General features: G+C 41.5%; 1 protein-coding gene across 1 annotated transcript; it reads right to left on the minus strand.

Annotated features, from left to right (window-relative positions):
• Positions 1 to 4175: 4175 nt before the first annotated feature.
• On the minus strand, positions 4176 to 84503 carry EGFLAM (EGF like, fibronectin type III and laminin G domains). Its single transcript, XM_062599653.1, has 23 exons — positions 84362 to 84503; positions 60983 to 61092; positions 58688 to 58771; positions 56982 to 57008; positions 52475 to 52592; positions 51850 to 51985; positions 45374 to 45540; positions 37453 to 37568; positions 36870 to 37212; positions 34100 to 34200; positions 32717 to 32817; positions 31435 to 31579; positions 28539 to 28728; positions 24372 to 24497; positions 23410 to 23653; positions 18510 to 18621; positions 16790 to 16906; positions 15246 to 15426; positions 10648 to 10726; positions 9605 to 9748; positions 6925 to 7008; positions 5684 to 5787; positions 4176 to 5249 (listed from the first exon to the last, which is right to left on the minus strand). The coding sequence occupies exons 1-23, from the start codon at positions 84459 to 84461 to the stop codon at positions 5095 to 5097; spliced, it is 3084 nt and encodes a 1027-aa protein (XP_062455637.1). The 5' UTR covers positions 84462 to 84503; the 3' UTR covers positions 4176 to 5094.
• Positions 84504 to 144179: the final 59676 nt, after the last annotated feature.

Genomic DNA, 144179 nt, shown 5'->3' on the forward strand with positions numbered 1-144179 from the left:
AAATGGAGGTGAGCATTTAATTCTTTCTGCATGCAAATCGGTGTTAGGTGGCCGTGCTGCGGGCAGCCCTCACCCCTGCCAGGCAGCTCCTGGCTGCTCACCGCCGCCGCAGCAAGCTGGGGAGGCTGAGGTCTGTCCCCAGCCCACGAGTAGGAAGCAGCGGCAGCAGCTCCCGCTGGCCGCTGCCTTTCCGAGGGCGGCCGCTGGTGCTGAGTGCCACGGAAAAGCCTGGCCTCTGCGGAGCTGCACCGGCCAGGGGTGGGGGGCAGCACGGGGCGGTTTGTCAGTCACTCCGGATGGTGCAGGCGGCTCGGTATTTAGAAATATGATGACTCAAACCGTAGGAAAAACAGCGAGCGGGAGGGCTGTGCCCTGTGCAGCAGGCAATGCCCTGACTCATAAAATCAAGGCAAGATCTCACTTTCGGGGGGAGGGGGGCACTGAGCCCTCCCCTTCCCCGCTCCAAGAAATGAAGTGCTGATGGAAAGAAGCTTCTGCCTGACCATACGTGGCTGCCGCTCTCCCTGAAAAAATGTGGCTGTGTTTTATTTGCAGCCCTGTGACGTGAGGTTTGCCCCCTGAAGGACCATCTCTCAGGCTGTCTCCTAGCTCCAGCCAGCCAGTGGGTACCGCCGCGGAGCGGGCAGCACGCTGGGGCAGCGCTATTGCCATCCGGCTTCTTTAACAAGAGCATGAGAATGTTTTCTGCAGAGCGAACCCCGGCTGATCACATACCCCCTCTAACAGGCATCTGTGGCTGCCCGGTGCCGAGATGGGTGGCCCCATCCCCCCTGTCCTCCCCCCTGCCTGCCCCACAGCCTTCCCGGGGCCGAGCCGGGGGCCAGGGGTGGGAAAGGGCTGCTGGCATCCAGGCACTGCACTGCAGCAACAGTCTGCCCACCATAAGGAGCATCTTCAGGCTTTTGCTTTGCCTTGTCAACTTTTTGCTCTGCCTTATTTTGCTTTAGGATGACCTGACTAGAAGCTGATAGCGGAGTGCCAAAGGGCTCATCCCCAGGGAGTAACTCAGTGATAGCTCCCACTGATGTACAATGTGGCTTCGGCAGGGCAAGAGGAGGTTGTAGATGTTCCCAAAGAAACGAGCTCTGCACAGCTCCCAGCACTCACTAGCTTTTGCTCTCTCTCAAGCCCTTTTCACCTCCTCCGGGCCAAAATCCCGCAGGTGAGGCTGCTCTACTGCAGCCCGTGCTGCTTCCCAGCTGGAGCCAAGGGGAAGGTGTTCAACCTCAGACGCTCTTTTAGAGCAAAGGTGGAAAAGCAGGCAAACGATAAGACCTGAGATTTGTTTTGCGGCAAAGAGGTAGGAGGACCTAGGACTTTTGGGTTCATTTTCACGGCCATTTTCTAGCCGTTTGTGTTTTTCTCACTGCCTTCCTACCTGCTCAGAAACACACTGGAAAAAAACTCATCTCCTCACTTTTACCAGTTTTGGTAGGAAATTGCTAGTAACATCAGAGAACAAACATTTGCAAATTTGCAGTTGCTGCCTTTCTTTTTCCCTCCCCTGCCCCCCCAAGCCCTCACTGGGGGAAGCAGCTGGATGCCTCAGCAGCCCGTCGCCAGACCCCTTCCCAACACCGCTGCAGAAAGCAACCAGACCCCGGGTTTCTGGGCTACCAATGCCAACTTTAGGTTAACTGCATTTTTTTTTCCTTCTTCTCTTCCCAACCTGCCAGCTCGTGTGGGACTATAGTAGCGTGTCTGGACTCATAAGAGCAGGCCCTGGCCCTGCTGTCCCACATATACCAACCTGTGGAGCACAGACTCTGACCTCAAAGTAGGAGCCAATATTCACAAGTCCAGTAACAGGGCTGCAAACCAGAACCGGGGTCCTCAGGAACTACTGTACTCTCAGGAAAGCTCAGGAAATCACACAACAGATGCCCCAAATTCAGAAGTCTGGCTTTTCTTTTTCCTTTATTTCAAACTCCAGTGCTGCCAAGGGACACAGCAAAATGATGCTGTGTATTTTCCAGAGCTGGTGAAGCCTGTTGCTGTAACCACAAGGGCTGCTCTTTTTACCTTCAAGCAAGAAAAGACTGCTCGTCCCGAGCACCGGCCCTGGTGAATCATTAGTTACTGGCTGTGGCCTAGGGGAAAGCGGGTCGCACTGCACAGCCTGCTCGTGCTAAAGAAACCAGCCTTCCTCCCCCGATGCCTTCCTCCAGCGAGAGCAGGGGGCCTGGCCGCAGGGCGCGAGCTCCTCTCTCGCCCGTCTCGCAGCAGTGCCGGGGTTGTGCCAACAAGCACCGTGACAGCAGCTTCAGCTTTTCAGCTCAGGTCATCGGAAGTGCTTGAGACCATCTTTGAAAGGATTCTTCTCTGCTTAAGGACTCAAAACCCACAGCGTCGCTGCAACCCTCCCTCCCTCCACCGCCTCGCCTTCCAGCTGTGTTATTTGTGCTTGATTTGGGAAGCTGCAGGGGCGGCGAGGCCAGCGCAGAATTCCCTCGTGGTGATACAATTGGAAACAGGCATTTTTGGAGCTGCGGCTTGTTTCCTTTCCTTTTCCACAGTAACAACAGAGGTATTTCCTACCCGACCTCCCCCTATTTCCAAGAGCAACTTTCGTTCTAAAGAAGCATCGCCTTGTACCAAAGTGTCTGTTATTATGCAGTAAATACTCTTAAAATAGAGACCTCTCCTGCCAGATGTTTGCGTTGGAACTGACCTCCAAATTCAGTGAAAGAAATGAAAGGGTACTTTAAACAACCAGACGGAAAAAGAAAAGGCATTTGTGACAAATAATGAGTTATGCTGCTTCTGGAACAACGTTGTCACTCTTTATCAGTAGTGTGGCAGGTCTGAAGGACCAGTTACAGTGGGCCAGCAGATCTTGCTATGCTGTGTCAGGTCCACACTGGTGGCTACTGTTTAGGAAAAATCCCAGAGCATATAAAACGTGGCTCTTTCCTCTCCAACAGCCAACAGCTGAGAGACAACCTGCGCAGAGGCTGCATCTCCACTGCCTCTGGCAGGTCTACGGCAGTTGGCAGCCAGCAATAGCTTCAGCCTCCACAAATCCTGTTCTTAGCCCTTTCTAACCATTTGCACTTTTCCCCTGTACATCCTAGACCATCAAATCCCATTTACATTCTTCATTTCAGCACTGCTGCCTGAGCACTCACTTTGCTGATGCCTAGCTCATGCAGGGTCAGGGTTTTCCCTACAGTCCACAGGGTTCTTCATGGGTCTCCCCTCCCGCCCCAGCTAAACACAACTTAGCTTCTCCTTGAATAAAGCCCTACCTCCTTGTCTCCAGGTCCTCTGTCTCTCGCCTATTTCTTCTAAAGATGTTTTTCTGAGGTGTGATTTGGACAGGGGATGGCGTACAGCCACATATGCTGCTATATGCTGGCATCATGATACATTTTTAGTTTTCTTTTTCTCTCGTCCTCTAGTAAGTCCCAATATTTGTTTTTGTCCATGGTGACACGGCTACAATGAGTTCACGATCTTCCACCTGAGTAACTAGAGTTTCTCTTTCAACATGCAAAAAACAGGCTGGGTTCTTCTTGAGAATTATTTTGCCTGTGCTAGTATCAAGTAGCACCTATTATTTTTCCCCTTGATCCTGCAGCTGCTCACAATTGCACTTAACAACAGTTAAGTGTTTTGATTCCAAGGGAACAGGGAGCATTCCCGGCCCAGTATCAAGGCAGCAGCAATCTCCGTACGCACACAGCCTTTGCCATGCCAGTTCGTTTTAACTTTTTGCAGAATGTAGATGAAGCTTGTCTGACACCAGCAGGTAACACCACCACGTCAGGGCTGCAGTGAGGCCCCACTTCTCTCCGAGCCGGTGCGAGTGGCTGCAGCAGAGCCCTGTTTGTTAGCCACAGAGAGGTCTGTGGGTCACACAGCCGGCGCCGTCTGTGTCATCCCCCCCCCCCCCCCGTACAACTTCAACTAAAGAGTTAACAGAAATAAGATCTCCAAATGCTGAAATTCTGGACCATTTCCTTACTGTCTCGACAGCACTCTGTTTGACTGCTTAAATTACAGTTTGACAACCAAGAGTGCATAAGTGTTGGTTCGATGTCTAGAAAATATATTATTTTAGGAGAATTGTGACCTACCAAGGTCTCTTGCACATCCCTTTTCTGATTTTTGAGCATAAAAAACAGTGATTTGAAATAGCACACTAGCAAGGGTTTGCTCTTTTCTTCCTAATCTTTAATCTGTTTAAGCCAGGAAAGCTTCATAATGTACAATTTTAAACTGTCAAAATTTACAAAACAAAAAGTCAAATTTAAAACTGGTTATAATTCACAAATATCTCCACCAAAACTGTATAATACAGACATTAAGCCTCCCATATAACAAATTTAAACCACAGTTTGCTTTGCTATTTTTAGGAAAGTGTGCAAAGAGCTAATTGTACAGTACACCTAAATGTTAAAAGTTATACCATGTAAGCAGGTCCGCTGCTGCTATAAAAAATATACAAGTATAAAATTACTTCTACAAAATTGGTTCATTGATCTTGTTGCTTGTAATAAAAAAGTAGACTTTAAGAACTTTTCTCCTCAACAAACAACAGTATTCTGAAACCAGTCACTGCAGGTATTATTTACACAGGGTGAAACATAATTTAGCTAATTTAGAGAGTGGTAGAAGAACCACTCATTCCAGTACATGTATTGGACTGCATAGATACAGTGCCTGATAACATATTTGTAGAACAATACCGTCATTGTATCATTCTAGATTGGAATGGATGCAGGTGCTTCAAGACCATTCTCTCTGGTATCAAAAGAAATAATCTATGGACCACAGCACAGTCATTAAACTACTCGTTACATCACACAGTTCTTTGCCATTTGCACCGATGTACAATCTTTAGTGTTCACTAGACATTTAATGGGTAAAAGGGACGGTTCCTACACAAAATATTCAGTTTTGTTTGCTTTGGTCAGCAGAGGAAAGCAGAGGGAAAACATTCTTTCTGAGGGTTTCCCTTCAGCTCCGACGACGAGCGCAGACTGGCCGTGGAGGACTGCGGTGGCCAGCGTGGGTTCAGCCACACACGCAAGCGCACAACGGGCTCTCCGCGTCGCGGTTCCTCTCTTGTCACTTGGTCCCACACATGTTGATGTTCTTCCCATCAGCAGCGTCCTCCACCAGGGAAATGTGATAATCGGTGGAGAGCGTGAAGTGCGAGATGCACCCCACCAGGCCCCGCATGTACTGTCGGTTTGTGTGCAGCGCTATTTCCTTCATCCCACCTGAGAGAAACGCGGCCATGAGAAACTCTTCGCCAACGCACGTGTTTATTCCCACCTGGCAGACCGCACACCCAACAGCAGTGCGATCCTTCCTCGCTCACCTCGGAGGGGACTTGTGATTTACAGGTTCTTCTGTGCTTTTAAACACAGTTTTTAGACACCTAAAGTATCGGCGGGACGGCAGAGGAGAATACACGAGGATGCCTACTCTTCGTTGCCCCACCTGCGCGATCCGTGAGAGCTCGGCAAGCCTGTGCCTCGGCTCCCACAGCGGCCGCGGACGCGCCGGGTGCGCGCTCGGCGCTGACGGTGCCTGCGCTCGCCTGCCGGGGGGACGACCGCACGCGGGGCCCGGCCCTCCCCGTGAGACCGGGCCGGGGCTCAGGCAGCTCCCGCCGGCCACCCGGCCCCGTAGACGAACGGCGAATACTCACCCACATAGAGCACCCCGTTGATGTTTAACTGCCGCATCTTTCCAGGGGATTTGCCAGTTCTGGCACCATAATCATCCACGGTTACCTTGCCAGACTGCCCGTCTCTGAAACGAGAAACAAACTGCTTTCACGCGTCCAGTCGACGTGGATGGACATGGATGGGAGGAGCAGCAGCAACAGCACCTTCCCCACGCCAAGAGACCTGGGTGCCTCCCCCGCGAAGGGCTGGGGCTGACGCTGGGAGCAGCCACAGACAGTGTCATGCTGTGGCAGTCCAGACCCGTCCGGGTGTCCTTTCCAGGGAGGAAAGTGTCAGAGAGGCTGCAAACAGGGGAGGTATCTCCAGAGGAGGAAAAAAAACTGGAAAAGAAATAAGTCAAAGCATTCGCAACAGGGGATGGGAATTAACACCTAGGGGTGAGGGCACGATGGACAGGTCCTAACACATTTTTAAAAGCCAAAAGTGAGACAGAAAGTAAACAGCAGAAGCTTAAATAGGAAGGTGGGAAAAAGAACCAAGCTAATACTTACGCAAGCTAATGCAAGCTATAATACTTATAAAAAGCTGAAAAGGTCCCTTTCTTACTACATTTTTTTGGCCACTTCCATTTCACAAAGTCAGTAGATGCACTGACAGAAGAGCCAGTTGATGGGCTCCTATTCTCATTGAATTTAGTGACAAATTGTGCTAATGTCAGCCTGCGATTTCCAGGGAACCAGCATCTCCAAAGAGAGGGATGCAGCTTTCCCTGCTGGGCACACTTGCCTCCTATGAGGTAATGAGTTATAAATGAGAGTTATATATACACTGGATGATGTCTACACCTCCTTCAAATAATTTAGAAAAAGCAGGCAAACACTGCCAGTGCTCCAATGCTTGTGTCAGCTCACAAAATGTTCACTGGGGAATTTCAAAATGCAGACATTAAAGAAAAATACTCTTAACCCAAATAGTATGGGTTTAAGAGGATGTCTGTCACAGCCTCAAAATAGCTCTGCATGACTCTGGCAGCCCGCCCTGAGCTGTGCTGAGTTGCAAAGTTGGCACTGTCACCTCTACTACAATGATCTTTATATACTGAAACAGTCAAGTTGCCAACAAGGCAACTCTTAGGTGATGTGAGCATGTGAAGCTGCAATGATTCACGTTCAACCATCGTCTAGCTTAGGCAGCACCTTATGGCTGGGCATTGCCAAAATGCCTCTGAGATAAAGTGTCACCAGTTAGAGAACAGACTTACCGAACAGCCTTGACTCTGTGCCACCGGCCATCGCTGAAAGAGCCATTCACCACTATGGATGCAATGCCACTGCCCAAATTATAACTACAATTAAAAAAAACAAAATGTTATCATCTCTCTTTCAAAGACCTGCTCCCTATCTAATTGCTCAAACATCCTCACTCTGTCCCCTCTTCACCTGTTCTACCCCCCTAAGCTGCACCTTACAGCTAGGATTTTAGGGGAACAGGAACCTTTGGAAGTCTGTCTGGGAGGCACTTATTTTGCAAAAATAAGCTTACAGAGGAATATGCAAAACTTCCTCCTGCAGAGGTCAACATGTGCTACCATAACCTATCCCCAGGGAGCAAGGGGCTTTTGCAGGGCTGTTTTTCCCGGAAACAGAAGGTTGCAAAGGTCAGTGACCTACAACTCTTTTTGGCCTAATAGGAAAGAGCAGTAGGAGTTTGCAAACACAACTAATAAAGGATGTAACCTGAAATAGATCTACAAATCATCTAAATAATAGGGAAGATAAGACCTGTGATGTTAGAATGGATGAAGTCTATTGATGTAAATGCAAAGATAGTCATGAAGAGTCCTGACAGTCTGCTTCAGTTGTCGCTCTGATTAATTCTTTGTCTTTGCCACTACGAAAATTATTCAGCAGACATAATGTCCCCATTATATTTACTCTTTTGGCACTTAGGTCTACCTTCACGGTAGATGCTACAATACAGTAAGCTATGAGGTGTTCAGCTGCCTAAATAAACAAGATGAATTAGCCTGAGCTGCTGCTGCTGGCCTTCTGCTTGCACCTAGCTAACATCAGGAAAGACTGAAACTGGAATTAAATTCATGGATAGAGTTAGGGACCTGAGAACAGCATGTTCAGCTGTGCACTGCTCAGAGCAAAACACATGTTTTAAATTTGATTCCTCTAGAGGCTTAAGAGAGCAAAGAAGTATCTCTACTCAGGTTGCAGATATTGGTCTAGGTTGAGATCTATAGAAGAATTCGGGTATTATGAAGCTGAAGATCGTACCTAACTTTTGGCTACAAAAATTAGATTCATAGCCCAGGTGAATGAGGATTACCTAAAATAAGGATATAACTGTGTATAGATACATAAAACAACAGAAAGTATTTACAACAGCAGTTACACTGAGTAACACTACTCTCTGTTAGGCAACAGGAAATGGAAAAGAAAAGTTGTGTTTTGAATTCCAAACTGGCCGGGAACACAGGTATCTACATTTTGGGCTGCAGGAAAATACCTGCGACCAATTTTACAACTTTGATTATTCTCTTGAACTCATATATCAGAAGTTGTTCCTTTCAAGAATAGCAGGAGGATCATGCTTTATGAAAGAACGTAATATATTTAATTTGCATTTGTCCTTTCAGCACCTTCTTCAGTGCTCCCTTTAAGTATGTAGTGACTGTTTATGTGAGTTTTAATTTGGGATCTTAGTTTTACATTTTCCTAAATGTGTGCAGAAGGTACAGCCATAGGAATTAAATTTATCTGTTTTAACCTAAAACCTCTGTGTATCTTTGTCTTTTGGGGACCTGAACGACCCTAATAAAAATGCACTGTGCTTAGAAAAAAGACAGAATAGACTGACCACTTACTAACCAGCATGTTGGAAACACAGACTCTCCTAAGACTTTTACAAAATGTACCATTTCTGCAGATTCAGCTCCTAGTTTGTAAAACAACAAGGAAGCTAAGAGTTTTTGCAAAGTTAACCACAGGAAACCACAAGGAAATAGCTTTAAAGAAATTATTTTAAATAGGAATACGCAACTTGGTCTAGGCATCTAAGGTAGCAAACCGCAACCAGATTAAGTCAAATAAAGTAGTTTGAAATTCACCTAAATGAGTAAAAAAATCTTTTTCATCTAATCAACACTCTTTCAGAACAATCCATAGTAATAAAGACATTTTTTAATTTTCTATTTCAGTATTTGTCTTACATAAGCTGAAATGAGGGATCATGAGGAAAGAGTTGACTTTCAAAAGGCAGGAGTCCCAAAAAGCACCATGCCAAAAGTTGCAGGGAATCTTTGCCTAAGCGTCTTTAAGGGAGAAAGCAACTCTGGAGAGCACACGTGTTCAGTCTTTTCCCAAAACTCCGTAATTTCAGCTTATTGACAGCAATATTATTTGTTTCTTAAATAAGTGGTCTGTGGATGATGGAAGTAAAAAATGCCTGGTGTCAGCTGGCTTTTAACAGGACAGGAGATTCTCAGGTTTAAGAAGACAGGAGCCTTCTCCCATGTGTGTTTCTGGTGTCCGATGAAGAGTGAGCCTACAGCGAGCACGCGTGTTACTGGGGTCTCCCTCCTTGACTCATTTTTTTGCAAACACCTACTCTATTTGAGACCGCAAGTGCTTCAAAAGGCATTGGGGGAAGTTACTGACAGCACTCTTACCCTCATATGGTGACTTTTAGAAAACCAGGCTAAAAATCTGATGTTTAAGATTGTGAAGGAGGAAGGAGCAGGAATGACATATAGCTGGCAACATGTTACTTGTTAAACTCACAGCCTCTCCCAGACAAAACCAGACCTATCAACCTTGAAGTTATAATTGTCCTGCAATATACTGAAAGACAAAAATATTAGACGTGTTGTTGAGATTCACTTGACCTTTAAGTGTATTGCATGCAATAAAAATAAGGAAGTCATAGTTTACCTGAATATTAATGCTCCTTCTTGAAGGCCTAGAGAAATGAAATCACTATTAGGTCGCATGCGACTGTCTCCCCTCCACATCAAAAGACCTTCCTTCATTGTGGTTTTAAACCTCATAAACACATTTGTTCTTGATCCTGATACCCTGTTTAATGTAAAGAAAGCAAATCATAATAAAACATTGAACTAGGATAGTCCTTCTTCAAGCAAAACTAAAAGTTGATGGAAGTATTTCTTCTCCCCTGGTCTTGCAGGTTACTGTCTAGCAACTTGCCTATTTGCTGCCTTATGAGCAACTCTGGTTCACATTACTATTTCCAGCATTTCAGGGTGGGGAAATTGAACTTGGGCCTCCAAAATACTAAATGCAATAGCTGCTAGGTTTCTCAACACAGTAAGAGAGCATATGTTTTCTGTCTAGGCCTGGTGTGAAATCCACTTGCTAATTTGAGAAGGCCTAGTAGGCTTGCTCCCAGAATGGCTAACTAGAGAGAGCGGGTGGGTGAGAGGTGCTGAGCAGCAGGTCAGCACAGTGAAGACAGTTTATTTTGGAAATTGTTTCCCTAGCCAGAGACTGAAATATAGGCAGTCAGGAATTTTTTTGAACAACCCAAAATTTAGAGTCTGGGCATCTTCTAGAGTAGACAACAGCCAAGCAGAAGTTTGAGGACCTAAATTTTAGGCTCAGGAGGCTAAAGTAGGAGTTAAAATCCTTAGTCTCTTTAAGGATATGGCTCTGTACATCTCTGTTCTTTGTCTTCAGGAACAGAATACCAGGCCAACCCTATATCAGAACTACATTGTGAATACCAGTTCTTCAAAGGTTGCAGGATGCTCAGATATTTCAATAAATTGAGCCATGAGCATAAGCCTAGAAAATGTTTTTTGGTTTTTTTTTTTTTTTTTTTTTTTAATTTAGAAACATGGCAAATATAGCTTAAATTTAATAGAGCTTAAATATATAATATCCTCTGGCCTGAGACTTCCAGTGCCTTAACGGTAAACAAAAAGCACAATCATTTAGGTTCACAGAAGATTAATTACCTCTTCAGGATGTCTGGATTATCATACGTGAGGTAACTACGACCAATGAACTGTGGGATTTCAATTGCTTCTGTAATACCTAAAAAGTAAAATAAAATAGAGTAAAATAATAACAAAGCGTGTCATTTAGCTGACAGGCAAATACAGGCAAAAAAAGGCTTTTATTGATTTATTCTCCCACTGAAAGGTACCTGCTAGTGGCACAAAATCAAGCTGAATTTACTTATACTGGCTTGTATAATGGCAGTCAGTTTGTACCTAAATGTAAAAACAGTAAGTGAGAGTTTAAATCATGCCTTCCCCCAGTGATACCTCTACTTAAGGTCATCATACCATAGGCCTAATGTATTCTTCCACCATGAATGTTATAGCAGAAAAACATGAAGTATTGGGAGCATTTTTATCTCTGCTTTCACATTCCCTGATTCTCCATGTGGTTCCCAGTGATCCCATGGAGTCCAGCTGCCCTTCTGCTGACATTTATGCCTTAACCACCTTTAAAACACTCCTCCAATGCTCCTAGTGGAGCACCCTGCATAGAGCACATGCTGGCATCTCTTATACCCGAAAAATGATGCTGAGAGGCAGCTCAGGCAAATTCCGAGCTCCCCATTTTTCTCCTTCCAGTTGTTTCCTGCAAGACTCCCACCCTCTGGCTGGGACTTTGCACTGCGTGGCTGCTGCTGGCCACGGCGTTCCCCATGAGGCCGCAAGGAAGGGTGCTGGTGGCACCTGCCGACAGCAGCGCCGCAAGCAGCCAGCTCCAGGAGAAATGTCCCAGCTTCCACCAATCAGTTTAGAACTTCTGAAACCAACTGAGAATACCCTCCTTGTTCGCATTAAGGGCTTAGGCCATGAAGGGCTGTATTACAGAAGCTGAAGGTGCAAAGCCTCTCGGAGCATGTGTTCAACACAGTGCAGTGCTGCCCTGGAGGATGAGCACGTTTGGCTCAGACCTCACTGGTGTCCCAGACGCAGCCCCTCCTGGTTTTCTAGGTGACAGCCCCTCCTACAACTATGGGTTGTGATTCCAGCTTCCTACTAGAAAGACAGCACGCATTGCCACGTGGCCAACCAGACCTGGAGCTAGTGCGCTGCTTCACACAGAGCAAAATTTAGCAAAATAACTCAGATGTACGTATAAATCACTGAGCATCCTGATATAACCCCTACGGTAGGATAGGATCACTGGCCTGGACAGATCTTCTTTCGATTGAGTACCCTACAGTTTGCTATTGATCTCTCATAGCTGACTGCTGCATTAATATAAGGCAGTTTTATAAACTCCTTAAAATAGTTCACTTCTTCATCCTATTTTCTTCTTGAGAACTAATCCCTTCAACCTGCAGCTAATCTCATCTACAAAAACTTCAAGCTTTTCAGGGCATGGATGCTTGCTTTCTTTGTGCAGTCCAGAAGCTGGCTGGCCTTTAAGGGCTCCCTGTAATACAGATATGTAACAACTTGCGTAGTCTTGGAGCCAAGAGCAGAACTATGAAATTTAGGTGTACGTGCCAAGACAGAATTTCAGACAGTGACAAATGGACGTTTTCATCCATAATGAAATCAGAAAAACTGCCTAACATGTCTAAAGAAAACACCATATACTGTCCACAGTCTGTAGTCTGCCAGCGTTATTAGAAGATTTCAAAAGATGTGTTACCCTAGGCCAGTGGAGCTGACACTTTCTGGATCTGTCTGTTTCTGACCATGGTGGATGGAGGCAGAGAGAGAAAGGAGTCTTTCTGCCCCGCTCCACGTCCTCCACTGACACCAGAGTCCTACTGTTCTTGCCTTTGGAAGGGGCAGGTGCTCATGCTGGGCAAAATCCCTGCCCTTGCTCCAGCATCCTGATTTCTTCTACAGAGCAATGCTCCACGGGCACTTAACTCTGCTTCCTCTTCCGTACGCTCTTCACCTGGTATACACAATTTGACCACAGAAAACGACCAGCTGTTTTATGAATACAGGACCCCAGCTCTAGAGCTAACACTGTGCACTTTGCAGGTGTTCTAGATGCAGTCTAAAATATCGACAGGACAAGGTTTAAGGAGTATCCCCTCCCCCCAAAAAATGTTTTGGCTTGTCCACAGAAACTTGCCAGTCTTCATGTAAATCCAGCATTCAACTTGATAGAGCAGACACAGATGCACAATGACAGAGCAGTTTTCACATCATTTGCAGTACTTACTGTTAAGGCAGTAATTTCCACACTCTGCAGGGAGTCAGCACAAAACAAAACAAGAACATTCTGATTTTATTTTTCTATAGCATGAAAGTCTCCCCTCCAAGGACTGTCTAGTTTCCTCCCCACCTTTTGTAAATGAGTAATCCCCACTTCCCTTTGATACTCCAATGGACAAGTGTAATCACCTAGAAAGGTGTTCTTTTATCACTGTTTTACACAACTATTCATCTTTGCTTAAAACGCACAAATAGGGCATTCAGCTAGTACCAGCTCCAAACCTTTCTGATAGACCTACTTTTATAAAGTCCCAGGCACTCACTGTGGTTCATATACAGATCAGTTCTAACCAGGAGAGAACTGTTAGCTGTTCTGCTCTGTCTTACAAGTAAATATGAATGCCTTTAACACTCACCGCAGATTGAATAAAGATACAAAATACAGGAATGCCAGCAGAAATTCCATTGAATCTTCAGCCAAGGATCCATTAAGGCATCGATGAATATTTCGTATGTCTCATTTTAGTATCATTTGGGTTTTCATAAGTGGCCTGTACAATTTTGGAGAAGGAAGCCCAGTCCCTCACAAGTACTTCGGTTTTTCAGTGTCTTGGGTTGCAATAGCCCAAGCCCAAGCCAAAAGTTGGATAGAGACTGTATTTTCAGTCTTCCACATACTAGCTGAGCACGCTAGCCAAAAAGCTGTTCTGAAGTAGAAGCATACACACATACACATTCTCCTTTAGCCATGTGTCTGCTGCAGCAAAGAGATATATGTAACAATTTTTCTTTTTTTGAGAAATCTGCTCTCCATTCACCAGGGCTGTTCTAGGCTGAGGGTCAGGAGGACTGACCTCTGTGCTCTGTGCACAACCAGAAACTTGGATTTTGGTGGAAGCCAAAGGTGAAAAGGAGCAGACAAGAACAAAGGTACCTGAAGAGCAGCCAGGGGCACCAGGAACAGAAGGTGGATGACTCATGCCTTCTGACAGCCTTAAAATTGAATTAAGATTAGATCCACAGGGAGGCGTTAGAACAAACAACGCTTTGGATCCAGTCCAAGCCACAGGAGTAAAGCACTTCAGGTGAGACCATTTCTGAAAGCCTAGCTGCACATCGAGGTGCAGCACAGAGTGCTGAGTTGTGGGGTGCCAGCTGACCAGTGGCGATGGGCAGCATGCAAGGGCCAGTGCCTGCGCGGGGGCTGCCCCACACACTACTCAGCGCACTGCACCCGGCATTTAGCACAGGTTGGAAGTAGATGAGCAGCGAGGAACTGCAGCTCCACTGACACGCAGTCACTCATTCAACTGGCAGTCAGTCACCTGCCGAAGTTGCAAAGCATTCACTTGCCTTGGCTGTCACTGGAGACCTTGATGCTACTGCAGATACCACCTCCAGGTCATGAGTTTAACACCCTGCAAATACCTAGAGAGCCAAAATCACAAGTGTTCCTCCTCCTCACAAGGAAGGCAAGATAAATGACGTAGCTCCCACTATTAGTTAGACCAAATAATGTAAGCAAAGGGGCATTTTCTGTTTTTAATAAAATGTTTTTGTTATGAGACATTTTGTCTTTTTTGAAAGAAAATGTCTATCTATTCATCATGATTTAATCAAAACCACTATTTTATTTACTTTCAAGTTTGTGCTTGTGAGAAATAAAAAAGTGGGTGAAGAGTATAATGTTACTCAGCTCTTTTAACTTAGTCGGCTGTTAAGGCACAAAATTTTCCCATCAGAATTTTTCAAGATTAAACCGGACAGAAGGGAAACGGCTCCATCTAGTGGAGTACTCTAAAATGCATTATTTTTAATATATGCAATCTGAGCCCTTTCCTGAATGTAAGGTTTCAAATATTGCAGTGGCTTTTAGAAGAATAACATGTGTCTGGGCAGGTTTCTGCCTTGGCGGTCTGCACTGTTGTACTGAAATGGGATTCGTGCATATGGTGAAATTACAGAGTATTAGAATCTAAAAAAGGATTAGAGCGTTCGGTGTATGAGAACAGTTTGTTATTAGCATTAGGTAGGATAAAATTACAAGGGTTATCAATCTTCACACTTCAGCATGTAAAATAATCACTGGCTGAAGGAGGCTGGCAGGAATTCCCCCTTCGTATAGCACTGCATAATTAGGGAGTTGCATGACACCTGCTGTATTGGCTATCACGAGCAACCAGACACCAGGCTACTATCTCTGGATCACTGCTCTGTGCTGCGATAACAATTACGATGTTCCAAATAACAAAACGAATGCTTCCCGGGTATGCGGCATCTGCACGGATGCAAAGAGCTCTGGTGTCCAGGGCTTCTATTTCAAGGGATGGGCACAACAGCAGTTGTAGGTGCTAAATCTCTCTTATTTTTGTGAACATCTCTGGATCTGTGGACTGAAATGCAGCCATCATTACCTTTTTGGCAATGTTGCCCATCGAAGCCCAGAGGACAATCACATTCGTAGCTGTCCTTTTTGGGAACGCAGCTGCCTCCATTTGCACATGGTGAGCTCAGGCACGGATGGGCAGCATTTTCTAAGTTGACTCCAGAAGTAAAATCCTGTTTCACATCTATTGTCTGGTCATTCAAGACAATCTATGTATGTAAAGCAAAACAAAAACAGAGCCAAAAAAAAAGAAAAAAAGAAAGAAAGAAAGAAAGAAAGAAAGAAAGAAAGAAAGAAAGAAAGAAAGAAAAAAAGGGAGGGAAAAAAATGAGTTAAAAACTTCCAAGACTGGATGGATGCCTTTTGGTATTTCACTGCTAGTCAGAAGACTTCTCTAAATGACTTCAGAGAAAGGTAAATCTGGCAACTTGGCCTACAGTCTGTTTCTTATCAGGGTGTTTTCTAGGCACAGAGTTCCAACATTTTCTGTTGCTCACCCTGATGCAGTGGAGATAAATTTCCTTTGTGCTTTGGGGTACAGATCTAGACAACCCACATATGTATAGAAGCTGGATGGGATTTACCAGCCTCATATTTGAACACTAGTGCATTGCTTTGTAGCTGAGTTGTGAGCGAGTGCTATAAAAATTAGATGAGTGTTGCTGAGGAAAAGTGTTTCTGAGATCAGGAAACCCCCAGGGAAACTAGTGTTGAGAACAGAAATATTAAGCAGAACAGCTTTTTCACATTTCTACTGCCCTCTACTATCTCATCTTGCCTGAAAGAAGCTAGAGTTACTAATTGGTGAAAAACATAATTAATTACTTCACAAAACTGTTTGTGCATAAACTGCAGAGAACTGTTAAATGTTGGGATTTTTCCCATGTGTCAGCAACACAAGTGTTCTTCAAGAAAAACATTTGCAGAATCTCAGCTGACAACTCAGCAGTGAGATTATGCCTATCGGTACAACTTCTATCTCAGCTACATCAAAATAAGTTAATTTTCACAAGCAAATAAATAAATTTTAAGGCCATAAAGAAGTGTAAGTTGTTATAACCCAGACAATGTACTTCTGCATTTTGAGGGAAAAAGGTTACATCAAGGCCACAAATGCTGTTTGAATTAAAAAGCATCAAGCTTTTGTCTTAAAGCTGGGCCAAAAAAGAATCCACTGTCTTTGTAGCTTCTTCCTGACTTCCAGGTAAGTTGTTCCAGTGGTTAACTACACTGTTAAAAATGTATGTCTTATTTCTGGACTGAACTTATCTTCAGCTTCCAGCCATTGCTTCTCATCAAGACATTTTCTGCCTCATTAAAATATATTTGCTTTGGGAAATCTCACTCTCATTTTAAAATCAGTGGACCACAATCAAGGCACTTACTAACCTTACCTGCGTAAACTAAATAGCTAATGATCTTAGGTCTTTCTACACAAGGCATACTTTAAAATACTTATTGACTGAATACTGCTAGTGCTGTAAGGTCTGGTTTTTACCCTAAGTGCCCACTGGAAAGGATATATGATGCGATGGAAAGAAATGTTTCCAGTATATTACTGTGGTCACATACCTTCTGGATGCTCCCACTGAAGGGCCTCAGGATCCCCGAGTTCTTCTTCACAGTATCATAATTAGGGACTCCGCCAATAAATATATCAGAACTGCACTTAATCTGTGTGAAAGCCCCCTGCAAGAAACATAACATTTGATTAGAGCAGCTAGAACCATGCTTGCATCTCCAGATCAGTTTACGTTAGATCTTATACTTACTTTAATCCCTTGTTATGTCTGTTAAATACAACTCTCTCATGAAAGCCACTGCGGGACCCTCTCTACTTGCTGTCTGAGCTTTATTTCAATTAAAGCCAACTGAAAACTGTCAAAATTTAAATCAGGAAAAAAAAGAAGAGAGGAAAAAAGAGATCTGAAACAATAAGAAGTTTTTTCTCTCCTTATTTACCAGTCAGTTCTCATTCTGATTTCTGATTTCACATCTGAACTGAGAGGAAGTAACTCTATTTGCAATGACTTCAGTTATATTGATGTGAAATTGATATTAGAGGGACTAGAATGAGATCTGTGAAGTTAAAATCAGAGCAAGGTCCAAGGAATAGAGACTTGTCCAAAGCTTCCAACATGTGAAAAGTAAATCCATAGCAAGATGCACGGGAAAAAGGAAGATACATTGGATTTGCTTTAGTTACTAGAAGCACTCACTTGGGATTCCTGACAGGTCTAGTCAGCTTCTTGGTGTGAACTGGAAGGTTTTAAACAGCTGAGGATGGACACCTATGTAATTCCAGTCTTGCAGAAGTCCCTATGATTTCTTTGTTGCCAACTCCCACCCAAACTCCTTCCCCAACTGTACTACAGCACTTTGAGAAAAAACTGCGAGTCTTCATCTTGGACCATATATCTAAAGGGGATACATATATCTATACATATCTAAAGAAACTGATTTGTTTGAACATTCCCCACTCGATCTGTTTCTTGACAAATTTCAATTGATTTACATTTTTCAAGAAAAGTCTTTGCTTTAAATGGAGTTTGCTAGTTTGCCAAAAGACACCAAAGATTCTTCTGCTGATAGATTTGGGAATCTGGTTTTCTAAAGAAAAGATAAAGATTTTCATTAAGAAAGAATAAAAGACTACAAAATGTTTTTTAACAGTTCTAGTCTCATATTCTTGGGATTAAAAAAAACCAAATGTGTATCTGTTTGGATTCCTGGATGAAAAAGTTAATCTTATTACAAACTTGACTCACTATGACCTATTAGTGAGGGAAACCTGAAATGCAAGTAATTGACTGTTTGAGTATTCCAGCACTTATTCTGTCCGGAAAAGTAATCTCACAAGAAGACGAAGAAGGAATTTTCATTGGGTCCACCCTCAGAGAGAGGTAGAAATAGGACTTTTTTTACACACTACTTTCTATTTCATCCTTCACCAGATGACATATTTCATGGTGTGTATGCTGTGGAACAGATTCAGCTACAACCAATAAACAGCCAGAAAAGAATCTCAAGACCACGCGTAACCCAGCTCAAAGGGGGTCCAACCGCACGGCAAGAGCGGGGAAGGCCACGACATCAGCTGCCGTTACAGGATTCCTGTCTCGGAGTTCTTGCTGCCCTCACATGCAAATTTCCAGAAAAGGATGCCCTGACATGTACCATTTTTGGAGCTCTTAAGGATTTTGAGAGTAGCCTGCGTGGTTTACGGCATTATCATTTTATATATAAAAAAAGCTGCATTCATATGCAGCAATATATGTCACACACTTCTCACCTCTGCCATCCCTTCCACTGGCTTTTGTTTATCCACTTGCAGGATACCATTCTTCGCTGTGCGAGACACTCGTAATTCATGCCATTGACCCAAACTGACAGGTTCTTCACTCCTGTTTGAAGAGGAAGAAAACAAGTATTTTGTACTGTCACCTTTCTGATACTTCCAAATATCATTGGCAAGATAAAGAGTCAAAAACTCTGAGGATGACTTTAAAAACTAAAAAATCATTGAGTTTCTTTCCTCACAGGGCAGTAATATATTTGAGTACCATCAGAAAGGAACATAAAATCATGTTCCTACAGCAAATGACAAGCCCTCTACTTCTATTTACAAAAACATATTTCAATGATCAACATGAATTTCATCTACCGCAGAGCTAATTTTCTGCTAAGTCATTTATAATATACAAAGGCAATTTTTAATCTTAGCTATAAACCCTCTTTTCCCAAAGACGTAAGCTTGGAGATAAAGCTTCCCACTAAATGGTCAGTTTAGTCCCACATTCTTTGTCTTCTTCTAGAACAGAAGCGCTTTGTGTTGCCTTATCAGTTCCATCTATGCAGACTGTTAAGTGAAATCCTCAGAGACACACATACGCACAGGCTGCTGTACATTAAGGGGAAGTAACTAAATATGATCCTAATGATGTGATCCTGACTGGGAGCAAAAGTCCCCAGTTGTTGTGTAAAACATTCACCAGTCTCAAAGGGAGCATTTAAAAACTGGTCCTACGATCCTTATTAGTTCAACACTAATATGAATAGCATCCTGTATAATGAGTAAAAATACACTCCTCATCCGTGGAGTTCTGTAGAACTTTGCATTTTATTTTAACTGGTGCATTAAAATGGCATTTGAAAACATTTCATGTCCAAATAATATCTTGCAGCCTTTTCTTCAAAATTCACTGCTCAAGCTTGAAAAATCAGAAGCAACGGTGTTTAGGACACCTTAAGACTTTCTAGTTTTGTATTTTCAGGCTGTTTATATTTACAGATGAACAAAGATACATTTCAAAATGAAGTATTTAATTGAAAAAAAATGTGATCTGGAAGTGATTCAATAGCAACTGAAATTCTGATTTAAAAATGCATTTAATTTTGAAAATGTGAAAGTAGCAACTTGGTTTTTTTCCTGAATAATCAACATAAATTCAGACTACTTTGTTCCTCCAAATTTTCCTTAAGTCCATTTTTATCTATTCAGAAGACATTGGCAATATTACTTTTTACTACTACTAACATTTTTTTCAGAAAACTTAAAATACTTAAAAAACTAAATAAAAAGATATCACCAAGCAATGTCATTCACTTTTTGTCCTTTTTCTTGTTTGGTAGCATTTAGGGTTTAATTACCTTGGGTAAATCAATATGTAATGGAATTTAATCACCTTGAATAAGTCAATATTTATAACAAAATCAGACAGGTTTGGCTACTTAATAAGTGGCAATATATACCTTTTATCTCCTCTGCTGATCAGGTCAACATCATGTTAACCCTCCTGCTCTGTCAGATTTAATTACAATTAGGGATGAGTAAATCTTGCAAAGTTTGCACTTGAGATCTGCAAGTTGTTTCTTGCATTCACAGCCCTTTTTAAACCGGCATGAGTTTTTTTAATGCTTTTTGCAGGCATTTGAACACTTCTCATTCTTTGCTGGCTGTGTGGACTGAGAACTATTTTTCCCAGAAAACTGAACTGTAAGGAATAACCCAAATCATGAACTTCTTGATCCTGCAAACATCTGGCCATGTGAAATCCCAGGGGATACTAGATTTTCCCCTGAGACATCCTGGTAAATAGCTTAGATTCTGCATCTCACATTCCCTTCAGCATTGCTGCTCCTCTCCATGTCTAGTGCTTCTCCACCTCAGTACAAACTCACAGTGCCATCAGGGTTGCAGAGACCTCTGGAGACCACCTGCTCCAAGCCAGGACCCAGCTAGAGCAGGTTGCCCAGGACTGCTGAAGCAAAACCCAAGCGTTATGAAGTTCAGTTTCTTTTCTCCTATTGTTGACATACTAAAATGAGCTTGCTCCATCGCTAATTATAAATATATTCTAATGACATTCTAATGATATTCTAATACTTAACAGCCTATTATCTCAGCCTGGCCCTAAGAACAGAGGCAGTCAGGACTACGTTGCACACATTATCTAGAAAAAGGAGCTGAACTGAACATACGGCTAACTATTCGCGGGACGTGGTGGACTGACTGCTGTGGTCCATGAGGTGGTGACTGAGGATAGGAGCCGAGCTTGGGTTAACTGCCGTAGGATACCTGCAGTCTTGATGTACATCAGCCACGGGAAGGATTTTGCAGACTGAGGAAAGTTCAATCTGACATTCAAAATTACATGGTTCTTGCATGAGTTGAGTATGCAACCACACTGTCTGAAGCTTGAATGTGCGCTTGTGCATGGATGTAGTCATTAGCCAAATAACGTGGTACAGAAGGGTGGTAATAGATGGTAATCAGCTGGAGAAAGTGTGACACAATGTAATGCCAGTAATTAAGTGTTTATAAGAGGAATAGGGATTCATTCATTTTGGATTAGATTTATGGGCTCAGAAGGCTCCACTGGGTACCAGCATTATGCCTCATACAACATTAGCTTGCTAGAAAAGACTGAATTAGTGAAACCACTGTAAAAAGTAATGTTGAGCAGACAATCAGAAGTTTGGCATTTCCTCATCAGGTGCCTGATCATGCAATCGATCTAATATTCATTGAACACAAGCATCTGTAAAGTACTGTTTAACAACTTCTGTGTGTTTTGGGCAATTCTGATGACTTTTAACTAAGCCTGACAGCTTCAGGACATTATTCAGCTATCACATCAAAATGCATTTTCCTTAATATGCATAAACATGACCCAAATGTTAGCTGGCCTTCTGTTCTCGCTTTTTTAAGGAGAAAGGGATATTTTCCACTCTCAGATATATATGCTTGTGGCTCTTGCCACATTTTACAAGCCAAACATATCTCAGTTAAACTCTTGTACCTGATGTTTTACAGCACTACAGTATTTTTGGGGAAAAAAATGATTGTCTACTTTAACGTCTGATGATTGCCCGTAATAAGAATTAGACATCTATAATCAGAAAGAGGTTGAAAGCTGTTGTAAGAAGGGCCATTCTGGGTTGGAGCAAAGGTCTCTGACATTAGCTATTTCTGCTGTGTTGGGCAAGAGAAAATAACAGGGCAAGTATGGATAGTTCCCTTGATATATCCTCCCAGCTTCTGGCAACTTGTCATTTAGCAGTTTCCTGAATCAGAGGCTGCATCCGTACAATTGTGTTTGATCTCTCTCAATGGATCTTTCTTCAAATTTGTCCCATGTTTTTTTGAACCTATTTATAGTTCTGGCATCTGTAACATGCTGTGACAATTAGTTTCCACAACTTACTTGCGTGCTGCTTGAAAAAAAAGTCTAATTTTCATTGTTTTATACCACTTGTTCTGTGGTTTCACTGGATTCCTTCATATGCTTTATTTATCTCAAGGTCACTCACAATTTAAAAATCTTTATCATACTTCCACCAAGCTGTCTATTTTCCAGGCTGAAGAGTCTTACTGTATTTGTGGAAGCTTTTTCCTTCCCTCTCCTGGATATCACCATTGCTCTTCTTCAGAATTTTACTAATTTCTTTTGAAATGGAGAGATCAGAACTGCGGGAAGTTTTCAAGACATGAGTGTACGTATCAGGAATTTTTACAAAGGCGTTGTTCTTTAATCATTCTCTGCATTGCACTTGCCTTTTTCTATTCATCTCTAAGCAATTAGCTGTTGCTTTGACAAAGCGATGCCCAGTGACTCCACGATCTCTATCTGGTAACAGTAACGGTATTGCCACAATTGCGTGTTGTTAGGATTGTGCATTATTTTGCATTTGCTGACTTGAAATTTTATTTCTCACTTACTAATATGAATGAGTTCGTTTACTTGGGTCCTCATTCAGGGGAAAATCGGTATATTCCTCCTAATCTTGGCATAGCCAAAATTCCCATTGTTTCCAGGAAACATACGGTACACAAAATTTTCAGGCAATGTACATATTTTGCATAAGCTTTGTATAGATTATTTCTATTTATTAGGTCAGCCTGGTCCAACTGGCAGCCTCTTGGGTCAGATCCAAGGCACTGAATGCTTCTACTTGGCCCTTTGCCCTTTCCTCGGAGCACAAGGAACAGCTGTTCAGGGACTATGCACTCAGTTTACACAGAGATTAGCCCTTTTTGAGGCATCTCCTCGTTTCCATTCTAAACACCTGTTTTAGGATGGGATGAATCATTCTCAGAAGGTCTGTCTTTATCTGGGAGCCAGACATCTAACTTTTAGGCTTACGAATTTAGGTTATTTGGATCCTATTCTTAGATCACCAAAATTCTAGCACTGTAAGAAGGAAAGAAGGGACCTGGAGGTATACGTTCTCCTTCCAATGCTCCAGCCCAGTGCTTACTGTCAAAACTCTAGACTGTGGGAAGATGCTCAGTAAAGTGCCAATATTTTACCATCCTGGGCTGTAAAGTAGGAATGTATGCATGAAATATTCATGGATCCCCTTCCTTATTAACCTCTAATTAGCTGTGACATAACATCATGATGGCAACAAGGAAATTTCTGCAATATCATACAGAAATAAAGGTAACAGCTACAATAAGATGGTGGCATAAAATTGTAACACTCATAACTATGCTTTGAGATGGAAATTAATGTAGGAAGAGAAGGAGAAAATCTTATGCACTTATATAATGTAGGTGTTTCCTTAGAAGTAGTAGAAAGTGATGGGCTCAAATACCCTATTATAGGTTATTATTCTTCCCAGCCCACTCCTCACTTGTATCTGCACTGTGGCACTACTGGAAAGAAAGTGCAAGAAACCCAGCTTACCTGATAACAGCCGTTCCTGAGCCACAGTCAAATCTGAACTCCACGTAGCCAGCCACCATGTTAATGGAGAGGAAGTCCTTGCTGGCTGTGTCGTAGCTGTACAAAAGGACACCGCTCTCTACATCTGGACGAAATGTCATCTCAAACTCCATGAAGGAAAGGTAATTCTGTGGTTCCAAGGGCCAGGGTGTGCTAGCAAACGACCTTAAGGATTCGTTGAACTGAGGTATAGCCAAGGAGATCACTGGAAATCCAGAATGCACAAGCAGGTCACTTGAGGCCCAAAGGTGAGGAACTGACTAACCCACTAACTAATGCCTGTTCCCTTGTTATGTACTTAAAGCTAATATTAAGAAAAAAAAAAAACTCTAGCTTTATCATTCAATTTAAAAACATTTTTATCCTAACCAACAACATTGCTTTCCTCCTTAATCCCTTCTTTCTTCAAAGATACATTTGTATAACAAAATGCTTTGCCCCTTTTCTGTATTATGGCCATGCTTCCCAAAGTAGTAGACACACATGCAATGAGTGGTTTCATGAAAACCTATCTTCTGCAGCACAGAAAATAATGTGGTATGTATTTGACTAGTTGTTTATATCTCCATGGTTTTAACAGAAAAATCATATTTGGTATTTTACATGTTAGCATGTACAACTGACACTGTTTTTGGGGAGAAATGCATTTGTTTTTTTAAGAGTTAATGTAGAGCTGTGGCATGGTACATTATTTTAGCTTCTGAAAGGTGAGTTTGAGAAGCCGATTACACAGGAGCTGGATAGAGCTCCAAAGTGAATGGTGGGGGGTGATTTCGTTATGTGATTCTAAACAGAAGAAACAGCAAGGACTGTCTTCTGCCAACGTAATATTGTAAGGCAGCCTTGGATATTAACATGGAGAAAATGCATTGAACACGAGATAACACATACAAAGAAATATAAGCAACCTAACATCTTCTCACCTTCTTCACAATGATGACCTTTAAATCCAAGAGGGCAAAGGCAAATGTACGAATCAGCTTTGTTTGCAGCACAGGTACCACTGTTGATACAGGAAGCTTCATCACAAATTCCACTGCTACATTCACCTAAACACAGGGCCAGAACATATCGTTTGTTTGTCAAAGAAGATTTATGTGGCTCTTGGTCATTACTAGTAACAAATACGATTTGCTCTCCTATCTAGCTTCTTTCCCTATTTGTTAGGCTGTGCACCTTTGAGGCAAAGGAGCTCCACTGTCAGCACCGACGTTATACCAGACTAGAAAGAGATTTTTAAAATAGCAGAAATTATCACTAACCAACAAAATCACAACAGTCATGCATTTCATTCATTCCCCAGATATCTAATTTTCTGTCTCTGTTCCCATCTTTATTTTCTTGTATTAATCTCAGAATCTCCAAAAGTCACTGGATTCTTTACAAGCACTGCAACTTGTCTAATTTCAATTACCTTAAGTGCTTCCTTCTTCATGGTAAATTTGTGCCATGGTAAGCTGGAAAGGTGTTCATCATCATCAGCTAATCTTATTAACTAAAATGAGGTTAACTCTTCTGCCTGCCCTAAAAGGGATCTATATCAGCAGGATATGGGCTTTCTAAGCAGCATTTCTACTCTGCTGGCACATCACTTAATAAACTTTTTTTTATTTTATTTTTTTGCTACAATTAACCTGAAACTGCCATAGAATAAACAGTTTACTTATTTGCCTCTTAGAGCTGTGATAACTACAAAATCAGAGCATTTAATGCTGAAGTACTGGATTTTATGATGTACTACTTAATTCTATTTTTCTTCTTTATTTTAAATAGTTTCTGCTTAGATAGATTCCCCTTATTCACAGTACTAAGCTGAAGTTGTTAAGAAAGCTCAAACAACAACGTTTGTGGTGTATGAGCGTAAACATATCATTTGGAAGGGCAAAATTGCCGACAAACTAAGAATCACATTTACTTTGGGGTACTCTGAAATATCACCTCTGTGATGAGAGAGGTGCACTGAGGCAATTCTGACTCTCCAATTGAATATTATCAGAAATAAACCCTGGAGAACAGTTATCTGAGGTGACCAAGAAAATTTTGGCAAATCTCCTGCAAGAAGAGGATATGCTGTGTATTTTTGTGTTGTTGTGTTTAAATACAGCACTCTGACACAATCACTCTGATTGCAAAGACAGTTTCCACAGCAGCACTCTACCAAACTTAGGTGAGGTACTGACATTAGTACACTGCCAGCTTTATAATTTGGTTTCCCAACATATATTCAGAAAAGAAAGTACAGTGAAATCTCTCGTGCAGATGGCTGACGCGCTGCTTCATCCTGTTACAAAAATGAGAAGATCACTCAGTTGTCCAAGCTGGAAAATAACCTTTGCTTACCGAGTCGCAGAAGACAGACGCGGTTATACCTCTTAGGTCATCTGGAATAACTCCCTGTCCGAACAGACTTGTCTCGTATTGTACATTTATAAACGTCCGGTCAGGCCCATTTTTTTTATTGTGGAGAGGGACAGCCTGAGCATGATGTTCGCAACGCAAGGCTCCAGGGCTAGCCCACGGATCATAAGTAAAATATAAGAGGCCTCTGCAACAGAGCAAATTCTTCTGCTGCAGAGAAGGAGACAACTAACCCTTTCAAAAAGCTGCCCCATATCCGGCTGCGGGAGCTCCTGTGCTCACAGCGCTCATTTAGCCATCTTCTCCTCTTCTGAGCAGCTAATGGCCACAGTAAAATAAAGCAGGACTGTACTGGGGGGTTTGTTACGGTGTTTTCCATGTAACTTTACTCCGTTTCAGTGGAATTTAAACCAGTTTCATTGGGGTTCAAACAACACTTTCCATATATAAATCCTATGTTAAAGTTTACTACAAAATAGAGAACATTTTAAAACAACAACCTGTACCTTTCCTCAAGGTCCTTTTCAGTTTTACTGCCTAGGATCACTATGATTATAAATAGGTACCTAGTCTCTGAGTTCTCTCATGTTCTCACGTTCCCATCACTTATCATGATGTAACAGGAATGAGTAGCACCAGTTCCATTTTACAGACAGGGAAACTGAGCCGAGACATGTGGGTAAACACCGATGTTGATATACTGAAATGCAAACAGAAAACTTGGACAACACTCATCTTTACTACATCTGCCTGATTAATAGACTGGTCTTTTCAAACAGACCAAAATCTTTCGAAACCAGAAAAGGACAAGGAAGAAAACCCTAATGGGACAAGGCGCAGGCTCACTGGTTTTGGGGGCAGTTTGAACCAGAATGGTCTTGGAATTTAAGGACTGTGCTGCTCTCACAGTGTCTCAGTGACATGGGGTATTTCAGCACGCAGTTCAGCACAGGTGACTAAACTGAAAGGACAAATCACGTCTGATGCCACCCTCGCTGCAGATGAGGACGAGGGAAGCATCTGTGAGAATATGAGGCACTGACATGCCAGTGCAGTGTCTCCTTCGCCACCACCTTCGCTCACTGCCCGCTCTGCAAGGATTTCTAATGCAGCCGGCAGAGACAACTTAACGGAGGAGGGATCCTTCTCCTCCCCACCCTCAATTCTACAGCCCGAGTACCACAGCACGCTGAGTTATACACGGTGCCAACAGGAAAGGAAGAAAAGGTTGACTAGCAAAAAAGCATTCTTAAACTCTGTCAATTTGACTTCTAATTCATTTATTTTAGGCTTAAATTATATTCCATATTGTTTGCCAGTCTCTCATGGTACAGTTTCATATAACTGTGTGCAGCCACGTAAGCACAGTAAGGCTCTAGCATTCAGCACTGAGTCACACATGGCAAAACCCAGCACTCACTTTCATTGACGGTGATTGCTAAGGCGGTAGTATGCGGAGCGTTCATGGATGGGGAAAGAGCCAGCTGCAAGTCAACAGGCAATAGAGATTAGGGCTCAGGGAACTTTAGCAAGGCTTTCATCTCTATATATGAATTCCACAGATTCTCACTCTATCGTGAAATTACTCTGTTTCCAAAGTCTTATTCTTTTCACCATCTGTTTCTTGGGCCACTGTGTTCCCTTCCTGTATCACAGAGAAGGTTGGTCATTTTATCTACAGAATACAGGGCAATTGTTAGGAAGTTTCTCATTAATCACTTCCTTCTTGGGATTCCAAATGCAAAGCTATAAAAGAGAAGAAAGATGACTTTGTGGCTGAAGCATGGCACTGAGAGTTGGAAGATATAGGATCTGTTTCCTGCCTTTACCACTTGTTTTCTGACCTGTGGTTTACTCTGTCTTAAACTGTTTAGACTTGGAGGTCGTTAAAGCAAGGATTTTGTTGCCTTATCTTTTTTTCAAATGCTCATAACATGGATGAAACTGAGATGAATAAGTACGTATAGATGGCAGGACTAGTTCATTAAATTCCCTACTTCTCCATCTTTTCATCCGTGAAGGGGAGATAATGTTACAATACCACTTCATAAAGCTATTGAGAGAATTTATTCCAGGGCATTTTTTAAACATACTGTGATCCTGGAAATGAAAACAATGGCTGGTCATCGGGAAAGCCTATTTGCCTCCGCTATAATGGAGTTTCATGGGAAAGAGCGCTTTGTAACGGCAAGAGTACTGCTGTGGGTCTGAAAGACCCCTGTAGTCCTTCAGACAAATGCAATGATGCCTTCAGGCAAAACACATTTTGTTGTGTCCACAGCATTTTAAATACAAACACAGCATGCATACCATTGATTTCTGATTATATGAGTGTGTCAGAAACACGAAGAATCATCCTGCATGATGCTGGCAGAAATACTAGTGCAGGCATGATTATATCAGCAACACTCCACTTCTCTCTCTCTCTCTCTCTCTCTCTCTCTTTTTTTTTTTTTAATAGCGTTTTTTCAGAGAGCCTTACTGTTGTGTTGGATAGCTGTGTCCACATGGAAGGATTTTCAGTATACCACATTGACACTTGCCCAGTATGATAAAGCCCCTCTACTGCAGACGATTAAAGTAACACTCCAAGGTACGGAGAAATACCATGCGAGGACCAGAGACCACAACTTTCCCTCTCTCAAACCTTGACCACTGCTCCATTTTTTCAACAGGCCTCTGCCTTAACGCTGGTTTAACACCGATTAAGGACCCCATACCATCACACTTACCTACATCCGCTCCGCTTAGCGCTCTCCCGAGCGGCCAGGGTCTCATATCAACGACCTTTCCATTGATGCTGAGGGTCTGAACACAGCCCTGGAATCCGCGGTTTGTGCCTGCTGCTCTGACCAGCCAATACACACTGGGGGCACCGCCAACGTAGAAGGGAGTCCGGAACGTGATTTTACTATATTGGCCCTAAAGGGAAAACACAGTGCGACATGATATGGAACAGATATAACACATGATAACTAATTAAGCCACACTGCATATAATCAATTATTTTCTCCAAGAAGAATTGCCACAGGGGAGATGCAGGCTGCTCATTGGTAATTCCTTTCCATTAGGCATTGCCCCTTTTGGTCTATCATTTTAAATGTCACTGCAACAGCTTGGACTATTGAATGCAAAATAAAAAGCTTAAAAATCACTATATTCTGAGGAGGGATTGAGGATATCTGTCTTTTCATGTGATTTCTTCCTTTATTTTTGCCAAAATTGTTTTTCTTTGGAATTCTATGCCCTGGGGGATACAGACCAAAGTGATACTGCCTTTTGGACAGAACCTAGTAAATACCTACTATAGAATATGAACAAAATGTCAAAAAGCAAAGTAAAAACAAAGTAAAACATAAACTGATACATCTACAACAATTCACTGGGATTCTGCTGACTTTGCTAGCATTAAGTTTAGTCCTTCTTGGCTTTTTGGCCTTAATCGTCTATGGAACCCCACTCATGCAAAGTGTACTAGCACTGCCGTAGCACACAGTAAGGAACAAAAAACTGAACAAACCTTTCCAATCACTGAATCAAGCTCCATGCTATTGTTAGCAAGCAAGTCTATTTCTTTTCATAATTTGATCAAAATATCTGTCTTCTGCCTCCTAGTCAAAGGCTGTTCCAAAACTTCACTCCTCTTCAGCAAGAAACCTTCCAAATTCCCACATATGTTTATTTATGGATAGTCTAAACAAATGTGTTCATGTGACTGTGTTGGCCTTTAGCCTAAACAGCTTCTGGAGTTTTCACCCCTTCCCTGCCTTATGCCTCCATGGTATCTATAAGGATAAATAATACCCCCCAAAGCCTATATTTGCCAGGCTAAATGAGCCAAGATTACTGAGTCTGTGGGTGTTATCACACAGCAAACTGTAGAAACACCTCAAATGGATCTATATGAGTAGGGTAAACTAATGCAGGTGAAGTCTATGGCTCTAGATAGTTCAGATGTCTACAGAGTTACACAGTGGGCATGCCAGCTGCTCCAGCCTGCCCAAACTGCTTGCCACCACCCCTCACCTTCAATGCCCCTGCCCCGACTGTCATCCACTTCTCTGACCTGTTCAAGCCAAACCAGATGAGAAAAGACCACTGTTTCGCTGACACTAATGCACGTCATTTGGACTACAGTGGGCTGGGGAAGACTCATAGGAACAGCAATACTAAGGGAATAGATGCCCCAGCAGACAGAAACACCTGGAGCAATAGTGTCTTACTCTGGACCAGCTGCAGCTAGAAAAATACATGTGTCCACTGCCGAATTCTTCTTGTAATAATCTCTGCAGACCACAACCATCCTGCTGGCCCTTCTTTGCACCTTTTCTTCTTTGACTTCATTTACTTCGGATATGGGTGATCACAGCTGTACACAGCCAGATGCAGTTCCATCAAAGCCTTTTGCAATGAGACGTTAGTCCCTACTGGAAATATCTCTCCTGATTGACCCTAGAATCACATTTGCCCTTTGCATGGCCTCATAGCATTAGTAACACACAGAAGCATCTGACAGACACTAAAATCCTCTGTCATTCCCAGTTGATGAGCTCTCCATGTGCAGTAGAAGTTAGACCCCAAGCACACAGTATTTATGCTGTCAGGCTTCATCCCATTCCTATTACTCAAGTGCTCAAGACTTATTTCCTTTCAGAGCCTGAACATGAATGTATAAAGTGATAAGATGTCTGAAGTCACCTTTTTCAGGGCTAGGGCATGCTAATAGTGCTTATCAAGGAGAAGATATCTGAACCAATTTGCAAAGGTCTCTTTCTTCAGTTTTTTTAAAAGGTTCCTTTTTTTTTTTTTTTTTCAAATTCGCTTCCTTTTTTCTGGTCTGGTAACAGAAGAGCAAGTCAAGACATCTTCCTCTATTATATTTTATCCCGGCTTCCTCGTACGAAAATGTTGGTGTTCATATAATTCAGAGCTGAATCTGGCCCTCTATCTCTAACTGCATGGCAGTCTTTAATATTAGCTTTGTTTTCTTTTTATTTGTTTTGCTTTTCAATTTGTTCCTTAGCAAGGAAGCTTCTGCAGAGCATTTGTGTTCTTGAAGATTTCAACCAATCAGAGTTCCTTTTAAATATCTTTCATCAAAATATTAGTGTGCTTAAACCTATGTCCGCTGTATATACATCGTTACATTTACATATATACTCGTTATGCAGCTATATATATACATATATATATATATACACACACACAGGCGCGCACACACACACACACGTTTGCAATTTTTTCTGAAGGGGAAGCAGAGATGAGCAGGATTGAATTCTCCGAGGCTTGAAAAAGAAAGCAATCAGGTACAGCAGCTGTAAAGCCTAGCAAACTTCTAACAGCAGCCTGTATCTGAGATTGGGGAAGTATAGCAGAAGGGTGGCTGAGCAAGTAAGGTGCACACTAGGAGACTCTGATGCCATTCACTGCTGGGATATTTATCTATGTGATCTCTAGACTACATATCTGGAAGAGTAGTCTGTCCATTGAACCTAGCTCACTAAGTTCCCCAACAATGATGAATAAAAATGTACTTTTTCAAACTGATTGGACTTCTGCTAGCAAGAAGAAATGTCATCACAGCCTTGAGAGAGCTCAAGGTAGACCTGCAGGTGCAGGAGCACTTACCTGAGATTTTCCTGTGACTGGAGTGTCGTTGTCCATCTTGAGCCAGCCATTCGGCCCATCTCTGAACAAAGTGACACTGTGCCAGTTCCCCAGTTTGATTTTGTTTTCACTCGTTATGACTGCAACTCCAGTGCCACAGTTGAACCTGGGAGCATGAGACAGAGAGTGCAGTGTGATAACCTTTCATTTACTTAAATAACCAACAGTTATTTTTATTCTCTGAATATTCCCTTCCCTTCCGGGAACCTCTGTGTTTCACATTCCATGTTAAAAGGCCACAGGAAAATTAGACAGCAGGTCTGAATCCGATCTAAGTTTCAAACTTTCTTTAATATCCTTATTGCTCTCATGGAGAAGATTCTGCATCCTCTGGCAATACCAAGTGCATGTAAAGTTTGCCAACAGCAGGAACTGTTTCGAGATGCAGGTTATTACAATCTGAGTTTCTGCTATCACAGTAATTTCTCTTGGGAATTTTTCTAGGTCCCTGGTGAAAGGCAGTGCTAGATTAATAACTATGGGATTCTAAATCTTTCTGAAGTTCTAAAACTTAAATCTTTCAGTACTGACTGACAAGGATACCTCCAGGAGAAACTCTGTGGAGCTGAATGTGCACAAAACATGCCATTTTCTGTGACTACCCTTCAGTACAGGAGGTGAGTAGAAACAGGACTAAGACATATCATCCACTTGGTCTTTTTCCGCTATCAGAGGAATCACCTTCCCAAATAAGGAGAACCTTGAGATTTTCTCTCATATGCTTATCTATGGCAGTGCAAGAAACTTCCTCCATCTTCATTTAAAAGACCTGCCACTCCTATCTAAATGACGGCTATGGGATGAAGTTCCAGGCTCCTCTGTTGCACCAAATCTCTTTATTTTAGTACATCTCTTCAGGTCCTTTTGCTGTGAAGCAAAGAAACTCTATACAGCAAATGGATGAGCATGTACAGCGGCTCACAGCCATTTCTGATAACAACAATAAGCCCCATAATAATGCCCTAAAAAAACTCACTTTGCCTAAGAAAAAATCATTTTGCCTTTGCAGCAAGGTCTGCATAAAGTGAGTTCCACAAGGTGGTTTATGCACCAAACAAGGATGAGAGCACAAAATGTTGAAGCTCACGGAAGTTATACTATCCATTTTGTGCGCTACCTGGGACATAAGTCAAAGACATGACAGATACTCATCCCCTAAAGGAGTCCCACGAGGAAGCACGGACCCCTTTTCTTTACATCAGATTCAGGGTGGAGGTGAGTCTATTATAAATCCATGCTTTACCTGAACTGGAGGTTCCGTCGTATGATTGCTAGTGACATAAAATCACCACGACCATGTTCATTTTCTCCACAGTACAGCAGCAAACCATCTTCTGATTCAGCCTGCAATCACCACATCAACATGAAAAATCAAAGTCTAAGCCTCAAAGTGACAGATAAATGTGAGAGCAGAGGGGTTCTTTTCTCCAGAAAACATACAACATTTACCAGACAGAGTTTTTAAGTTGCAAAACCAGAAATAGGTTGCTTAATTTCAAATCCTGCACCTGAAGAACCGAAAAAAAAAAAAACCCATAGCCTTAGTGTTTAAATGGTTTAGGAACATCTATTTACAGTATGATCTATCAGCAGTATCAGATGTACAGACAAGCTCGAATCATTAAAACTTGTCAGACATGTCCCTTTTGAGACCTCTGAGCACAAAGTCTAGCAAGAAAGTCCTAGCAAGCCTGGTAAGCCTGGGCACCTCAGACGGACTGCCCATGAATACACAGATGCCGTTTCACAGGCTCAGCGAGCCTGACGCTTCCCAAACCGAACAACCTGTGCAGGTACGATCTACCCACGTGTGTGTAGCAGCTGACACGACAGCTCTTCCCAGCCATCCTGCAATTTAGGCTGACAAATTGCCAGAAAAGGATTAGATCACCATGTGAGGCAACAGATTACGACTGCTCTGGTGACCGTCTCATAACTCGAGCGTGAGGCCGGCAAGTGTGCTGCACGTGGGAGCAGGACGGCACCTGACAGCTCACCTACGACACGCGCCTGGCCTCCTTCCTGCAGCAGGCACTGCCAGCTCTGTCCGTAACGCACAGATAGCATTAACACGCGGCAACGTGAGATTTACTCTGCCACATCAGACCTGCAGTTTAACTAGTTCGGTATCTTGCAGTTACTAGTGGCTGGTGTCCCATACTTCAGAGGGGAAAATAGTGCCTACGTATTTCTCGCAGGGTCAGAGAGCATCTCTGGCAGTCTTTTGCTCAGGAGAACAAGATCACCATTTCTTATATGTAAACATGATGTGCAGCACTTCCAAACCATCATTTACAGAAAATCACAGGCGTATTTCATTTGTATGACTATAGTCCTGCCAAGGTACATTGCTGCAAGTCTGCAATGCCCAGTACTGCTAATGCTAGGGACTCGCTCATGCACTGACTCTCAATGATATACACAAACATTTTAGCTCAGATCACCAAATTCATTCACATTCATTGGATGTGAAGTCAGCTCTGTAGAGATGAAGATTATGTATATGTTCACCACAATCACATTAGAAGCTGTAACGAATCTAAGTTATTGTTTCAGTGGCCACAGCATCAGAATAAGGAAATAAAATTTAAAATTCCTATGTGAACTTGGGATTGCTTAAACTTACCCTGAATTCAAGGGTAATTTGAAACGTCTGATAAGAGTTTTTCAGTGGTTCAAAGGTGATATATGAGTAGCCAGAGAACTGAGGATACTGGATAATAATATCTGAAAAGCAAAGACAGAAGCATGCTTTTTAGAAGTTTTCTCCCACAAAAATAATCAATACACACATTTAGCACTGGATAACATCAGGTGAAAATGCAAGGCAGAGTTCCTCCAGACACAACTATTAGTCAGCAGCAGTCAACAATCAGTTAACCTACTGCTTTGTCCTCCCACCACCACACTAATTCCTTTATCCCCAAGGTTCTGGGGAACTTGGAAGGAAACAGGATACCGAGGGCCAAATACTGTTCAACAGTTTAATCTCTGGCTTCAGCGGAACTTACTCCAGATTCTCGTCTCTGTTACAGAAGACAGAATTTGGCTATTTTTTAGTTTATCTTCTTCTAGGCACTTGTTTAACAGAGAGACACCAAAGTAATTTTCTGGTTTGATGGATTATAAAAACATATGTGGGAAAAGCACACTGGGCCAGATTCCACGATGTGTTAGTCACTGCTGCTCCGTAGCTGCTGTGTTTAGCATCCCAGGCATCCTGAGTGGGCTCATGATAGCCCACCATCTCCTAACACGTCTCCCAGGAACCTCAGGGTATAAGGCGAAGGGGGTGATGGGGAGAAGAGGGTCCCTGCTGACACCTCTCCATCCTAGGAACCCCTAGCTGCAACATTGGCTGTTTGTATTGCTGTTGTCAGCTGGCATATAAACCCTCGCCCTTCACTGTCGTATATCAGAGCATCAGCTCCAACACTGGAAAAAGCAAAAAAGTGCCTTACTGCTACCTTTGCAGCTCCTTTTCCTGAGAAGCACTGAGGAAAGACTCACTTTCAGTCTCGATTTCTTATTTTTGTAATGGATATAAGAAAAACGAAGGATGAGGTGCCCTACTCTTCTTTGCTATTTGAGTTTTGAGTGGATTTTACTTGCATATTTGGATCTAGGTGCAGTTAGCTCAGCTTTTTAGTTAGCAAATAAACAAATAAAAAACACATCAGACTGAGGCAAAGAGAACCAGTGATATAAACCTGAATGCAGCTATAGTAAACAGAAGCTAACTCAGGAACCAACCACAAATAGAGCTGCCTGGACCACAGTGCTACACAGTCGTTCATTAAAAAGAAAAGTCTGTTTTCGTTCAGATTAATACACTATTTAACAATATTGGCTGCTGTGGAGAAGTTCAGTACAAGGAAATACTGGTACACAATGCTACTGCTTACCCATGAACAAAACACTCCCTTGTGGGAGTGCTTGGACTCACAGTAACAAACCAGTTCTACAAGCTGTATACGGTTAAAATAAATCCTTGACTTTTCATACTTGATCGGGGCCAAAAATCACTTCTACAGCTGTTCCATGTGGCTGAGTCACAACAGATTGTTTTCAGAAGGGATTCTCTTTACTCCAGCATCAACTGGAGAAGATCTAATAGCCTCAGCGTCTGCAGCTCTGATGCACAATCCTGTGCATCAAGGATTTCTGAAACAAGTCTGTGTAAGAAACGGGCATCTCTGATACACTGCAGTGCAGAAGGGCCTTGGCATTTCAGACCAGTGTGAAAAGGCAACAGTTAGCTTTTTCTTCACTGATGGGACAGCATTACACCAAGTAAGAGGGCAGATCCCTGTCACAGCTTGCATTCATCACTGATGACAGTCTGGGGGCTCGTAAGTTGGACCACTGTCCTGATAGAAAGAATATTATCTGTACATCATTTTTGTCATTTATTCCTTTGTTTGTGATCATCATTTTAATTGTGATAACTTGAGACTTTACGCATCTGTTATCATCAGTTTGACACTTAATGGGGAAGCGATGTCTGGGAAGTCGTCGCAGAGGAGAAAACACTGCTTCTTTGAGTGCTGCTGCAAGACAAATCAATTCAGCCATCTCATGTAGTTGCTCCCTTTTGGGCTGAACAGATCTAGCAGTCACTACATTCCCAAAGGCAGGCAAGTGCCTTTTTCTTCCTTCCCCCTTGGCTTACCAGCAGTCCTTCCTCCCTGCTGCACAGCCTTACCTTTCTTTGCACAAGCTCTGCCATTCATCCAGCCCTTTGATCACCAAGCCAGCAGAAAAATAACTCAGAATAGAAAAGTGAATTGCTTCTGGACAGAAAAGCGAGCTGAACTGGTTCACCAGCTCAACATCAGAACCAGCAAAAGGGAGAGGTTCGGACCAGGGAGGGTGGAGGACAGGAAGGGAAGAAGGGAATGAGAGGCAAGACTGCCTCCTTCAGTGTTTCTAGCAACATTCCCAACTCCTATCATCCTCCCTCTCCTAGATGGAAAAAGGAGGATTAACCTCCCCTAGCATATTACTCTGTCCCTGCTTTATTAAAAATATCACTTCTGAAAACCTGGCTACAGAAAGGAAAAAGAAGCAAAATGACTTATGTCTGAATTGGGAAATAGAAGCTGCTGTTATCCTTAGGGATCCATAAAGCCCAATCTGCTATTCAAAATACACGTTTTTGACGGTTTACTACAAAGCTGCTTCTTGCAGAATCCAAAAGCAGAACAGAAATCCACCTCTAACCAGTCTGCAGCATCTTAGATCATCTGTCAGGCACTCCAGAACGATGCTGTCACGATGCAAAGACCACAGATGTTGTCTGCTTACTTTTGGAGGAACCCTTCATCTAGAAGCCAGAGGGGGAAAAAAAAATCCCGTAGACTCATGGAAAAGGAGCTTAGCACACAGTAACCTACCTTCTGTGCAAGTGTCTCCTCCTTTTCCCAAGTTACAGTGACAACGTGAGCCGCCTCGGTCATAGTCGTTGACACAAAAACTATCTGTAGAACAGATGGTCTCATCACAGGACAGATCAAAGAGGCGCACTGCTGAAGACATGCTGTTCCTTCTCATCGTCCTAGCTGTAGTAGGCCTTGGTGTGGTAGAAGGGACAACTCGTGTAGTTGTAAGAGTGGAAGTCGTGGGTTCTGAGGTTGTTGCAAGGAGCCTCGAAAGGAGCCTTGAACTAGACCCTGGAGTGACCTTAGTTTCAACGAGAAATTTTCTGTTGCCTCCTTTAATAGCAGGAAGTGGTCTGAGCTAACATGAAATAAAGAAACATAAATCTAGTATAACCTAAAATGCTGGATGGAAATGAAAAAATGCCTTCTAAGATACAGATCTGAACTAATAAATTCATCCTCACTTGAAAAAATTAAACATTCACACTATTTTATTTGTGCATATAAGTTCAGATGTTAAATTTCACAAGATTATACACTTTAAAATATTGAGACTGTAAAGAAAACAGAAATGCCAAAGTGAAACCTTGAAATTTACCTCTTCTATGTAAATGTCGTAGTCTGAATCATCAATATCAATTCCTTCATCATCACCAATTACCGTTTCTGTGATATATCGATGCCCGTAGCTTCCACTTCCTAATTCTTCAGAGCCTGTAAAGACACAACTGGCATATTCAGTTCATAGATTTTTTTCTCTTTACACACAGTTCAAAGCTTACCTCCTCGTAACGTAGGATACTAAAATCAGAAATGGTGTCAGTATTCATTTTTGTACAGCAGATGCATCAGGTTTTATATGGGAAACAGGCTGTATAATTAACACCCAAACAGTTTAAAACAAACTAAGTAAAGATTTTCATTTAGTCATTTAAAGTGGTTCCTTAATAAATTCAGGAAAAGCTCAATTTTGCATCCTGACTTTTATCTATCATTCTTTCAGGAAAATGGCTCTGGACTTTTTCCAGACACTTTTTAAGAACTCTGTTGTTTTTAGTACACATTTCTTCCTTGTATAAGAACACAGTCCCCTATCTGCCCTAGTGGTGACTGAATAGTTTGCCTGAACTATTAAGAGCGTGAGTGTATGCGGAATGGCAAAAGAAATGATCTAGGTAGGGATTCTCTGGCACATCCTGCTTAGGACTTCACCTGCTTCCACTGACTCCAGCACTTTTGAAAATAATATTTCCAGTGCATTTCTAGATTTTTTTTAATGTAATTTAGCAGCTAGAAAAAAGGAATAAGGACAAATCTGACCTGATAAGCTACCTATCCATGCAAAACCGAAAAGCGCTGCAACGCACTCTGGGCTGAGAACTGCCATGAGACACTAAGTTGATCAGTGCAAGAAAATGTCTATGTTTTTCTGTACTTTACACAGCAAATTTCTGCTTCAAGTATGGGTTATGCTTTTTAGCTAATAAAATTTATCAGAAACAATCACTTATGAGGAAACGCAATCGGAGTAACTGCATCACAACTGCTTCTTGTCATTTTGGTAAGGTTTAGAATATAGTGGATTTGGTAACCAGTGAAATGAAGCACTTGATTGATTTGCCTTTTCATAAAATATTCTGTGGCCATTTAAAAATAGCACAGGTAGCCTTGGCTTTACAGAGTCTCTCTGCAGGCCAGTTGTGTGTTTGCTTATTTTAGCAACTATAAGCTACCCATATTTTATTGCTAGCTGGCAAATCTTTCATATCGCACCAAGGAGAGATGCGAAGTCGAGGCAGGTGAAGGATGACGGCTGAGCACTGCAGAAGGGAGACCTGTCAGCCCCGAAAGCGTCACCTCACCACTCGATGGTCATGAGACCTTCACCGCCGCCGCTGAGCAAACTGACGGAGCCAGTGAAAGTCAACGGAGCTTGGCAGACTCTCGGATGGAGCAGCGTGGGCACAACGTTATTGTGCTGTTTGAACCAGTCTAATTCGGGTTAGCCATCTCCCACCTCAGTGCAGAAAAAGGGAAAAGTATCCTATTGGCCTGAAGTCAGACAGAAAAGCACTGGTCTAAATCTGTTTGTACTCTCACTCTCCCGCTACCTTGACTGCAACCCAGAAACCCTGAGAGACAATTATAAAATCAAACATATGTGCACCAGATACGAATGTGTGCCCTGGCTGGCTAATCGGCCGCACACATTACACTCCGTGGGAGTTGCATATCAATCGATTTTACATGTTACACCAGCACACAGAAAAATCAGAGGCCTATTAGTAGCTATAATGAGGCATACACATGCCCAAACAAAACAGCATGTTAGTCGAAGAGGGAAGATGTATAAGCCTTTCCATTGTAATTCAGATGCTTAACCATCTGTAATTAATACACTTTAGCTGTGGATTAAACAGAAGTAACCAGTACAAAAATAGAGTTTGACTAACTGAGCTGAACATAGAACCTACAGTTTTACGATTGGTAAAGAGACGAGGCCGATGGGACACAATGTATCCAGATCATTTTTGGTAGGGGTTGGTCCCACAACACAATTTTCTTGTGCGAATTCCTGTATACATGGCATCAGGTACAGGGCTTAAGTGACAAGAATTATTCTGAATTTATACCACTGTTAAGTGACTGTGAGTGCACAGACAAAGTGTTGGAGAGGTAGACAGAAGTATCAACTAGTTCCAATCCTGCTTTCATTGTGGGAAAAAATAATTATTATCAATGTGTGGGCAAAACCTGCTACTCCTGTTAGTCACTTGAATAGTCAACTAAGATTAACCACCATCACAAGGTAATTCTACTCTAGGTGGGAAGGATGGTTGCTTTTGTTCTATCCATCACTGCACCATGATCTTTCTTTCTTTGGCAAAAGTGGTTTTATAAGACGTTTTTCTAACAAAAGAATTTCTGATCTGTTCACACGATAAAAGTGAACTGTAGTTTGGAAAGTATTTGAATGAAACAGAGCCCAGAACTAGCTCAGCTTCCAGCAGATGTAGCAAGTTTCAGCTCACTGGAATACCCTTACTTTTAATCAGGTCTGTAATATTACTACTTGCCCTTATAATTCAAGTGCTTATATTGTATGCCTGTAACTATCTCAAATCAAACTCAATTCTTTTAATGGATATACCTATAATTTACCTAAGAGTAACAGAGGTTATGACCTCTGTTATTAAGAGTTGGGTAAAAGAAAGGAAAAACCATGGATCATTAAATCTCACATTACTAATCAATCATGTGTCAAGGAAAACAATCCAATTTGCATTCAGAAAAGCTGTGATACATAAATTCTGCTTTCTAACTCAGAGGTCACAAGCCACAAATGAAACATTTGTTACAGTGCAAATTCTACCACATTTTGTCTTTTCTCAAGACATCTTTCTATTGGCTTAATGGGGTTTTAGTTGGTAAGGAGGAAAGGAATGAAACAATACAGAGAATGAAGTATCTTTATTTTCACACATCACTGGAAACTGTTAAGTCTTAGTTTTGCTCTCAGATATGCACACTTTCTTTCAACATATGCATGATTTTAATGCCATGCCAGTTTTACACAACTACAACTCTCCTGATTTGAGTGGAGTTATCACTAAACTAAATCAATACACACCAGCGTACAATCAGACCTGATAACTTAGAAATTGGCAGCTCTCAAAGTAAAAAGTGTCCCTCTTTCATCTTGCAGACCAAAATGTTCCATGCTTTTCCAACAGAAGACCTTGGGAGACAAAACGTACCCACCACTATTTTAAACCATACAATGGTTCTTTTTACATTATTGAACTGGTACAACATTTGCAGCCTGGAGAGAGCAAAGAAGGTACGTCTTATTGTGGTTGGTAGAAAAGACTGCTTTGAGGCCCTTCTTCAAAGACCTTCACGATACAAGTTTGGCATCACCAGGAAAAGTGCAACTTCAGAAGGAGTCCTACTATCCACAGGTCGCTGATACGGTCTGATATTCCTCCTTTTCAATCTCCCTGACACCAGCGGACAGTTTCAGCCAGCACATGCGACATTACTCTACCGGCTGATTTGAGAGCAGTTTAGGTAAAACATAATGCACCTGGGAGCACAGCAATGAAGGCATGGAGATGCACCCTCATCTATATGGGTGGGCACACACACACAAGAGACTGTCCAACAGCCCACTGGCTTTTCAGTCAGCTTGTTCTCTGCCCAACATTTCTTGCTGGTTTATTGGACACAATATGATTCCCACATGTGATGTGATTCAACAAAACTACAAAATAAACAGAAGCTAATAGGACTACCCATAGAGAAACCACATACCAGCCATGTCTTAAGAGTACTGCATGGTTTCAGTGGAGAGTTCACCTCAGACTAGGTGGAACATCAGAGATAATTAAGCAAAGTGGTACTTTGCAAATATCAAAACAATGACTACAGAGATTATAGGCATGCTGTATTTCATTAAATCAGCCTATTGAGGAGATAAAGCCTATTTAAGACCTTCTACCAGGCCTTATAATCCTGTTCCATAATTAACTGAAAAACCTGTGGGGGATCACAACCGTAGGACAGCTTCTTTCCAAATAGTCAAGGATTATGTCAAAAAAAATCTTTCTCAAAACAAACGGAAAGCCACATAAACTTTTGTTTTGCCTATCAGGTACCACTGCCATATTGATCAGAACTCACAGAAATATGTAGTAGGTAGAGCACAGAGTACTGCAAAGTGGACAGATCAAACAGAAGTGTTAACAAGCTGATCACCTTCCTGCAGAAGACAGCAGAGGTCTAAATTCAAATACACCAGGGGCGTTTCTATCCGATTCCGTTCCTGACAGTAACTCACAGTGTGGCATTACTTGCTGCTTGGCCTGTCTCTTGTTTTTTATCCCTGTTTATATAACGGACACAGTAAACAGAAACCCTGCCTTTGTAAAGCACATGGAGATCTCTGAGAAACAGTTCTGTAGAAAGCATTCTCCATTTACTATATTCAAGATGCATCATCATCATCTACATCAAGGTTTGAGCCTGGGGGGGCTGATGTTTTCCTGTGCCTGAGACTAAGCTGACACATTCAAGCGCCGTGCAGAATACTTAAGCAGCTGTGCCGATTTCTTTTCCAATATGAGCCAGAGCGTATAGATGCCTCCATTTGTGAGATGTCAGGGTTTGATGGCTAGGCCCTGAGGAAGTGATGTAAACAGATTAAGCAGCCATTTCTGCCACGTTTGCTGTGGAGACAAGCAGCAGGGTATTTTTAACAGAGTGCACTTCCTCTGTTGGACGAGCAAAGCCTGAGACTACTGACCTTCAGGGCATAGTGCAAACCCCATCTGCTTCCCCAGGAGATAAAGGGCTTTTACATGATGCAGGTGAGGACACTTTGTTCGTTTGCTTCTGCAGGATAATTTACTACTTCTATTGTGGCTAAACTTGGTATGTGAAATACCAAGTCTAAGGTTTTTAAGTCCATGACACTTTGAAAAATTTGACAGAGCAAAAAAACCTTACAAACATATAAGTAAAATACCTGTCACTAGCATCTTTAATTAAGTGGAGCACAAAAATTGATTTAAGCACAGTATTGCGTCATTTCCTTCTATAACAAAATGAAATCGAGTCATAAATAACCAAGACTCCTTGGGGAACCTTGCCCTCTCCTTCCTCCCTCAAAATGGATCAATGTAACATAAACCAAGTACGCATTCTTTTATTATGTAAGGGGGTAACTTTGCTGGTAATCAAGGCCATATGTTCTACTTGCCAGGCTCTTGGGAGGTCTCCCACATTAGGTGATACAGTTAGCAGCCCTGCACGGGAAAACTTTAGCAAACAAAGCCAACAGTTTTCTACGATGACCTGAAGCAATGCACGGTCAGGAGTACTGCAAATCAAGCCACATTTGAAACAAAAGTAAGAGAATTATACCTTAGAAATGATACAAGCCCTAGGTCCCATGTTTACAGAGGTCAGTGTAGGACAAATCCCCATGTAACATGGACTCATCACAGACTCAGTTTGCCTATAAGAGCTGCAAGAGACTTCACATTTCAGCAGGGACACTGGAGGTCCATCATAGTCAAGGTAATGTTGGGAATTGGATTTACAGTTAAAAGATGCACCAGAAAGTCAATAATTATGACAAAATAATCCAAGATATAGAAGCATAAAGGTTATAAATTTTTGCATCTGAACATACCAAGGACCTTAGCACCTGCACTACATGGACTAAGCGTAATGCAATGGAGGCAGACACTGCAGGGACTTATGCCAGCTCCCCAGGATAATTCAGATATTTCTGAGGAATGCATGGGTGGTCAGAAAATAGCACCAAATATTTGTGGCATACTTCACTATTTACATGAGAAGGAGAAATATGGCAATAATGATGGTAATAATTCCTATGATGTGCACCCTGAAGAACAAAGATGTATAAATGTCAAACACACCAACTGCCTGGCACCTACACATTTCCTTTTCAGCAAAGGCAAGTGACTATGAAGTATCTACTGGCACTCTGGGAGTCTGAAGCATCTGGTGCTACCTGAGATGCATTATGGTACCTGAGACATCCCCATGGGGCTGTCAGGTATCTGGGAGACACATGGGAAACACATGCCCTCCTGTAGCGACAGCTGGAAACCAGCTGACCCTAGGGAACCTCAAATGCACTGAATGTCTATATTCAAGCAACTGAATTTCATGATTAAGTGGGCCAAAGAAGATAACTATTGGTTGCCTGGCTACTAGAAGGATGGAGATATTTTATTACCTGTAGACACATAGTGTGAACTAGGAGTAAGTTTTACTTGATTGTCCTTAGCTGTATGTATGTTTTCCATCACAGTGAACTTTTCAACAGTTTAAATCACTGTCTCTGAAGAATAGGCAGTTTCCAGCTTTCAAACTTGCAAAAGGCAAACTGTCTCTCCTAGAGTACTGTAGTAATAAGCCCTGTATGAAGACTAGCCTATCCTTACTAGCAGAGCTAAACACTTTATCTTTTCTGACCAAAGAATGCAGACACTCATGTCCATGTATAAACAGGATACAGAGGAACATGCAAACAAGTCTGAGGCAGAGGAAGCTGACCCTTGGGTATCTAAGGGCCAAGGAACCCAAGAGCAAGATGCACCTTCATGGTTTTCACAAACATTTGGTTCAGAAACTAGCGTTCAGCAGCCACAAAGTATGCAAACTGTTCAAGGGATTCAGTTTACAATGGTGTCAAATGAAGATAAAAACTGCCATAAAGGAGCCAATGAGAACACGGGATTTCAAGATAGAGAATATAAAGATAGGCAATTTGGAAATAAATCCTTAGTGGGTTAAACTGATCATGAAAGATGTGGTTCACACTTCTGCAGCATGTAAATTGCTCTTGCAGAGCACACAGACAATTCTATCTCAGCATCATCTGCTCATTTTCTATCAGTTAATTAAAGATGATTTGCATTTTGAGCACATAGGTGAGAAAAGAAAAAAAGTCAGTCTTGTTGCTTTATTTTATAGTTCATTAATCTGTTAAAATTATATCCAGGCATTTTCCTGCCTGGTATTCTATCCCCTATAAATGCCTTCAAAACTAGAACTTAAAAGTACCAAAGTCTTTTAAATCCAGCACAAAGTTTGGCACATTAAGGATACGGTTTATATAGTCCCCATCAGCTCTGGCCCTGTTGCCTGTCTTGACTCTGCTTTGAGACATTGGGTTTTTCACTGTGTAAAAGACATGTGCTTTGTACAATTCCCAACGTGCTCCGTGTCAGCTTGGTTGGGATTCTCTGACACAGCTTGCACGAGGAGCAACACGATGGCAAAGTCAGCCCACAGACTAGCACTGACGGAGGATTAAACTCTGAGGAAGGCAGTCAGGAGATGCGTGCAGGACCCATCATTGATTGCTGTAGGAATGGCCCACATTGCTGCACAAATGTAGATATAATTTTTATAAAGTTGTGATTAGTCAGATGGATTTGAATACAATTTCACCTAATATTTTCATATGTAGCTTCTGATTAAAAAGGGATACTTACTTGTTTACGTAATTATTTTCACAGTTGTGCTTAATAGTTTAAAAGCCTTACTCCTCAGAAAACAGCATAGATCTGCTTTGGTCTTTCTGAGTTGCTTAAATTATATATGTAATATATACAGTTCAGTTTTAAAGGACAGCAAAAAAGATGAACAATAGACTTATTTCTCTTATTTCTCCCCACGAGATTCACTTATCAATTCTGTATGAAGCCAGCACAAAAATCAGTAAGCAGAGATCCAAAAATATCTGGCAATGACCTCCGGAGCAGAGAAATGGCATGAGAGCACTTCTGCCTGGAGCCTTTCAAGTTTTCACCAGTGGCTCAACCTTCACAGGATGCTGTGAGCTCCACGAAGAGGAAGGAGAGGTGCCAGACGCAGGGTGCCTCTGTGCCCAGGCTCTGAGAGGGACGCCTTCCATCAGCGGTCCTGTAAAGGCTGCCCCAAATATACCGTTTTGACTATGAAAAGGCAGTTCTACTCACTGAATGTGCGGATGACATCGCTTGGTGCGCTGCGGAGGCTGGATCCAAAGGAATTTGCTGCTCGGACGGCAAACTGATACTTGGTATTTGGGAGAAGTCCCTTGAGAACCATGGACTCCATCTGGATCTGCTCTCTTATTAGTGTCCAATTGCTGTCAAGGTCTGGCCTTCAGGATAAAAAAAAATCAAGATCATAAATAACTAAAGCTGTTTGTATAAATTGCCTTTTAACTTTCCAAGGAAATACAGGAAACAAATGAGATATAAGCTTGTTAAACCACCATTAAAATCTTTCATTCTTAAGGGGCCAGACTATAAGCTGAGAAGGCCGTGATACAGGAACAGTGCACTATACAGTGACATGGAGACACTATTCTGATTTTGTCTAAAAGCCAAGAAGATTGTTGAGAGGACATTTTGACCAATCAAGCTCTCAATCTTTTTTTTAAAATTATTTATGGATTTGGGGTTCATAACTGTCAGGTAAGGGTATACTACCAGCAATTCCAAATCCCGTATCTGTCTATAAAAAGGAATACATTGCGATAAAGGGGAAGACTCTAATTTATTCCTAAGAGCTTGCGTCCTAATATCAGTTAGTCTCTTCAAACCAATATAAGCAGTAGTAGGATGAAAATCTGATGTTTGATTTACCATGCAACTAAGTTAATCCACCCACATTGGAAAATTTGGATACAAATTCTTCTTCCCCAAAATGAGAAAAATACTAAACAACAACAGAGAGGACCTGGCCTATGTATGTAGATTTTGCAATAAAAATCCCATGTCCGCCTTTGGGCGATGCCTGGTTAAATCCTGACTCATAGTGAAAGCTGACTGCCAATAATTGCTTGCTCTGTGTGCCGTTATAATACGTTTAGAATCAGTAAAATTATTCACATGGCAATTTGGTTTCAAAAATGATCTTGAGAAACTGGAAATGCTTAAGTTTATATGCATAAGAATATCCGAAAGGGAGTGACTACTTCAAGCACTCTGGCAGAGCATCTGGTACTTTCACACCATTTCTACTCTCTCTAAAAGCGATCTCTTCTAATCAAGGAGAAAATAACGGGAAGGAAGTAAATATACGTAAACAAACTAGAAAATGTAAACATTGAGTCTGGGCCATCCAAAATATTCAAACTGAAGCCTATGAGAGTAAAATAGGGACAGAAATGACCTTTCAGATCAAATTATTCTGGTGTCCTTTTCTAAGATGTCCTTGTGATATTTATTACAGGAAATAACCTCCAAGTGCTCCCTGAATCTACTAGTGTTTACATAGGACTAGCTGCAAATGTCTCCAACAGTCTTCCAGTGAAAATTATAGCACAGGGCAGGCATTTTGTATTTGTTTATTTGCAGCTGGAAGGAAAAGCTAAAGTTAATGTATGGGGTTTTTTTAATCAGTCAATACAAGATTTATTGATCACTGAGGTTTCATTTCTTCGTGCAAGTAGGGCACAACGTGCTGACACAAGAGTATCTGCCAACTGCTGGGCTCCTATGTAATGGCATACAGAATGTGAATATTACATTATCTCACTAAAAATAAAAATAAAATCAGACAAATGGACAAGACATAATGTCGGCTAAGCATCCTATCTTAAGTCAGCCTCCATCATCACTGCCTAGCAGAGAGGAAGTCTCTTATTTTGGCTACTCTTATGTTGTCTTCCTTTCTCTGAGCTTTTGACGCCTCGGTCAAAAGGAAAATTTTTAGTGCTTCTCAAATGAAAGCCATTGCCGTCGCTGCTTTGCACACGCTGGCTTAGTAGCATTTTCAGTTTTCCCATATACCTCTTTCTTTGGCTCTAGTTACTACCCAAAGAATTCCTGCTAGCTCCAAAATTGTTTTACAGTTGTTCTACAGCAGATACGGCTACTGTCTGCACCAGGATGGAGAGGGAACCCTAAGGAGATCCTGCACACTACAAAGAGATTTAGAAGCCGCAAACCGCAGGCTAACCTGTTGACCTTACTGATCGTCTCTTGCAAGACCTTCTCCTAGAGAAGTGAATAATAAAGGAAATGTCTGCAAATGAGTAAATATCTCCAGCTGAAGAAGTGAGATTTATCACTTGACCTTTGCTACTTTTCCAGAACGTTCCCTGTACGAACAAATCGGTGCAACATGATAAAATGGCAAACAGATGGGGAGAGAAACACAGTAAACTCAGCTGGTTAATAGGTTCACAGTGATCCAACTTCTACATTTTCTAAACTCTAAATTTTTTGTTGAAAAAATATATCTCAATTGTCCTTTTTGCAAGAGATTTCGGTTTACGTCAACTTTTACATCAAACAGCTTATTTGGAGAGAATGATCCTCCTTTGCACAGAGCTACGTGCCCTGGAACATGTTTGCTCCTCCTGCTCTTCCAGTGCCGGTGACCATGAGCTCACCGGACTGCCCTGTACAACACACCTGGGTATGTCGAAATCTGCAGCCTCCTACAGGCATTTTCTGCTCTTTAAGTCACAGCCGTGCATCTCCAACACGGAAATGCAATGCTGTAAGAATTTGGCCAAGAATAGAGTCGGAGCATTTTAAAAATACTGAACATATAGGTAAATTCATTAAGATCAGGCAGATATAAACTCAGTGCAGAACTCTGCCCTTAAAACATCAGGATTCTTGCTTTACATTGTAATCTAGGGATGGATTCAGTTTAAGAAAGGAAATCTTTCTGATGCAGACAACTGCAGTCTCATACTGACTTGAACTCTCTTTTAAAATGATCTGGAAATGATTTATCAGAGTGAAGCCGTTTGATAATAATCTATTAATCCATCTAATTATTATTATTACTTAGCTTTTTTGTGACACTTTCTACTAAAGAAAACCAACTAGAATGCTAGGTCAACACTGGAGAAAAGAAAATGAGACAGTTTTCTAACCTCATCCTTTTGGTAAGTCTTACTCTGATGCTGTCTAACACTGATAAACATTTCCTCCTTAATTTTACATCTTCAGCTCCTCTTTCTTCATGGATTATCTTTTCAGGTATTTAACCCTCACAAGCAGTGAGATAAATGTTGAGATACATGTGCTTTCCATGTGTTAATCTGGAAACACGTATTAAAAGGTATTTTTATTGGGCACTACGAAGTGCCTCCCCCTTCAGAACTGTTTGTGCTCTTTGCAAGTGAAGGCAAACTCTGAACCTCTGCTGACACTTATGTCATGATTTGGAAGTTCACAGTTGAGTTACATGAACGTCCCACAAGAAAATATAATGTTTCCAGTGTTCAGTTTTGTGGAATGAAAAACTGAAATATCAAAATGATTTTGGCTGGGAAAAGGCCAAACTTTTCTTTATATGTTTTGATCAAAATAAAGCAGGAGCTATTCAAATACAACTACCTGATTCATGTAGCACCAGAGACAGATTGCTCAACACAGACTGGATTTAGCAGATCAACTTTTTTTTGGAAGGGAATGGGGAAATAAAGACTTGAAACTAATCTGCAGAAGTCACTATGCTGAATCTGCTCCACCCTAGCAGTCATATACGGATATTCCAGCTTTATCAGTAGAAACAGCCTAGTGCATTGCAGCACAAGGCTCATGTCACTGTCTAGATGCTGAGTTTTCCCTGCAGGCCAAGACTCATATTAAAGTTGTTGACTCTGTCTGGCTAGCAAGGAGATGAAAAAGAAAGCACACCACTCCATTTAAGCGATATGCTGCTGAAATACCTTGTGGTTCTATAGCAGGTAGTTGACTACAAAAATTTGGTAAGTTAGTCTCTGAATTTAGAAGATTGGCTAGGCATTCAATAGACTGGAAATCAGAATATTTCATGTGAAAATAGCCAAGACATTTTCGAAAATTAAGTTAATTTTTTATAGTATCTCTACGGGGCAGGGGTGGGGGGGACAAACTGGCATATTTAAGTCCAGGGTCTTGTTTTGGAGTCTTTCATAATAATGTCATTTATCAGAAAATATTCCTCAGCATAACCAAATACATTATTAATATTGCAAGCTTCCAAAGACATCACTGGTTATTTTGGGTCTAACACTTTTACAAATTCTGTAGAACTGATAACAGTGAGATCTAGATTAATTCTTCTAATTTTAAGCATTCGACCAAGTTGGGAGCCTGGTCTCCTCAGAGTCCTCCTATAGTCAACAACAGCATCTCCGGCACGTGAGTCAGCCCAGGCTGTCCTACATCCGAATCAGCTTGGGGCCCCCCATTGCCTATAGTGACTTGAAAGGGGTTTTCTAGCGACCCGAAAGAATCCCAGAGAAGTGCCTAAAGAAAAGCCCAAATATATACTCATCTGAGAGCAGAAGCAGACTGAAGGCTAGCTCTGATTCTGATCAGAATCTGATGTGCAATCAATGCATTAAATTTTCATGAAGCTTTAAATCCAGATATCACAGTTGAGCAAATGAAGATTATTTTACCCTCATCTCAGTCTCCCACCATGGTTTTTCTAGCGTAAAAGTAATAAAGTTCTATGGGAAAAGGCATGACTGAAACAAAGTCATAGTTTCTAGAGGTTGGTGCTATTGGTATATCCACATCCAAGTGAAATTATAGATGGGCATAGAAATCACTAATCTTGCAAAAGCACAGTATCATATTGGAATTGCATTTATTTGACATAAGTGGACTTAATTCCAAATTGCTTGCACTGCTTTTTGTTTTGTTTTGTTTTTAACATTGGTTTAACGTCAATGGCTTTAACTGTTGTTAACATACTTCATGGTAATTTAGCCTTAAAACTATATGCAATTTCAGAAGACAATGAAGCTTAAAGTTAAATCTTTACCTCTAACTGCCATTAGGGTTTATGGCTCATTGAACTTTCTCCAAATATATGTACTCAAGCTTCCAAATCTAAGACAGCACAATCCCAAAATTAACAAATACACTTCAAGCTTAGCTTCAAACCTCAAACTAAACAGAGTTATCAAAACATTTTACTGTTAGCAAATTCTTTCCCAAAGTCTAAAAAACTCAAGACACTGAAATTTCAATTACTTGTATCTCTTGACTTAAAAAGAGATGGCAACTTTCTACTCTCTGCTGAACAAAAACATTCAAGGGTGCAATTTCAATGTGACAGATGGAGATTATGATGCCCACTTCTACTTCCATTAGCAGGCCAGTGGTTTTATGAAGAAGTGTACATAAACTCCACTTTTCAGGCTGAAGAATGGAGGAGATAGAAGTGCAGTCAGTCAGAACTCAGCAAAATCCCTTTCCAACCCACTGAGCGAATCTAAACTGAGCAATGGGGAGAAGAGAAAAAGATTCAAGTAACTATTATGTTGGAAAATAGATACTGGAGAATTTTCGTGGCAACTCTATGGCAAAATTTACGTGATGGCCATTATGCATCTTCAGCTCTCACGTGCTGCCTGTAAGTGAGAAAATATTGTATGGCTTTCCAACAAATACGGGGCACTTTGATTTAAACAAAAAGTGCAATCAAAGTTCACAAACAGGCTTCCAGCCTGGGCAGTATTTTCATTATATCTACACTTTCCAGACTGTAATCATATTTAAAGCACTGAGAAGCAATAGTTCTTTCTGCCTGTTTTTACAACAGCTCATTTCTGAAAAATTAATGTATCTTTCTGAGGAAAGATTTTTTTTTTTTTTGACCTTTACAGCTTAGAGTAATTAAGGAAGCAATTCGTATCCAGCATCCTCAACAAAAACTGGTCATCAAATGTTCACCCAGGGATTAAACTTTCAAAGATTGAAAGTAGCATTCATTGTAAGGGTAAACACAGGTGTAAGCACATGAAAATCGACAGCTTTGTATGCAAATATTAGCTTACACAAGCTTATGAATATATTTTTGCATGAAAATACAACCACCAGCTCCAGATCATTGAGATGCATCTTATAAAAGCAACTCAAATAGCATGTTTTCACACTGCAGTTCTATAATTGCAAATTTTAAAGAGTTCTACATAAAAAACAAAACAAAACAGAAAGGGCCAACGTTTCATGGAAATGGTAGCATTAGGACAACAAAATGCACCTGAATCCTGCAAGCTCAAGACTCAGAAGGACTTCTGTTAGCTAAAAGTACCAAATATACTGAGTTGCCAATCCCTAGATTTACTCCTATAGCAGCTAAGGGTATATCAGCTAAGTGGAATCATTCTGCTCCGGATTGTTTTCTGAGCACGACTTGACAGTTTGATGACTTACAGGGTAGATTTGAAATTTTATTTGCTCAGGCTTTTATTAGACAGAATAGAAAAAGTGAAGAAGACTTTTTTCTCCAATCACAAGGTAGGACTTGGTGATTTTACATCAGTTTAGATTATTTCTGGCTGTCTTCCATGGTAATTCAACACACATTGAGAGTGAAAATAAATGTACTGTATACAATGAGTAAAAAAATAATGAGAAGAATCTGTATTCAGTTTAATACCACAGTTTAGGGGAAAAAATGTAGTACACAAAGATTGAAATTCCAATTCCATTGCCAGACTTGCCTGATAAATTCCACCATATAGTACTGGATGGGAGAACTTCCTTCGCTGACACCAGGTTTCCAGGACAATGCAACTTCTGAATCAGAAACGACAACGATCTGGGGCTGATAGGGTGGTGCAGGGGGCATGCACTCCTCTAAGCCAAAAGAATTGCATTAGAGAAGACTTTAATATACATAAAAACTCAACAATCGCAGACCTAGGAATCAAACTTATAGGCTTCTCTGCCTCCTCTGTTGCCCCTCCAAAACCTCACACATGTGGAGGAGTAATAGTAAAATACTACAAAATTTCACATGGCAGATTCATGTGTGACTGACCTGCTACATTACAAGCATGACATATGCTAGTGTAAAAAGAAAACTTTCTTCAAAGGGTCCAGCAGGTATTTATAAAAGCTCCTTAAGGCACCCAAAGCATCAGGTGGCCATAATCCTTTTAAATCATTAATAATGTTTCAGACAAGTTTGCCATCACAGCTACATCCTGATCAGCTGATCACTGCCGCCTTTGAGCAAACTGAGGTTTCAGCATGGTCTGTATTTACCTGTCAGAGCTGTGAAATGTCTTGGGTTGACTCTGCCCTGCCACTTTCGCAGTAAGAAGGTATGTACACAGACCTTACCTGGAGATAAGGTTGTCACATCTCTGGGCATGCTGGGTCGTCCTTTTCCTGCCCAGCCATATGCTCCAACACTAACACGATGTGGAGTGCCAGGTTTTAAATCACCAATAACAACCTCCTATCAGAGTCAAAAGAAAACAAGACAGAAGGATTGTGAAAGCTCTTCCATGTAGCTCAGAATGACACGGTGTGCTGGGCTGCTGGGATCTTGCATGATATTTTCCATGTAATCTCCTAGGAGGATTGTACCAATTCCAGTTCAGCTCAGAAACAATAAAAATAAACATGATCACATGTTTCCTGTCAAGCTGCAGCTTTACCCCAGAGGAATCTATAGGGTTGACCTAGACTCATTTCTCAGCATAATTCATGAGGTTGCAGATAGTTTGCATTTGCTGTCATGTTTTTGCTGGTGAAGTTAAAGTCACATACTGTTCCCTCCCTTGAGCCAACTGCTGACATTCATAATCAGTCTGGTGCATTTTCTTGTTGCTATTTTTTTTTAATCCAGAGACAGTAGAAGCTTCAGAGAATGAAGCAACTTGTAGCAGCAAGAACTGATGCTCTTTAATTTCTCACTGACCAGAGAACTGTCCAATTGCCTCGTACAATTTTCTTACCCTTGATCTGAAACAACGGATCCCTTCGTGGGAGGGCAGGGATGTATTTGTCTTTCTGCCATAAACACAGAAAGATTAACCCATAGCCAGCTACTTCAAGGAATATGATGCTAACTTTGGTGGAATACTGTTCAAATCTCCTAGAAATTAGCAAATGTCACAGAAAACTTTTTATCACTGGCAGGTCCACAAAGCGTGGATCAGCTTCAGACTTCCAGATCTGGTCCCTAAAGGAGCATGCGTATGTGCATATAAAAATCCAGTTCTTTATCTGTAGCCTATCTACAGAGAGATAGAAACTCCAGGTTTAAGAATTTTGACTGCTTATACAAGTAAACAGAAATATCAGGTTCTATACCACAGATATTCTGGTGTGAAGAAATGCACTTTTAGACAATTGTTTTTACCAAGACTTTTCTTTCTGTTTCTCAGTCTTCAGTATTAAAAATAGTATTCACAATATGTGGGAAAATATAGAGGGCTCCTTTTTCTTCAAGCTGGAATATACTTGAAATCTGCATTTCCAGGTGCAGCAAAATAGTGTGTGATCCTAAAAATTTATTTTCTGCAAAGTTTCCTTATGATGTCCTTTTGGACAAACTTTTCCTCTCTGTTGTTTTGGGAGTACATTGTGATACTACAATATTGTTCAGCAGCACCTTGCCATCTGTGATTTTCCCTAGCCGTGGTTTTGGAGCCCTAGCACTCATTTCCAATTAACTTGGAATGCCTGACCATTATTCTGTTATCCTGTTTTTCCATCCTTCACCTTTGATCTGCTTGAACGATTTGGACTCATCTGAGAAAGGTGATAACAGTGCTGCAAAGTAAATGTTTAGAAAGAGGCAGCAAGACCACTCAAACCAAAAGATTTATCTGAGTCTTTCAGTCTCATAGCTAAAATGAGTGAGATCCTTCAGAACCTGATCCTGCTCCTGCCACTCCATCCTTCATGCCATATATACTGACCCTCTGTATTTAACTTGTGTGCATTCATTCCTGCAGCATCCCTATTTATTACATTAATTCTCACGGGAATAATGTCTTCATTATGTGTCACATTGCTTTTACAATTTTGAGGAAATGGAGCTCAGCAGATAGTGGAATATGGATGTCTTTATCTGACGTTATTACCTCCAGACTCAAGACCGCAATAAGATGCACTGAGTCTCATTGACTGCAAAGCTAATCAAGATCAAAGTTCTGGTATCTACCAGGGTATCAAAGTTTAATGTTCATCCTCAAAACCTCAGCCAAGTGCTGTCTTGCTTTACACACACTAAAGTGCCTATTTTCCTGTTTCTTTTGGTAATGTCCTCTCCATAAAAGTGGAGCTGGGCATACAGTGGGTATCTTTGAGATCAAGTATGTTTTAATCTCATAGGATGGATAAATTAGTGAATGGGGAAAGATTTTGGACATTTGTGCTATGCCCCTCTCTCCTGCAGGAGCTGTTTAGGCAGGCACTCTCCGGGAATATCCCCTCCCACACACCCCAAGGACAGTGTGGACTTTCTTCTGGAGAAGAAATGTATCTCCTTTTACCCCACTGTCTGAGAAGTAAGAAATTTCATTTCTTCTTCTGCTTGTATTTAGGAGAAGGGTCTTAAAACCAGGTATTCTAGATCCTAGAAGAGAAACAGTGGCTTCATGGTTATGGAATCTGGGTAACATATGGAAGGGGATGAGTCAGCTCGCAGTCAGATTTGTAGCTCCTCTTCACTCTCTCCCACTTGCCCTGTATCTTTTTAAAGCATGAGATCCAAACTTGGACATTATACTCCAGACAAAGCTTTACTAATACCAGCTGCACTTGCTTGTCTTAAACATGACACTCTTGCTGGAACCCTGCTAAATGGCATTTGCTATTTTCATTCAATCTCACTCTCGTGAATAACGTGAAGTAACATGATGCCTTTTCTGTGGTGGAGTCAATTGTATACAAGAATTATATAGCCCTCCAAAAGCTGGAAAGAAGGCCTTGATTTGCCAGACAGCTTGTCCTTCCCTCAATCATGTTGATAAAACTGTTTGTGAGGCTGAGTGGTAAGCCAGCTCACAAAAATTATTTGGATTACAAATTATTTTCTCCCAAAAAATGTTTTCTGTTTTTCTTTAATTACTATTATTTTGTTACATCGGATTACAGTGCAGCTGCAGAAACTGAGCTATCGGCTATAATGACGCCTGATCCCTTGACACCTCCTTCCCTGCACTACTGGTTTCAGCCAGTCACTCCCCATTTTGTACTTGTGTATTTGGTCGTTTGATGGAGAGCACTGTTGTTCTCCATGGCTCAGATCAGATCTAAAATATTCCACCTTTAAAGTCTGCTAAATTTTCTTGGCTTTTATATATATATGTATATATATGTGTGTGTGTGTATATATATATATATATATGTATGTATGTATGTATATACATATATTTGTGCCCAACTTCATCATTATTATACCCGGTGGAACAGCAACATTAGTAAATTGTACTGCATTTGCACTTCTCTGCATTAGTCTCATTTATGTGTTTATATTATGAAATGATTATTACACAGATATATTATCCAATTGCTAATGCATATATACACTAATGCACACACGCACATAAACAGGCCATCCAGTTCAGCTCTCTTGACAAGTCTCACACAACCCAGAGAAGCTTCAGAGAAGGCAGTAGAGTCATAACGGTGTTAGTAGCGGAAGCTTAGGGGCTGAAAGACAAATAATGCAGCCTAAACCACAAAACTTGCAGATTTCTGTTGAGTTTTGCATGAATATAACAGAAAGCATTTCAGCAAGAACACCACTTCCTGAGGATTAACGACAGCTGGGAACTGATTAATCCCAGTTGGTTATACTTTTCCACAAGTACCTCTCAGAAGTGTTTTTTTTTATCAAGAAAAAAAAGCAGCCTAGCATGGACCCTCAACTCTGAAATACCATAACCCAAACTCAGCTTAACCAGGATGGAACCAGACAGTCCTGGTTCAAGAGCATCCTGAAGTCTCATCTGGACATTGGCCTCCTAAAATCCAATCAAATCACTCCTATTTCAGACAGTGAAAGTAAGTCCCACAAGCTCCACTGACTTCACATGATTTCTCCACTTTGAGATCAGATTTCAGAAGAAAAGCTTGCAAGAGGTTGTTCATGTTAGGGATTTGCCAGCCCTCATACTATACAGAACTGAGCATCGCCTGCTTGTTTCCTCCCTTCTAATGAGCTGGATTCATTTACTCTTCACAGGAAGCAGAACGGACTGAGTGCAGGACTGGAAATAATTAATCTGAATAATTCACCAGCTGCAAAGCCATTGAAAGGGTTGGTATTTCTTTCGAATCTGTTATATGAGAGTTGTTAGTCTCCCACTCCTTCCTCCTGCGTGTTCACTTTGCCTGCCCATGTTTCCAGTGATCTTTCTCCTCTCCTCTCTCTGGACTGTCTCAGATATTTTCCTCTCTGTCTCCACTCACCCTCCTGGATGCTTTCTTCCTTCCCATTACTGTGTATCTGACTACCTGGCTGTTCCAGTCCCCCTGCAAGTTTTCACTGCCTGCATTTATCTCATTTTTACACACATCTCCTCAAGCAAAATAACATATCCATAAATACTTCTGAGGACTGACAGAAAATATCCCATTTCTAAAATGGAAACCGCTATACCTGTTTAAACGTACCTTCACGGGGTGCTTCTTTATCTCTAGATTTTGAGCATAAGTTATCTGTCACATTTTCACTACAAAAGACCTTGTGTAAGTGCTAAGTAGAATCAACATTTGAGATCAATATGGAAACATTTTTGTGGGTGAATCTGTGGAAAGCCAGGATCAGAATGTCCAGTGTTATTTTAAATCACAGCTGCTACAGAGTTTTATGAGAAGTAATACTTACAAAAATTGCTTGTCCTTCAAGTTGACCCTGGGAAAAAAATGAAATAGGACTTGTTAATGAAGTACCACACTAGAAAGTGATGGCAAAACCACATAAATAACAGGTCAGTGAAAAAAACATGGCAAATCTTGCATCATATAATATTCTTTGTGGCTGCTATTCATCTGTGTGAGTACTAGAACACAGAATCTGTTCTCCCAAGCAGTAAGAATTGTTGTTGTCAGGATTAAGATAAAAAAGAATGTGCTGCTTGATCTTTATTGGCACTACCAGCAAGAATGTTTTTGGGGGAAAAAAAACAAATGAGGAATACAGAGATAAGCATCGGAAGGGAGAAAGTAATATATAAATAAAAAATAAATTAGCATGGCAATGAGCCTCTTTCATTTACTACAATCTCAGAAACCTACAGGAGTCTACAACAACAACTACAGTGACTGAGAAATGCAGGAAATACGAGAATTTCTCTCATTCATGCTTCCCATAGGGAAGGTTTTTGAGCACTGCCCAACACAGATTATCAGAGAATGCATTTCACTGAACCTTAAGTGGCAAGGCAAAAGGAGGAGAGGTGAGAAAAAAAGGAGAATGAAGATGAGTGGAGGAGAAAGAGGGAAAAAATCAAATTGTGAGAAAGAATCACTCCCGATTCCTGTGTGGGGAACATCACCGTTTCAAGGACAGACTGGCCTTTCCAGCGCGCGGTACGAAAGTGCTCCCGCACGGCACCCAGCCTGAGACACTCCTCTGAGCACTGCCTTTGTGCTTTGCCCGAGCAGTGGCTGGAGCATCACTGATCCTGCCTTGCCGAACTCAAAGAGCAAGGTCCTCCACACTGCAGAGATGCCTGCATATTTTGAGAAGACTCTTTGAAAGGAGACAATCCAGAAGCATGGAAGGATTGCTTTCATCTCAGTATTAATTGCTGAGCAGTGCAGTAGAAGAGAAGGGGCCTTCTTTAATTGCAAATGGAAAAGGAAGGTGAAATTGGGCAGAAAAGGGGCTGCAGGAAAGAGAAGGGGAGACTGAAATAAGTGAAGAAAAACAAGGCAGATAAAAGGAAAAACAGAATTGAAGGAAAGGGGAAAAATAGCAAGCAATGAGGAAAAGTTGCATTTTTAAGGACAAAAAAGTCAGAAGCTGAGAGAATCTTCAAGGAGACAGACTTTCACAAGCGCACTTGGAATAGCACAATTACACTTCAAATCCATACTTCTGGAGGCCAGAGTCTCACATATGCAAATAAAAATACACTGAAAACTGTGCATCTTCTCTAACTCGCATACTTACCTGGGTCAGACACTGCAATACGCACACACAGATGTTGAGACTCTTAACTGTGCACAATGGCGGAGTCATACAATTCCCCTTTCACGGGGGAAGTGCAGGGAATCCCTTATTGAAAATACACATTCAAAATTGGAAGTTATTTTTCAGTAAATGCCGGAGGTCAGTGCAAGTAAAATGCACAGCAAGCATCAAGTTTTACACTAAAAATTAGTCAGACAATGAGAAATAAAAATATATCACAGCCTTCTGACTATTTTATTACAAAATATTATGATTTTCTTCTTGCTTAATACAAGAGTAGATCTGGGGCTTGGATCTTGGGTGTAATTCACAAAGCAACTACAACTAGAGTGTTGGCAGTTCCCTCTTGCAAGCTCCATTCTAGTGTCTGACTGGTGATGAAAAGAAATGCTCACCATGCTAAGCATATCCAGACTCAGGGGAACATCGTGTGAAAGCGGTTTGACTGTTTTGTCTTCTTCAACCTCTGAGTAAAAGACCTTGGGAAGAAGATAGAGTCAAGTCAGTTCAAGTAGTAATTCAATGTTTCAGAATGATTCAAAAATAATAGCGCTGTTACTGCACTGTGGACAGCACTTAAGCTTACGACCCTCTATGTTTCCAAATGTATGAAAAGTTGGTATCTATTGACATTCCCTTCATATTTGTTGGACCTTCTCATCAAGACCAAATGACACCATGTTACTCTCTATATGCCAATGAGCTTTCAGGTCAGGCCTGAACCGACAACTTTAATTGTGCGACATCTGGCCGTAGTTATCTTGATCAGCTGAAGATTCGTGTAACTGGTCTGCACAACTTAGGCATTTTACTTCATATAAGGAAGATGCTCACACTGTGTGATTATGCACATTGCTTTATCATAAATGTCTTTCTTTACCTCTATTCATGAATATAGGAAACTAATGAACCACAGAGAATTTAATTTCCTAAGCACAGAGAGACCTTGAGATGCCAGAGTATCCAAAACTAAGTAAAGATGGTTTGGGTACAGCACTATAAATGCTACATTTTCCATTGATTTTAATATCATGCCATATATGAGCTCAAGAATTAAAACTAGGACTTGGATATTTCATCTACTGAACGCACAGTGAATATTTCTCATGTGTGACTATAACACATTTTGGACTAGATGATCTCCAGAGATCCCTTCCAACCTTACTGATTCTATATTATAACTATTTTGAAAATATTGTGTCCTATGGAAAAGTCACTTAAACTAGAAGAATTTCCAGGCAGTCACTGTCGTTTTTTTGGAGTTGATACCAGAACTCTACGCAATATCCCAGTACTCACCTCTCCAATGCCATATTCAGTCCTATTTGTTGCACCTCCATTTTTACACAGAAGAATGGGCCAAACTACATACAGTGTCTGGTGGAGAGAGCTTCTGGCCACAGCAGATGCTTGTGGGTGTGCTATATTATGCATACTTTCATAACAATAAACACATCTCTGTAGGTATGCTGCATTAGTGTCATTTCCAAAACCATGGGATGAAGGGGTATGTGTACCAACAAAGTCAGTTTCAGGAAAGCCGCTCACACTTCTGGAGTACATCAGTATTAAAGGCAGTAAGGAGTTTTCTACCTGTACCTTTTTATGTAAAACTGAATTTTAGATTATGTCCATTTTTTTCTGGAAATTTCAAACCCTTTCACTGAAAATGCTAACCAAATCACACCCCTTTAGATCCTGTAAAAAGGAAAAATGATCAATTCTAGTAGAAACACCACATCTTTGGTGCTAATTTGCCCATGGCAAAATCACCTCTGATTAACTTCCATTTTGGGACTGAGTTTCATTGCCATGGAACATCGAATAATGCCAAGCTTCATCTTTTCTGTTGATGAATAAATGACACATTCATGCTCACTGCCTTTCTGCAGGCACAGGAGAACATCCTGCCCAATTTAGGTTACCCAGTCAGTTTTGTCCAACAGGCCATTTGGGGGTTGGAGGGCAGGGAAAGGGACTGAAAGGGGCCAGAATCCCCCCTACGGAATTGCTGGATGAAACAAGGAAATTGCTGGACTTCTTCAAAGGAAATTCACCACAAAGTGGGGTCAGGCAGGGAATAAAATACAGTTCCCTGTCATATTTAAAGCCAAAGCTGGGCTCCCAGTGGTGTTATGCAGTAGAGTATCTATCAAGAGGAGCACACCATGGAACTCTCTCCCTTCCCTGTGCCCATTGCCAATGTGGGAAGGTAGGAGTTTAGCTTGGAAGAGCTTCCTGCTAATGCAGTTCTCAGGCTGGAAGTATGAGCCAAAGGATCTGAATGACCATGAAATCACTACAAATCTCCTGCATCTGCACAGTGTAATATTGATCTGCTCTGCTGTACTCTTTTGTTCTATCAACTGGAAAGAGTTTTGAGATCCTTGGGTGGAAACCACAACAGTAGAACAATCTATTCCCACTACAAGCCATTGGCATCCAACCTAAATTCCCATCATAGTAGCTTGCTTCTAGAACACCAACTGCTAATTTCTTAAAGTTACAATTCAATCAGTTCAAGTCCACTGTCCCCTGAATGCTTTCTGGGCATTGACATAATTTGTTATGAGAGCAGGCTCTCCTGCTTGCTTTGCCTCGCTGCCTGCAGCTCGCTTAGGAGTGATGCATAGGTCTGAGTCCATGCAGTGTACTGCAGTTCTCTACTAAGAGTAAAAAGATTTACTTACCGTATATCCCGTGACGGTGCTTGCATGCTGCTTTGGCATTCTCCATTGTACGCTGAAAGCTGTGCAGTTCAGTGAATCCAGTAGGATATCTAGAGGAGGCCCCAGCCTATCTGCCTCAAAACAAAATGACATTGTATAAGAAGCCATAGGACAGAATCTCTCTCCTTTAGTCACTTGGCAAGTATGTATTTAAAGAGGAACTGGTATGTGCTGTGTCTTTTTCAAAGACAGTCAAACATAGTCCCTAACCTATACTCGCATTGGTTGTTATCTACGCTAGAAAATGCCCCTGATGCTAATTTTGTTTGACGTGTAGATGGAAAATAGAGATGGGGAGAGTCTTAAAAATCAGGACAGCTTTCTTAATTTAATGTAGCATGCCTTTAAATAAATTCAATGAGACAAATCAGCAGAGGATTAGTAGCTTGTCTCCTGTTCTCTCTCAATAGCTTGTAGATGTAGCAGCCAACATATACATGAAAAGGTCACAGCGCTCTCAGTTCCAGCTCTCAGTCTTCCTCACCTTACCCGGAGGACATGGTACTGATTCGCTCCCTACTTCTCAGAGGAGGAAGAGGGCAGACATGGCAATGGATGCACACCAGACTCCAATGACATTAGTAGACGAGGTGTCACCCCCCCCTCACTTTTCCCATTCTCAAACTTGGTCCTTCTCCTCCCTGCCCTGCCTGCAGGGACACAGCCTGGTTCCCTGCGGAGTTAGCGACCTAAAGCAGTGCTCAGACAGTGCTGACAGGCACCCATTGCCAGCCCGCAGTAGGCAGCAGGAGGAGAGACCAGCAGACAGAGGGGACATCCCCTTTTTCAGTGGTAATGAGTTGTTAATCAGCTCATGACATCTTATGTTCCTGCACCTTCACTCAGTAGCATTGAGTTTCCTCCTCATTCCCATAGGATTCAAATCCAACAGTGAAATTCTTGGGCTCTGGGAGGGCCCCTCTAGCCTATTACCTGCATCAGATACCAGCTGCAGGTCACTCATACAACTATTCCCACAATGTCTAAATGTATTTCTAAGTTTATCTCCTCAGTGACTTTCTGTTTCTCATCAGTGATGAGGAAAACAAACCCAAAACCAAAATAATGCCTCATCCTCACCCCATGCTGCTTTGGCACAGGCTAATAAATCTCCTTTATGAGTGATCCAAGAGATGGACAATGTCCTGATTAACTCTAGAACTTCAGTTCCTTCACTATCACTATAGATGGGAGAGACAATTTTAGAAGTAAGTCTTCAAAGTTTAACTTGATGAGAAGCAAATGATGGTCGGGTCAGTTCCTCCCCACCCCTTGCTGGCTGCTAAGGGCTGGATGCAGTTTATAATGACAGGTTTCCTTGTTTCACCACTGTACACCCATATTGATCGTTCAGCCTTGCCAAGATAATTCACCAAATGCAAAGGGAGGAGGGTATGTTTATAGTACTATATTGATCTTGCAGTATCTGCCTCCCTTCTTTTGCACTGTACACGTCAGTATTTTGATACAATAGTTAAATTAACTACTGCAAATCAGAAAGGTGAGAAAAAAAATCCCTGAGATTCACATCTTTAGTTGCATGTTAGCAACTCTATTTACTGTATGAAGAAAAAGACAGGTGGAAGAGTTTGTCTATTCTGTAACCAGAGCAAATCGCTGGTGTAATACAAACTTCGATACCTTACCCAGCTTCTTAAAGAGATGCTTCAAGCTGTTCCTAATTTTTGAATACATAATGTTTCTTGGGTGGTCTTGCCGGAAATACTTTTCAATTAACTGTGAAGGATCATTAGCTTTAAAAAAGCAAAAGTACTTTATCTAGTAAAATAATAAGGATCCCAATTCAACCACTCCCTTAAACTGAGCAAAGTTCTGAAAAGGAACTCTCCCATTTCCAGTCAAGCCTCGGGGACCCTGAAGCACTCGCAGGGCCCCTTCTGCAACTGTAATGAGAGTGCTGGGCTGGCATCTGACCTCTGGACACAAAATGAATGACAAAGACATTGTGTACATCGAGTATGCTAAGTATTAAGCTGTACTTTCCTGAAGAAGAGACAGTAATGGTGTTGCTTTCCTGCTTGAAAAGATTTAGCTGTTTTCTAGGAATCTTCAATACAACTCATGTCCCCAAATCAGCAACCTCTCGCACTATTTGTGGGCTCTGGGAATTGTTTTGAGGTTGACTGTGCGTAGATTATGTGAGCAGGGCCAAGATTTTCAGCACAAATTCTCTAAATAGTCATCATTCATTCTCTTGAAGCCTAATCCATGTCATAAACAACTGTAACAGAAAACTGATCAAGATATTCAAACACCAACTTCAATTTTTTTGAAGGCAACAGATCTACTATATATAGTTTTTTGTATGTCTTTGCCTATGAAAATTGTAAGTAAAGGCTAAGAGAAACTGATTTTCTTGACTAGTTCTGAGAAAATATCAAGAGAAATCAAGTCGCTGTAAAGGTCATTTTAAAATGTGAAGCAAGCCTACATCAGATTTACACTTGTCACTTCCACCAACATACTTAATTTGAAGCTAAATACAGAACTGAACAGCTTACAAACTCTCCACAGTATCAATCAACAATGCTACTTGGAAAGTTAACATTAAAGTAGAACTGATATTCTGGTCCTTTTAGAATTGATGCTGCATTTTTCTTCTACTGGGAAACTTTGTTTATGTTTTTTAATTGGAATGACCAAGTGTGACTGGGCAGAGTCTACACCTAACAGCAAACATAAATGATTCTTTGTTTTCTTCACCCTTTTACATATTTATTTTTCCACTCCATTCCAAGTAATCCTGGATAGCGCTAAGTGCTATGATGAAAAGATAAAAAAAAACAAGGTTTAAGACAGCCTAACTTCTTTCACCACACAGTCCTTTTATCTGAAGCTTGAGACATTTGTTCTTAAAAAATATTCCCAGGGACTTCAGGATGAGTCTTTCCTGGGCAAAGGCTAATGAGCCCATGCAAGGGCTATATGCAAAGGGCTACTCATGAAGACCTGTCTTTCTGTTGAAACAATACAGGGTGAAAAAAATACATTTTCAGAAAATAAGACTACCAGTTGTATGCTAGAGGTTTGTATTTCCTAGACACACCTGGGATCTTTGTTATCAGCTAAATTTGAAAGAATTTCTGAAAATGAATGCAGTATTATAACATCTCCAAGAAGTTCTTGCAGATGTAATAGGAGAATGCTGTGCTTTTACATTAAATAGAGAAAACATACTCAGGGCTCCAACCTATACTAATTGTTCTTATCCATTGAAATTTTCTAATTAAAATCAGTGAAAGCATTCAAAAAAAGTACAGGCTGCACTAATAGATTTTATTAGGAAACACCAGCCAGATTGTCAGGTTCCCTCCAAGCCTTTCACATTTCCCAGACAGTAAAATAGGCAACTGAAGTCTCCTTCCAATCACTTTCTAGAGATACCACCAGCATCCCGCAGAAAGTGGCAAAGTTGCTCCTCTTTGCCTTCCTTCCCTTAATTCCCAGAGAAGGGTCAAGGAGGAGCTGAACGTGTCCTACACAGATACCTCAGTAATCAAGTAACCAGGCAGTGCACCAAGCAATACAATTGAGGTCTACCTACCCATAGGCTTTTAAACCTGAAGGCAACTGTTCCCAGGACCCTAAGACAGGGCCACTCATAGGTTTTAACTGCTCTTATAGTCCCCTGCACAGGCTTAGCCTATGATAGCTAACGAACTCCCAGGAAGTCTCCAGGATGGTCTGGAGGATAGCACAGGCCAGAGACCATTTTCATAGGTCAGTACAGACACCTTTTCGGAAGGGATGGAGTTTACCATATGGGTGAGAGCCATACCATGCCATGGCACTTGCTCTCTGAGCCCTGGCCCACATTCTCTGTTAGTGTAGACTTAGCCTCACAGTCTCTGCTTTATTCCTGAATAAGGCTCTAAGTACAACAGAGGCTACAATCTCACTTGCTTGCCTCCTGCCATACATGAGCTAGACCATGCACATACATCCTATACATTTGCTATGTATTTGTGCCTTCCTTGTATTACTTTCTGTGGAGATTCTACTAAACAAGCTTTCTGGGAGGCACAGTTGCTGAAATAACATACTTTAACCAGCTATGATAAATACTAATATAAAGAAGACTTCAACTTTGTATTTTGAAAACACTATAGGCTAAGAAAATTATTTACAGAAAGTTCTTGCTGAGTAATTTGGAAAAAAACATAAATTTGAAAAAAAATGCAATCCATCTGTAGACTATCTGCAAACACAGAGAGTCAACATCTCTTTAATAAGCAGCTCCACTACGAATTATTCACCCAGCCCTACTAAATATTATTATCTCCTGTTCACAGATGATGATGCAGACCCAGAAAGCCAAATACTGACCTCAGTACACCAACCTATAAATTGTCTCTGGCAGAATAAGTCCTAATTTACGCTAGAGAAATTGAGAGCAAAAATGAAACAGAGCAGCCAACACTTTCAATTGTTTTGTGTAATTTTCCCTAAAAATCAGAGAATTTCCTTAATGCTGTGAAGATCATGGCAGGAAGGCACAAGGCATGATGGGCAGCCCAACAGCATTACTTCATGGTCTGCAGGCAACTGCAGGATCCTCCCCAAAGCAGCCCGCATACCACATCAGCTCTCACCACCACCATGTGCATCCATCCTTCTTGGGACACAACTGCACAGCAAACAGCCTCTCCATGCTCACTGTGCCAAGCACATTGCCTCTGGACCAAAAGCGTGACAGAGGAAAAGGAAAACCTGAGCTAGCTCTGCCCCTTACACAGAAGTTATCTCTAGGGGAGGTTAAAGGTAAAACCAAATAGGACTCTCTCATACTGTGTGGCTGTCCCCATGGTCCTCCTCTGTCACAGCTTGTGACCTTGTCATTTATTGATGGGCTTCTAGGGATTCAGAGCAGCGTTGCCAGAGTCCAAATTTCACATACGCTGGCAGAAAGTAAAGAATGTCCTTTTTTGGGCTGAGCGTTCTCTTCATAGCCATGACAAAATAACTGCAGTATCTGACACATGCAATGTTTATGCCACTGAGACTCAAAAGCTCCCATGGCTTTGAAATGGTTGCTCTGTAGTATCATATCAAAGTGGTTTGTCAGCTCACCACAACTGTTATACAGTATATATTGCTGCTTCACTAACAAATTACTCTGAGATAAATGTGTGCTTGAGGTATTTTGTAAGATTTTACAGAGCATCAAGTATTAGCTACACTAAAAATGGATTCTAGAATTGGTCCTATCATCTACAGTTTTATGATACAAGCACCTTGCTTGAATGCTGAAACAGTTTTCAGGGGTAAAAGGTCTTTGGGTAGTGGTAATTTCCCCTACAGTTCAGGTCAGAAATAACTCTCCTGAAAATTCAGCATGAAATTCCCCTTGATCCGGTAACATCATGCACAACACAAGGACACAACTGAGCCTGCTCCTCTCTTCAGAGCTCCTGGATGGGAATCTGCACATGTAGCAGGTTGCCAACCAGCCATGCACCTGGCACAACACAGCACCACAGGTTCCACCTGCGTGGCAGAGCTGTGACAAATGCACGGAGACATTTGTAGTGGAGCTACAGATAGCGATGAACAACTTCCAGAGCAGGTTGCTCTGTCTAAAATCCTTGTTAAATCTAATCCTGCAAATGGCAGCTGACTGGCAGCCTGAATTAGACCAGGGGCTGTCGTTGCAAGGAAGAAAGAAGCAATACATCTACTATATACTGCAAAGATTTGTCTCGGTGATGATCCCACCTCAAAATAACCTCTACAGTTGGATTCTGTGAATACTTGAGAACTCATGGGCACTAGTTTCAATAATGAAGAACAAAGAACAAATTTACATAAAAGTAAAACAAAACATTTTCTGTATAAATATGGTCATTCCTCTTTCTGACCAATTAGGCTTAGAAAGTTTGATATTGTTCAAAATGCTTTGATGAAACAGGAAATGGAAGCTATGACTTTGGTCCCATGCAAAAAATCCATTAATCAATGGGGAGCATCTTGCACATATAACTATACATCGTAAAAGCGTATCAAACACAAGACAGAAGGGAGGACTCAACTGTAGATAAACAGTGTTGAACTGATACTGTTTCAATTACTTCTGTGTTTATAGTTATTTAATTTGTTGCTTATAGATTGCTTAGGTTTGGTACTTCTAAAAATATACAAAAGCTACTAAAACATTGAAGAAACTACCAAACAAGTTCTCCATGTGAACTAAAGAAGACACGAGTCCTCTCCCTCAACCGGAGTAAATTTTACCACTATTTACATCCTTGCATCACAAAAGCAAGCCGAATTAAAAATGTCGGAAAAAATCCCATCCGTAAAAGTCTCATTTCTATTCATCACACCTGACAGATTTCTGAAAATTTAAGAGTGAGAGCGTGCTCTGGCTCCCTCTTACTTGCTCTGTGTGAGAATTAAGGCTCCAGCTGCCTCTTGAAGAGCATTGGCAGCAGGTTAGGGCAGCCTCAGGATATGTCTGTACTAGTCAATGAAATGTGCCCAGCACCATTACACTCTTACCCAGAGGCCAGCCAGCAAGGAATGGCCTTGCCATACAGTTGTGTCCATACTACTGTGTGTCCACATCACTAAAATCCTGCACTCTGTAATCAGGATAGCCATATGCAAACTGTCTACTGGAAGTGGTCTCTGGCCCTGGCAGCTCCTCCGTCATGCTGGGGGACAGATCCGCTGTGGGAATGCTGGTCGACCCAGTAAAAAGTGTGCCAGAGACCGCAGGCAATGTTGCCAGACAGTTAACAAGGTACCAGAGCCTAGGGACATTCCTCAGCACTATCTAACTCCCTAGCTGAGATGCAACTAGCAGGTCTACACCAGCAACCCTAAGCCAAATTAGCTTCGGTATCTAATGTGAACACCCCAGTCTAAATTAATCCACACCCCCAGCCTAACTATAATGGAGTCAGGAAGACCTTAGAAGCAACTGCTTCAGGGTGATGCTTTGCTCCAATTATTGCAAGAAAATTGCTAGCACAGACACAGCAAGGTTCCTTCCTCAATCCAGTCATGAAGTGACCCTCAAATCTTCCCTCAAATCTTCCTACAGTGATGAATAGTTATGGAAAAAAACCCTTTAAAATAATCTTCAAAACAAATACATTTCTTATGTTCACAAGCTTCAAATCTGAGGCACTTCAGAGGAGCTGGATAAAGCTTGTCACATTTTCATGTTTCCATTTTAGTGGAAAGTTCTCAACAGGCTGTGGCCATGGGTCAGCAAAATGAAACAGTTATTTCATTATTTTATTTTTAAATCTCTGAGGGTAACTCTTAATAGGCAGTGATCAAAGGACTTCTTATTTTGTAAGTTGATGTGTCTCCTATCCCACAAAACAAAGGAAATCTGCTGTTGAAATACTGTCACTAACAACATATCATGAAAAGATGAAATAGAAATAGAAATAAAAAAGAACTCATGAAAGACAATTCAAACTAATTCTAAAATTAAGTTTTTGGACAGAAACTTTTCCCCAAAATTTAAAATCCTCCAGATTCCTTATTTCTTATTTCAAATATTACTTAATTCATTTAATTAATTAATGGAAAAAATTGTTTAATTGAAATAGAATTTTATAATGAAAAAATAGTTTTCAAGAGAAGATTCTGTCCTTTCCTAGTGTTAAAATAAAGTATATTATGGTTAGTTCACTTTCTCACTGAAATAATGGTGAAATTCTCATTTGTAAAACAATAAACATTGATAGGGGCTTTTTTCATTTTTCTTCGTTCTACAGACTGAACTAGGTTATGTAAACACCACAGTGGAATGAAGACAGCATGACAAACCAAAAAAGGTCAGGAAATCCTAAATGAAAAAAATGTGCCATCTTTTCATCCCTTTGAAGCTTTTTCCAACTCCCACTGCTCAGCAGCAGTGTGTAAGAAAGCAAGAATCTCCCAACCACAATAATCACAGAAGACGATGACTGCATCAAGAAATGCTCAGCCAGCCTCTCCCGATCCTGCTTGTGGCGCACTGAACATCAGCATCAGCCTCAGGAAACGTTAAAAACCTGATAAATCTTGATGGCTTTCTCTAAACAAGTCCCCTCACAAAAAGTATCAATGAAGAAACTGAGGGTGCACATGAGGAAACAGGTAGGACCAAAGGCCAGACCGGTTCCTCTCCTTTTCATAACCTCCAACAGAGCATGGAGGGAGGAGTATAGCATGCCTCCTCACACCACTGCTATTAGTCCACTGGATCCTGACAAAAGAAGATCCCCCAGGATCTCCTACAGGTTGGCACAGTCAGCATGGCCACAGGGACTCTAGCCATCATGGTCCCGTGGAGTCACCAGGGTTTTTCAGCACTGCAGTCAGCGTGCACAAACCTTTTGAAAGAGGGTGAGTTTTGCTCCAAAGCAGTCAATACCTCCAAGGATGCTGTAGTGGGAAAGCACCTCGCAGTAACATCCGTGCACCCAGCGGAATCACGGCTCTGAAGTTATAATACAGCGGCGCACAGACGCAGAGCTGCGCGAGGCACACGCTCCCCCCGTCCGGAGGGGCCGAACAGACTCCAGCCACGAGGCGCAGCTCTGGACACCACCCCCCAGCTTCAGCTGAGCTTTCTCTGTCCTAAGCTGACTGACTTTTTATTCCACTCCCTGCTTCGCCCCAACAGTCATCTTCCCTCAAGTTCGTTCCACATTTAGCTTTCCTCTTATCCCCAGCATCCTGCTCTGCCGCTTTTTTCGACTATTCTCCTCCACTGCCTTGCTGTGACAAACATGCCACATGCTGCGATCAGGTTGTTCACCCATACACTCTCCATATACTCTCTTGCTTACTCTCTCTTTCTTGCCTTGGATACATCCCATCTATTCAGACCACAAGCTCTTCAGATCAGGGCATATATGGCGCTTGGGGTTTGTATAGCTCCCCAGAGCACTACGGGGCCCCAATTTCAGCAAGCCCTTTGAAAATACTGTAACTGAACACAATAAAAAAATCAAAACAATAACAGGCTCAGGCTCATGTGATTTTTTTTGATACAGTACACAGCATCTGATTTCTGTCCCAGGTACATTTAATGAGACTATCAGCGTATTTACAGCCCAAGTAAAAAGAATAAAGGAGGCAGGCTTAGAACTTCAGCTACTGGGCAATACATGCAGTACAGGCACCCCACTAAAAATGAATAGGTAGCTCATTTGGCAGTAGTGACTGTGCCTTTGCTTTCCCTTCTTTGCTTTGGTCCTGCAAATTGCAAAACAGAAGGAAAGAGGCAAGCATGGAGAAGAGGCCCCCTTCCTTGTACTCCTTCCGTAAGGCTGTGGCTCAGGGAAAGGCTCTGATTCTGGGAAGAAAAGAGGGAGAAACAAACTTTTCCACAGAGATGCTTATTTCACAGTGTGCAGTGATCACTTGTTCTAGAAGTTCATGTGAGAAAGGGAAAAATGATTTTGTGAAGAATTTTTTAAATGAGCTATATGTAGAAAAATATTCTAAATGGAAATAGTTAAGCCCTGGAACAGCGTTTGTGGAATTTTCGATGCTAAATGTTATTAAAAACAGGGTAGACCATTATCTCTGAGCGAAGGTCTAAATTTATATCTATCCTGAGCTTAGTGAAGGGGAACAGATGGGGTGATCTTAGGGTATCTTTTAGAGTCCTGCATGTCTTTGATTATTACAGATTACAAGCTGGTCTGCCTAACACAAGTACATAAACTGTACTTGCATTTAGACACTTGGTGAAATTCTTCTCCTAATATAAGTGCCTTACTGCCCTCGCTAATGGAAAGAGGTAAGTGGAGATGCCTTTAAAAAAAAGGCTCCACAGAAGCACTCTGGCTGCATAACTTCAGGTGTGTTCAGTCAAAATCCAAGTGTTCATGCCCTGAAAAGACTCGCACTTAAACTGCCACAGTCCCAGTGCTGGGGCCTGCCTTCCCGAACTCATCACGTCTATCTGCAGCATATTAGCACGGCAAAGTGAAAATGGTAGTCGCATCTTTATTCCCTGAGAATTGGCTACACTGAGGCTAATCTCTCCGCGCTCAAGCCTACAGGCTATTTCTGCTGTGAATTTTCCCCATATGCTTGCTTCCTGTTTTCCAAGAAATAGCACTTTCTTTTTTCCCCCCGCAAATCCCATTTACTTTTTCACAGCTTCTAGTTCTCAGTCCACGAGCGCAGCGCGAGGCTCTGCAATCTCCTCCGCTCCTCCTCGGAGCTGGGCGCTGCGCTCGGGGTCGGCTCTGCGGCGGCCTGCGGGAAACCTGGACTCAGGCTGCTGCAGACGTGCCTGGGCGTTCAGCATCTCATCTGCTATTTCACCAGTTTTCAAACAACTTTAAAAAGTCACTGGAAGGTTTAACATATGCATTAAAAAGTAGCTGAAAAGGAGCAATAATGTGTTAGCATGTCTATGCAACAGACAGTGAGAAATAGCACGTTAATAACAGGAGGACAGGCTGGATAAAAATTAGCATGCCAACCGTACACCCCAGTGCGCCAGCGGCATCCCCTCCCACCTTGCCTCCCTCGGTGATTTTCTGCATTGGAATTCCAGCTGCAATGAGGTAAAAGCAACTTTGCTAAAGGGCAGCAGCTAGCAAATAACAGGGACTTTGCAAGCTGGTACCACAGAGGGTTTGCTACCTCTGCCTCCATGAACACAGATCGTGAAAGCTGCAGGTGGAACCCTGGACGCAGGAAAACCTGCGTCGTTTCAGGGTGTAGCTTTATACTGCCACGGGGCAGCAGTAACTGCTCACTGCTACCGAAGGGGAAAGGTCTCCTACCCTCCCTGCCCTGCCACCTCCCCGCTTCCCCCACCCCTTCCCTCCACACATGCTCCTCCACCTTCCTACCCCGACTCACCGGACTTCTCCCTCCCCTTTCGCACTGGCTCAGATGTTCAGCTGATCTCATGGTAAGAGAATTCAACTCACTAACCCCAGGGGAAAAAAAATCCCTTTTCTCTTGTGGGTTAAGTATCTGCGGCTGTAAGGAGCTGAACAAGCTCCAGAGCAAGAGCAAGGCAAGCGACAGGACAACACGGACAGGATTTCGGAGAGGGAAGATGGGACAGGGCGCTTTTCCAAGATGGTATTTTGCTTCAAGCCACAACACGAGTGCCTTAATCCTTCATGTTACAGGCAGCAAACCTTTCCACGCGCAACCACTACTCACCATTAAGTACATGCAGAACTTAGTAATATGCTTTAGCAAGACCATTTCATTAGTCCTAAAGCTTAAGAATAAAGTAAGCGCCTAAATCGAGCAGCTTTCTTCTCCTCCATTTTTTTTCCTTTTATATCTTATTACAAGACTCTCATAGTATCTGTCATGATGGCAAAGTAACACACACATCACTGACACAGCTAATACCCTACGAGCTTTTGAGTAATGCTGAAGAGCTTTCTTCACATGTACAGCATGTGTAGTATGAAAAATTCTGCATTAAGACACACAACACTCATACTGCTATAAAAAGAAATCTAAAACCATTAACAAAGCTGACCACCCTGTGCTTAAAGTTCATAACAGTCTTAAGCATTGTTGGTGAAAATGAACTGTATTAATTAGGTTACTACTGATCTGAAATGAAATGAAAAAAATAAGGATAAAAGTCAGCATTCTACATCTTCTAAGTGTCGATAACACAAGTAAAACATACAGGATAATCATAAATCAAATATTCTGTATTTACTATCACAAAAATACAGCTTTATTTTATGTATGTTTATATATAGACAAACATACATATATAAAATCTTCATTTTATTTTATCTATAGGTGTATAGCTAAATATCTATAGATATATCTATAGCTATATAGGTACAGATACAATATATCTATAGGTATATTTTCTTATATCTACATATATACATATGCACACATATATAAAAATCCAGTAAATAATAAAATCCATATATCTACAAAAATGCCAAGTAAGTAACTTGCAAACTCCTTTTCCTATCCGTCAATATCACTTGAAGATATATTTTTCCAGAGTTAGCTATCCAAAGTTTAATATCATCAGTGAGAAGCATGGCTAAATTATTCATTCTACTTGAAAAATGTTTGTCTTGATGTCTCTTAATCTCTTTGCTCTAACTATGACAATTTTTTTTCTCTCAATGTTCTTCTGATACAAAACACTAAATTAAATTCTTGCAGAAACATTTAACTTGGTATAAGAAATAAAATTCAGGTGCATCTTTTAGAAAACTGGTAATGTATCAGATAAAAAAATCCCTACAATCGTACATATTTTATCTACACACACATTCAAGTATGTGTGTGTGTGTGTGCACACACGCACAGACACAAAGATTAAAGTATAAAGAGGACAGAGCTGACCATGTGACAAGCAACAAATGTGCAGGCTGACGACAGGACACACAGCATCTTGGCTTCTCACAATCCCTCCAAGTCCTGACTGATTATTTTCAAGCTCATTACTGATGGACAGTAATGATCTGGCCATGCACTGGAAAGTATAACAAAACAGAGTTTTGTCCGTCCAGGTTGGTTAGACCAGAGGTTTAGCCACAGGCCCCATCAACAGTTTCACCACCTCGAAGGCTGTGTGATGTCCCACAGAACATCTTCGTACTGTGGGACTGACTGCAGTCTGACTACTGACTACAACTAAAAGCAAATGTCTGCTTTCTTTGTACAAAGCAGAGCAGAGTTACAATCGTACAGCTGCTGTTTTCCATTGACGACAGCACGGAGAGCAGCATGAAGGAGGCTAAAGGTAAGTGCTGAAACGTCCATTTTTGAGAGAGACTTTTGACACTTCACAAAGTCACATAATGGTTGAGGTTGGAGGGACCTCTGGGGATTGTCTAGCCCAATCTCTCTGCTCAGAGCACGATCAACTACAGCAGGCTGTCCAGGACCATATACAGCCAGCTTTGGAACGTCTCCAAAGATGTAGACTCCACAACCTCTCTGAGTGACCTATTCCAGTGTTTGACCACTCTCACAGTAAAGACGTTTCTACCACTGTTTAAATCGAATTTCCTGTAATTCAGGCTGTGGTCATTGCCTCTTGTCCTGTCACTGGACACCACCGAGAACAATCTGAGCCTATCTCCTTTAGTCCCCATTATCAGGTATTTATACACACTGATAAGACCCCTCCTGAGCCTTCTCTTCTCCAGGCTGAGCAGTCCCAGCTCTCTCAGTCTCTCCTTATGTATCAGATGCTTCAATCCCTTAATCATCTTCATGGCTGTTCACTGACTCCCTTCAGTCAGTCCACATCTTTCTTGTACTGGGGAGCCCAGCACTGGATCCAGCACTCATGTGGCCTCACCAGGGCTGAGTAGACAGGAAGAATCACCTCCTTCGACCTGCTGGCAATGCTCTTCCTAATGCAGTCCAGGATGCCATTGGCCTTCTTTGCTGCAAGGGCACACCGCTGGCATGTTCAACTTGTCCACCTGGAGCTCCAGGTCCTTCTCTGCAAAGATGCTTTCCAGCAGGTCAGCCTCCAGCCTGTACTAGTACATGGGGTTATTCCTCCCCAGGTGCAGGGCTTTACATTTCCCTTTGCTGAACTTTACAAGGTTCCTCTTCACTCTTTTCGCCAACCTGTCAAAGTCCCTCTGAATGGAAGCAGAGCCATCCGGTGTATCTGTGACTCCTTCCAATTTTGTATCATCTGCAAACTTCTGAGGGTGCACTCTGCCCCACTGTCCAGGTCATTAATGAAGACATTATGCAACATTGGCCCCAGTATCTATCCTTGGAGTACATCGTTAGTGGCTGACCTCCAGGCAGTGGTAAGTGGCTGGTCTTTGTGCTGCTGATCTGCCACTGAGGGCTGGGGTGCACCCCCTCCTGCCCTGTTTCATTAGTTTCAAGTTCTCCCCTCTCTACATCTCCGGGCACCCTTTGCTTTCCAATCCAGTCTAACTCTTCTTTGCTTGGCTGTGGGTTGTCATCTCTCTCCTTCATCATTCCTAGTTTAAAGCTCTCCTCATCAGGTGTGGCCAGCCTGTGGGCAAAGATGCTTTTGCCACACTTTGTAAGGCAGATTCCATCTTTATTAGCAGTCCTCAAACCTCAAAGATGCTCTTGTGGTGATAAAAGCGAAAATGCTGTTAAATGTTAGCTATGCAACAAGTTGTTTACCCACAGGATCCTCCTCAAGTCTGCCTGTCACTGGCAGGATCTGGGAGAAAACCACCTGGGTCCCTCTGCCCTTGACTCTCACACCCTCCGCCATGTAGTCACACTTGATACATTCAAGGTCTCCCCTGGCAATAGCATTGCTGCCCATGTGGAAGAGACCCAGGGGATAACAGAGCTCAAGGGCCAGACAAGCCTCAGCATTATCTCCAAAACATACCAGGTCCAAGCCCCCAGCAAACATCAAACCTCCCTAGACAGCGGGTCAGGTCAGCAGAAGGGGTGCCCTGCAGCGTGGAGTCACCCGTTACTATCATTCACCGCTTGCGCTCCTGGTGCTGCCATGTGGCTCAAGCTCAGCCACCTTGGGCACTTTGCTGGATGGCATTTCCAGCCCTTCACCTGCTACCAGGGCACTGAACCTTGGCATATCCTTTTTTGATGGACAACTACAGACAACATTGTGTGTCCTGTTTTTAAAATATGAAACCAGGTCTCTTCGAGCTGGGTACTTCAAAAATGAGGAAGAAAACCTTAACTTTGAAAATATGGGCATGAGATTGCTCCTGTGTTTTCAAAAATCCTGCCAATGTTCTGAGAGAAGACTAGAAAAAATCTTGAGATTCACACTGGAACTAGAAATTTAAATTTTGGTGTTTCTATAAGAATGAAATCTAACAAGCTAGTAACTTTTGTTTTTAAACCCATGCCAAAACTTTCGTGGATTGGTAGCAAGTTTTATTCAGATGCTACTGTCCAATAATCTTACACTGACTGCAGAAATTAGCACAAATGCAACTGTGATTTTATTAAAGGCTACTGAAGGCCAAGTCAGGGAGGAAATCTAGAAACTTCTCAAGCAGCAGGAAATTCTCCTCAGACTCAATTCCTCCCTAAGAAACAGGACAACTTCAGTATCTTCTGCGGTCAGTAAGTCTCTCCATACATTAACAGCATTAATAGAAAGAAAGAGACGTGTTTTTTAAATCTGAGTCACTTTGCTAATCTAGGACGTGTATCTGAGAGGACAGTAACATGCAGTGGGAGGTGAAAGCAGGGAAAATGACTGTGAGGGATGGGGGATCCTCTGAAACACTGCTGCCAGAGAATCTTGACACGTAAATATATCTCAGTATAAGTAGAGACCAATTTCATGAGGGAACAGCAAGTAGCTTGGGCACAGTACTTGTCCACAAAACCACAGCCGACACTCCCAGATCTTCTCATAGTGTTCCCTGCTCCACAGGTACATCACTTCTGCAGCTCGCAGAGTCCACCTTACCAGTACAAGCCATGCCCTTCCCTCAGCCTCTTCAGGGGGGCTTCTCCTAGCCTCATCCATTTCAAAGCCTTTCTTTTCCTATTTCTGCACATTTTAGGTGGTGGCTCACGTTTTATCCTGCAGTGACTTTTCCTAATATTCTACAGATTCCTTCTTTCATCCTCATTATAATCACTGACTCTTCTACTGCACAAATGAAAGGGCTTGAGTGGCACCATCTCAGAGTACTAAGTTAAATTCATTAGCACATATATAGAGAAAGTTGCAATTGTTGACCATACAGTCAGCTATGACTACAACATGGAAACTACAGTTCACCCTAATATAGTGCTGACATTGCTACCGTTCAGTTAAGATGAAAGCAGTAGCAATCTGCATGGAACACGAAGGCAAAAGTGTCTGCAGAAGTTAGTCTCTCTGTACATGTCTGGAATACCAGCTGCAATTCCACCACCTCTGTAAATAGTTATCTTAATAAAATGCTTGTTTATTTTTAGAAATTTGTTGTCCTCTCCTGTGATTATCTAGAAAGGAGGATATGAAACAGAGCTAACATTTCTGCTCCAAGTAACAAATTCTGGCTTCTGCTATCTCTAATTAAATCACAAAAGTTTTGATCCTTGACATTTATTTTCAATCATTTGCAGTTTGATGGGTTTCATTCACTCGTTGCTTTGTAAAATGATCTTCTAGTTGAAACGTCTCATACAAGCAAGAATTTGACTGAAATTATCTACAAGGTTTTCCCTTAGAGGGTTTTTAGAAGACTTTTGAGCTCAGCAACTCAAAGCCAGCTATGGTTTAAAACTCTGTATGTGGAATAACGCCAGCGACACATCAGAAGAATTGGAATGATTTCTGTATTTGAAAGCATCACACTGAACATTCACAACATGCTCCTTCCCCTAATTTTAGAAAGACAATTCAAATTGCAAGTTCCAAGTGTGCACAGGTGTTGATGTTTGACTCTACCATCATTTTCACAGGTGCCAGCAATTTTTAATGACTGTAAAAATCGAGAGAGTTGTGAAGGATAATTTGGCTTGAGATTCTTCCAACCTTAGAGATCTTTCCATGTGAGATACACCAGCTGAGAATACAGACATCTTCTGAGAATACAGACATCGGGAAACCCAGAGCTGCTCGGTGTCTCCTTGTCAGAACAGCTGTTCTGAATTTGACTGTCATCCATGCTACTATTTAAAAAATGTTTATGAACTATAAGGTAAATTGAAAAATACCCGACCACTATTTGGTATGTGAATCACAGAATGCCAAGTGCAGAGTATGTTAGCACCTGGACATAGTTAATCTCTCCTAGGTTTAAAAGTCAGCCAGGATAATTTCTAGTAATGCTTGATGAAAGATCTTTTTAAGAAAATAAAGCCTGCATCTTCTGACTTACTACATGGTCAGGGAATCGCTAACAGAGGTGGTTTCTCACACGGCCCCACGGCTAGCCTGTTCCTGCTGGATAAGAGGTTCCCTGGGTCAATACTATGTGCTTTTGATGCTGAAATCCTGGCTAGCTTGCTTCACGAGTAGCCCTTACACACTGGTATACGTATGTATACACTGAGCTCGGTTGAAGAATCCAAGCAATCTTGGTGTATTCTGCACTACGCACTTCTCGCCCAGCGAGTTTCATGGATCATCACTCACTGCATCATTAGCTGGCTTTGATTTAGGGAACTGGTTGAGATGGAGCTTTCGCCTCTAAGCCTCCAATTTTCAGTGGCTTATGCCTTTCTGAAGCAGTTACTTTCTAAGATGAATTTTACTGCCCTTTTCTCAACTCGGTGGTAAATGTTTTCTGAAAAGTCTGAAAAAATAATGTTTACCTTTTGCTGTAGTTTGAATGTTTGCATTGAGGAATTGGGGGGGTTGTTTTATACAAAGTAACTAAATTGTTCTTCACATGTAAGCATCATTACTAAAAGTAAAAAATAAAAGGAAATCATATCATGCATGTTTTTATCCAGAACTATTTGCTTTCAACAGGAATTAATTCTGAAGGACAGATTCCAGTTCATCTTTTTGATGGATCACATGTTTGCACAGACAAAAATTAAGAAACTTCATTCAAGATTACGTAGTTAACATAGTCTCCTTCATACCTATGCTTTGAAAAGTCCTTAACTACCTGATCACAGACCACGGTTATACACTTGCTAACAAATATGGCACTGAACTGTACACTCTTTAAAATTTAAATAGTGCTTCTTTCTATCAGAAAAGCTGTATTATCTACTAATACAAAAATGTAGTAATCAAATCTGCAAACACTGGTTCATAGTAATTTACTCAGATTACTAGCATCTTTGATATATTTTAATTACATTTTTTATATGAGGAAAACTTTCTATTAGCCATTTATGCTAGTGTTTCACTTAATGTGTGGTATAAAAAATGTGGAAAGGGTGTATTGATCTGTTTTGATGCCCCACATTGACATTGAAGCAGCACTGTTAGTTGCCTTTTTTTCTTGTTTTTTTTTTTTTTTTTTTTTTTAAGACCACAAAAAAGGGATACATGCAGAACCAGCCATAAGATTCAGCCCTAAAAGAAGTTTAATCTGAGGAATGGGAAACTCCCAAGTATACTCTCACCTAACTGATGAGTTTGTGGGGCACTGAAGAGACCTCTAATGAAATTCCCTATTTTAAGACAAAGGTGTATTCTCCTGTTCTTCGGGACGCCTTTTGGGTGACTGATGTCCTTGTCATTAAGTTTAACTTTAAAAATGTGAATCTGCATGTTGGGTCTGTTCACTCCTAACGACATACGCACACCAGCACGTGCCCTGGCTAGTCCAGTGTCACGGCATCTTCTAGAGAATAGGAGTGTTTTGGTTTTTGCTTTTTTCCCCGCAAGGCACACTGGAAGATACAGAGACATTCTTCCAGGTAACATTACTAAGGTAACGACTGAAATTGGGGTACAGCTTTGTTGAGCACTATATAAAAGTCCTCTTGCAATCTAACGTGGCACATTTGGAAAAGTGCAAAACCCCTCTAACCTCATTTTAAAGATGGAAAGCCTGGCCTGGGAAGGACTGGCAAACCCTCAAAGAGCAAGTCTATGGTGGCCTCCAGTGCCTTGACTCCAAAACCACTGCTCCTCTCCAAAGCACCGCTGGGAATTGCAACCTCTGCTATTAGTATAATTTTACCAATATTTCAAATTTAGTTGGCTAATTTTACTCCTCTGAAGAGTGGTGGAAGTTCCGAAGACAATTTGCATTTGAAAATGCCCTTTAAGCTCCGGCAAAATATACAATCTTATACATCTAAAAATGACATGTTTTATAGAGCGGTTTTGTAGAGGGCATTCACAAAATGGTGCCCAAGAAAAGTATTTACTGAAAGCTTTTCATTTACAGAGGAAGATGGTGACTTCAGGATAGGAAGAGCAGGAGGAAACATTTTGATGCAAATAAGACTAAATAAAAACAAAAAACATACTTTGAAATGAGTAATTAACAGCAATATACTAAGTAATGTGCTAAAATACAGTAATCCAATGAATTCTTAGCCATAATGGCATCTTCTACCCTAGCGGGAACGGGGACAATGTTCATAGCGCCCAGAGAAACACATCCAGGCAAGGTGGTGATCAGATTGATAGATGTCAGCAGTGATAGTACCAGAATATGGGCTCAACAGTTACAACTACTACAATTACAAATCCAGTCAAAACAAAAACATCACACGGTGTTGTGACACATGTGACACCCAAATGTGATAAACAACAACAAACACATATATTATTAGTGTTTGTTTAATTTTATCGGTGTTCAAGACACACACATTTTGGTCTATCTCTGAAACAATAAACAAATGACACTAATGTTCCCCAAAGTAAATAATTCACATCTTTTTTATTAGGTTTAGCTCACAGATATCCACCTTCAGTGCCAGTTTTGCAGCCCCTGCATTCAGGCTTGGACTCATTTCTTTTCTTACAGACATTTCAAATTCAGTCGAAGATCAACTATATCCTTGCATGCAATAAATTCATGAAGAATTTATTGTAACAATGGATTATAACTCATTCTATTGCTGTTCCCAAAAAATCGTAATATTTAAAAAACTAAAACAAACCCCTTTTTCCCAAAGACAGCAACATTTTCCATGTCTTTAGACATGATTTTCAAGGTAGCTTGACCTATTTTGATATCTAAACAGGGCTAGATTTCCCAACATGTTCCATATCCAGCAGCTCTTATTATAGCCAGATTTTTCTAAAGAATTCAACTTTCCCAGTGCCAAGTTCTTTGGAAAAAAAAAAAGTAATTTAGTGTACTGCTGACCTGGAGGCTGGGTTCTTTTGCAAACCTGGCCCTGATACCGAGTGCTACACTCTTGTAAAGGTCTGTCGCAGGCTTTCATGGGCCTAATTCTTCCAGTACTAACATTTACAAAGTCAGTGACTTCTACCATTGTGGACATCTGGAAGACTGATTAAAACTGAGAAATTCAATTCATTTTTTTATTTATATTAATTGGCAATCATAAAAAATTTGATCCCAAAACATCACATGTGAATATCTTATTTTCTCTATGCAGACCAACTTGATCGGTTCAGTATTTGCAGGTCTTTGGATTTCTGCTTTACTCTCTGCTACAAAAAAGTAACAATGTAAAATAGTGCACAAATTCATGCCGTGAACATTCATGGAGAATCAGGTTAGTGGTCAGCTTGCTCTGTAATTCTCTAAAATCATAGAACCATTAAAATTCAACACAATTATATTTGTATTAGCAGTAGTATGACCTACAGAAAGCAAGGTTTAGGCTTTCTAGCAATCAGTTGACTGAAATGTGAAACAGAAGTGGCAAAAATCTGTGGCTTTGCAGATGGCAAAAGTAAGAAAACCATTTGAAAGAAGCACAAGTGCCAACTTCTTCTGGGAGTGAAAGATTTAGAGAATCCCCGACTAATCTGTTCTCAACTATGGTATTCACCACACAGTGCCTAAAGATTTGTTTTAAGCCCTTCCCAAAGTGTCTGTCATCCCATTTCCTTGTCTCCAGTAAGTGTATCATGTAACTGTAAATAAATGTTCAAATGAGTTTAGCAGTCATCAGGATGTTTTGAATTTGAGCATGGCAGTTTTTTTTCCTGAAGTTTAGTTTAGCAAGCTGTATTTATGGTGATTTTACTATCTATTTTAACTTCACAAACAGATTTCTTATTCCACTGCTTTATTGGGATGACAAAATTGATCTTTGTAAGCTGAGCCCAGAATGAAGAAACTTGGAAAAGCGGAGGTGCATTTGACTACCTTTTTTCCTTTGACCCACGAGACTTCCTAGTGAGCTCCTATTATTAGAGACAAAGCAGTTTTAGCGCTTTTTCTCTCGATGTGATCCTTCGCTTGCACCTCAGATACAACTCCTGTACAATCCCCACCTTTTATTGCTATTAAATGGAGATAGTGCAAAAACTCTACACCTTTCACTGTCTTACCTCTTCTCACCTGCTACTTTTCGACGTGTGAGTAAATGATAATTACCTTCCATTCGTAACTGCCCAGCGCAGGATAAGCTGGGGGAATGAGGTAGAGACGTGTGCTACCCAGCACTGTACCTGTTCTCAGCATTGTGAAAATGACATTTCACAACACATCTCAGCCGCAGGATTCCTGGAAACCCCCAATTCCAATAGCCTTTGGCGGCATGTAGGTGGGAGCTAAATTACACACTGCTGCACACAAACTCTCTTGGGGATTTCCTTCTCCAAATCTAGCTACAAGTGGATTTTCAAATGTCTGCACAGATTTTGTTAAAAATGTTCCCACATTAAATGGACTTTTCATACCACAAAAGAAAAAGAAAACGAATGACTGAGTCAGTAAACCTGAAAGAAGTTAAAAAAAAAAAAAAAAAACAGGAAATGTACAGCTAACAAAAGTAATGTATATACTATGTTAGCATATTAATTAATTTTCTCCACAGTATTACAGGTCATTTGTTTCCAAGCTAAACTATTTTAATTTCAAACATAGGAATATACAGTTCTGCTGTGATAAGCATAAACAAGTAGACCAACATGTTACCAGAATCTTTTAAAATACGTAAACATTCCTATCTGCAAAGTTGTTTATCCGGTATTTTAATGCAAGCTACTAATGATCTCATTCACAACTACTGTCTGTCTAATTTCCTCATGTACTTAATGGTAGCTATTATGATAACCAAGGATCATGGGACTAGATCCCTAAGAGGCAAGGTCAGACCAGTAAAATTAGCCATCTGTCCAATAAGGGCTTTAAGCTCAGGTTGTATTTAAGTATTAAGTTTCCAACTGTACAGACATATTTTTTTTCCCTCGCAAGAACAAGACGATGTACAATACCGATTCTAAAAAGCCACAACACAAACATTTTAACAATGTTGTATACATACCAAAAGGGTCTGATCCTACAAACATTTTGTTAACTGAGGAAAAATTTACTAAATTTGTTTCCAGTTTATCTGATTCACACTGATCCATGGGAAGTCAGTGATGAAAATCAGTGCTGGCCTTAATGATTTCAAGATACGGCTGAGCGTTTGGGACTGTCTCAGCATCAGTATTTTCTGATTATAATTTTAAAAGTATGCAAAATTTCAAACCTCATCATATACTATATCCTATATCTCTGTTTCATACCATGCAGACTAAAAGGGCTGTAAAAGCTGCCTGGAGTCCACACCGTTAACATCTGACCACTAAGGACCATATATCACCTTGATCAACATGCAAAAATCCTACTGACACCACTGGGAATTCTACTGTGGATCAAAGGTAACATTTAGCCAGAGGAAATGCAGAGGAACAAAATCCTGAAGTATCCTATGTCATGCTTTGTATAGAGTAACTGTACATTTTTTTTCATGAATACCTCCCTAACAATTTTCTTTCACAGATGCTCTACTCTATCTTACCTAATTCACTACCATACAAATAAATGTCATAGCTAAAGAGCAGTCCTGCAGTCTTTAGCCAGGAAACCTCTGGCTGACAGAGCTGTTCAGCTGACTCTTAGCTTGGCTCAGGCAACACCATAAATTAGGGGCTACAGGCCAGTCCTGGGGAAAATGATAAAATTTTTGACAATTACTTCCGCAGCAGCAGGAGCTACATCTTGATTTGGAATTTGAATGACTTGGTCAGAATTAGAAGGAAAATGTCAGAGAAAATGGACCTCATACCGATTCTGCAACTTCACTGTTTTCGACAGCATATTCTCTAAATAAAAATGAACATAAACAAAACCAACGACAACATCAAAATAAAGCTGGCCTTTTCGAGGGGAAGGAGAGGATGCTGTGTGCACACACAGACCTGATCCAAACTCAGGAAGGAAACAACATTGAAAATATAAAGCCAATTACTTCAAAGCAAAGTTAATCACTTACATGCTTCAGACTGCGAATAATGCACTGCCCACCGCATGGGAAATACGGCACGAGCCCCTTTCTGGCACGGCCAGCGTTTACCAAAAGTAGCCAGGCTCGAGTTAAAAAATAGTACTGAAAGAGGGCGGGTGCGCGCCCACCCCGCGCGGGCGGGGAAGCGCCGCAGGGCGCTGGCGGCGCGGCCGCCCGGGCCCCCGCGCAGCCCCGGCGCGCCCCGACCGCGGAGCCTTCCGACGGCAGCGGCGCGGGCCGAGAAGACCCGCGGCCGCGGGAGACGCCGGCGGCGGCGGCGCTGCCCCCGCGCTGACAGCTCTGCCGTCCGGCCGCGCTCCGCTCCGCTCCGCTCCTCCCGGGAGCGCCCGTTTTAAAGGGCAGCTAAACTTTACCAGGCGTCGGGGGCGAGCGCGGCGCTCCCGCAGCGTCTCGCCCAACCAGCCCGCGCAAACACCGCCCGGGCGGCTCCTGCCCCCGGCTTCCTCCGGGCCGGGCCGGGCCGGGCCGGGCCGGGCCGGGGGCTCCGCCGCCGCGCCCTACCTTGCCTGCGCGGGAGGCTCCTCCGCGGGGCGGCCGCGCAGCCGATGCACGAAGCCAGGAGCAGCAGGACGAGGCGGCGGCAGCGGCGCGGCGCCTCCATGGGCGCCGGCTTCCCCCCGCCGCCGCCGGCGTGGGGGCGACTCGGGGGCGGCAGCGGAGCGGGGCCCGGCGCTGCGCGGGGCGAGTGGCGGCGCGGCCGCCGCGCGTCGCCTCTGCGCGGCAGCCGGGCGCGGAGCGGGGCTGGAGGCTGGAGCCGGCGCGGAGCGGAGCGTCCGCGCTTTTACGCGCGCGGGGACGGCACAGGCGGGAGGGGGCTGGCGCCGGCCCTTTGATGGGATTACGGCCGCCGTGGGGCGGGCGGGGGGCACGGCGCCTCCCCCCGGCCCCGCCGCCCTCGGGGCGGCCCCTGCCGCGCGACCCCGGCCCCCGCGGCGGCCGCTGCCTCGGTGCCCCGGGGCGGGGGGCTCCGCGGACCCTCCCCCGGCTCCGGTGCTCTCGGCCCCTGTGCCGCCCTCGCCGCCGCGCCCCGGCCGAGCCCGGTCCTCTGCCCGCTCAGCCGGCCTCGGCCCTCCGCCCGCTCAGCCGGCCTCGGCCCTCCCCTGTCCCTCGGGACTCCCCGCTTGGCAGCCTCCTCTTCCCAGAGGGAATTGGGTTAATGGCTTTTTCCTTTTTTTTCCTTTTTTTTCCCCCTCCCTGGTGTCCCTGAGAGAGACCTGGCTGGCTCAAGTGGTAGCCAAGTCCTGGAGTAAAGCTAGGAAGAGGATTCAGTGTGGAAGTTGTTGCTGAGTTAAGAAGATAAATTAAGTTTAATCCCCCCAGATGGAGGCTGAGACCTATCCAGCCACTCAGACTAATATAGAAACCCCTGCAGAGATTAGAGGGGATGGGAAAGGGAGGGGGAGGAAGGCAAGGGGAAGTAATGGAGTTCAAGGATTCTAGGAAGAAAGGAAGAGAAGACCAAGAAGGACTCCAAAGCATCCCTTTAAGTAACATTTGTAGAACAAAAGCCCAAATCTTTTGAGTGCAGTATCCATTTTTTTAATTATTATTATTATTTTAATTATCAGACAGAGGGAGATGCAAGAAACTTTGCATTAGGCAGATGTGGGATTATCTACCCTCTACTTTAGGTCTCATCCTAATCTGTGTTAGTTAGAGATCAGTATAAACCCTGAAACATCAGGGTTGTTTTGCCTTGAGGGTTTGTGGGGGGCTTTGTTTTGGAAAAGACCTTCATTTGCTTGTTTTGTTGTTCACTTTGGTAACTTTGAGCATTTCTGATGTCCATATAAATTATATAGGTTCCTACAGTCCCCTTTTGAATTTTAAATTCTTAACTAATTAAATTCTTAACACTGATACCATGTTCAATGAGTCCCATGGAGTAATTTTGTGATATGTGGAGAAAACTAGGAGCTCACAAGAAAAGCTGTCTTTCAGCCCACGGTGGGAACAACACTGAGACAGAAAAATAAGGAAAGCTACCCCTTTGGGGTACAAGCGAAGACAAGGAAATGATGATTAAGCCCTTTAGGACAAAAGATCAGAGGAATGGAGTTGGCGCCTATATCCCGTTAAAACACTCTAAGAACCTTGGGAAGAAGTTAGAGGGGGGAAATCAAAGTCCTCACATGAGAGAGTAGAGAGGATAGATAGCACTTGAGTCCCTCAGGGGCAAGGCAAGAGGATCAAACCTGGTCCCTTTGGAGAGGGCAGAGTGTTAGTTTCCAAGTGATCCCTGCGGAGAGAGCATCCTCAGGACTCCAGGAATTACAGGAAAGGAGTGTTTCTGTAACCATGTGTCCAATGTCTAACTTTCTCTCCCCACCCTTATCAGCTTGCCTTCAGAGACTGAGGAGGTGCAGTAGATGGAGCAGTGAAGGACCTATGGCAGGAAATCCAGGCTGGGTCAGAGATTTCAGTGCATTGTTTAATTATAGCTCACAAGACAGGACTCTGCATTTGCCCGCAAGTCACATGGGATTGCTGACTAGTTGGTAAAAGATGGCAAAGAGCTCATGGCAAGGGGTGGAAAGAAGCTATGTCTATTTTTTATGTATTGTGCAAGTAATTGTTTGTTATTTGTACAGTGTACTGTCATTCATTACTACTTCTGTTTTTCTTCTTTGTTGATATCCTTTCTTTCTTAACTCCTCTTTCTCTAGTACCTTCTTTCCCTTGACTTGCTTTTTTGGCAGCACTCAATTTGACCAGTACTGTAGTTTGTCTTCTATCTGGCATATACATATTCACCAAAAGTAATCTATGATTAAGCAAGAGCTAGTCATATTGAGATATTGAGTCCACTAAATGGATCACAAAAGTTCATACCTTTGAGTTTCAGGCAGCTGTCAGACGCAGGCAGATGTTGTAATTCTCATGACAATTTTGGAAGATTATCTCTGCAGCCATGCAAACTAGAAATTAGGGAGGAGTGGGATATTCAGTTTTGGGTTCATGGAGAGGTGCTCCACGAAAATCCTAGCAGTGAAGATAATCCACCAGAAATCTACTAATTTCCTCTAAATAACTGCAAGCTTTCAAGTGGCTTCCTCACTGTTAAGGTTTTTGCACTGTGCTCATCAACATAGTTCCTGGCTATCTTCCAGCCAGTGTACTGATTAACATGAATAACACTTGGCACATATTTGTTGTTGCAACTGCTCTCCAGAGGAAGAAGCATTTCTAGTGGAGTATCTAGTTTTAAGATTAAGAGATAAAAATACACATTGCTATTCATTGATCTTAAAGATGGCAAGGTGAGTGAAGCATACCACATACTTGTGATGGTCCTGAGATTTTTGGAGAATTCATTTTCCAGTCTCATACCAGCTTCTGAGATAGATCATCCTCTTTATTATGGAGGATTCCACTGCGCCAGAGGAGTATGGTTGTCAGTAATGACACACCATAGATGTGTACTCAAAAAGTTGCTTTTCCTTGTCCCCACCTGTGACTTCTGTTTTGTTTGGATTTGGCTTTTGTCGATGGCCTGTGAATGGATCCAGCCTCTGAGCCATCTCTGTGACAGTAATATCTTTTGGCTGTGGAGAGCACACAGAACTGCAAATTACTCATCATGTGACTGGTTCACCCAGTGGTTGTAAAGAGTAGGTGGTGAGAACTAAGACACACTCTTTCGGAAGTCCATAAGTGGGGGAGTCTGGTGGTAGGGGGCAATTTTCCATCATTTTCTCGTGGATGTACTCCACCAGGGAAGACTCTCACTAAACTAGCTCATTAATTGGGATACATCCTGCCTATGTTCAGGCCAAATATTCCACCTTTCTCCTCATACCGTAGATATGGGAGGGAATCAGGGTCCAATCCACATAGTTTCCCACTATAGGAAAAAATGGGCTATAACACAGAGCTCAGAGTCTTTCCTTCCTATTTCATCTCTAAGAGAGCAATACGTGGCCCCTTTCTGTACAGTAAAGGAATAGGAATGCAAGGAATGATGTCTTGAGAAGTCAGAAGAAAACACTCGCTCATACCCCAATCCCCTCTACAAGCTCTGTGTCCAGAACAGTTGACTCACTTCAGCTTGGCAACTGTCTCAGTGGTATGCCTGCCACCTGTGGTTTGCAAGTACTAAAATCCACCCCTTTGCTTTGACGAAGCAACAGATAAAAATAGCACGAACGTAAGGCACCAAATGTTCAAAACGGCCATAGCTTCCCTTTCAACTTTTGAAGATCTTGTGTAACATGACTTTGCTTTTTCTGTAAACTTCAACCGTCTGAGTATCAAGTCTCATGAGGCAATCAAGTGTTTTTAGCAGGTATCTAGATCATTCATAATAAAAAAGGATCTCTATGATTATATTTAACATCAGCTTTTACAATAAGTCATGGAGGAAGCTGTTTGTTTGCTGTGAAAGGATCTAAAGCAGGATGTTTACTCAAAAACTATCTGGTAAAAGTGAGGAAGTCTTTGTCTGCAGGCAGTTAAGTGAGCAAACTGTGATTTAGAGAATTTAGAAGTCTGGCCTTGTTTAGCAGGCTTTTCCATTGTGATTCATGGGGAAAAAAAAAAGGCATGTCTGCCTTAGGGATTGTCTACACTTGAAAGATATTTGGGATAAAAGGAGTGTGTGAATTTATAGCATTTTCCAGAGTAACTCCATATGTGGGAAGATTTTGTCCAGAATAAGATTAAAACAAAGTGAAGAAGTCTTTTGAACTAGAAGTATGAACAAAAATGAAGACCTCTGTGATGAAGTGGAGATATTACACCTTTTGCCTACACATAGTTGTTTTTATGGTGGCTGTGTAGGTTCAATTAAGAAAGTTAAGAATAATGTATCTGTACATTTACATAACTAAAAGCTATTGATTTTTCTTTCTTCAACTAAATCCACAAAAATGTGTTGTTCTCTTTCTTTTTTCCTTAATAATCTGCAATTTTTAAAAGATTTATTATGAATATGTTGTATGATATCCATTCGACCATAATCCACTGTAGATTTTTGTCAGGATTTTTTTCATAGATTTCTATAAAAAGAAGTGCATAAACTCCTCAGAGGCTCTAGTAAACATTCAGCATGAACACATAGTCTCTTGGACATTACAGATTATACAGAGATCTTTCAAGATGCAAAGGTTACCCTAAAACAACACACTTCCTGATGTGATGGGCACATCTTCTGCTTATAGGTGAACTAGTCATTTACCTCATAGTTCTTTCCCCTGTTCCTTCCAAACTGAGATAGATCTACCCCTCCTAATTTTCTATCTGTCCTGACTGCAGTTTAAGACATTTGGGTTGGAACCTATCAAATGAAATTTGATGAGGGTATCACAATCCAAACAGAGGGGTGGAGGTTGCAGTGTTTGCCTACAGGTTTGTGTTTAAAATTTTACTTCCTGATCTTTTAAATTAATTTCCTCTTAGTATGCTAAAGTCATTCTACATATTTTGCCATCCTGATATTAATTGCAACATGAGATATTGACTATGAGTTATATCACCATATCTGTGTAATATATAGAATTATATAGATCTGAGAGTCTTTTCTTGAAATCAGTAACTTCAGAAATGTATAGAAAATAGAGGAACCATTACTTTATCCATTTTAAAATACAAACCTGATAAATATAGGTATCACTTAATAACACCAAGCTTTATTTTAGCAAGTCATGTTTAGTAAGCCTACTCATTTTCATAAATGGTACTGTTTGTTAGTTATATAGCAAATAATTTTATAGAGCGTCAGTCACGGATTAGGACGCCAGTACGATAAAAATGCACAAGGTAACTCCCAAAGATCTCCCAGTCTGAGTAAATTGAACCTCAAGATGGGCAGATTCATAAGCACAAGGAGACACTTTATGTGGAATAATGTTAGGAAGATGAGTAGCTCCTTACACTTGTGGTGGATCAGAAAGTTGCTGGGCTGTTCTTTCCATCAGAGCTGCCTGTGGATTTATAGGCTCCAGTTTTTGTAATTTTGTTTTCCTTCTTCTTTTATCTCCTATGGCTAGGTCTTGGTAAGGTGAAAAATGTATTCTCTTGGCTCAGAGAGTTCTTTATACTGTCTATATTCAGCACAAAGAAAGAGAAGCAGAGAGGCCCAAATTCTAAGAATCAGTCACCTAAAAATATATGTATACGGTTAAGCATCTCTTGTCACCTCTGACCATCACACGTGAGATAGATCAATATTTGCCAGTAATATTCCTGATGAATTAATGGAGCAGATTCTTCTCTTCTTGTTGGCAGGTCAGTTCTTGCTAGACTTGGGACCATATGATAAATGCAATGAAAACCAATAGAAGGAAGAAATGAGCTCTTTTACAAGTCTAAGTGTTGCTTTAAATGCTCACAAAATTTGCTTGCATCAAGTATGAAGTATTCTGTATTTGCAAGTCTGGGAGGAGCTGTGGAAATGATGTGTTGCCCAATGTAGCCTTCTCTTCCTTCTTTTCAAAGTCTGATGATGATATATATATATATATATATATATATATATATATATAAAAGAATGATCCACAGTGCCTTAGGCACTTAGCATCATCCTCATATTCATTTTCTTGTTTTGGTCTTTCTGCTGCTCTCAAAAAAATGGCTTCAAAGAGTTACTTTTATTGTTCTTCTATTTAATATAATATGTATGTTCTTCCTGTCCTCTTATCTGTCAGTCTTATAGATTGGTAGCTCCTGCTTATGATATAATCTCCTGGAGGCTTTTCCTCGAGTTTCCTGATCAGGATCTCAGATTGAGGAAAGAGACTGATCACAGAGAACCCATCCAGATTTTGAGGTGAACTCCATGTGTCTTTGGACTTAGATAGCTTGCTTACAGTTACTAATGGGAAGAGGGGATGAATTCTGTAAAAATAAGAAATGGAAAGTGTCAGCATTCATTGCTGTTTTAAATTTTCTGTTAATTTCCATTCCATTTGAAGGAGTACACATACACTAAAGGCAATGCTTTTGTACTGTCTGCTTCCATTCTACGTGCAGAAGGAATGTGATTCTTATTAATCTCTGCTAGGGAAAAGTGAAGACCAAAGGGGATAACACTGAGCCCACATTATTGGTTCCCCCTTGTGTTGATGGCATTCCTAGGAGGGCTGGGAGTGACTGAAACACAAGCAACAGCGAAAAGGCTAAATGTATCCAGCTTCATTTCCTTTACTGATTTGTCAGCCTACTCACTAATACATATTCACTGTACCCCAATGAATAACTCTATTTTCCACTCATGTTCTGAAACTTACCACTCTCCTTATTTGCAGGAAAGAGCTGTAAAGGATGGATTTGCAGAAGGAATGACACTTGTGAGAAGACTATTGAAGGAGCAGAGAACCACAAGATCTTCCAGTTTGCTCAGTCAGTCCCTTCTGCTCCTTCCATAGGGAAATGTAAATGCTGGAGGAAATAGAGAAAGGTTAAAGAAGCTGTATTTTCTTTCTAAATAAGAGAATTAAGGAGGAAACTGCAGAATGAGCACCACATACCTTGTAGGAGCCCAGTCATGTTCTTGCAGTTTCAGTTTTTGATCAGAAGAGCACCCTGGATGTAACATACTGTGTTGCATACCAGCTTCCTCTGGGACTCAATATTAAAACATCCAGCTGTAGAGATCATGTTCTCCACCTGTACAGATAGATGTAAATGACTAGAAGTCTCAACTAATTTCATGCACTGATTCATCTCAGATATTCCTTCTCTGTCTCTTCCTGAGGGTCACTGATAACTATGCTTGCCACAGATTAATTCACTATCTCAGAAATGCAAAGAGTTAATTCCCTCTTTGAGCTTGATAAACCTCTAAGAATCTTTTGAAAAATCATGAAATTTTAAAAAGATCTTTACAAGTAGTTTTTCATGTTTGCCCCAACAGAGTAATAATACTTCTTTAAAAATAGCAGGTAGCAAGATCCGATCAATAGACCATTAAGATGCTGACAGCACTAAGATAGGATTACATGGCAAAGAAACTGTGAAACCTTTAACTTTTTAATTTTCAGACAAGAAAACCCAAGAAAGTTGCACCCTTCATTTTGCAAGCCTATCCTGAAATAAACTTATCCTCTTAGTCTCATCAGAAACCCTCCCCCCCACACACATAAATATGAAACTAGTACATCAGTGAAACACAGTTCATCATAAAATCACAATTCTTATTCTTTGGGCCCAAAGTTTTTTTACACAATTTTCCTTTATTCCACCTGCATAGGGCAATGTCAAAGTTCCAACAAATTCTTGAAGGACAAGTTCATTTGCAGTTATTAAACATGATTGTCTGGAGACAACTGCTGATACAAGAACTGCCTAGACTGTTAACAGATGGAAGCTGGACGAGCTTGTTCTGTTTATTGTTTGGGAAACTCTTTGTTTTCTAAAGAGTACAAGACTAAATAAACCTTTGAGTAGTCATAGAGCAGCAGATTTTATAAACTAGGAAAAGAAACTGCCCAATTTTAATTTATTCACAGGAGATATGCAGTGGATTCATGTTTCAGGTCTCAACTGTTATTTTGGCAGGTGGAAAAACACTACAAGGAAAATGGTATTGCCCTATAATGCAGTTTCAGAATATCAGGGTATCAATTCTGTTCAGTTTAATCAAAAGTTTGATGCTGACTGATGGTTGTGCACCAGACAGCTGTACACATACATAGCATGCGATATCCAGGTTAGTGAATTTAAAAGTATCTCAAGTAATCTATTCACTATGTTGCACTCTGGAATGTTGGTACATCTCAAATCTCTTTGGCTTGATCTTTGAAATACAAAGCCAGAAGTTTCCTAGCACAGTTGCCTGATGCCAAGGATTAGTTTTGATGCTTGCATCTCCATTCAATGTTCCTGTCATGTTGTGGGGTGAATGGGATGTAGCACAGCTGGCTACTCCCCCTCTAGACATCTTAAACTCATTTCCCACAAAATTTAACAGCTCAGTTTCAAAGTTGGCCATCTTGTCCTTAACCTACCTGCTACCTGCTCTTGAGAAACCTGGCATCCCAGGTGCAGGAGTAAAGTCCCTGTTGGAGAGTGGTTTTGGTCTCAACTTACACATGAAATTCCTGGAGAAGAACACCCAATCTCCACCCAGCATCAGCTTGCTGCCCATCCTAGTCCTGCACAATAGACTGCAACTCCACAGAGCACAGCTGAAGAGCTCCTAGATGAGTGGGAATATGCAGAGGGACACTATGAGCCATCATCCCCTTTTCCAGCTCCTCACCATGGATCTGCTCAGATCCATGCCTGAGAGAATGCAGTTTTCTCTGCCTCAGAGAAAGTGGATGGAAAGTTGCATTCAGCTTGTAACTTGAATGTGAGTTCTTCTCTTCTCTTCTCTTCTCTTCTCTTCTCTTCTCTTCTCTTCTCTTCTCTTCTCTTCTCTTCTCTTCTCTTCTCTTCTCTAAATTAGTGTTTGTTATTATTGATCCAATATAAGTATGATATACTTTATTTGTAACCGGAGGCACATAATCTGCAGACCTTAATGTATTACTAGGCTTGATCCTAAGCTGATAAAGTCAATGGAAAGACTCCTAGTGACTTCAGTGGGCTCTACATTTGTCAAGGGGATGTTGAAGTTTTTTAGGCATAGTTTTTAGTGCCTCTCCGCCCGGAGCTATGTGAAGTTTCAACCACTCTTCTCTGATTGCAGCAGAACTCAAGGCAGAAAGGGCAGGTGCTATAGTTGGGAAGCTGCCCTTGCCGTATTCTCATCAGTGCATGTTCGTAGGACTTGATATGCCTAACAACATGAAAATCTTTGGCCTCACCTCTCTGAACACAGCAACTAGCAAAACTGTGTATAACCTTAGTGAGTACAGAAATCTGACATGGATACTGGACAGATCAAAAAGAAGAACCTGTCATTTACTTTCCAATAAAACTTTAAAAAAATCCAAATACCCAAATCTTACCAAGACAAGAGAAAGGGGGGAGAGAGAGAGGGAGGAAGCTATTGACCTCAAACCCTTAGAGACTGGTCTTTTCAGTTCTTCAGGTGCATGTGCTATATAGATTGGTAGGATCTCCTATAGAGTCTGCACAGATGCACAGATCTGCACAGATGATACAACCAAGATGGTAAAGTTAAGGTTGATCTATATCAGCTATAATACTCAAAAATAAAGGAATAAATGGAGAAATAAAGGATTAAATTTCCTTTTTAAATTCCATTTTATAAGAATTGAAAACTTTTCATTTTTGAGAGACTTCCTTACAATATGCTACATCTTTTCAAAACTGTTTTGTTTTACAATGCCTTGTAACTTTATCTTATCATTGGTATTGCTGTATTTTTGTCCAGATTTTTCTTTCAGAAATACACCAGTGTGTGCACTGTGTAGTGCCTGTTCTGCATGTATAAAGAGCATGTCTACTAGAAATGATGTGGATACTTAATCAGCCTCATCAGACATGCTGCTACGTTAGGGCTGATACCCAGAAATCCTAGAAAATGTCTAAAAGTCCTTAAATTTTGCCCAGACAAAATTTCCAGACAGAAAAAAAGAAAAACTAGATGAATGGTAGCCCTAACTGTATCTGATAATAGCCAACTTCACATTTATGTTCTAGTAAGTGATTAGTTCCATCAAAAATCAGATAAACGACCTTCTTTGGAGAAGGAAGCAAATACTGACCTTTACACAGTTTGAAAAATGAAAACACACCAGCATATACCCAGAGTAATCTATCCATGTCTGTCTATATCAGTGGAGCTATTCTGGATTTAAACTACCATTTTTCAGCTCAGAATCAGACTCTAGACAGAGCAGTGGTAAAGGGCATATAAATAACTATAGATTAAGTGGAATGAACTGGGTTATTTTTCTGTATTCTACTTACTAAGGCTCGGTATTATACTGCATTCTTATTTTTTTTTGCAGAAAGATCTCCAGATAAAACAGTCAATCTCATACCATTGGGTGCAGAAAATCCAAATATCTTACCAAGATGAGATACTGAGATATTTACTATATAACTCTCAACTTACGGCTTCGTCTGAACCCGTGCAATCCAAGACAGTTAGCAGTTGTCTTTGTTTTGCAGCCACCTTCCCTGACGTCATCATCACTGCTGCTGAACAGACAGATGGCCAGTAAGGATATAAACCTATGTCTTCTTTACATCAACCACATTATCTTTTGCAGTACATTAGTCCAGATCCTCTGCGGGTTTAAGTCGGGACAGGTCCCTGGAGACTGCATCAGCTTCAGGAAAACATCCCCACCTGCAGGGACTGAGGGTTAGGCCCCAGCGCATTAGTCAGCAGTAGCATGGAGAGCAGAGACAGGCTCGTCACAATAGAAGACTCCAGTGTTGATGTTGCTTGTGTCTTCCTAATCCTCCCTCAAAATCCTCAAGGTTTCTTTTCTCACCTGACCCAGATGAAAGACACTGATGATCAATGTCTTTCTATTAGTTAAAAGTTTTCTAACATTATATTAATGTTACAAACTATTTTGACTTTTTACTTCACACAGAGAGTATATATTTGTGTTTGTTCTCCATTAGGCTATTTTCAGAAAAAAAGGAATTATTTTCAAAAGAAAGAAGTATAGAACAAACTTAAGCTCATAAAACTTGTCAGTTCTTCACAGGATTCCAGATGCACTTTGTTAACAGAGATAATAGATAGAGGCTTGCATCCGTTGTATCACATCTGTGAGACATCACGCTGCTTCTTCGATGAAGCCAATTTAAAATGTATTGAACCCTATTTTGCTGGTGGCATATTCAGGTCCTCTCTTCTCCCAAGCATACTGTTCTGTAGCTTTCTGGGAATCATTTTTCTTTGATTTATTTCTATTCCTGTACCAATCCCAGAGGTAAACCATGTTATTTTCTATTGAGAGAGACACTTGGATCTGTGTAATGCTGTCCTCTCTACATTCAATAAAATTCCAGTTATTCCAGGCTCACTCTTTTAATCTCTCTGCCCAATAAGCAGCTTCACTCTTCCATAGACTGTCAATTACTCGAGATCAGGATTAACCAAATATACTGTGTGTGGCACATGTGGCACATAATTAAGAGCCTAACATCTTCATTTAGAGAGGTATTACATCAGTATTTACTATCAAAAACCAATATTGTAACCTTTCCACTCACTAATAAACTGATGCTGGCTTGATACAGATTTTACCTCTTAAATAAATACTATTTTCTCTGTCCAGCGTGACCAAAAAGATGCAGCAGGAAGAGGGTGTCTCTATAATGCCCTGCCTCCTGTGATATCCCCAGGATGCTCGGCTTTGCACCACCCGTAGATTCAGGCTGTGGTTCACAGCTCCATGCAGCACCACTCACTGAAGGAGAGTCCTGAACCCACACCAGAAAATCCACAGCTTCCATGCAAACACACCTACATGACAGTTAACTCTTCTGCAGTTAGTCCCCAGACTTTGAAGTAGTTGTGGTAGCATGGCCATCTGAACTCAACTGGCAGGACTGTGACCTTTGAGTGCAACAGAACTGATGTCACTGTGGCTGTGACAATCCTTCCAGACATGCTCAGCAGCTGGTTGTAATCACATTCTGTAACTGCTTCACTTGCTATTTGTAAACCCATTGTTTATGAACTCTAGAAAAACAAAAAGCAAATTTTAGTGGGTAAAAAATTGTCTAGTTCTCATCTTATGAACAAGAATGATTTGAAACAAAAAAATGGGAATCCGAGAAATGCCACCATGCACTAGGGGCACAGATTCATGGACTCTCTTTAAACATCTATTAGTACCTATCCTCAAGAAGAGGATCAGAAGGCTGGAAAACTGAGGAAATACACCCAGAAAGTGAGTAGGATAGAAAAGAAAGATGCACATGGATAATCAGAAAAGCAGTTAAAGGGTAGCTGCAGACATCTAGGACTTTTGCCTTTTCAAGAGCAGTCCTCATGAACAAAGAGACTGAAATCATCTCCTCCCCCCTAGCTCCACAAGTGAGCTAAAGGGAAAGGTTATAGGTTTCCCCCTTCCATCGCGGCCTGGTACCCTCCGGTAGGTATTGCCAGTGCTGTCTGTCTCCCTGAGCCCTGCGCTGGAGCCTTGCTCCTAGCTCTGACATAGAAACTACGCACTGCGGTGGCTGCTGCTGCTCCTCCCACACGGTTGGGCAGACACTGGATGTGCTGAGAGCACTTACCCTACCAAACCTTTAACCCTTTGAAATGAAGGAAGTGCCAAGGAAAAAGACACCTATACCAGTAACAGCAGTAGCATTCCTCTCTTTATTCCCAGAAAAGGAAGAACCATGACTTAGACTGGACATAGACTCTTGCCAGTTTTGCCCTGCTTGTAGGATATTGGCTCTATAAGATGTCTCTTACTTCACCTGGAAGAAGATCTCCATTTCAGTCCTTGGAAGTCTACGTAGCCCAGTAAATACTGTTTGATAAAAAACGACGCAATTCTAGTTGGTGGAGATGTGAAATGAATAAATTCTAGTAACTGAATGATATGATCTTCAATGTAAATAGCTAATCCATTAAATAGCAAGAGCCAGCACTTCAAAGCAAGATAAATATGTGCAATTGCCAAAATGGTGCATGCAAATATGCTTAATTAACCATTTGCACGGTAAATGCCTAATCAAAGTAATTGCACACCCAAGAGGAATCACTAGGAGGAAGGAAGAAAAAAATATTAGTGAGGGTTGCACGCAAGAGAATGGTGCTAACATTCACAACATGATAATATAGTTACTTTTATGTGGTATTTACCATCCTAAGAATCAGAAAATGCTTGTCTGAGAGAGTTGTAAGCCAGAGTTTAGTACTGCCTTGCATATAAACAGAAAGGGAAGCTGCCCAAAGATGGAACAAAAGAAAGTAACGGGAGAAAAAAAGAGTAGAAATCTGCTCTGTTTGCATGGATACTAGATGCATCCACTACTCATGGATATCCATGAAACTACATGGATAAAGTCCTAAAAAGTGTTTAGCATAACCTCAAACAGGAAGATTATAAAGGTACATTAGAAAAAAGGAAGCATCTTGATAGATAGAGGAAGTGAGTTCCAGATGAAGCAGGACCGGTGAAAGAGCAAACTCCAGGGGGAAAAGAAGAGAGCCAAGACTGTAAGAGCGAAGGGTATATAAGGTCAGAGGACACAGCACAAGACGAGGGAGAATACTGACAACATGAAGGTTCATTTTGAACTAGATTTAGAGAAAGAGGCCGTCAAAGAAGACAGGAATGGAACCAGCTCAGAACTACCGTTTTCTTCAAAAGCTGTAGGGCTCTGAATCCCTCAATATTTAAAGTAAAGGTTTAGGGTGACCCTAAAGCCTGAATAGTAAAGTGATTTAAGGTATAGAATTAATACATATTTCAGCAAAGAAAAGGAATACATGCAGTGCAGTGAATTAATAGCCCATGAGAGATTTTGTTTGAAGTCAATTTTTTCTGCTTGCTGAAGACGGTCTGTATGTTCCAAAGTACCCAGCATTGAAGTGAGATGAGTCAGGATGGGAAGAGAGAGCTGCATGTTCAGAGGGGTGCTATTAACCACCAAAAAGAGGACAGCTGTGGTACAGCAAAAGGCTGAATACCAGTATGCACTGTAATACTCAGGTAAAGAGGCAACTGGCTGTGGGAGCCTTCTCCAGCGTTTCTCATGGCTCAGTCTAATGACAGCATTCTCAGGACAGCATTTTAGGAGCTGCTGGGTTCCTATCCCCTTTTCCCTCGCTAAGAAGCTCCAGAAAGCTGCACTGCTGCGGGAGCAAAACCAGAGACCAACTCGCTACCCATGGCCAGAGTCGTAACTCTGCTGCTGCCAGGTCTGGAGAGGAAGGAAGGGATTTTACTTTTTTTAAATGAACTACACTGAGTTTGTCAACTTACACAATTTTTCTCATAAGTATTCCTGAGCTCCAGTTCTTAGAGTTGTATGGTCATGTGAAGAATTAAGGATTTAATTTGAAAACACATTTGTTGCAGTTTGAAATGGAGGGGAAAAAGGTGTTATGTATAAGTCTTAAGGAATCTAACAGCTCAGCAAGACTGTGGCCATCTAGCCTGATGTTACAAAAATAAGTGTTTTACATCAGAACCGGAAAATATATATTTTAAAAGAATTAGACTACAATGGTAAAAATATCAGAGAGGCTGAAGTGCCACAACAGTAACCAGAAAAATATCATTTATAAAAGCAACATTTAGTTGTTAAATTGGCTTTTTTTCTTTTTTTTTCTTTTTCTTTTTTTTTTTTTTTTTTTTTTTTTTTTTTTTTTGCAAGACGTACCACTTTATTTATTAGAAAACACTCACTGTTCTGTTTTGTAAGGCACATAAGTAGTGCCATCTGGAGGGGAGTGTAAATGGTTGATCTCAACATTTCCGCTATTTTAGAGTCAACCGAGTCTTCAAGTTCTTCATTTTTGTTCAAATAAAACACCCAGCAAGTCATTTATTTGAATACTATCTGTAAGGCCAGACTCAGGTTACTTGTCCCAGTTATTTTACAGCTGACTTTCTCTGAATGCAAGTGAAATAAAAAATCTTTATGGATGGATAATTCCAAAATTTAACATATTTTTTAGGTTAAAAAATGCCCTTAAAATTGTTTTGTTTGCCCACAGATTCTTTGATAAACTCTCCGATAGACACTTGCCAGCATTAACTCTGCATTTACGCGTGTCCTTTATGAAGGTGAGAGACCTTCTCATTCCAAATTACTTACTGAAGCAGGTACTACAGAGCATCTTTAAATATGTGCAGCCCCCCTTGCTCTAACAAGATATTGATCTTTCTTGTTCCACCAGTATTGAAAATGCCTTTTTAGCATAGGGAGAAAGTCTGGAGAAGCAAAGACTTTCCTTTGGTTGAGGAGGATAGGATTAGAGACCTTCTGGGCAGGCTACACATCCACAGATCCATGGGCCCGGATGGGATGCACCCACGGGTACCGAGGGAGCTGGCAGACGTTGTTCCCAGGCTGCTCTCCATCATCTTTGAAAGGTCCTGGAGAACTGGAGAGGTGCCTGAGGACTGGAAGAAAGCCAATGTCACTCCAGTCTTCAAAAAGGGCAAGAAGGAGGACCCAGGCAGCTATAGGCCAGTCAGCTTCACCTCCGTCCCTGGAAAGGTGATGGAACTGCTCATTCTGGATGTCATCTCCAGACAGATGGAGGAAAAGAAGGTGATCAGGAGTAGCCAGCATGGATTCAGCAAGGGGAAATCCTGCTTAACCAACCTGATAGCCTTCTGTGATGGAATGACTGGCTGGGTAGATGAGGGAAGAGCAGTGTCCCTTGACTTCAGCAAGGCTTTTGACACTGTCTCCCATAACATCCTCCTAGAGAAGCTCAGGAAGTGTGGGTTAGACGAGTGGACAGTGAGGTGGATTGAGAACTGGCTGAAAGGCAGAGCTCAGAGGGTCGTCATCAGTGGCGTGGAGTCTAGTTGGAGGCCTGTGGCTAGTGGCATCACCCAGGGCTCAGTACTGGGTCCCATCCTGTTCAGTTTCTTCATCAATGACGTGGAGGAGCGAACAGAGTGCCTACTCAGCAAGTACCAAGCTGGGAGGAGTGGCTGATCCACCAGAGGGCTGTGCTGCCATTCAGAGAGACCTGGACAGGCTGGAGAGCTGGGCAGAGAGGAACCTCCTGAGGTTCAACAAAGGCAAGGGCAGAGTCCTGCACCTGGGGAAAACTAACCCTAGGCACCAGTACAAGCCGGGGACTGACCTTCCGGAGAACAGCTCTGCAGAGAAGGACCTGGGAGTGCTGGTGGATGACAAGTGCACCATGAGCCAGCAATGTGCCCTTGTGGCCAGGAAGGCCAATGGTCTCCTGGGCTGCATTAGGAAGACTGTTGCCAGCAGGTCGAGGGAGGTGATCCTGCCCCTTTACTCAGCCCTGGGGAGGCCTCATCTTGAGTACTGCGTCCAGTTCTGGGCTCCCCAGTACAAGAGAAACATGGAGCTACTGGAGAGAGTCCAGCGTAGGGCTACGAAGATGATCAGAGGGCTGGAGCACCTGCCCTATGAGGAACGGCTGCGAGAGCTGGGCCTGTTCAGCCTGGGGAAGAGAAGCCTGAGGGGGGATCTTATCAATGTGTACAAGTGCCTGAAGGGTGGATGTGAAGGGGACGGGGACAAACTCTTTTCAGTTGTCCCGTGTGATGGGACAAGAGGCAATGGGCAGAAATTGAAGCACAGGAAGTTCTGCCTGAACGTGAGGGGGAATTTCTTCCCTGTGAGAGTGACGGAGCCCTGGCACAGGTTGCCCAGAGATGTTGTGGAGTCTCCTTCTCTGGAGATCTTCAAGGCCTGCCTGGATGCAACCCTGTCTAACATGCTCTAGGTGACCCTGCTGAGCAGGCAGGTTGGACTAGATGATCTCCAGAGGTCCCTTCCAACCTTCCTGATTCTATGATTCTATGATAGTAACAGTGAGAAGTTGCTAGTAAGAAGAACAAAATGAAAACCCTTAAAACACAACATCTACACACAAACTGATATTCCTGAGGCTACCCCACTTCTTCAATCTGAGAATTGGGGTGTACTGCAATAAAGAGACCCCCCCACACACACACGTCTTTGAGGCCTGAGGTGGAAGGGTGGGTTCATACAAATGTTGGGACCTGTAGAATAGCTTCTCCCTTATCCCACACAACTTAACACCTACGAGCAAGTCAGGAAGGCTTGGGGTTTCACAAGGTTTGATTTTTTTTTCCTTTTTGATTGTCCCATCAAACCATCACTGGAAAAGAATTATCAAGGAAAAATGAGGATGTCAAAGTGCTGCAATGAATTCACGTGGCAGAGACCTGAAGGCTGGTGTACTCTGTCGGGCAACGGTATGATGGCATGTACCTGCACTCTGCTTTTCCTCACAAGGCAAAGTGCTGATAAATAAACCTACTCCCATTCCCTGAGATTAAAAATGAAAAGCTAACTCAGAGTATGTACAGAAACTGTCAGTTCCATTTTCTTTTCTGTGTCTTCCTGGAGAACTGTCTTACTTTCTACTGCTGTGGCTACCAGCATCAACCTTGCTAGTAATAAAAAAAGATCCAGACTTGCGAGTTCTTGCTGTGACAGCACAAAGCTTGCAAGCCAACACCTGAAGGGAAGAGCTACACCATCCCAGGGGAAATATGGGCTCTCCAACATGCCAGAGAGTCAGCACCAGCTTCTTAGCTGTAGTGGACGTGATGCATAGCATAACATATGGGGACACACTGTGCTTTCCTAGGTTTAGGAGCCAGGTTTCCTAGGCTTAGGGTGGAGAAGTGAGCTGGAGTTCCCAAACGGCTGCAGAGACAAGCTTGAAAGCATAGGCCTACAGGGCTGAAGAAAGGCACAAGAGCACACATTGCTTGTGCTGTGGGCTAAGCCCCAGCAGACCCCGGTGCAGTGTGGAGTGGAGGAAACCAAATGGGCTGGAAAGCCAAGTTCTGCAGCTACCTGCATCTCTCTAGGGCAAGACAAGGGAGAAACGAGCAGTGTAGTTTGGGAAGGACGGAGTTACTACGTTCTTTTTTTTTTTTTTTTTTTTTTTTTTTTAAAAAAAAAAGAAGCAAAGAGCCCTTAAGCACCCCTTACTCCAAAGGTGCCAGTATCCCAGTATCTTACTCTCACCTTGGAGGCTGGCACAATCAGTTAAAACATGGCAAAGCTCTAGCTGCCATTTATTACCAAGCTAATCTTGTTGCTCTTGCTCATTTCAGGTATGTCCTTAGGGTCCAGCTGAAACACATGGCTGCTCCAGATGAAAAGCAGCATCTCAGGTTAGATTCCAATCTTTCATTATGGAATTGGAGCAGGGTGAGACCAATCTACTATACCAGACGTTAGAGTCGCGCTCATAAGCTCAGCAAGCTTAATGTCAGCTCTGTATCTAGCACAAGAGGCTGAGTGTGTCTAGAGCCTGAATTCTTCTGACCTCAAGAAAACTTGTGGAATATCAGACTCAGCACTGAGGACGGATGGAGCTGAAGGGAGAGCTGAAACATATTAGACATCAGTGCTTTAAGACAAATTAATAATGCAGCTAGTACTGTGGTAGCTTGGAATATGCTATAGGGAAATAGAAGCACATAATACTGTCGTGAAAAGAGTTATGAAAAAACCAAGAGTGAACGTTTTAAGCTGCCTCCCTAGAGCACGAAGCCCTGTACCTTCAGACTTTAAGAGCTACTGTCAAATGGACACTATAGTTTTGATTCTTGTTTGCACTGCAGCAGAAGTCATGGTAGCTCTATGCTTAATGCTGTACAGATAATTTGCTTACAGTCTGTTTCTGTTCCTGCTCTGAAAAGCTTTGCAAAATGAGGAAACTACGCAATACAAATATTGTGCAAATGGAGAGATACAGTAGAGTTTATTCTTCTTTTTAGAGACTACGTTTTCTTTCTTTCAAAGATATGCCTCAGCTTCACTTTCAAATTCCTAGGTCAAGCAGATGAATTGGTGTAGGAGAAAAGTTTCCTGCATTCTTTAATGTAAAGCATTTTTCTTTTTTTCCCTTGGAAAAATATCAATTTGGAGAAAATATTTCAATTTTCCCAAATAACATTTTGAAACTAACCAAAATATTTCATTTCAAAATGTCAGTGCTTAGTTTTATATTGCTATTTGAACTCAGGCTGTCATTTAAATATCACTGTACATGGAAATATCAGTTTAAAGTAGAACATTTCATTCTGAAGTGGCATTTCTGGAGGAGGGTTGGTAACAGCTAGAGGGAAATGCATACCCTTCAAAGGACAGATTTATCAGCAACAGTCCAAAATTTGATGGAAAACTTTCAAGGCTCTAAATTAGGCTATTAGTCTGTCTTATTTTTCTGTAATGTAACAAGGAAATTCCCAGAGAAAAAAAGTAAATATTTTCTTAATCTTCAGTGGTACAGAAATCTGTTAGAGTGAATTGTAAGGATATTTCACAATTCAAGAACACTTACTTATGTTTACATGATATGTAATCATTAAATTTCATGTTAAAATTTGTGTCCTTGTTACTTCTTGTTTCCCTCCTAACATTTTCATTACATGGTATTAAGTTAATAATCTCTTCTCCAACTTAGTGAACAAGCTCAAATTTAGATTAAAGCCAGTGGGAAGTTTGCTATCAGCATCAATAAGGACAAGGTGCAGCCTCGGATTCATTGCCATTATTTTTTTTTCCTACCAGCGTGGTTCAGCTCAGTGTTTCAGCATCGCATGATTTACCAAGCAATTGACACTGGGTGTGAATATTCCACTATTCTCTTAAATTTAGACCATGAAATTGTGAATACATCAATAAAGAGCAATTAACATTATGACTGGATTTAAATGGTTAGAAAAACCTGTATGTTGTCTTATTAGGAACTGATCACATGAAAAAGCCTAGGAATACAATCTATGTATCCATTTTGTTTTAACATTTTTTCTCTGCTTCACCTTCCCTTCTCCCTTGAAATCTTCAAATGAACTCTTTGGTTTTTTGTTTTTCTTTTTTTTTTTTGTGCTTTGGGGTATTTATGCTATATAAATCTCACCTGTCTCATACCATTGATTGTCATTTCTTCTGTTATTGCACTGCATTTTATATATTAGATGATCCAATTCCCACATATAGCAGGTGAGATGGAGACAAAAGAGTGAATCCTAGCCACAGAGAAACCTTTTCATAGAGTGCAAAGGGCCAAGAAGCTGTGGGTGGTGTAATTGTATAAATAATTTAAAAAGCTAAGAAAATAGATGTGGAATGCAATTGCTGAACATATACTTTCTGTCACAGATAGTTAATATTTTTCTTCAAGGGAATGAAGTGATTTTTATTCTACCTCCAAGCTCAGTTAAAAAAAAAATATACACAACCAAAAAAAAGAAAAGAGAGAGACTGTGACGGCAGTAACCATGGTTGTTCTTTCCTGCATTAGAAGTATTAGCTCCAGCTCACTCACCTACTTCTGGTGAGTGTCTTTGTCAGTGCATCGCTAAATTTTCTGAATTTCTAGTCGTTTAAATGAACTAAGATAAGAGGCAATGTAACCAGTGGTACCATATATGTGAGAAACAGCTTTAGTGCTTGGGGCAACACCTGCTCTTGCCTTGCTGCTCCCCTGAGGATGCAGGGGATGAGGCTGGGGCTTCACCTCTCCGCAGGAGGGTACTGGCCCCCCTACACAGCCGCTGCAAGCCCTGGCGTCCGCGCGCGCACAGCTGCTTCTGCACGGTAATGATGAGCAGCAAGGAAAGCTCAGCATAGTGAAATGAAAGTTTCTTTCCCTGGGCGGGGAGTCCCTGTGGGATATCAGATGCACAGGAGACGTGACTCCTCCCTGTCGCGCCTGGAGGAGCCCAGCCGTGACAGCCAGGCAGCAGAGCGAAGGCACCGCACGGCCACGCCGTGACGGGGCTCCGAGGGGGCCCTTGCTGCCACGCACAGACCTGGTTCAGTCAAGCTCGAGCAGATAGCTCTGCGGACGCTTGTATTTTGGTCTAGGACAGGCTTGTTCCACACTAACTCAAAGGAGTTCTCATTTACTGGGATAGCAGACACATGGCTTAAAGAAAAGCAGTCCTGAGCACGTATTTCACTACGCTGGTTTAAACATCACACTTTGAAGAAGGCTTGTCCACCTTGGGAGGTCAGTCAGCGCCTGGTAAGTACATCACAGCATCCTGGTTGTCTCAGATTAACTCCCTGTGTGGATGCTCATCTCGTTTACTGCTTGTGGAGGCTATAGGGGCCTGTCGACGTGCTCCCAGCTCGTCACCACAGGGCGACCCTCTCCGAGCAGAGAAAGCCGAGGCAGCGTCGTCTCCCTGAGCACCCGGAGGGACGCGCTGCTGGCAGGAAAGAGCACACCACAACCTCTCCACACACCTCCTCCCAGCTTGGGCCCCTTCGGATAACCAGTACAGCCTTGGGGAAAACAGGAGGAGCACAGGCTTTACCAGCTTGATTCTCATATGGAAAGTGAATCAGCAAATAATAACAGGAATTTAGGAGCATTTTTTATGGAGGATGGCCCTTGTGTGGTCTTCTGTCTCAGGCTCCTGTTCAAACTTACCAAATAAACGGGGACAGCCCCAAATATATCTCCTTTCTCCTACAACTCATGTAGTGCTGGTGCAGAGGCAAAGGAGATTCCTGTGGGATGCGTGTGGAAGCCTGGTGTTAAATATGGGCTTTATCCCACACCCCTGCATACACCACACATGGATCAGCTTTACCAAGAAAAGCGCTTCGGAGCAGCTGTGTCCTCCTATCGATACAGAGCTGATTTCCCAGACAACTCTGCACAGGCTTTACTTGATAATCCTTTCTCCTACGGCACGGGGCTTCTCTACTGCCAAAGGATCCAAAGCTGTGCTGTATCCCGTTTACCACGTGGTGAATGGGATAGCCGTTTCGTGTCAGAGCTCTCGCTATAACGCGTTTAAGGGGAGGCTGCTCCCGCTGAACAGATCTTTGAATGCCGAGCTTAGCTTTTATAACACTTGGACTCTGTCTGCAGGAACTAAGTTTTGTTCTCAGTCCGAATTTCCATGCCCCACTCCCCTTTCCGCTGTCCCCTATAGCTGGTAAAGTGCATAGTGTTGTTCTGTTAAACAGCTCCTGCTCACAGTCTGACTTTGTATTCTGCACGTCTATAGGCATCGCCTCATGAGAGGCTGCATTGTACTGCAAAGAGCTACTGGTTGGAAAAACAGTTCTGACCGTGTATAGCGCTATTGTTGTGCAGCATCACCCCGCGATTGGCAAAGCTGTGTTCCTAACTTCTGCTACAGCATTCCAGGAAAACATGTATGTCAACAAGAGAACCTGGCAATAAATCACTGATTATTTAAAAGCTGGTGAGCAGCAGAGTACTATGCTAGACACAAAGTTAATTCCTTTCCAAGGAGAAAATGCACGGGAAGATCTAGAAGAATTCAGAGTTGGTTTTATATTCTTCTCCATGAAAATAATGTTGGTGCTGAGGAGACACTTGCCTAGAGCAGTTCAATACTGATTAAGCCTGTAGAAGTAAGAATTTCTGTAAGAAATGAGGAAAAGATAAATGACCAGAGCAATGGGCTTGGGAAGACATTGATGGTTCAGAAGAGCAGCACAGTAGAAGTGCAGAGTAGCTGAGAAACAAGATCTGAGTTTTGAATTTAGCCTGGATTTAAGAGCAGGGGTGAGACATTTAGAATTACTAATTGTGGGAAAAAAGTAACCTTTGGAAGAGTGGCTAATCTTAGCAAGGAATGATCACATATGGAGGAATCATATTAGTAAAAATAAAACTCACTGTAGTTTCTTCCTCAAAACTTAATTGACAATTCATCTGATCTTCTTCTGTCCTCCAGGAGTATTTGCTTCAACCCATATTACAGACATTCCAATCCCAACCAAGGGCCCGTGTCCTGAAGTCATGAGATTAACCCAACACTTCAACTTACATTTAAAATAAATAAGTCTGTAACCTTTTCATTAAGAAGGAAAGCTTATAAACTTGACTGAAAGTAACTGATACAATTAGCCTGAACCAATAGTAATGAAGCATTTGGGTTACCCCTCATATTTCAATGACAATCTTTAATGCAGCCCATTGAGTGGGGCAGGAAAAGTGCAGGATCATTCCTGTACCAAATGCATGTGTGACAAGACAGAAAGAGTTTAGAACAGCCCCAGGATGTAGGCTTTTAGGACTGGAAGGAGTTACCTGTATCATTTCTCCTGGCATGTTACAGGCAATCATGGAAGAAAACTTCCGCATGAAGATATCATCCAGGAGAGTTTTTCTGGGTACTGGGAATGACTGGCTACTCAGACTCCAACTTTCCCTTGTCAGCACCAGAGGTGACAGACACACAATCCTTCGAAAGAGAGGGAAATATTACACACATTGCATTGCACTTGCACAAGTCTTTCTGCTTGCTCTCACTTGACTGAAGAAGAAAACTCTCTCAGATCAGTTATGGCATTAAGCTGTTGGTGAATGTCTTCAACCATTATCATACGGCTGTTTGACTTGCAGCTTCCACCTACAATGTCACTAAAATATAGCATACACAGTCTTATGTTCTGTTACAGTAATGACAGTCTCCAGCCCTAAGATCGCATTTTCTATCAGCAGAGCTGAAAGCATTTTGTAAGGAAGGCCCATGGCTGCTTGTTCTGCATCAGTGATGAGAAAACTCAGCTACAAAGAAATGACTTTCCAAAGGCCACTGGACAGGGCACTGTTAAGGAGTCCAGGACTTTGGGGTCTTCTAGGTCAGGACGGTCACTTTGTCCCACATCTGCCACAGGAGTGGATCTGGACATTGCAAAGACTGCATTAGTTTTGTGTTGCAGGGTCCACCCATCCTTAGCATAGCTGGACTCTGGAAAAAAAGAGGCACTGGAAAGCATTAGCAAAAGCGTTCGCAATGTTTACTGGCTGTAGTATAATGAAAGGGCTCTACTGCCTGAAAAGTTGCAGAAGCAGTGCTTCAGTCAGTAATTCTGATGCTGTACAGGTCCTTTTTTTTATCTTGTTACTCCTTTAAAACTAGGTAATTATTTTGATAACAAAACCCCCACATCCTTTTTTTGGCAGAGATTGCAAAGGCAAAATGGACTAAGGGCAATACTATATTCGTTACAAAAAAAAAATCAAATTATGCTTGGGTCCTTTTGCTAGCAAGAGTGGAGGGAAGAATCCACAGAAAAGAAGGCTGGATTGGAAAGGAAATGCTTTGGAGAATGGTACTTCATTTTACTAGCATACAGGTTACCATCTGAGTGCTGGCAAGATGCTCAAATGGATCTTTTAAGGCTCATGTTGCACTTGTTTCCAACGATGGTGGTAGGAGTAAACAAGAGGCTGTTCTAATGCTTACATGCCACCTGGGAAAAAGTTGCATCAACCCATATTTTCAAAGCTGGTTATGTTGGACATCTAGACTAATCATCTGATTATACAAAACTATTTCATTAGATGTCTAAATACATTTTAGCTTCACCTATCTCTATTTGATTATGTAGATCATCATTTCTGGACATAGTAAGACCTTTGGGTAAAAATTAAACTCAAAAAGAGAAAGAAGGGCCTAATTCAAATAGGAGTGCTGTTCCACATTTTTCAATCAGTTTCTGCTATCCATGCAGAATGCTATTTTTCTATTTTTCTTTTTTAATGCAGCAATATAAATATCTTATTTACTTTGTGGTAGTTTATAGATGTGTGACTGCTAGCTACACAGTGCAATGAAAATTAAATCTTCACCCCATGGGCTTAGATGGAACTTGCAGGAAGCAACATAAATAAAATGTATTATTCATTTCTTCCTTGCTTATTTGCTGGTAAGGATATGAGAATTTGCTCTTGAAGTGGGTTATGATTTCAGAGTGTAATAAAAATGAAATCAATGGCCAATATGTCCAACATTTAAAAACAATTCTTTATGCTATAAAACTTTATTTTCTGTGGTGCCTTTCATACAAACTTATATCCCAATAGGTTATGCATACTGAAAGACTACAATTACAAAGATAAATAATAAATAGCAAAGGGAGAGCAAAATTAAAGAGGTACTAGCAAGGGAAAAACTTAAGTAATAAACCACACAGTAAATGTTTCTCTTACTTTACTTTGTAAAAAGATATTGGTACAAAATGATTAACTTGGTGGAATCCTATTGTAAATGGTAAAAAACCCTAGCATACTCCATTTTCAAAGGCCACAATCAACAGCAGTTTATCAACTGCTATGCTGGAGGACATGCTAATGATTAAAGACTATCAAAATCAAGCCCATAAAAGTTAATGGAAATCTTTCCACTGCTTTCACTATGTATTGGATCAGGCTTCAGTGTGCTTACTAAGCCAATAACATTCATCTGTTATTTTCATCTAGATCTGAACATGGAGAGAACAAAACCCCAAAAGGCCTTTTTCATCAATGACAACAAATCACCAAAGGAACAGAAAACCTCTTCTAACACTGGAAACTTGATACCTTTCTAGCACTTTTTAATTGAGGTATCATTTCATAAGATACTTGGAAGAAAATGAGTTTTCAAACTGTAAAATAAAATTCTCAGGAAAAAAGAAAAGGAAACAATGATTCCAAAATGCCATAATTAATGTGGTTTGCTAATTGACATAGTACTTGCATTAAGCAACGTTTTTCTGTTTTTTTTTTTTTTTTGTTTTGTTTTGTTTTTTACTAATAGAGAACTTCAAACATGGAATAGACTCTGCTGTACGTGCACACGTAACAAATTGTTACTTACAAAAAAATTGCAATACTGCCTCATTTCTCCTTAAACATTTTTATGCTGGTGTCACAGATAATCAACGATGGTTTTCAAGTATTTGTGAATGCACTTGATTTAAATAGGAATTACTTAAGGAAGTGGCAATTTTGATAAAAGAATAAATTCCAGAACTGAAAATGAAAATAGGAGAATATAAAACAAAATTAACTATACAGATGATCAAGGGAATAGAGACTAACTTACAAGAGCAGATTAAACATTTTAGGAAAATGAAGGCTGAGAGAGAGTATGATTGCAATCTATATCTATATTAGGATGGTAAACATGAGGGAGAGACAAAAGTTACTTAAAATAAAGGACAATATTGATGTAAGGGAAAAAATTGTTGTAAGCAGGATCAGAGCAAATTTAACCTGAAAATTGGGAGTATGTTAGTAACCAGCACAGGAATTAAGTTCTAAGCAGATCCTCCAAAAGGACTAGTGGCAAGAATACATCAAGAACAAAGTCATTTCAAGATGCAGCTATGACATGGTGTCACCAAGAGGCTGGTCCTAATGACCAGAGAAAGCCCTTCCAGCTGTTGTTTCATCCTGTGAACTAACCAATTCACTCAAGTCTATTCAAAGCCTTTCCAATTTCAAGTCTTCTTTCCTATCTCAAATGTCCTTCACAAACTCTTCTCTTCCTTTAGTTTCCCAGATTTCCTTCTACCTTCCAAGCTTTTTCTCCTTTCTAACTTGGAGGTCAGTATCTAAACCTCTTTCTCAACTGATTTCCTATTACTGTTTAGCAAATCTCCCCTCAATAAGCATTAGCTGTAGTAATTTTATGCAGTTACCCTTCACAAAACCTCTAGTGCCTCTTTGACTCCAAAGCTGCTAGTAAGTCTCTCCTGAGATACGGCACAAACAGAAATATGAAGTCAAAGAACTCCAGATATTTGGCAGTTGTTGCTGACAAAGATGTGAAAATATGAAAGGATTTTCTTCCTCTGAAAGGAAGAAAACTTCATGATAGGCTTGAGAGAAAATGAAGCACTACAATCTTATTAAAAACACCAAGAAAGAAAAGCTCCATTATTCTATTATATTTTAATGCAGTTCTTGGGCAGTTATTATGGATTATCTGGTTACCAGGATTTACACTGGCATCACACTACAAAAAAATGAGACTATGATTTCAGAGAAACAGTAAGTACAGTAGACAGCCTTCACTCTTCATTTGTACTTTGCCAAAGACTGCAAGACAGAGCTGTGAAATTACAGATTTCCCCTCCCACCACAAGGTATTTCTAAACTTTTTCATTCTAATTTTTTTTTATGTTATTTTCTCAGAATCAAGCTGAGAAGATACTTTGAGGGAGAATCATTTCAATGGAAGTAAAAGTCAAGATTCTTAGTCAAGATTCTTGAACATAAGCTCTCTTTCTAACACTCTGAGTTTGATTTCCAGAGTCTCTCTTCTATATCATCCTATTACTCTGTACCATATATATATATATATATATATACACACACACACACATATATATATATATATATGTATATACACACACACATACACATCATGATGGCTCTTAAAATGTATCACCATGTAGACTAGATGTATTATCCTCATTTCTAGGCCTCGATATTGGCAACGGTAGCCTTTAACCCAGCATGAAAACGCATAATGAGGTCCAATGTCTAGGTAAAACTGGACAAATTTAATCTGTAGATGAACATGCATTTTTAACAACGAAGGTAATTAATTATTGAAACAACGTACCTATGATCACAGTGAATTATTTGCATGCTTTCACTGAACATGAGGCGTCTTTTTAGAAACTATGCTCAGACAGAAGAGAGGTTTAATGCAGGAAAGTGGTTGGATTGTTTATGTGGTCCTCTCTAGCTTTACTATCTCTGAATCCATTTCAATATGGTGTGTACTACTGTAATAGCAGCAATCTCAGCATAGCCAGTACTGAAATGGGCCTACTTTAACCAGTGTCCGCTATTCTTTGCTCTTCCAGGTTCGATAACTCATCAGAATGAACCCCAACATGTTGCACCAGCCCAGTGATCAGTGCTGGTGGCTCTCATGCTGTGTCTGCGTCCCAGGGACATAGCCCAAGCAATCACTGTTTCTGCACCATAAGCTGCTTTGTCACAGCTTTAAATGCTCTTAAATCTATTGTATAAGAAAAAGTTCTAGTCTGTGGCAGGGCTCTATGAACACTCTTTTAAGTTAGAAACTAAGACTTTTCCTTCGTTTTCCTTTGTTTGGACAATTTTATTTTATAGGGACCAAATCAAAGAGCCACACACTTCACACTCAGCTGCGTGCTGCTCTGAACAAGGATCACAGAGCCCTAAATGAGTAACTATGCACCCCACAGTCAGTCTCCCAGGCTCTCTGAATACCATGATGTTGCTTCACCACCATCTCTGACCAAACTGAGGCAGAATCTTGTGAGGAGCAAAATTGTCTGTTTATAGATCTTTCATGTAGGAAAAAAAAATCAAATAAGAAATAGAGATCTCTGTTTTTGACAGTGATGATGATTAATCATTAGAACAAAATACTTAGGGCAAAGAAACCCTTCACACAACAGCTCTAGAGTAAAAATATTGCCTTTCCCTAATGCCTCCTCAGTCAGACTGAGGCTTTTCCGAACACATGCATTAGCAAGCGGATGGGCTGTGTCGCTGTTGTATATTGTAGAGAATGTCAGATATGAGGATCTTATGACCCTTTGGGTTTGTTTATAAAAATATCCTATTAAACCATTTCTTGAGAAGTATTACTAATGTAAAAAATAATGTAATGACTTTTAGAGCAGAAGCTCCCAAATTCAGCTGTTTGGGTACCGCTGAAAGAGAATTCCAGGGTGTTACGCTAGCCGTAGGGTCAGTAATCACAACAGTGTTTAGGTTATGCATCCAGCGCTATCATCCCTCTTGAAGCAGAAGCAGTGACTCTTGAGTATGTGTAGGATCATGAAAAGATACTGATATTCAGGCAACTAATTATCCAGATCTTTTTAGGTACGTCTGGAGTAGCTCGCACATGCCAGCAAGTGGTGACCTCTGAATTAAATCTGATATACGTTGAGAGAGGGAAGGGTTGAAAATTTGAAAGCAAAGGTCTTCCTTGCAAAGGCAGTTCCCAAGCAAACAAGCAAAACACCCCAAATACCATTAAAAAAATAACGTACAGTGACTGCCTCTGGAAGGAAGCCCGGTGTTGCAAGTTGTGCAGAATTCTGTTACAGTCCAGAAGCACCAGCTTCCAAGCTGCTTGGCTCACTGATGTCCCCTCTGGGCCAGTTAGACACTTACAACCTGCTGGACTTAGTACCATACAGTAAACTGAATAATCTAAAACATTTTTCCTAATCTATATTTCAGTGGAAATATATTATTACTAGTTGGATTTTCTTCAAGGAACTATCTCAAATATCAGTACATTCTATTAATAAAGGACTTATATTTAGGAAAATCCTGTATTCTAAAGGCAATAAACTTTTGGTATCTGAAAAGTCCGAACTGTGTAGAATGACTGCAATCACTGGCTTTGTGAGACATCTAGTGGAAAAAAGGTCTATTGTCATGGATATTCAGTTACTCAGAGGCACACACCAATACAAGGAGATAATCCTATAAACACAACAAACATAATCAAAAACACAAGGGCACTTACACCTAAGTCTCTGGGAAAATGTATCATCTGCTACCTAGATTGTGTTTTCCCAGAACACTAATTCTTTCCACTCTTCCACTGCAGTCTAGAAATGTAGGTGCAGTAAAAAATAAAATAAAATAAAATAAAATGTTCTCTGTGGCAGCTGTGATCTTGCCCGTAGTTATATGGTAAAGTAGTAGTGAAGTTACAGAAGCCCAGATGTCGACTTGAACACGAAACCTGGGTCTCGTACAGCCTGTGCTCTGCACTCACCGTTTCCTCTTTGTTCCTGGTGCTAGCTCTGCTAGCCATATGAATGTACATATAGCTGTAGCAGGTCATCCTGTAGATCTGCCTAGCCTCGTGTCCTTCTCCACCAGCAACTGAAGAAGAGGTACAGACTTTCCCAGAACACTTTCCCAGCCTCCAGTAGATTCTGGCTCAGAAACTTCTGTGCCAGAGATGCTACCTTTGTGTCAAACAGCTCTTGGTTAAAATTTTCATTTTCTTCCATTAATGTATTTAATTGTGTTTTTGGTTCCATTCTAACTCTTGGCGATCAGAAGCCTGTGCCAATATGCTCTGCAGTTCGGTGTGAGAAAAGAACTATCTCCTTTTGTTTATTGCAGACCTGGTACAGTTCTGGTATCACTATGAAAAACAGCAGACACTTTTCCTATATACTCTTTCTGTATTGCTCATGGTTTTATAGACATCTCTTGTGTTTCCCACTCTAACAGATCTTTTTTACAGGCTGCAGAATCCTGGTCTAACTGATCCTTGTATAGTTGCCTTTCTAAATCTGTGGTCATCCTGGCTGCCACTCTAGTGTTTTGGGGGTTTTTTTTCTTTCTTTTTTTTTTTTTCTTTCTTTTTTTTTCAGTTTTAACTACATTCTGTTGATGACAGAAGTCCAGGACTGGAAACAGTGGTCAAGATATAGTCATACCATCGTCTTCTATATTAGCATAATGATAATTCCTTATTTTCTTTACCCTTCCTAGAAACTCTTATTCTGTGTTTAACTGTCTCTGCAAAGTGAGTTGACATGTTCACAGAAATATATTATGACTCTCCTTCCTGAGTGATAGTAACTAGTGAAGAATCCATCACTACGCCTGCTTTCCCCATATGCATCCTTTTGTTTGGCAGTACTGGATTTCATATGGTATTATATCCTCCAGCCTATCAATAGCATGAGATCCTCTTGCAAAGCAAGTAATCCTTCATAGCTCTTCCCTGTCTTTGCTGCCCTGAGCAATTTCATATCAGAAAATCTGTCATACTCTTCTCACTCTCCTTTTCTAGATCATTTATGACCATGTCAAATAGTACAGATCCTAGAAAGATCCTGGGAGGTCTCCAGTGGTGCCTTACCTGCATTGGAAAAACTGACAATTTATTCCTTCTTGTTATTTCTATCTGTTACTAGTTATTAATCCATGAAGGACCTTTAATTTTATTTGGTCAGTATTTGATCTCTGAGAAACTCTACCAAAGCTCTTTTGGAAAGCCATGTTTTTCTTCTTTTAAAGTCATAACTATCCTTAACCACTATGGCATGTGTATCTATATCTTTACAAGTCTTATTTTTTGACAGAGCTCCTATGAATTTTTTCCAGTAAGACATACTATACGTACAAGTCTGTTGTTCCTTGGTTTTTATACTGTGCTGCTAAGGTACTTCCCAAACTCAAGATGCACATACCCTACAAACTGTTCATACTAACTCTCCTCCCAAGCACGTGCAAATGTAAGACTCCATCTTCATTATGTTAAAATGAATATAACATGCAAATGAGAAGCATAATGAATATGATAAATGCCTGCCTTTATAGCTTCATTCTTGGGAAGCAGAAATAACACGAAGGCTATTTTGCAATGTGGTCTCACAAACCCTGGTCCAAGCTCCCCTGTTATTCTCTGTCCTATTACATTTGTTTGTATCAGCCATAATTCTCAGTGCTTGCCCCATCCCTTATCTATTAGGAATAACTTATCATTAAATCAATGATTGCCTAGAACAACTCCAGTTCACACAGGAGCCTTCTATCTGATTGCAGTGGGCTCATAGAGCGTACATCAAGCTAAACACAGATAACTGAGAGCAGGAAAAATGAGGGAGACTTGTTTCCATTCTTGACCCCACACCATTCTCCTTTCAGCTTTGCATATCCCAGTTCTCCTGCCCCAAATCTCTCTTCGAACACAATTCCTCTTAGAACCTGCCCAAACTTTACTTCCGAAAAATTTCTAAGTTTGCTTGAGGTACTGAGGGTAACATGTGTTGGGATGCTTTGTCTTAATGAAACATGGAATATTTGGGTTAAGATCCTTTATTTTGTATATGCTATTAAGGCAAGTAAATGTAGCCAAGCAGTTTTCTCATTACTTATTTGAACAATATGTCCTGAAAAGATACACTTCTCCCTTAAAAATACAGAGCATGGAGCAGAAGAGTTTGCACTTTTTTTTTTTAATCACTGCACTACTGAGGTTCAATAATAAATACTGATACCTTAAGATTAAGCAAGAGCATAGCCTGAAAGATCAGCTTGATACCATGCTTTGAAGGTTAACAACATCTGGCTCTGACGAGAGAGAAATTGTGGCATAGTATGGTTAACAGAGGCTGTCCTGTCTCTGGTTGTGAAAAGCATTCATTTACAGATAGCTAACAGAAGAAGAGGAGAATAAAGCACATCGCATCTGCCTTCTTGCCACCAATCACAAACAAATTGGCTGAGAGGGGTATTCAAGTAGTTAACGGAGCACTGCTTGTAATGAGAAGAGGCGTGAGAGAGCTTTTTTTAATGCTAGAAGTTAGCCGCGCTACTGCTAGTGAAGGAGAATTCAGAACATGCCCTCATACATCAAATCTCTGCTATGTTGTTTATGAGCAGCAATTTGAGATCAGGATTGGATTTGCAGAGGTATGTGAATTGTAAACAGTTTGCAGAAATGGCAACCGAGATTCCAGCGTGCTTGCTGTAGGCTGAGAGAGGTTTGTGAGGCATTATTGTTCTTTAAACTTAATTACCAGGTACAGTTAAATCCTAGGCCAGATTTTTATCTTATACCACGCAAGGAAGGCTGAATTTGATCTTTTGAAGGCATGACAGTCAGTTGCTGGGAGTATCACATGCACGGTCAGCATCAGATATGCCCACTTATGCTATTTCAATACTGCTAAAGGAATCCTTCTAATATTTTATGTTCAGCCCTGAGATGAATTCAAACTACTACCGTGGGCTCCTTGCTTAGAGCACTGTGCAGAGGGCACCTCTACCTAAAAAGGCTTCAGCAAGAATGAAAAGTAACACTTTCCAGTTACAGTGGTTTAGAAGAAACAGAAGTGGTTTGATGCGCTACTAAGGTATCAAAACTTGCAAACTCCTGGTGTTTGATGATGCGGATAACCAGCAAACCCTGCCCGTACAATATGATCACAAGTACAGGGAGTTCAAACTTGCAGCTTATAGAAAGACAACTAAAGAAAGCAGATCAGCTGTCGGTGGAGTTAAATTGTAAGTGAGCACTCCCATACATCAGAAAAGACTGAAAACCCACAGGTCAGCTTATCACCAAAGTGGCTCAAGAGCAAAAACTCAGATCCAGATCAACAGAACCAGTGTTCAATGTCCAAGTTTTAGCTCAATCCAAATTTTCAGCCGTTTATAAAGGTAAGAGAAGCCTAAGAGGTTCAGATCAGAATTCAGACTTTGTACATCTTGCCCCGAGTGCAGCTTTTGTCAGAGGCGCTCTCAGCCCTTCCCCTCTCGTACACAGAGCCGTGCTACTTGGCACAAGGATATTCAGTCAATAATAATTGAGGATTTGTAAGTTTAAAATAGCACCAGCTGAAATAGTAGTCTAGCATCAAGTAAATGTTTTTGCACTTTGAATTCTGATGTCAGGCGTTTGGCTGCTAACGTAGCCGAAATTATTTCAAGCCACTTATATAACGTCGGATAAGAGCCGGACTTAACGAAGCAGCAGAAAAACGAGCTCGATAACCCCAAATCATTACGCTGAGGAAGCGAGAAGAGAGGCCTAGGTAACTCCGCGGCCCCGCCGCAAAGCACCCAGCCGGCCCGGGGGTCCGGCCGTGCCGGCGAGCCGGCGGCAGCAGCAGCGGCGCGGGGCGTCGGGGGGGCTGCGGCGCCCCGCAGCGCCGCGCCGCCGCCGCCAGGGGGCGCCGCGGCGCCGCCGCCCGCGCCCGCCGCGCTGCCCGCTCCGCTCCTCACCGCACCGCTCCGCTCCGCACCGCTCAGCTCCGCACCGCACTGCTTTCTCGTTGACGGGGAGGATCCGCCGGCGCGAGCACATTCCCAGCAGGATAAAGGCGTGCTCTTTAAGGGAGGGAAGGCGAGATGGGGTAGGAGAACCGCTGCCAGCAGAAGTCACCCCGAGAGAAGCAGACCCTGCAGATAAGGCACGCAGAAATAGCCGCAACTCTGGAGGGCACATCCAGAAAGGGGGGGGGACAAGCACGACGATGGGCCTGAGTTTAGCCTCGAGTTCTGTTTTCTGAAGTCTTATTTGACAGAGAGACAAAAACTAGGAGGAAATCCTGAGCAGGAGAATTGTTAGAATTGTTATGGAACTCCTGCAGCTGTTAAGTGCAAGTTTTAGGATGTCTGTTTTCAGGTACTTACACTCTGTGAAACAATATTGCCCTTCCTTCTCATTTCCCTTACATTCATTAGGAGAGATTTTTCCTAAGAATCTGCTGAACTGTCCCTGAACTGTTAGATGGGGACAGTTTCCAGATATTTCACGAGAGACTGAATAATTTCAAGATGGTTTGGGGTTTGACTTCCCATGGTCGAGATTCTCGTATTACCGACACTGGCTTTATTTTCATTATAACTTGTTTGAAACTGATGGAATTGCTCCAGATTCAAATGACTTTGTGAAGAACAAGAGTCAGGTCTCTAGGCTGAGAAAAACGGTTAACATTTATGAGCAGCAGCACACGTGTTCTGTTCTGTTGTTCTGCCTATGGAATGGTCCATTTGGGTTATATGCCATCCATGATCTCATTTGTTATGTTAACATATAACTCTTGCTACTTCCAGAGAAAAATGCTGACAATTAGAGATGAGCAAGGCAATGATGTCTTCTGAAGTTCTTAAGGGTTTTTCCCCACAGCGAACTTAAAAATTAGTTATCAAAGGTGGTAATTGCTCTATTTACCTCAACAGGCTGCATCTGAAATCTGCTGTCAACACTTACCTTCATGAACTAACTGGCCGTTTTAGAAGAAATAGTCAGCAACCATACTTACTTCACACTAATGAAAGTGCCAGAAGCACTATCTGCCAAAAGCTCTCCAGTTTCACCTCCCCAGCTTTTATGCTGTAGTTATTTGCTTTTAATAGAAAGATACCTGGGCTTTCTACTGCAGTCAGATCTGTCTGGTGAAACATCATGGAGCACCTACCTTAGATATAGTAATTCCACTCGGGACACAGCTCAGCAGAGCTTGAAGAATTATGCTGAATTTGAAAGCCTCCATGTAATGTCATTGTAGTTTATCATACAGTTTGATGCTTCCTAGATCTGTTTCTAATTTAAAATCTCTGGATTTTTTTAACCTTTTTGCATAGATTGAAGCTGTAATAAAGACTGGAAGGACTATAAAAGCACACAGTCCTAAATATATCAGGAATGCCAATAATGCAGTATGTAATTCCTTTGGTTAATACTGGCTTTCACAACACTTGTGGTACCCATGCAGCTGAAGTCCCTTTGAACAGAGAACACAAGAAATACCAGATACAGCCTTTGCATGCATTGTGTTGCTCCGCTGCATTGCCCACTTCAGTCAATCTCAGTTTTTTCAAATGCCAATTAACAGGTGTGAGAAATGCTACTTCTTACCCAGAGACCTATGTCTGCATAACAGCGATACCATCTTGGCAATCCAGGCCGCAGCATAAATATCGTGGTGTTTGAGCCCTTGAGGCCTGTGGAGTTCACAACTATGCTGTCAAGATCTCTTCATTGGGATAGTCCTTGAAGTCCTGCCAAGACGTAGGGGACTCCGGTGCTTTTATGTGCTCCCAAACACAGCTCTGGCTCCAGGAGTGAACACTCTCGTCAGGCTGAGTGATGGTGTGAATCTCAACCAGCAAGCTGAGATTCCAGCAGGCAGTGACAGTGCATGCTTGCATGATGATGCCAGAAAAGCAGGTGACACTGGCAGATAGCTGCAAGGAATAGTAACGGTGCAGCTTCTTGTTACATATCCTCAGAACTTCACAGGATGGAATTAGAGAGAGAGGAACAGTTATAAAACGAGGTTACAAAATCCGGATGTCCTGATCAATTCGAGACAGTTGTAAGGTACCTAACACTGCATGCACAGGCAAGAACCGCATCCAGCACTGGTTCAGTATCTGTTTGCATCATATTTTGACTAATCCAGGATTAATCACATTGCAAGTCAATGAGCTGTTACGCTCTTCCAGGCACTCCAGAGAGAGTGTCTGGAGAGAGAAGAAGGGGTTGGTAGGTCAGAACGGTGACATGAAGAGGTGCAGTAGTAGTATGTTTTGCTTGTAATAAAAAACTGCACAAGACCAAAGTATTTCAACACAGCTTGAAAAGAAAAACAAGAGTTAAAAGGGCAAAGTTTTTCTCAGCCTCATCCCAAGAAGTCGAGAGAGTTGCACCATATAAATTCGGCCCTCTGTGTATCCAATAAATGGAGATTAAGAATAGCAGTTTGGAGTTTGAAGAGCTTCACTTTTGGTAGTTATCAGTAATCCTCAAATCCTTACAAATTAATGCACAACTCTTGCAATACCTGGAATCACTAAAAGGCTTCTGGGCATTATCTGTATTTCTGCTGCTGTTAGGCCATGCATACTGAGATAGCAGCGTATCTGCTTTTCATCTGGGCCAGAACATAAAGGCAGATGTAAGCAGAGCACTTAAATGTCAGCATTCTGCTGACAGCTAGGGTTGATTTTACAGTTTTCCTCAAGCTCTGCTACCTACCACAAGTAAAACCTTTTGTCTCAGACATGGAAGTTCTGCTGAATGTCAAGTGGCTCTGCCACTTGGATATCATTGTCTTGTTTTTTAGAGTATTTATCCAACAGTAGCATTTGACCCTGTGATGATCTTTGCAGATGTCAGTGCCAGCACCAGAAGTCGTAGAACAGCAAAGCAAGTGAGACTGCTAGATCACTCGATGCTTCTCTTGCGGTTCACCACTAATGCAAGGCACAGTATTCAGATGAGGCAAAAGTCAACAGCAGAAACCATATCTAAGAGATGTCATTAATGGACATATTGTTCCTTTCTCTGTGCTGACCTTCAGGAACAAATGAATTTAGATAAGTGTTCGTTTGAAACGGTTCTTGCAATAAACAAGGCTGCTAAGTGTCACCATTCTCTTTTAAGTCTCTGAAATAAATCCACGTTCAGGGTCAGTTCTGCAATTTACTCTATATCCTTAACCTCTGATAGAGAAAGACTGTGATACTGAAACACTTTTCACAGAATTGTTTGGGCTCTTCTTTAGTGTTCAATACTGGAAGGCGCTAAGCATATTTCTGTTCTCTGAAAGTTGCAAAAAATCACATATATTACAGATTCAGAACCAACATGCTGCGTTCTCTGATCAGATTCATTTGGAGCTCAGTTCTGCAATCTATTGTCTATTTGCTGGAAACCTATAGTTAAAATACAGAGCTGACAGTACCCAGTCACCTGCCAGAGATTCTTGGTTCCTTGTACAATTAAACACCTAAAAACACCACTTTAAATGTTGATTGCTTTATAAAAAATGAACAGAGTAAATCACTGAATTCATCTGTCAAAATCATTCCTCCATAAACCATCAAGGAATATGATTTAGGAAAGTTAAATCTGTGAACTGGAATATGTACTTGTACTGCTCAAGGATAACAAAATTCCTAACAGAGTTGAGTATAGACACCTCAAACTCCATTTAAAACTTTAAGCGACCAGTTTGTGGCCTTATCAAGTAGTTCCTAATGAAACAGTCATATACTATCAGACCCAGGACAGAGAAAAACAGAATTATTAGTCTCCTGTAAAGGAAAAGAAGATTGGTACTAACAACATCCTATATTTGTAATGGTTAAGTTCATGTTCATAATAAATAGGTAAGCTGATTGCTAAACAGGGGAACTGGGGAAACAGTGCCCATCACTGGAAAGGTTAAATTTACAGGATTCAAACTGGAAGAATGCCCCCAGCACTCCAAGAGGTGGTAGGATCAGTTCACACATTAACAGCTTCAGCAAATTCAATATCTTCTCAGGCATCAAGTGAACAATAGAAGGTTTCACCCCACAAAATTCCCAGGCCCCGTGGTCCTAGAGCTTCAGCAGTGGTGCCCATGCTGAGAAGCTGCAGAGCTAGTGGACAGCACTGTCTCTGCTTGTTCTTAGGGATACCTATATGGGAGTCCAGCACTGCTTCTGGTACCGCCAACCAGCTTGTGCTTTTACATCTGCAATCAATAGAAGACTGGGCTGTGCTAAAGAATATGGAACAGAGCTCCCTCCTGCAGGAAAGATGTATTTAATTTGTTCCTCTCCATCTTTAAAGACCCTTATACGGAAAATATTTTCAGGCTTGGTTTTCTTAAAGCTGTTTGCAGAGCGATCAGCCCTGAAATTTCTTTTATTTCCTCTTGGGAGTATATGTATTTATTAATACATTAATAGCATTTCCTTAAGTATCTCAGTCACTACCTGCTTGTATTCTGCTGTGCTAATTGGAGAATACTGAATACAAATATTTTTAGAGAGTGAGAGGAAAAACAGCAATCCATTTCCTGACATGGCATCACTCATGTGTGTGCACTAATTGTGCATGGACTCAGGTAGCTCCGACTAGCAATCTGCTGTAATCCTATGCCTGTATGGATGATAATCTTGGGCAGACAACTGCTACCAAACTGAAACTTTTTACTGCGTGGTGTGATGACTCCATCCCAATGGCAGTGGGTAAATGATACTGTGCCACCCACAACCACCTGTTCTGCTCATATGGTGGTGATCTGCTATCAGCCTAATCTGCAAAGACGAGGAGGTCACCTCTGAAAATGGGACTCCTTGCCTTCTGGAACAGGGGCACGTCTGTCTTTTGTTAAGTAGTCAGACATGCTAGTTTAGGGTTTGGTTCAGTCATCCAGTTTATAATGCAACCCGGACCACTAAAAATGTGAGCACCACAAGCTGGGAAAGCACAGAAATGCAGATGAACAAATTCTCTGCAGCAGTACCTAAAAGGCTGGAGAAGCCATGGCTAATCTCCATCCATGGTCCTGCTTAGGTTTTGTAAATCTTTTCTCCCATGCCCCAAGGCTCGCTTTAAAAAAAACTTTAGTTGGAATTGCTTTGCCCTGGTAGGCAGTAGTATAGAAAAGCTGTGGTGGTAGAGACATCAGTGAGCAAGCTGAGACTCTGCCACAGGCACAGCACCTCCCTGGCTTAAGATTCTTTCAAATGTTCCTTTTTCCAAGAGGGATTAAAACTGAAAAAGCTATATGCTTAAAGACCTGGAAGTATTGACAGTCTCACCACATCACTCACTGCAGATGTTCCTAAACTAACAACATTAGGGCATGACCCAGAAAACTGCTATAAATGGGCTTTGTGCCTGCTACCATTGGATGTACTTCTGAAGTATATCCCACTATTAAGACTATATTCCCATAGCTGGAGTTTTCATGATTCTCCTTAATTAGGATGTGTATTTCAGAGGAGTGAATAAGGTAAGGTAATGATTAACTTCTTTTCTTTGTCCAGTATCACACCTTGCATTACTATATTGGAAGGGAAAGGAATATGAAACTAAGTTAATTTCTAAAATGGACCGTTTTTATCTTCAGATACTTTAGGCCACTGTTCCACCATTTTGCAGAGGAAGCATGCAGCTTTTCTAGTGCGGGCCATAGGCTGAGATGTGGATGAGGGAAGGAAAGATGAAGGTGAAGGTGATACTGGGAAGTGGAGAGAAGAGGTTGAAGACATCAGGAAGTTACCTCTGGTGATTACTGAAACTGCACTGTACTCACTGGAGGGAAGCCAAGTATTTTGGGATGTCTTTTATTCAGTGACTGTTGCTAAAGTTTCAAATGCTATCCCTAGACAAATTATCTTTTCATCCAGCTGTGGCTGAGCCTCTGTAAGATAGTATTAACCAGGGAGGATTATATTACAGCAATTACAGCGGCTGACGTTACTTCCCCTGTGCAGGTGTGCAAGGTGCGCTTTTGAACCTGCGCAACCCAGCTTGGTCTGTGCCTCAGCTCTCTGGGAGAAGCCTTTCCTTAAGAGCTGGAGCATGACTGCAAATGCTCCCCAAATTTAACCTTTCCTAAGAGGGGGGTTAGACGTTTTCTGGACTAGGAATTTGATTTGCAAACCATCTGAACAGCCACAGAGTCTGGGATCTTCGGTCACACTGCTATTACTGGAAAGAACAGAGAGATGATCAGCTGATGGATAGGTCAGACTTGGCTTCAAGGTATTATGATGGGGATAAGCTACCTTTTTCCTACCACCAAAAAAAAATCAGCTCTAGTGCAACTCTGGAGCTGCCAACACAAGGAAGTCCCTTCACTTTCAAAGCCAGATGACGTTAGGCACTTTCAGAGTGGAATCGTTTCTCCCCACCATCTGCTCACTGAGCACATTTCCATGGACAGCTGCTAACGCAGAGCAGGAGTGCAACATAAATCACACCCTACCTCACTACGCATCATCTTCCCTACCTAGACCAGCCTGCTGCTGAAATGGTTGCCTTGCTGCAGTCAGCCTCAGCGGTTAGCTTATGTCAGAAAAGGTGAGCAGGTCAGGAAAACAAGCTGGGCTAATTGCAGAGCTGGTGAGAGCAGTCTGGTCCTTGGTGAGACATGGCTCTAGAAAGGAATGTATGATTAGAATGCAAACTTAATGCTTAAATAAATTAAATTATATAATATATAATTAAAATTATTAAATAATAACCTTTATATATACACACACCTAGCACAGACCAGATTATCAGAGAGACAAACAGATACCATACACATACACAAATAGCAAAAATCCTTTAGTTTCACTGAGGATGAGGATCTGTTATATTTTGTGCATTTGAAAACAGATATAAATCAAGCCTCTGGTTTATCTAGTTTAGAATTACTACTACACAGTAGGGCATGTAACGCTTACTTCTTAGAAGATTAGAAAAAAACTTTTCTCTTAATCCAATTTTATTCCTAATTCAATTCAGAAATTTGCATCCCGTTCCCAGAAACATTCTAGCTTTGAGCTTTAGGAAACGAGGAAAGTGTTGGACTTTGGAAATTCCTTGCATCATTAGCTTTAACAGATGCACTGTAATCATCATGAGTGCTGAAACATTCATGAAGCTGGCATTTTATAAAGAAAAGAAAAGAAAGAAAGAAAGATGGGTAGATACTGATAGACTAATCCCTGCAAAGTGCAATGCATCAGCATGGGTGACCTTTTATTCTTAGACCATAGAGCCCAACAGAACTAATGTTTGAGCATTAATGATTTCCTCTGTAGTATGCACCAGTAGTTCATCAACCAGGCAGTGCTTTATCCTGATTGAATAAAATGCTTTGGGCAAGTAACGTTGAAGAATCTACAAGTTGGTAATAGGGTTTTTTTTCCATTCTAAAATGCACCCAAAGAATCATTGCTGTCTGCCCACACGTGTACACAGGACAGCTCCAGGTTGGTAAAGTTAACACACAGGCACTGAATGAATGCTTAGAGCTCTTACACAACTGCTGCTCTGATTTTCAGACATGCCTCCTGACTCTTATAAGATATACAGCAGGTATCAATTGTACTTAAGGATATCAGGTCTGTGAAAAGTGGAAACATGAGTTAATCAGAGGTGTTGACATTTTGTCTGACATTGTGGATGACAAAAGCAGTCAGATCACTAAGTGAATAAACAGAGCTTTATATTTTCCCTGCAGCTATGAAAGCTCTGGTTATTCCTGACACACCTGCAAAGCCTCTGTGGAGCTTAAAATAAGTGTCTCACAGAGAAAGCCTGACTTCAACACACTTGTGCATATGGGATCTGCTTTTGGAAGAGGTGGGCCAACAATGCTATTATAGAAACATGCCAAATAACTGTAAGCTTTTATATGTACCAGTTAACATCACATCCCTTGTTCATCAGGGAAAGAGCGTGTGCAAGTTCTTCACAAAAAAACAGGGCTGCATATTAAAGCAGACAAAACCAGAGTCTAGCTTCTTTTGCTCTCTATCTCTGAAAATATTTGAATTAAAACAGCGATCTCTGTTTTACCCTCTGCTGCCTAGTTCACAAATACAATCATCACCACTTGCATGAAGACAAGTTGTAAAGCATCCGTTCCACTGTTCATTAAGAGCCTTTAGAAAATACTGGTGCCATAACCTGTAGACACCATGCTGGGCCACCCCACAGCCACCCCACAGTGCTATGCTTTCCAACGCAGTCCCTATTCAGGATTAGCAAGAGCAGTCAGTTGACGCCAGTGAGGAGCAGTTGTTCCTTCTCCTTCACTTGAGGCTGGTTTGCCAAATTCATGTTTTGTTTTGGATTGCCTATTCCTTCCTACGCTAGAGAATGTACCAGACAGGCCTTATTTCTAAAGACCTGTTATCATTCCAATATATCCAAACAGATTTGGTGCCAGACAAACCTTTCCCCTCCAGTCATAAGGGAAAATCCCTTTGGATTTGCCTATTAAAAAGAAAGTGATTAATTTTGCTTGCAGTAAAAGGTAGTAAAAGGTAAAAGCACCTTTGGATGTCTTATCTGAAGACATCCTATGTCTTTACCATCCAGAAAGAAGCAGATTTTTTTTAACAAGGTGACAGTTAACTAAACTCTGTTTATCCAGTAAAGCCTGTGGGAACCAGCTTGAGCAGACAGGAGAATTTAGGCTTACATCGGCTCAGGTGATGCTGATGCTTACTCCCTGCGTATCAGATAAATCAGGAATTTCAGATGCAGCGCTTCTCTGTGTTCAAATTCATACCCTGGAGAACAGGCCTGCAGCGAGGAGGGCTCCCAAGGCTAGAAGGAGTGTTAGAGGCAAGATCACGCTCCTTCAACCGGGCAGCCTGGGGCTCAGTCCCTTCTCACCCTTAACACTTTAACCACTATGTGTAATAAATGTCAGTTCCCTGAGGATCTCACCTAGTGCCAGCTGAAGTCACTAGGAGCTCTGCTCTCGCTGCAGACTAGCAGCCTGTGTAAGAGCCCTTTAGTGCACCTTTTTTTTTTTAAAAAAAAAGAAAAATATACAGACTATTTCTTCTTCCCTTTTACTTACAGCCTGGCAATGACCTGTCTCTATGGAAAGCAGGCAACACTGTCTGCGGGACCAAACTGGTTGTGGCTGCAACTGAACAAGGAATGATGGGTTTGAGCCAGTTGTAATATTCATCCCCCAGCACTTCTACCTGTCTTCCAAAGCGTCTCCTATTAAGGAGCTGGTATTTTCATAACAGCCGGATAATGGGCAGTGGGTGTTTCTGTGGCGACATATTGAGAGCTCAAAGATTAATGTGTCATTTTACTATTTCCATTCTGATATCTCTATGCTGATAAATGCTTGGCAACCTTACCATCCCATTAGTAATATTAAATACTGTAAACCTGGGGGTTTGGGAGATATAAACCATTTTAAAATTGAATGTGACCAATAAAATGCTCTCTGGGCAGTTTTCCAATGCAAACACTCTCCAATCCAAGTTCACTATCAAAATACAGCACAGAAAAGAGCTACTACATATTTCTTTCATAATCAAAAGTAAGAGCTGTGAGCTTTGGGGATAGTTCTTTATGAACATGCACAAAGATGAACATGCAGCTGTCTCTGGTTTCAAATAATATTACAACATGAATCAGTAACATTTGGAGGAGCTTCTTTTAGATTTTCCCATTAACGTTGGACTGAATCTTTGGCAAATGGAGGCCTCTCTGGTATATTACTCTGTTCTGACAAACTCTGCTCCTCTCATCCATAAAAGATGTCATTGTTTTTTTCAAAGAAAACTCAGTGTCAAGTCCAATGAGCAGTGAAAAGAGCTAAATAGGGCCGGGGTGGGGGGATCTCCTTAACACAGAAGCCCTTTTTTTACTAGGACAGGGCTGAGATGACTTAGTCACCAGCCTGATGAAGTCAATCCTTGTTCCAGTACACTTTCTCCAAGGTCATCTAATGAGTAAACTGGACTGAGAACACAGGAGTCCCATCCTGCAAGAGCAATAGTTCTGCTATATTTATCCAGAGTCTTGTGATTCTTACGTCTCTCTCTTTTTTCTTTCTTTTTCTTTCTTTCTTTCTTTCTTTTTTTTTAAGCTCTACAACACTAATTTGCACTAGGCCAACTGCTATATGCTGAACATCAGTGTCCAGCCCAAAACAGACATTATTTGAGAGATTGTACAATATAAGGTATGTAGAAGGTCAACATCAGCAGACAAGGAACAGAGAGGTGGGAGTGCTGCAGAAGGCTTTGGGAAGGGCACAGAAATTCAGCTAAGACTCATGATGAACTTTAACGTTTAAACATTTGCTGAAGGCAGAAAGAAAAAGCTGGTTCAATCCCAAAATGAATGGGACTAGAACGTGACCTCGGAAAAGGTCGTTAAAGCATAGAGGCACTTTTCTACTCTGTTTGGTTTAGGCACTAGAATGCAATCAGGACGCTTGGCAGCTCTGAGCTTCTACAAGCACCTTAGTAACATTACATTTAGATGTATATATCCTGCTGCTTTATGTCTCAGCCATAACAGGATCTTTTCTCTGCCCTGAATAAACAAAGCCTGATCTTTTCCCACATCATTTCTATTTCAGTAGAAATACAGAGGTCTGAGTATTGGTCTTGACTTCAGTAAGCTGCTTTACTCTATATATGGGCTGGGACATGTAAAATGCTGAGCTGCTTCTGAAGACACACTGAGCCTTGGACTCGAGACGACGCAAGCAGAATTGCTCAGCCTTATTTTGTAAAACTGGGCTCTCCCTGCCTCACTTCCTAAGAAACTTCAGAGCAAAGAGGAGCAAGAGTTTTGAAGCAGCCAGAAGAGAGCCCTGTAAAGCATGGACCCCCCCCCCCCCAACTCTCCCCCAGGGAGGTCTGGTGCTGAGAGTGAAGGTGATGGGCAAGATGAAGGTGATGCAAGAAGGAGATTGCTTAGCAATTCAGATACACTTAGCAAGGTTAAGCAGTCAAAACTTTTCTCCTTCCTTGCTTACTTTCCTTTATAGTCATGTAGAGTCTTTACATGAAGGTACGGTAGATTTTGTTGCACTAAGCCCTAAACAGATATAGCTGAATAAACACCACTGATGGGAACCAAAAAAACAAGATATAACAAGAAATCTTTCACACAAACTCGCTTAAAGAAAACTTACAAGTTTCTATATTGTCGCGGAATATTAAAATATAAAATAAACAACACTAATAGCAACGTTAGTCAAGACAGATGTGGCTTGAATTCAAAGTTATCCTCAGATCAGCTACCAGTCTGGAAAACCATTGCTACATAAACAGGAGACCTTGTGGACGTGAACACATTGGTAATGATTCACCTGTGTCCCCATATGAATCCCTAAAATTTGGAATCTCCAGACAATTAGGTTTTGTTAATCAAGAAGTTTGACGGATTCCTCAAGCCTACGTAGGCTCTAGGTGACCAGCTGTCTTCATGGCCAATGTCTTTTAGGAAGATCTCTTTGCAGAGGCTTGTAGGGAGAAGCAAACCTGTTTACTCTTCTCCTTTCTCCAGGACAATCTACCATCCTCTGCAGGTGACCACAGTGTTTCACCTATTCAAACAGCAGAGTAGCCCAGCTTGGCATCTACTGCTGCCATCCAGTACCTGTTTCCTCTCCTATGTCCAGAAGTAATTGTTTCCTGAGGAGATGAACAAGGTGGCTTCCTATTTCTGTCCTCCTTCACGATCCATGCAAATGAATTACTCTGATGGCTGTTTCAGCCCTTTCTCAGACACAGGTGTCTCCAGTGCCTCTTTTCCTGCCTTCTTTTATAGCACGACTGTAAGGCCATGGCACTGGAATTACACAGGGAAGAGGACAGAGAAGCAGGTGATCTCCTTGCACACAGTAAGAGGATACCTGAAGAAGTTCCCCATTTTACTCCTCTCTCCCATAGATAAGGAGCCCCTAGGAGCCAGGTGAGCTCAGTGACAAGTCATGGCCAGCCTGCTCTGCAAAAACATCTAGTGGCCAAAAATGTTTGATTAAAAACTGTGTACCACATGCTCAGCTGCCCACAAATTGGAAAGGACTCAGGAAGCCCTGAAGTTGGGTTTAGAAACCTGTTCTCGCAGCTTGAAAGTAATGCTCTTAAATCTAGGGACAGTGTCAAATGATTAGCACAAGTTTACCACTGATTTTGGAATGCAATCATCTCGTATCAGTAGAGGTTAATTTCAGTTAAAAAGATCATATCAGTATCCTTTGAGACTAGGTAAGCTGATCCAAGATAAAGCTGCCAGTTCAATGATTTAAAATTAGAGTAATGCTTTCCCTCCTTCAGGGCCCCCAGCATCATTTGCACTGCCACATGCTAACCCCGCTGCAACCTGATGCTGTTCCTAACTGAGAACTGCTATGCTGAAGTGGGAGGCAATAAGAGCACAAGCACCACTGCTACAGAAGTCAAAGAGAATTTGCTTTATTACTGCCAGGATAAATAAACACGAATGTCTATTTCAGTGGCATGGTAATGGCCAGTGCACATCTTCCATGTGTGTAATCATGGCTTTGCAGGACAGGGATGTGCTCTCTCCTGAAGCAGAGCAGAATTCTCCAGAAGAGTGAAACACAACAGTCATGAGGGGCCCTTACAGTTTGGGAGGTAGCCTTCTGGTACCTTCTCTGTCCATTCCTGATAGAGGACTATGCTGTGTGCATCACTTCCCTGTTAAAAAGGCCAACACAATTTCTTGTGCAGGAGCTCCATTAGGAGAAGAAACCAACCCAGAGAACTCATTGCCCCATAAATGACTCAATGAAGAGTAGAATTTCTGCTGTTCAGAGGATGGAAGGTACCTTCAGGACTGCTGTGTGTGAAACAGTCCTGAACAGCTCTGCAATGCTATTTTTTGTAAAGTGTCTGTAACAAGAAATTTCCTAGAAGAGCTTTTCTAAAAATTAGAAAAATCTCCTGGAAGATTGACATGACCCACTGTACAAATAACTTTAGAATAAACTTTAGAAATTTCAAATATAAAACTACTGATCAGGTTTGCACTTGGGAAGTCCCCACTCATAAGCACTTTCTGTTTTGCCTTCAATAAAACCAGACAGTTAGCTAAAGTGAGGGGAAACCTAAATAGCACATTCAGCTGCCAACCTCCAACTGTTAACGCAGCTGGTTGAAAAACAACTTTTGCTTACAAGATACCCACAAATCCAGACAGACCCATGCAGGATAGCTCTCAGAAGAGGATGACTGTAGTGCTCATCTTCTGCAACACACCAAAGCCCAGATCTCCTGTTCTGCTCAGGGTTCACTTTCCCCCTGCCTTGGCAAGGCCAGCCTATCTAGTTGATAGGCACAATAGCAATGTCATGGCTGGTGATCTGGCCTTATGGACTTAGCACCCAAAAGCTAAAATCTGAATTTCAGCCATGACAGAACTAGACTCCCAGGTAGAATTTGGGTTCCTTCTCATAGGAGCAAAAAGCCCTCTCTTTTGCAGCTGGTAGCTCATCATTTCTGTACAACAAAGCTGTACCATGTCCTGTATCCAAATGCTTCCCAGGTATAGTAGGCCAGTATAACACAGATTCTACTGGATTTCATGGACCCTTTTCCATTTTCTGCTAAGGAAGACTTTTTATATGACAGATCTTAAACTCTCCATAAACTCTCCCTTAGAGGGCTCCAATCTGATGCAATCTGAGAGGCTCTCAGGGCAGCATACACAAAGTTGCATCTCTATGCTCTAAGATATAATTTAATTCAGAGCAAACAGCTCTAGTGTACCACAGGCAAAAAGACAGCAAGGCAGCATGTCACACACAGAGCTAGGAAGGGATTGAACCAGAAATCAACAACCTGTCACTCCCATGCTACTCACATGGAGTCAGTCTCTGGGTTAACACACATCCAGAAAGCCCATTCAGCTTTTTACACAATCAATAACAGCCTATTTTCAATGATCACAGTTAATATCCCACTAGCAATCCTAAATAAATTACTTCCCTTCTCCCTTTTCCTCACCTGAAACTTGCGAACAACAAACACTTGCTTTTATGCTCTACATCATTTTTCAGGAAGTAATTTCATCTTTCTCCATCTCGCTTTAATTCTGGATTCTCAAAACAACTATTTATCTTTCTCTGGACTACAATTCTTCAGCTCTTTCTAGTGTTTTCCTCTTTGCCCCACTTTCCCAAATCCCTTTAAAATGTTCCCTTTCTGATGCTCTCTTGTTGCCTGGTCTCACTCAAAACTTTATCAGGCTCGTCCTGAAATCCCTTGACTCAGTTCTACTAACCATGGAGATCTGAGTAGGGAAATACATGCACTGCAGTCAGCAGAACAATATAAAATTGTTGTAAGAGAAGAGCCAGATGGAGAGAGACACATGAATCCTCGGCATATAAGGACACACTTATAGGATTGACCCTGAGGGGTTTTGAAAGAGTTAATGTTGTCACTGGACTGAAAACTCTGTTTTATGCTAATAGCACATAAAGCTTTTCACTCTTGTGTGTGGTCGTCTGCAACTTATCAATAAGTATGCATTACCATACATTTTGCACATAAATGACCTTCGTTCTCTCAGTTCAGTGCACAGAGTAATGCTTCATGCTGCAAAAGGTATCTGTTGTTTAATGAAACTGTTGTTAGCAGCAATCTGAGAAACATATGATCATGTCCTTATGGCCCCTTTGCACTGTAGAGGCAAAAGGGGATACAGCTAGGGTGATAAGTAAACTTATCTCAGAAAATTTTAATCTGTGGTCTTAATTTTACCTTAACTTACTTTGGTTTTACTTCCCCCTTTAGCTACAGATCAAAGTACCTGCTCCCAGCATAAGCAAAATAGGCCCTCACAGCCCTGTGGCATGGTAACGCCAAAGGGAAGCATTGCATGGGAGCAAGCAGCCAGAGGAACAGGCATCACATCTAAGATGATGTAATGGATAGGGGAGCTGGGCATTTCTCCTGAATCCTCAGAGCAGTCAGGGAAAACGTTTTTGCCAAAACCATATCACCTGAAAACCAGATGTTGCTGAAGTTGTCTCTGATAGGAAAATACTTTCACAATGAGAAAGGACAGGCTGGCCACAGATCAGGATAACAGGCTGGAAGAGCTCCTTTCAGCTTGATACCAGGGTCACATATGTCTAAGGTGAACTCCAGTCAAATTGTGGAGCTGTGCCAACCTCAACAGAGTATTTGTTGTGTGTTGTAACCACCCCCCTTCCCAGCAGGACCTTAGTAGTGTGCAGTTGTACTGCTGTTCTCCAAGCTATGCAAGTACAAGCCATTAAGATCACAAGAGAAGTTGCCCAAAGGCCCAGGGCTTTACTTAGGAGTCCTCTGGGAGAGAGAAGGGGATATAGCTCAGCTCTCCACTCCTTGTCCCATTTCCAGGCCCTGAAAGACTCTGACCACAACTTACAGTGACGGAGGTGTTTAAGATTCAAAGCATGAATATTTCAGAGCTCATCTTCCCCCAGAAACATCTGTGATGGCTCTTCATCAAGTGTTGCACTTCAATGCATAACCAAGCATGCTAAAATCCATGAGATAACAGACTATACATTTCTGAGGTGTTCAAGGGGAAAACGTTCACTTGAGGAGAGGAAGGGGAAAACTGCTCACTTGAATAAGACAATCCAAGCACACATGCAAGTGAAAGAATGAGGACATTAAAGAGTTAATACAGAACAGTTAGCACAACTATTCTTGGACTGCCCTCTGTGAAGAGGCACCAGATTTTCCCAGCACATCAGTGACCTTCTCTTGCCCACACGTATCTAAGGCTGTGCATAAGTCTGTGTTCACAAGAGTTATTACTGGAGCCTTTGGAAAGCCCATATACCCAAACATTACATGGAAGTTAGTACTCCAGAAGGAACAAGTGAAGAAATTTTGTTAACAAATGCATCAGTAACCATTTTGGCATATGCTAGTGGCACAAGACAATAAAACATGTATGGCACTGTTTTGTATCATAGGAATTTACTGTTTGTAAAAGTTGTCGGGAGAATGGCTCTGAAGAGACCTCTTTGCAAGCACAGTTCCTGCACGAGCACAGGCAGGAGTACCAGCTCCCCAGCCATGGGGCTGACGGTCTGTAGAGACACATCTGTCCTGCCCCAACCAGGACAACAGCTGCCTTCTGCCTCTGCTCCCGACCACAGTGAAAATCTCCTTAGTGAAAAATGAGGTGCTAGTTCTGGGGAACAGACTGAGAACAACCTCTGGGTTACTAAATTATTAACTAAAGTAATTGTCCAAGTACTATCAGGCATTAATGATATTCAGTCATTACCCAAATTTGATGGTTAAAGTTGAAAATTCCTGTGTCCCATCAGCACAAAGAGCTGTTATTATATCAGCTCTCCACTGAGCGGTGACGGATGATGGCAGTTTACCGCAAGCTGACATTTTCAAAGGTGCCTGTGCTATTTCAGAGACTAAAGTAAGGAAAAGCTGGCCTCAGTTAGCCTGTCCAGAGATCATCGTTCAAGATTCGTTTAGCAAGTTTCAGATTCTGCTTCTAAAAGATCTGAGCTGTATTATCCAGCAACCACTGTGAAAGCAAATAACTTTTAAAGATTTGAAGATTTACTTGTTTATAAAAAAAACAATTCTTCCATTACAAAATTCTACATATTGAGTAAATCACAACATTCATTTGGTAATTCATTTTGCAGTTTGTCTGGATAAAGGCTGTAAAAGACTTCCAGCTGACCACACATCCCAGCTTCTCCTCCTCAGCCCACACAGTGGGTGGCAGCAGAGACCCTGCGTACAGGTCAGAAGCAGCCTGAGTCACAGCGATGTTTATCTATACAAGCAGATGTTACGAAGGGCGACTTTTCACGTTGTTTTGTCCAGTTCAAAAGAAAAAAAAAAGACCTTCTTGTAACTAAAACAAAAGAAAAGACAGAACCTGTTGGCAAAAACCTTCCTGTTAAGCATTCTGGCCAAAAATGTTTATGTACTTGTAGCAATACACAGAACAATGTTTGATTTGTTTAACTTTGAGCAAAAGTAGAGTCCATAGAGGCTTGAAAGACATGGTACAGGCTATGAATTGGCAGGTATCTACTTTTAATTCACTTGGGGTTTGATGCAGCCTGCGAAGTGTTTAGTCTTTAGAAGAAATGTTATAGATGTTAATGATAAAAATTGTCTCAGTGGGGAAGACTGAGTAGCAGTAGCTAGGGATCAGGTGGCTGCTATCGGATGTTGGGAAATTATCCCAGGTCTTTTCAGCACAGTATTGAGATTTTAATAAGTCCTTCCCAAGATATCCCTAACACAGAGCACCTGTAGGAGGGATACCTTCATTAAAGTCAGTATCCATCAAAAACAAAGCCTTTAAAATTCCACTTAGCAGACCTAAAAGCACAGATGTAACTTCTGTCATTTCACATGTGCCTTCAGGTTTCATGCTCTAAAGGTTTTGGCTTTTTAAACACTTTTGTTCTATTGCAGACATTAGCTGATCTCACTTCCCTCACAGGAGACAAAGTGGCAACCTTGTGCATTTTCACAAAGGTCGAGGCAAAGGCGCTGTCATTCTCTTTTAGTTATTCTAATCCTGGGACCTGATAGACTGCTTTGATTTACATTAGCAATATTCAGATGCTTGTACTAAGAACTGACTTCAGCAACAAGTGAGGTGGAAAAGTCTCCCAAACACGTCTCCCGTTACCAAAAGGGGATGGCACACCTGGAATTAAGCAAGCATAAAAGAAAACTGGTGGTTCTGTGAGCCACATTGTGGTTCATCAGGTCCTAAAATAGGGCTTCTGTATAGAGCTAGCCAAGGTTTTTCAATATTTTAATATATATTTTACTGAAAATTTTCTATATGATTTTTTTTAAACTAGAGTGGGATTTTTAACTCAGAATTGTGAATGTATTTTTGTTTTAGTTTTCAGGAGAGTAGTTTAAAATAATGTGAAAAGCACCTCCACCCCAAAACTAAGGAACTTTCCTATTTTCACTCTTTAGCTGGAGTGCACAATCAAACCCAGCATTAAAAAAAACATACTGTAAAAACACCAGAAAGATTAGAAAAATAGAATGCATTAACAGTAATCCAAAGAGAAATATCAAATGTCTTCACAAAAACCTATTTTCCCATTAAAAATCCATCTGATTAGGTTGCAGTCAGCACAGATTTAGGTCAATTAAAATCCGCTGGAGTAAGAAACAACAAAAGAAATGAGTTTTGAATTCACTAAACTTCAGTCTTTCAAGATGGATGCCTACTAGTAGATTCATCCTGATCTCAGGATCAAGCATACTTGATTCTTTTAGATATGTAAAAATAATAAACTTACTATTAAAGAAAAAAAAGCCCCATCATTTGCTTGAAATCCTGTAAGGCAACTCCCAATATCCAAGCATTTGGTGAAAGTAGTTTTACTTCAAAGAGTGCATTTGAAGGTGACTTTGTGGAAAACATGCTGTCAGTGTGACTGGAGGGAAAAGTAGGTTTAAGATGATTTATATTCTGAATGTTCCTCTGGCTTTTGGGACTACAAGTCACAATAGCAGTTTAACTTATTTATAAGGGTAAAAACTTTGAACTTTTTTTTTTTAACTCTCATTTTAAAAGTTTTCTAGTGAAAAGAATAAGAAGCAACTTCCAATCTGTTGTTTGGCTGTTTAGGACAGATGTGCTGCCAAAGTGCAGCATTCTTTTTTAACTGCTTACACATGTCCCTAGATGAGTTTATTGGTGAAACCCAGGTTTTATTTTTGGGGAAATGGCTATAAATTAAAAATAAAAAATAAAATGACAGCTTCCTCCTACTCTTATATGTTAACTTAATCTACTAACTAAACTATTTTCCTTTCGAGGCTCTCTGTTTAAATTTGGCCACATAGGCTAAAAGTCCAAAGCTGATGGAGATAAGGGAACATTAGGAAAGAGCCTCAGTTAAGACTCATGAGTCAAATTGGAGTAGAGATCAACTGATGATAAACGAGTTAACAAATGGATTTTTGCAAAACATAGTATTAAGCTGTCTCCCAACTGCAGGATCCTTGGCACTCGACAATGTAAGGAATCTCGGGCTCTGCTCTTTCTGGAACGGCTGCAATCCTGCAAACTTTTGTTCAATCAAAAGAGGAGTAAGTTTTTAAAACTAAATGATGGGTAAAATTTATTCATAGGGCAGTTCCATTTACTTGTCAGAAGTTAACCTAGTAACAGATTGTAAACAAATATTTCACTGAAAGGATTTACTGAGTGAAATCTAAAAGGTGGCTTCAGATAAGCCTATCAGGCAACAAAGGAAAGACCACACAGTATTGGAAACTCATCCTTGGCCTCCTCAGTCTACCATTTATATGTACCAAATAACTGAAAAATACGTCCTCAAAATTAACTTTGTGTGTTTAGCCAGAGTAGCAACAGTAATTAACCACTTGAGCAATCTGTGTAGGAACCTGGAATTCTGTACTGCTTGAATGTTTTCACTATTGTCTTCCTGAAAGATTCACCTGGGTTAAATCAGAGGTTGCACATTTAAGACAAAAAAGGAGTAGTTAAAGCCTGCGACTTAGGCTAACCAAAAGTTCACCTATGCTCATCATGAGATTATTAAAAGTCATGGATCTACATTGTGCTATGATTTTCTAAGACACAAGCAACTCAAGAGAACTACTAGAGGCTGGCTTCCTCTTTCCTATACCTTGCCCTCTCCAAAGCCTCATCTAACTCCAGGACAACAACCACTCATATCATGGCTTTCTGAGCTTCACTAGGGCCATACAAGAGCTCACAAGACACAAAAGTTAAAACAAACTCTGAAAGAATCCTATAGGATTTTTGCAAGGGTACCAAGACAAGAAGGCACAGACTATCCCATCCTAACACAGGGGGCACATGTCCTTCCTGGGCCAGCCCCAAAAAAGATGGATGAATGCTGAGGTTTGAGGAAGAGGATTCACAAGTTACAGCACAGCCTTGCACAGTGGCAGAATAGAAGATTGGAGCTTTATTCTTCCAGGCTAGTTACACGTGGCCATTAAAATATCGGTTACTAACTTGAAACCATCCGTGACATTTAAATCAAAATGACGTGTATTGACACCTATATCATAAAGTCACTATTAAACTTTAATGAGAGGCTTAAAATTTACCAACAGAATGTATTTCTTGAATGGGTCATTCACACCAAAGATGCCATATTCCATCACAGGGATAATATTTTAAAAATAACTTCTAAGATTCGCATCCTTTCAGATGATTCAGGAAGGGAGAAAAATTATACAGGATTCAGTTTTGACAAGGGCAGAGCATTCTTCATTCATGTGCTAATACTGCCGTTTGAAGAACGGATTAAATTGTGGAGGAGGACTGAGAAACAGGCCAGTCAGAAGGAAGACAAAGCTTAGTCTGAGTGAGGACACCTTCTAGAGGCGCCAAAATTAACTGAATGACTAATTAAGGCAGTAATTCAAATTAGTACTAGCTAGTAATTTAGCATTCCTAAAACCCTTATTCAGCAAAAATTTTGAGCTTTTGCCTGGTTATCTTCCCCCTAAAGTCAATTAAGAGTCAGAGGGCTGTTCAGAAACCTGAGAATTGTTTCCACTATTTTTTGGAGGCTACCAAATTAAGGATTTTGGCAATTTTGGCCTGTTGTTAGCTAGCTAGATGCTGTGCAAAGGTTTTGTACAACAAAACCAAACTACCATGACATCGTTTATGGTCTACTTATAAACACAGCAGTACAACACATGGGGAAAGGTTTTGCCTCTGTGAATCATCCTGCTCACATCCTCTTGCTGATCATCATGAGAGCTGTCATTCCAGTGCAAGAAATCCATTCTAGAGAGACCCAGTCACAAGAAAGCCCATTTAAGGACTGGCACTTCATTAACATCTGAGAGTTTATTTCCATTTTAAAATACTCATACAATCCTAATACAGTTGTTTCAGATCATGAGGTTTACTTTGCTTCTATGACAACTTGAGGAAGTGAGTTCCAGAGATTAATCACACATCTGGGCATGTAGATACAGACAAGGATCTTAAATTTCTGGCTTCACCAAACTGGCCACATCAGGATCAGTTCAGGATCCCCTTCTTCTGTTTTCATATCAGTATACTATCCTGCTCCTTTTCTCTGCAGAGACACAGCAAGCCCAGGAAGTAGATAAGCCACAGAGGTCCATACAACTCCTCTCCAAAAATTAAAATATCATTTCATAGTAGAAAGTCTTTTCCTCTAACAGAGCCTTTAGAAGAGCTTTCAAGTGAGTCATGAGTCCTTTTTCCTTAACTGTTGCCAAGGACACAGTTACACACATGCATCACAGTCACAGAAAAACTAAAGTGGTTGCTGGCAATGCCAATAAACTCCAAAGCTTTAACAGAAAGTTAAAACTTTTCAAACTACTCCAGATGAATAATCTACATATGCTCCTCCTGCTGTCTCAGAGCAGGAGTCACTTCTTTCTCTGATGGCCTCTTCACATCTGGTCAGTTTTTTGAGGACTTTGGACTTGTGCTGGTTTTCTGACACTGCCAGCTTGCCAGAAATTCAGACACTTGCTCATATTATTTCAAAGAGTTCAGGAATATCCTAAGGAATGTAGCCTTTTGTGTACTGCAGGGGTTTTATTGCTCTTGTTTTGGGGGTTATTTTATATTTCCCACAAAGTTGGCTTCTTAGGGCTGTTGTGATACATTTACATTTTGTGAACATTTACACAGACCCCAAATAAAAGTTTATTGATGAATCTTTTCAATGTGAACAGGTTGTCGTCATCTGGGACCACTAAATAATGGATATAGTTTATGGAGTATTGTGCTATATATTCAGGAAATAAATCACACCCCAAGTTCCTTAATGTATGTTTCATAGCAAGGCATGTGTGTCTTATCTCTCCTTGTACAAACACAGGCATGATCTGCAAATATTCTTAGAAAAAGAAAGGAAAATGTTTGTGGGAGGTAAAATTCCTTCTTCAGTTCCTGAAAAGGTTTGTATGAATTGTTTGAGCAAAGATCTGCAACCTGGCAAACACCTTTCTTTTCCATAAGCTTAAGCTCTTTAGGAGCATATTCTATTCTGAGAGCAGGGAGAAAGAAAGAAAATGATCTTGCAGTATCCTTTAAGCCTTATCTAAACAAGAGTCAGGATTTCTTTCTTTCTTTTTTCTTTCTCTCTCTCTCTCTCTCTCTTTTTTTTTTTTTTTTTTTTTTTTTTTTTTTTTTTTTTTGCCTGAGTGACTAATGACTGTAGGTGCCTTGAGACTCCATAAAGAGGTCTGATTTCCAGGGCATGAGATGTTTCTGAAAATAGCAGCCTTCCTGGTTCCTCAAGTTAGCTAGTTTAATATAGAGGCACTCAAATGCACCAGATTTTTCCCTTCAAACCAACTTCTAGTGCAACATTATTGGTGGCACTATGTGGCAAATAACCTACCACCTGAAAGCTTCTGAGACTCCTTCACCTTTCATTTCCTGCCTAAAACCAGTAAATCTATCCTGGTTGCGTGAATCAAAAACTCCTATAATCTAAATTGTCAGGTGGGGAAGTTTTGGTGAGTCTAAAGATTGATGTTTTCTCTACCTCCAAAGCCTGACTGGGAAGAAAAAGAAAAGGAGAAAGAAAATTAAGTGCTTTGCCCCTTTAGATGTCAAAGATAACCCCCAGGCTGTAAAACAGCCAACTCCTGTCTTGAAGAGACCTCAGGCAGACAGACTAAAGCAATAAGGCGCAAGGTGTTAATTGCGGCAGTTGATCTCTAGGCCAGCATTCACTTCAAAGGAGACTGGTGCTCATTTGAGTGTTAACATTGCCAAACAGCTAGTGTAAAAAGCAATAGCCTGTCCTGGGTCAAATGACTTTTTAAAGGAGTGTAATTCATTCTGACTGATATATCAGGGAACACATGTTAAAAATAAAACCTGTGTTGCCTATGAACCGTTACTTAAAATTAAAATAATGGAAGGCCACCCTCTAGGGAAAAAAATGAATCTGCCTTTACCAGTGATAGAAAACAGTGGTGCAGCACTTGGAATCAGGACCCTGAAGTTCCCCCACTGCATTTTGAAATGCTCCCCAGGACCACCTGCAAGCCTGGCTTCCTCATTCATGAAAATTTCTCTCCCTACTGTGGCCATTCCATTATGCTTCACAGTTTTGTTCACAGATAGCAAGGCTTTAGTAGGTGACTTAGGACAGCACCAGGCATACCTGGATAGATTTCCAGTGGCTATTTCCAGATTACCTGCAAGACCCGGGTGGACAGAACGGGAGACATTCAGAGCTGGAATTGGAAATTTTCAGGGCCTAAAACTTCACGTGCCTTGGTTAGCATTACATGATCTCATGTGTCCTAACCGTAGGATCAGGATACCATGGGATATAACTGAAACAAAGAGAAACGTGACCACGTCTCCAGTCAACCCAGGTCTACATGCCTTGAGCAAAGTCGTAGCTTTAAACATAACAATTAGATTTGCATTAGTATATCTATTCTATCTGCCCATACACTTTATTGGGCTTCTGTCGTGGACACGTGTACTTGTTTGTTAGGATAGAGAAAGGTATCCAGGAACACAGCAAGAACATGATCCACTGATATGTCAGCACTTGACCACCACTTTCAGCCCCGTCTATTCTTCTACAGCTGAGTTTTTGCGACAGCAAGGGCCTGCAGAGTGAGACCAGAGCACAGAGACTGGGCTGAATTCCTGTCAGACCCCACCAGTAAGGGCATGCCCACACTGGCCTGGGCTGAGGCCAGACATCAGGCCTAATGTCTATTCATCACTCAAAGCTCTTGGCTTCAGCCAGGACAGGCACCTCAGAAAGCTCTCACTTCATAGGGAACCAAAAGCTTTCCAGGCCAGTGAGGAGTATCTAAGCTCTATTCAACTGCTGTGCTAATTGTAAGGCGCTCACATGCAGTGGCAAAGCACACAGATTCACTTGCAAGATAGCTCAGCTGCTTAGGAGGTTATGTTTCAGCTGTCTGTTGCCCATTCGCAGCTAAGACAAAGTAACAGCCACACCAGCACTCAGCCTGCTTCAGAGGAAAGCAGACCAGTTTCAAATGAGCAGGCAACTTAAGTGACCCTGTTATGCGCTGCTGAGAAACAGAGCGCTCACATGAGTCACTGTCTCAGCCGAAAAGGGCTAAACGCAGCTGGAAAATCCCAGCCGCTAGTTTTAGTCACTGAAGTATTCCCTGCCTTGGGACAGGGGTATTGGAATCAAAGCCTTCAATACCTTGATTGCTTCTGGGCGTATTCCATTGACTGCTACTATGGAAAAATGGACTAGTCTCAGACTAGCCCTGGACCTAAGTGGACTCACTCACAGCTTATTTTATATGCTAACTTAGGAGTAGCAACCCTTGGTGATAAAGCACATGGTCCAAGCAGTGGTTCATGCACAAAGATAATCATGTAGAGAAGCATTAAGCAAACACAAACAAGCATGCAGTAATCAGGATATCACTAAACTGGTAGGAAATCCTGGGACAAACATCACTAACCGGCTTCCTCTGGCACATCACAATACAGTATGCTGTGGTAGCTCTAATTCATCTGTCCCCCATCCTAGGCAGCACATGCAGAGTGAAAAGGCTTTTGATTGGTAGGACAGTTCCTACACAACAGGCCTACTACATAGAATTGCTACTGCCGCTTTTAGCTTTTAAAGTTGGTCAATCAGTACTTTTTTTCTGATAGTCCCAAATAAACATTTTGCAGCATTCAGCTTGAGTTCTTCTTTCAATCCTCTCTCTCTGTATAAGGATTTCTGAGTATTCCTTTTAAAGGGTGCTCACACAGCTAGGTTAGCCTTGGACTTCTGGAACAACAAACTGCTAATCTCCCAGAAACTTGTTGAATTGTATCCAGAATCTGTTATATACAATTAGGAATTTGCTGGGTCTCATCTGGCTGAGAGCTCCAAACTGGCTGATCAGTTCAATTTGTGAATGGCTATAGTCCCAGGAAAGGTGGAAGAGACTGTGAAACTAATGATCTATTGGTTTAATCAGAAACATCCACAGTTGAAAGTCCTTTGCAGGCTACCTATAAAATTTGTGGGCCCCTAGTGGTCTCTGATTGCGCTTTTGGAACCTCGGTTCTGGGAGGGATTACTGCCTGATTTCTGCAAAAAGCTTTCCATGTTATCTATTCCTGTAACACCACCTTAGCTGCAATGTTATCTCTGCACTGTTCTCTTCCCTCACCACTTCCTCTGGATGCAATGCCAATATAGTGTGCCATTTCTCCTCCTCACGACAGCTCAAGCATCTCAGTATCCTAACGTAAATACAAGGATTGCATCTAGCCCAGTTTCAGATACCTATCTTTTCTGTCAAAACTCAACCCATACATTTATAGAAGACTACCTCACATTCTTCCTCTGATATTGTCCCTCCTTATTGAAAGGCTACAAGCAAAGGAGAGTTTCTCTTGCACATCTTTGAATTGTACTGCTCAGTGATCTACAAGAACTCTAGAAGGACTCTACATGTCCTTCAGGCTAAGTTCAGTCCTTCTGCTCTGCTGCAACACAGTAAAAGAAACAGTTATCCCTCACGCGTGTGGACGAAACACTTTTGGGTTTGCCCATGAAGGGGAGCAGAGCCATTTCTAGCAGAATAACTGCGTCATCAAGACGTGAAAGCTTGCTGCCTCCTTCTGGCATGATCTCCTGTTCACTAGCAGTCAGCAAAAGCACCTTTCCTTCCTTTCCTGGATCACAGGAAACTGCACAAAGAAATGGATTAAGGCCAATTGTGCAATCTAAAATACAGACACAAACCTGGGAGCAAATATTGGGATTACATACCCCCTTTTTCCAGCTGAGTGCCCTGCCTATTAGGCTATGATACAGCAGCTTTTATTCTGCCTGGTCATGTCCCCATCATTTTAATAATACAGAATTAAACCTAGCTTTATTAAAATTGTTCAGTTGAAAGCTCCAGATACACACATCTGAGTTAAAGGTCTTTGTCCTTCTCTTCTCCACTCCCTTCTTCAGTCTTGTCTCCTCTCCCTTCCCTCTTCATCTCCCACTCAGCGTTTTCGCAGTTTATATCATGCTCAGCTCTGGCATTTCAACAATGCAATTGGAAGTTGCTCCTAGAGGCTATACTTTATTCCCTGAGTTTTTTGTTCCACTCTTCAACAGGCATTTCTTGGAAGGGCCAGTATTCACATAAGTGTAGCACACGGCAATCATACTGCATGTC

This window comes from Rhea pennata, chromosome Z, assembly GCF_028389875.1.
Source record: "Rhea pennata isolate bPtePen1 chromosome Z, bPtePen1.pri, whole genome shotgun sequence".
NCBI lineage: Eukaryota > Metazoa > Chordata > Aves > Rheiformes > Rheidae > Rhea > Rhea pennata.

Excerpts from the sequence above, each read along its gene's own strand:
- EGFLAM (XM_062599653.1), bottom strand. The coding sequence starts at position 84,461 with ATGGAGGCGCCGCGCCGCTGCCGCCGCCTCGTCCTGCTGCTCCTGGCT. Across the intron at positions 28,729-31,434 it reads CAGTCACAGGAAAATCTCAG|GGCCAATATAGTAAAATCAC; the intron begins GTAAGTGCTCCT and ends TTTTCCCTTTAG. Across the intron at positions 18,622-23,409 it reads TCAGGAACGGCTGTTATCAG|GAGTGAAGAACCTGTCAGTT; the intron begins GTAAGCTGGGTT and ends CTCTTCAAACAG.